A 144,179-nucleotide genomic window follows, 5' to 3' on the forward strand; every position below is an offset into this window, starting at 1 on the left:
AGAACTTACAATTGCTTATATATAAGCCCCCAGAAACCCAGTGGCCTCCAGAAGTATTGCCTCATCTTTGCCATCCGGCAGTTTATATGGGAGATTTTAATAGCCACCATACGATGTGGAAATATCACAGCAATGACCAGAACTGTTTCTCAGACCTCTGTTTCTCAACCCAAAACTCTCAAAATCAACCTGTCAATATAATAAGAAAAGTCATAAAGAATTTCTCATACAGCCAATATCGCCCAATAATATATGAAGTAGGTATCCAGGTCCCGATAGTCCGATCCACTCCCAGAACAAGATGGAACTTTCACAAGGCAGACTGGCAAAAAATCTCTATTGAACTTAAAAAAGTTATAAGATGGGTTCCAGCCACACCGAAAAGCTACGATAGATTTGTAGGTTTAGTGATATCAACTGCAAAAAAGTGTATACCAAGAGTTTACCGCAAAGAGTATATCCTAGGCTGGAATAATGAATGTGAAGAACTCTACAATGACTATATAGAGAATGGTGACCCAGATGTAGCTAATGACCTATTGCAAACATTAAATGAAGCCCGGAGAGATTAATGGATTAGAACAATGAAGAAAATGAACTATAAAAGATCGAGCAGACAATCTTGGAGCCAACTTAGGAAGCTAGGTGGAAGTGCCCCGCTCGTTAGAAAACCCCACTTTTTGTCCCACGACTAAATAGCTAGCAGAATAGTGACCCTATCTAGGGCTCCACGTGACTAAGAACATACAAAATATATAAAAAAGGAACTCAACAACTTACGTCAAACAGCTGGACATAACCCAAAGTTCTCCCACGAATTCACCAACGAAGAAATAACATCAGCCCTCCGAGATATGAAAACTGGCAAGGCGCTTGGTTGTGATGGGGTACATCCTGAGTTCCTACTACAATGCGGTCAAAAGACAAGAAAATTCGTTCGAAATTCGAAAAAACGTTCTATTTACTGATCCTTAGAACTGGAAACATACCAAAAGCTTTTAAAAAGAGCAAAACAATTGCTGTATTAAAACCCAATAAACCCCACGATAAAGTTAAAAGCCACCTTCCTGTAGCACTTCTCAGTTGCGGCTATCAACTGCTGCAACGACTTATCCTAAACCGAATAGGCCCATAAATTCTTGAAAATATCCCACTCGAACAAGCAGGTTTCATACCTAATCGAACCTGCGCAGATCAGGTCCTAAGTCTAACTACATATAGAAGCATATAGAAGCAGGCTTCCAAAAGCAATAAAAGACAACTGTAGTCTTTCTGGATGTGACAGCTGCCTACGGCACAGTATGGAAGGAGGGACTCTCCTTCCATACTGTGCATCAGAAAATATTGCAACTAATAAACAACATACTCTCTGATCGATATTTCCAGGTAATCCACAGTGTAACGACATAAGCAAACAGAGGAAATTAAATAATGGACTACCCCAAGGATTAGTCCTTGCTCCGATGCTTTTCAACTTATATATATATATATATATATATATATATATATATATATATATATATATATATATATATATATATATATCGGACCTACCAGTCACTGATGGAAGAAAATTTGGCTACGCTGACGACCTAGCAATAGCAGTACAATACAAACAGCTTAAAATTACTCAAAACGTGCTGACAAACGACCTCAACAAACTATATGAATATTTCATAAAAAATGGCGCCTGATACCCAACTTAAATAAAACTAAGGTAAGCTGTTTTCACCTTAGTAACAAACGGGCAAATCAAAAATTAGAGGTCAACATGAAAAATGTAGCATTACCCTACCAACCCTACTCAAAATATCTGGGGGTTACCTTGAACAGGACTCTCTCGTTTAAAAAATATCTACAAATAACTGCACAAAAAATAAGTAGTGGAAATAACCTTATCCAGAACCTTTGTGGTACCAACTTTGGCGCATCTGCGGACACACTACGAACATCTATGCTAAGTTTTGTTTATTCTATGGCAGAGTACTGTGCACCGGTCTGGCTAAATAGTCTTCATGTGCAAATAGTTGATACGTAGCTTAATATAGTAATGAGAATGGTTAGCGGCTGCATCAAGACTACTCCACTATATTGGCTTTCGATCCTTAGCCATATTCCTCCGCCTATTCTAGGAAGACAAAAGGCCTTGACAACAGAGTATTCGAAAGTAAATAGCAACTTGCAACTACCAATCCATGAAGACATCCCGAGTTTAGCAGCAAACCGACTCCCATCCAAAAAACCACCCATAAGAACAGCCCAACAGCTAACAGTAGATGATTTTAATGTTACCCCCAGATGGCGCACGCTGTGGACTGAGGAAGCACCACCTGAAGTATCCAACCTTATTGACCCAGTTCAAAAGCCTGATGGCTTCGACCAGCCACGAAACATATGGAAGAGCCTAAACCGAATTAGAACAGGACATGCAGTATGCGCACACAACCTACATAAATGGGGAAAACAGCCTACCTTCAGCTGCGACTGTGGAGCTCCAGATCAAACCATCCAACACATAGTGGAGACATGTAAATTGAGGAAATATCGAGGGGACCCAAAAGACTTTTTCAAAACTACGCCTGCAAGCCTTGAATGGATAGCTCAACTTGACTTAAAGATATAACCTTATCTGTTTGTATTATCTTGTATTTTATCTGTATTCTGTCTATGTTCGTTTTTATATAATCTTATGTTTGTATTTTTAAATTATGTACTTACGTTTTTTACAATTATTACTGTATTTACTCCATGTATTGAGCCATCATACGCTAAATAAATAAATAAATACGAATAAGTTTAAGCTGCTGCATGTGATACTCAAATTATCCAGAGCTGAAATTATTGACAGTTCTCCCAATAAAATATTGTGATAGTCCCGAAGTAATGTTTGTAAATGTCAAATCATGCTTTTGGTTTATAATTTGGCATTTAAATATTTATTACCTAGTTGTAAATAAGTATCTGTTAGTTGTACGTTTTAAAAATCAATTACTATTGATTAATTTTAATTTTGAAAATATATTTCTTTTGATAGTTTCATTGTACTTCATTGGTTTTTAATATAAAATGAGCCAAAAAGGGTGAAACAGACAGTATTCATATTTTCCCTTTGTGGAATATTATCAGGTTTAAAAAAAGTATTTTTGAATTTCTGATTACATACTAAAGGTCATAGAAGTTCTGTAAGAGATTCCTAATGGAAGGATAAAATAAAAGCCGAGCTAAATATTACTTATACATAGTGTGTTCTTTTTTAGTTGACAACATACGGAAAATAAAATTAGGGTACAAAAGAAAATTTTTATTCAATTTCATCTTTGCCTTTCCGCCATTTTAGGTGAGTGAAGAAGCTGCTCAAGGAAATCTGATTTGATTACCGCGTACCGTACTTCTTTCGCGGTATGCTTTTGGATCAGTTCCTGTTTCCGTAGAAATGTAATAATCCTACGTATACCTTACCTGTAAAAATGTCGATGCCAGGCTGAGAGTTGCCGCAGGGGAGAAATGTCTACTATTCGGATAATGAATGAACGGAATTTCGTTTTCAGTTTACATATCCCGATTCTTATATACTACCAGAGGTTGATATCTCCTTCTTGAATACGTGTTCCATGTACATTGTACAGTACGTTCCTTTTTATCACTGGCATATATGCAGTACATTACAATCCAAAATGTATTATCAAAATTTCGATTTTCAGTATAAACTGAAATTATTAAATAGTTGTCAGTAATCATTTGTAATTTAAAAAGGATTTTTTAAGAGTGAACTATAGGTAATTGGCTAAGCCAAATCTATTATATAATAAAAAAAGAGAGTGACCTTAGTATTTTGTCTTATCTCGACATAAACAATACAGTTTTTCTGCTTATAAGACAATAATGTAATATAAACAGAGGGTTGCTATACTTTATTTGTTTGCAACTGGCAGCTTATTACAAAAAATACAAATCTTTACTATACTGTAAACATCAAGTAAGGTGGTCAAACTGAAATCACTTAAAATAATATACTCTCCTGTAAAGTAACGATATGAACCCAATGATTACACGCCTAATAGATATAAAAAAAGATGGGTTAGTGTTAAAGAGTTAAAAAGGTACAGATATAACTAGTAACCATTGTAACTTTTAAGTTACATATTGAATAAGAGTCACAAAATACTTTCTAAACCTGATATTTCCGTAAACCTATGGTGTTTCTATAAGAATACAGACAGCTGTCTACCAAAGAACATTTCAATCATACACAAGGTCATATTTTATGCTTAGTGTTGCAGCGTGGTAATAGGTGACTTTGATCACAATTTCAGGTACTTAAAACTAAAACTAAGTACATTCTTACTCTTATTATAGCAAATAAGCTGATAATAAAATATTAGGTATTTTGTAAGTAAAAAATGTTTTGTAACTTTAAAGTTACAATAATCTATAATCTATTACATAATTTTTTTTTGCAGGTAGTAACAGAAATAGAATCTATTTGTGTAAAATTATTTTATGGAAAGAAATAATTAATTAGAGACATTTGTGGATATGACTCTGAAGATTCCATTCTAGAATTCAACAGAGACGATTATGCAGTGGTACCTACATATTTCAGAAAATGTTTGTTCGGAAGAAGTGAGCGTGGGAGATATGGAAGAAATAATGAAAAAAAAAAAAGGTTGACCACGAAAATGACGTGTCATCAGAATATCACGTGGAAACGACATAGTAGTCGTTCTGCACAGCCAATTCAACCTTGGAAAAGTAATTTACCACCAGGACCTGAAAACCCGTATACTCCAATTCAGTATTTTAGAACTCTGAGAGATGACAATATTTTGGATGTTTATCAAACAAATTTGTATTCTACCCAAAAGAATATCGAAAAATCTTTGAATGTAAAGAACGAAGTAGAACAATTTTTCGGTGCATGTTTGTTCATATGTGGTTTACCCTCAACTAGAATGTACTGATTTGAACAACATAAGATACGCTGATGATACTGACATTTTTGCATGCTTTTACAGTCTTGAAGGTCTGCAGACACTTGCCTCCAAGGTGGCAGAAGTAAGTAGCAGGTTTGGGCTTGATGTTAACGTCAAAAAAACCAAATACATGGTTATAAGCAAAAACAGGATACAACCTGGTCAATTACTAGTTAACCAACAACCTATAACACAAATCACCAACTTTTTGTTTATCTGGGTGGAAACTTAAATGAACAGTGCAACCAATCGAGGGAATTTAGATAAGGATCGAGAAGGCAAGATCAGCTTTTGTCAAAACGAAAAAAATCTTTAACAGCCACGATATAAAATTGGAAATAAAAGTTCGTTTACTAAAATGATACGTATTATTCGTTCTTTTATATGGCGTGGAGTCATGGACTTTAACTAAAGCATCACTGAAGAGAATAGAAGACCATATCCACTGCTGGAGCGGAGTTAATAAAGAATGTAGAGCAAAGGCAGGAGTGGGAATACTAATCAAAAATAAGTGGAAGAACAGGGTTAGAACATGGGAGCCAATCAACAAGAGAATAATTAAAATGCATATAGACATATACGGTAACAAAACAGTGATACTCGGAGTATATGCACCAACAGACGATTCTCCGAGAGTAGAAAAAGAACATTTCACGGAACAACTCCAAAATCAAATAGAGCTAATTAAAAAGAACGTGGAGATAATTATAGTAGGAGATCTTAACGGCAGAACCGGAAGGAAAGAAAACGATAAAGTAGTGGGGAGATTTGGAGAGGATGAACAAAACGATAACGGAGAACGTCTGATTGAACTATGCGAACTAAACAACCTAAAAATCACCAACGGATTCTTCAGACATAAAAATATTCATAAATATACATGGACGCAAGAAACACGAAAGCTGAAATCGATAATAGACTACATAATAATCAAACAAGATACCACAATAAAGATCAAAGATGTGCGAGTCAAAAGAGGAGCAGAATGTGGAACGGACCATAGACTACTGACAGCAAAAATGGGCATTAATTGGAAACATAACAAGACCCCCTCCACAGAAGAACCGTTGAACACTATAAGAGAAAAACAATACAATATAGAACTACTCCAAGAACAATCAATAAGAGAACTATACCAACAACGTCTAGACCAAAAATTAATAGAATTTAGATACGGCAACATCGAAGAAATATACGAGCATATAAAGGCGAGTATAAAGCAAGCAGCTTTCGAAGCCCTTGGGAAAAAAACATATAACAAATAAACAGCACTATTATGAAATAAATGAGCCAACAAAAAGAATAATTGAAGAAAAAAAGCAACTATACAGAAAATGGCTGACTACAAACAACGACGAAGTTTATAAAGAATATAGAGAAAAGATAGAGAAGTGAAAAAACAAATAACACAGCAAAAGAATGAAGAATGGGAAAGAATCTGCTTAAATATTGAAACATATATAGGAGGTACAAGAACTTCGGAGTCATGGAAAGTACTGAGAGAATTGAAACAAAACTCAAAAGAAAAAATTAAATTGGGAAATATACAGGACAAAGAATGGAAGGACTACTACAAAGAACTATTAACAGAACAAAGACCACAATTCATTGGAAAAGAAAACAGGCGAAAACGAAGCAGATTCCCACAACACGAAATAGAAATAACAGATAGGGAAATGAGAACGGCCATAAAAGCAATCAAAAATAAGAAAGCACCGGGACCTGGAGGCATCTCACCTGAGCTTATAAAATACGGATCAAAAAAATTACACCGGATGATACAATGGATATTTCAGAAAGCCATAAATGGAGACAGCTCCCAAAGGAATGGACGGAGGCATATATGACATCTATATTTAAGAAAGGAGATAGAAAACGATGCGAAAACAACAGAGGAATAAGCGTAATATCATGAATAGGAAGATTATATGGGAAGATACTGCGAGAAAAGATAGAGCAAGCGATAAAAGGCAAAATCGGGGAGGATCAGGCAGGCTTCACGGCAGGAAGATCATGCATAGACCACATATACACACTGGAACAACTGTTGGAAAAGAAAAAAGCAAAAAATAGAGATATACACTTGGCATTTGTGGACCTGAGAAAGGCGTATGACTCTGTACCAAGGTCAGAACTATGGGAGGAAATGTACAAATTAGAAATACAGACGGAGCTCATAGAAGCTACAAAAGCTCTGTATAAAGAAAATAAAGTGTCCATTAAAATGGGAACCAGAATCATAGGAGACTTCACCATAACAAAAGGGCTCCTGCAGGGTTGTTCCACAGCTCCAACCCTATTCAAAATAAACTTAGAAAAAGCCTTGACTACATGGAAAAGAAAATGCGAAGGCATGGGACTACCGGTACGGAACGAATACCTATATACGTTAAGCTTTGCAGATGATCAGGTAGTGATTGCACAAGACCAAGACGACCTCAGCTACATGATAAAGAAACTACAAGAAGAATATATCAAGGCTGGCCTAGATATTAACCCCGCGAAAACAGAGTACCTATCTACAAGTGAAGAAGACATAGAAGATCTACAGATTGATGACAACGTAGCAATCAAAGGAAAGGATAAATTCAAATACCTGGGGTTTATAATCACGAAAAAGGCAACAACAGAGGAAGAAATTACACAAAGATTAGAACAAACAAGAACAGCAATCCGACAACTTAACTCAGTATGGTGGGATAGACACCTAAATATGAAGACAAAAACGCAGATTTATAAAACATTAGTGCGAAGTATTATGACATATGGGGCTGAAAATTGGATCATAAACAAGAAAAACAGCAGTAAGATAGTAGCAACAGAGATGGAATGCCTGCGAAGATGCTGCAGAGTAACAAGAATGGATAGGAGAAGTAATGACGAAATAAAGCAAAGAGCATCAATAGAAACAGACATACTAACATATATAGAACAAAAAAGATTAAAGTGGTATGGACATGTAAGAAGAACTAGCGACAGCAGATGGATAAAGAGAATAACCGAATGGAGCCCCATAGGAAGGAGGAAAAGAGGACGACCCCGAAAATCCTGGAGGAACGAAGTAGACGACGCCATGAGTAAGAGAGGCCTAAACGATGGAGAATGGAACAACAGAGAGAGATGGAAACGGTTAAGCGAGGGAAGGCAGTGAATACTGTAGAATCCCTAATGTATATATCACTGAAGAGAGTCAAAGCATTTGACATTTCGAAAATTCGAAAATTCGAAAAGAGACCAATAAAACATTATACAACCTCTTTATATTTATTTAATAATATTTATAATTAATTAATTAAATATTTTATTTATTAATATTTAAAAATCGTTTAATATACAGGGTGTTATATTAAAAAAGCACTACTTAGTTTCATTCCGTTGTTACAACTGACCCTGTATAATCGAAATCAATTTTATACGATGATTTTACATTTTACATTTTATTTTACAAATAACAAGGTTTCAAAACTCTAATTATTGTTGATTTATCGTCATAACAATCAATAAATGTCAGATTTCCATGGATCTCCACACTTGGAGAAAATAGAGGTATATCTATTAGAACTTTATCATTACTACCAGCATCAATTATTACTTCATAATTTTCAAATCAAAATATTCCGAAAACGGTACACAATATGGAGTTTTACCAAAAGTACATTTTTCGTGTAAAATTGAATGATGTTTAAGTTTACTTGAAATTTTGATTAATAATTATACTCTTAAAAAGTTGTATTGACTAATACTTACTAAGATCCGTGTAACTAGCGCCCTCTATGAGAATCAGATATAAAAACAAATTCATGGGATGTATCAGCTTCCAAAACATATTCGTATAAAATTTCAATACAATCTTGCCAGTAGTTTCGGCAAAATCGTAAAAAATGCGTAATTTTTTTTTTCTTCAACGCCCTGTATCTTGAAAACGGATGGCGTTACAAAAAGTTTTTACTAAGCAAACCCCAATTATTGTTCAGTTTTTTACCTACCCTAGAGACGGGGTTACCTTTTTTTGAAACACCCCGTATAAAGAAAATTGAGCACCAAGCTATTAAATTGGCACTCTATGTACATATAAACGGATATTTAATATAGAATAAACAATAGCATGCAGCATTGACTATCGATATTCAAGATTAATTTACTATATATACAAGAACGTAACTATGTCGGTGAAACTACATAAAAATAGGGATCATATCCTAATCGGCGGATGTGTCCTACAGAGTGATGCCTTATCGCCCAAACTGTTTACCGCAGTACAAGAATATGCTTATAAAAAACCAGATAGCTGCAAATAGTTCAGTGTAAAATGGAAGGGCCATGCCAAAGTATATCGCTTCGTGACTGAGTTAGAAATCAGGACTTAATACGAAGAACAGGAGTTACCGATGTAATTTCCCGAATTGCCACACTAAAATGGAACTTGGCTGGACACGTCGCCCGAATCAGTGACGAAAAATGGACGAAGAGATTGCTTGAGTAGTGCGAGGTTGGACAAAAGAAGTAGAGGAAGACTCCCTAATTGTTGGACTGGCGATCTCAAGAAAATGTCAAAAAATTGGATGAAAAGTGCTCAGGATAGACCATAGTGGACAAGTATAAGGGAGGTCTATGTCCAGCAGCGGTCGCTGAGTGATGATGATGATAAAACAAAATCAACAATGGCATATACTGTGAAAAAAACAAAAATGCAAATAAAAAACTGAAGAAGGGTTATAATAATTTAAGCATTAAGTTAGTAAATATGAATTAATGACATTGTAACTAAAAAACTACAGAGTCATCTAACACAATATATAAAAAAGTCTAAGTTTGGCAATAATTGTAAGACACATTGATTATATGAAACCCATTTATCCTGCAGAATCGGCACAAAGAAAGAAAAAAATATGTAGAGATAATCGGAGTTACAGCAAACATATTAACTTGGATTTAAAAAAATACTGATACAACCCCAACGTTTATTTAATGCGTGAAAAGCTGCGTAAAATGCGGACTTACTTTCGCATAATCGTAATATTCGAGTCTGACATGAAAGAAAGATAGAAAACCTCTGGGGAAATGTTGCTGAAATGATTCCCGGTTCTTTCTCATTGTATATACATATCGGGAGCCCGATGGGATCATGTGCCATATCTGAATATCAATTTTTTGGGGAACATGTTTTTTTGCAGCGGTAAGTTTTTCGGTAGTAATTTTTTGCTAGAATTGGATATACTAACCCAAGAATTAATGTTGACATCTTGAATATATTTTGGGATCGGTAATCGAGTTTTATAAAAGTATTTTCGACAAAATATTTTTTTAAATTTATTTAGAACTAAATAAGAGTAATATTTATAAAGAATAAGCTTACCAGAAGTGACTACGTTTATCTCTTACCTAAAAAATAAAAATATTCTAATTAATTGGATATAAATTACACACTTTATGTAGATTTTCATAAAGATTGCATTAATATACGATGTTTGGGAAAGTATTTAGTATTTACTTATATATTTCACATTTAGTATTTTTCTATTGTATTTTAATATGATCTTGTTTAATGATATATTCTAATTACTTCTTTACTTTAAAAAATTACAGTAGATTATTTTTCTTCTATTCACTAAATTCTTATTGTAACTGGCTAACATAGGTAATCTGTTTTTAAATTCAAAGAAATTCACTTGTCCTTGTTAACTGCCTCGCAAGTATAAAAAACGCTACAAAATATTACATTTTTGTGAACCATTTTGTTAAATTACCGTCTTTCAAAAGCGCATTACAATAGCGCTGATTTATGGGGATGCACTTGCCGCACTAACCCAGGGACCACCTAAGAAGGTTGGTCAGAGAGTTTTTGACTATTTTATACCAAGAAAAGATACATTGAATCGAGACAGCGTACTGTAAACATCTCCACTTAACCAGTGACCTCATTAAGTTTTACACAAAACACACGATTTTGTAGAGCTTTATATTTATTAATATTACCTTATGTTAATTACTATTTAACTGGGAATAAGCCACAATTAAAGGTTAAAATACGTTTATTGACGTTTCAATTTCCACTTCGGAAATCGTTCTCAAAATACAAACATTAGTAAATTAAACAAATTTTGTTTTTGTTACTTAGTGAAAAATTCTTCTAATAATTTAATTTTATCTGACTCATCTATATTGACAATTCAGACATACAGTATACATTTTAAAGTAGACGACTTTAAAATGATATTGATATTGTGGCTTATTCCCAGTTAAATAGTAATTAATTTAAAATGCCACAAGAAAATAGCTTCAGAACAATATTACCTTATGCTTATGGGTCACAAGGACTTTTTCGGAAGTATCTATTTATCTTTATAGTGGTTGACCTAAAACACTTTATTCAAAAAAATTGCTTTAAAAATTTAAATAGACAAGTACACCTTAAGATTTCTTAATTGATATTTTTTATGTGTATGTATATATTCATTATTGCAACACAACAAACACATTGTCAAAATTCATAAATTGATAATATGAAAGACATTTAACAAAACATATTTAACCCAATACAATACATAAGAATGGTGACAGAACCCTTTGTGAAGATTACAGAGGGATAGCTCTACTGTATGTTGTGTACAAAATATTAGCAAAGATCATACACGATAGATTAAAAAAATACGAGAATGGCATAGTAGATAAATACCAAGGAGGGTTTAGAGCAGGAAGATCGACAGTGGATCAAATATTTACCTTAAAATTATTACAAAATGACATTTACGAACAAAACCTAAGACTACACATGCTCTTCATTGATTATAAATAGGCGTATCACTCTATCAATCGGTAAAAGTTGTATAAAATTTAGAAATATCAAAAAACTTGATAAAATGAATAAAAATGTCGTTAACAAGTACAAACAATAGAGTAGTCATAGAAGGAAGTATGTCTAATCTGTTTTCAGTTACAAGAGGATTAAGACAAAGGAATCCACTTTCTACTAATATTTTTAACTTTGTCTTGGATGCAATAATAAGAGAAAGTAAGATCCAAACTATAGGTACCATTTTCCACTATAAACAGCAATGTATAGCGTACGCAGACTATGTAGTCCTCTTAACAAGAACAAAAAAAAGAACTTAAACGCATGTTTAAGATATTCGTCCTACGTCAGGTGTTGGAAGAAAACTGGGAATTCAACTGCGATGTACACCAAATCTTTGTGGACTTTAAACAAACTTATGATTCTGTTAGCAGAGAAGCATTGTAGGAGACCATGGTAGAAATGGGAGTACCTGGAAAGCTGGTACGATTAGCACAGGTGAGCACAGAGAACGCTTCCGCGTCGGAGGAATTCCTCATTGACACCTCAGACAAGAAGATCCTCTCGCCCCCCTGCTATTTAATTTTGTACTGGAACATGCGGTAAGGAAATCTCAACCACAACTGACAAACGGATTTGCCGCCGAAGGATCAAAATACTATTGGCGTTTGCGGATGACGTGGACACAATTGTACAATCCAGCAGAGATGCAAAAGATGTTTTCACCCTATTCGAAAACTGAGCCAAGGAAGTTGGTCGGAAGGTCAACGAGGACAAGACCAAGTACATGGTGGTTACGAAGAACCCAAGACCAAGGGTTAGACAAAACGTAACAAAATCAATAAATACAACTTTGAAGTCGTCAAAGAATTCAAGTACCTGGGAGCGATCATAACATCTGAAAATAAATATGAAAAGGACGTGGCAGCCAGGATCAATGCAGGAAACAGGGCATATTACTCATTAAGTACTGCATTTAAATCAAAAATACTCTCAATACCAGCAAAAATATGAGTGTACAAGACAATAATTCGTCCCACAATAACGTATAGAAGCGAGCCATGGACTCTGAACCAGCGGGAAACGACACAATTACTGGTACTGGAAAGAAAGATACTGCGAACTATCTATGGGCCTTGCAGAGACAACAGGGGAATGGAATAGAAGACACAATGATGAACTCCAGACAGTATATAGAGATGAAAACATAGTAAGCTACATTAAAGCAAACCGAATAAGATGGGCGGGCCATGTACTAAGATCAAGCGACGAAAGACTCCAGAACGCCACATTCTGGGAAAAGCCCGATGGCATAAGGTAAGTTGGCCGCCCTAGAAAGAGATGAAAGGACGCAGTAGGCAGTGATCTACGCAAAATGGGAATACAGCAATGGGAAATAGCTGCTCAGGACCGACAACAAAGAAGGGAAATAGTAAACGCGGCCAAGACACACATAGGGTTATAGAGAAAAATGATTATGATGATGACATGTTTAAAGACATTAAAGATAAAATAAGAAACTTTGGGTTGTATATAAATCAAGGGAAAACAAAGTATATGGAAATGCGTGGTGAGATAATGGACCACAATAAAATGAAAAAGACAGTCAAGATTTGATTTCACGTACAAAGCGTCTATGTATCTGTTTATACGTATTTCGCCTTAATAAGGCTCATCAGAACAGGTATTCATAGGCGTTCTCAACGTGAAAAATAAATCTTTCCTGTCTTTAAGAAGCAACACTAAAATGGCTTCGAAACGGACGCAATAGCGACATCTGATAATAAATCCGTAAAATAGTTTCGAAACACAATTCAGATTTCTGCCTTAACCTGAGCCTTCTAAAAATTGCAAGGCAAAGCAGACGTTAATAAAGATGTTAATAGAGACATGAGGAATCTAAAATTTGCATTCCACGACATGTCTACTCAACTAAGCAGAAATCATTAGCGAATTGGTTTCTTGTACTCATGCAGAGTAGATCCGAATAAAATAAAAAAGACAGTCAAGATTTGATTTCACGTACAAAGCGTCTAAGTATCGGTTTATACGTATTTCGCCGTAATAAGGCTCATCAGAACAGATATTCATAGGCGTTCTAAACGTGAAAAATAAATCTTTCCTGTCTTTAAGAAGCAACACTAAAATGGCTTCGAAACGGACGCAATAGCGACATCTGATAAAAAATCCGTAAAGTAGTTTCGAAACACAATTCAGATTTCTGCCTTAATCTGAGCCTTCTAAAAATTGCAAGGCAAAGCAGACGTTGATAAAGATGTTAATATCTACTACTCTGTATGAGTACAAGAAACCAATTCGCTAATGATTTCTGCTTAGTTGAGGGGACATGTCGTGGAATGCAAATTTTAGTTTCCCCATGTCTCTATTAACATCTTTATCAACGTCTGCTTTGCCTTGCAATTTTTAGAAGGCTCAGATTATGGCAGAAATCTGAATTGTGTTTCGAAACTATTTTACGCAGCACAATAAATTTATGACATTTAAAACAAACGGAAAGGATTACAAAATTGAAAATGTTAGCCAGTTCGAGTATTTGGGTGTAACAATAACGAATGTAGGGAAAGAAGAAAAAGAAAAGAGACTATTAAAAGGAAGTAGAGCAATGGGCTCAATAAACAATATTCTAAAAGCAAAAACAGGATGGAGGGTAGCAAAATTGCGAATATGTAATTCGGCAAGTGGCAGTGTATGCCTGTGAGTCCGGACTATGAATAAGAAAGATAAAATAGAAATCGAAACCTGAGAAAGGAAGGAGTTGCGAATGATTTTTGGTGGTTTTAGGACGGAAGACGGAAACTGGCGAAAAAGAACAAATAAAGAGGAATGGATATGTATGGAAAATCCCTAAGTGTACAAAAAGTCAAAGCACAGAGCGTCAGATGGTTAGGTCACATCACTCGAATGCCAGAGAAACGTTGTGTAAAAAAGGTGCTTTGTGGAGAAGATAAGGGGTAAAATGAAGAGATGACGACCCGAAGAAAATAGAAGCCACTGGCTTCATGGCCCTATATATTTAACCCTTCATTAATCGGACAAAGTTCAGACCCTAGCGGTAGGCTAAAGCGGGCTCTAGGCAACATTGCTCTTCCGGGCCTATTTTTCAGTGAGGAGATGGCACATAGACATATATGTATGTATATACATATATATATATATATATATATATATATATATATATATATATATATATATATATATATTCTATTTAATTATCGGATCAAAAAAAAAAAGAAAAACAATAATATACATATACAAAAATTATAAAATACAAAAAAATTTATTTATACACACAATAATACCTAAACAAATATACTCTGATGTATTAGTTATATTGCCTTTTTCCCTCACTGTTAATACACTCTCAAATTCCTTAATCAGTTTGTCATCATTAGTGGTGTTATTTACTCTTTTTCTGTTAACTTAATGTGGATCCTAAAATTTTTTTTAATCTGATCGTGACTGAGAATGATCTTCCACCGCTTGCATTGCTTATTGGAATGTCGCAATATTATTGTTTTCCTGTATAAATGACCACATAGATTCAGGCGAAATAATATTTTGTTTACTAATAAAAGTCTTAAATTGCAATACTTCAGTTTTCGGTTCTGCATTGTTAAAATCTTGTTGATAACATTTTAATTCCTCTATTGAGAGTCACTAACATCACTATTATAAAAAATTGTTTTAAATTTATTTTTAATAGTTTCATATCCCTAATATCTTTTTTAATGTTGCTAATTAAAGATTCGCATACTTATAACAAAAAAATATTATCGTTGTTAAAATGTGTTGACACTAAATTTTTGGTACTGAATTTTGTTTCATATTTTGAAATTTCATTATGAAATAGTACGCGTATGTTCTGCTATTTTTATCATTCGTATCTGTAAAATCTTTTATTTTTTTCTGCTTCTTTTTCTAAAGTTTTAAAATCATTATCATCAGTTTGTATAAAATCTATCATTTATCAATCATAATTAAAACTGCTGTATTAAGTATTCAAGAAAAATTAACAGTATTACTTTTGTTTAAATTTTTATTTTATAGTTTAAAACATAAAATCCACTCTCAATTTGTCGACTAAAGACTAATTAAATAGTGATAATATTTTATGTTACACAAAATTACGTGCGTATTAGTATCAAAGGTTAGCTAATAAATGAGGTTTTATTATTATTAAGTTATTTTTAAACTATTAGCTACTAATTTCTCGATATACATGTTTACATTAAGCGTTATTATATGCTAAGGGTCAACAATTATATGAGTGTCAAAGGATAATTTGCTATTTTTTTATTCTAGGAATAGCGTTAAAAATATGTTTAACCCTTTTACTTCATTTATTTATTCAAGAATTTTATTTGTTTTTCTTTGGTTTTATCTTCTAGATCGTGTTATACAGAATGAAGCTAAAAAAATATTTTTTTTTTGTCAAAAACACGTAGGAGTATATTTATTTATATTCCAACAGTATTCTGTTATGGGATATATAATATAAACAGTACACAAAAATTATACATTTTTATACAAGATATAGAGCAAAACAGTGACTGTTTTGCATGTACAGTTTTGTGAATCTCACACACCTCAACCGACTGAGTTTTCCTAATGTCGGTAAATGGTTGACTTTCGTATTCTTCTTTGAGTGTCTCTCCTATCGGAGGTTGGATATCATTAGGGCGATTCTAATTTTATTTACTGCTTTTTGAATAATTCGTTAGTGGTACAGCCAAACCACTCTCTTAAATTTCTCATCCAGGACATCTTGGATTTTTCCTTGCATTATATTTTGTAGGAATGTGTACTTTTGTCCTCTCATCAGGTGGCCTAAGTATTCAAGTTTTCTCTTTTTATTTCAATAACTTACTGTTGAAGGTTCTAAACAGTAATTAGATGTTCCCTATGGCGTTTAAACCCTAGTCACTTTTCTTTAAATTATGTAGACCCCATTTGGCTTCTCCTTTGCTTAACATTTATGATGGCAGTATATATATATATATATATATATATATATATATATATATATATATATATATATATATATATATTTGTTATTAATTTACAATAAGGTTGCATTAAATAGATGTAAATTTGAGAAAACACGAAGTAAGAATAATAATGAGAAATAATAAGTCGGTACCTATTATTTAAAAAACAATAATTGAAATATTTTTTATTTATACCTTTGAGTGTTGTAATTTTTATCTATCTATTTTGTAACGATTTTCGAATTTTTTTATTTTGTGTATTAAAAAAAAATAATAAAATTTGGAGAGACAAAGAGCTTTGTAAGATTGTTCTCAATCCAGTATGAATTTTGCAAGAGTGAGAGTACGGTAGATGCGGTGATAGGGGTGTTCCAGGCAGTGGAGTTTAGAAGATGGTGATGGGTGAGCGCTGGTGGAATAAAATCCACAACTATGTGAGAAAGGCGCTGTGGATAAAAGAGAAGGAAAAGCAGAAGATAAATGCGGTTTTAGATAGATGCGGTGATAGGGGTGTTCCAGGCAGTGAATTGGAGGGAAAACCGCAACAAGTAGGCAGTTCTCTTCTTCCTTGATCTCCAAAAAGCTTTTAATACGTTGCAGTAGTCCTCTGTTCTGGGTTCTCTGGCGACAATATTGTCCTCTGTCCGACCTATTTGATAAATATCGTCTCGGCTTATCTGTCTGAGAGAAAAATCATGGTTGAGAGGGTCTTTGTTATAGCCGTTATGGCTGGAGTCCCCCAGATGCTCGTCCATCGCCCGGTAGTGTGGAACGCATTTAGGGATAATCTCGCGATGCTGGTAGCAGCGTGGGAAAGGGAGGAACTCTTGTTCTGAATTTGTAAACAAATGTCCTGATTTAGGACTGGATGAATGACCAGGGTTTGAGTCTCGCGGCAGAGAAAGCTAAGGCGGTTGTACTTAAAAGCACTAGAAAAAGAGATAGAATTGTGTTTGATTTTGCGGTTACGCAGATCACTGAGCACGTGACCAACGAAGAGGTACTACGTCGGATAGGTAAAGAGAGGGAGGTAGGAATAAGTATAAAGAAAAGAAAGTTGGAATACTTGGGTCACGTTATAAGACATAATAAATATAGAGTACTACAGCTGATCGTTCAAGGGAAAATAGACAGCAGAAGGGGTCCAGGGAGGAGAAGACACTCGTGGCTCCAAAACTTGCGGGAATGGTTTGGATTGTCATCTGCAGAACTATTCAGTACTGCCGTAAACAAAGTCAGAATAGCCATGTTCATTGCCAACGTTCGGAACGGACAAGGCACATAAAGAAGAAGAAGCACAACACTCTTAAGTATTTTTAAGTACTTGTTGATAGTCTTACATATGATTGGGTGTTAGGGGGAGTACGTCCGGGAGGTGACCCGTAAGGACGTGAAAGGAGGGTTGCAACAGAACTAGTTTGCTGCGGGTAGCAATTGCTTACAAAACTGTGTCTGCTGCTGCCCTGTGGATGATCACCGGCTGTGTCCCCTTACATGTGTTAGTGAGAGAAAAAGAAATTATATTTCAAAGAAGAACAGGGAGATATAAGGAGAGGACGATATAAGCGAGGAGAAAGACACATCCATTGGGATCTGGCAGGATGCGTAGAATGCAACAATGGATGTAGCACCGTAAACGAAGTCACTGATACCGAATCTGCGGAGCTGGCTGGACTTCGGACACAGGCGCTTAGACTACTATGTGACGCAAGTTCTCACATGACACGGCAGCTTCCGTAGCTACCTGCACAGGTTCAGAAAGGCCGAATCGGCCAATTGTCTATATTGTGGGGCTTCGGTCACTGTGTGCCATACCCTTTTAGAGTGTGTCAGATGAGTAAGAGAAATGATGAGCTAGAGAAACTGTTTGAGTCGGTGAGATAGCTGAGAGAAGATGATCATGGATGAGCGCTGGTAAAACAAAATCAATAATTATGTGAGAATGGTACTGCTGAGGCAACACTGGGCCTGCAAAGGTAGTAAGAAGAAGAGGTTGGTAACATAGGGGTAAAGACAAATATAAATAAGAGAGTGAGACAGAGGTAAATCGCGCCAGGCATGAGAGAGCTAGAGTGCAAATGGAATGAGGTGAGTGTGGACTGAGGTGCAGACTGACGACTACAAATAGCACACAGGACAGCTTATAGCGGCTCTGCGTTCTACATGGAGGCGGGGCCACAATGAGGCTGAAATAACGACGATCGGAAGGTGTGTATGTAAGAGTAGGAAGGAAAGTAAAGGGGAATATCTGGTTAGGTAGACGCGGACGTGATGGTCGTATGAGTGCGAGAGACAAAATCCGATGTGTGATGACAAGAACTGAGAATCGGGCAAAAGAAGGACATTGAAGAGAAGTTATATTCTAACAAACAATCCCGATGCTTTAGTATAAGAGGGGTGGAGTTTAGCTCATCCCGACAACAGCGGAGTTACAAATGGTAGGGACGTCTGACTCGGGGCCAAGCTGGTAGACGTGATTCTGAAGGGGTTTTTAGCTTTATCGACCCAGCGCTGTCAAAAATGTTTACCTCTGGTGTCTGTTTGCATATTCCTCACATAGTGATAAAAAAATTATTATACATATGTCCATGGTTAAATTAGATGAAAGTGGAAAAATGGATTTAACCTACTCTATTCATTTTTTGTCAAGATTGTTCCCAAAGTATCCGGACTGGAGCCTGAGGATAATAAATTGTCTTTGAAAGCTTATTATCTTTATCTTAGTACCTGAAAACAGGACCTCAAACTTCATGCAGATTTCGCAGCAACCTCATGAAATCGAACAGAAAATGCAAATTTTTAATAAAAATTAATTTTAGTAGCCGTTATATTTATGAGAAAAGTTTTAAGAAATAAAATTATATCCTAAACTCTAGTTCTTCCGTAAAACGTTAATAAGATGACCAATAATTATTAAAACTATTTAAATATTTTTTATAATAGTATCAAACAAATTGAAAATTTATTCAGATGAAAATAAAGCACGAAAATACATATATGTACACGAGTTTGCAGAAGAGCATATAAAAAAATAAATGCCTCTATACAAAACAGTGGTTTGTAAAAACTATTTTAGAGTCGCTGTAATTTGCAGCAGCAATGTAAAGTGGATTTTATAGCAACCCTATGAATGTTCTCATTTAAAAGCGATCACTGAACATTTTAGAAATTTTTTTGAAAAAGCCAATCAGTGGAAATTTTAGGATATTCCGATTTATACATTACGGACTTTATGTTCTGATATAACGTATACAAGAATTGGCACATAGTAAATATTAATATATTAATCGCTAAAATCTTTACTTTATTTCGTCTGTGTAGGCTACGATCTCTAATAACGTTTTATTAGTTCGGAATCGTATATTTCGAGTACTTTGTTTTTTATTCCAGAATTGCTTTTTCCATCTCAATGACCTTAATCAAAATGAGTTTGAGTTTTTTACATTAAAAGAGTAGGCAATATCTTGTCGTTTGTTTACTTAAAGTCAAGAAAGTAGGTGGAATTCTAATTTAGCTTTTAAATTAAGTTTTCCGGTTGTTCTTTAAAAGAAAAGAGCGAACCGTTGGTTCTTATATGTCAAAAGTCATTAGAAACCCTTCTCGGAATATACTAAAAATTTTCTCGGGTTTAATTACAAACGACAAATATTACATTTCTTAGTTAATATGTCTTAAGATTAATGTTTTTCATTAATAAAATAGATTTTTTGTGCCTTGATAGGTATGCAGTAAACTTGCAGCTGTAGTTTATACTTCTTTAACCCCCAAATGCTCAAGGGTGGGTAAAAAATGTCCACCTAATGCGTATTCCCTTGTAACATATTTAGTACGTGTTATAAAATTTTTCAAAAATTATTTAATGTTAGAAAACGGCCCTTTATCAAATGTACACAGCAGAAATCAAAGTCAGAATCGAAAGAGCACGTTCTAATTTTATGAAAATAAAAAAGGTCCTATGTGGCAAAGACTTAACATTAGCTCTTAAAGTACGCCTAACAAAATGTTACGTACATAGTGTACTATACTATGGAGTGGAATAATGGACGTTAAATCTAGACACAATGAGACGACTTAACGCCTTTGAAATGTGGACCTACAGAAGAATTATGAGGGTTTCCTGGGTAGATAGAGTTACGTAAAGAGAAGGAAGTTGAACTTACAATTAAAGAAAGAAAGCTACAGTATCTCGGACATGTGATGCGAGGCGAGAAGTATGGCATCCTGCGACTCATAATGCAATGAAACATAGATGGCAGAATAAGCATCGGAAAAAGACGAAATTCATGGCTTAAGAACCTGAGAGAATGGTTTGGATGCAGCTCAAAACAACTATTTAGAGCTACTGCCTCAAAAATTAAAATAGCTATGATGATTGCCAACCTCTGTAGCGGAGATGGCACCTGAAGAAGAAGACGATCAAATGGTAATTTGGATCTATCGATATTTTTAAAAATAAAATTGATACCTTGAGTTAAATATGGGTGGGCACAAAATCTCCACCCTTGGTAAATTTGTTACTAAAGTTCTATATAATTTCTTCTTTTTCTTCGTCTCATTGCACCTTCGAAGGTTGGCGATCCAAATGGCAATTGTAGTTTTGGAAACTGCTGCGCGAAAGATCTCTGCGGATGAGCGGTCGAACCATCTCCTCAGGTCTTTCAGCCACGAGTTCTGGCGTCTTCCTACTGATCTTTTGCCCTGTACTTTTCCTTCCAGTATAAGTTAAAGTAATTCATATCTTTCGCCTCTCAACACATGACCCAAGTATTGCATTTTCCTTTCTTTGATTATTCTTAGTAATTCTTTTTGTTTACACATGCGACGAAGTACCTCAACATTAGTAACTCTTCGTACCCATGGAATCCTCAACATTCGTCTGTATATATACATCTCAAAGGCATCTATTCTTTTTTCTATTTCAGAGTCCATTGTCCAACTTTCACAGCCATACAGTAGGACAGAAAAAACGTAACATCTGATCATTCGGATTCTAAGCTGTAGACTAAGGTCTGATCTTGTAAAAAATGTTTTCATGCTCATGCATCTTTTCCTTGCTTGTTCGATTCTTGATAGGATTTCTTTTTTTGGATTACACTGACTATTGACATTTGTTATTTGATATAATTGATATAATTTCTAGTAGGCAGAAATTTGTTTAGAGTTGCCTGGATGTTAAAGAAATTGGACTCTATGTTAGAATTGCAGTTGTCTCGTGCATTTTAGGCTTCGCTTCTTTGTTATGTACGAAATAGTGAAATAGTAGGAGCAGTTACTGCTTGTTTATATGTTGTGCTATAATATATATATATATATATATATATATATATATATATATATATATATATATATATATATATATATAAATATATAACTGTTTTGGATGGGTTGGAGTCAATAATAGGGCTATTGGTTAACTATTTTTTTATTCTCGAGCTTTCAATTGTGTTTACAATTATTATCAAGAGCTAAAAAAGACAAAATACTTACAAGGTTGAACTAAAAAGAAAAAACAATTTTTGTTAACTTACCAAATAAAAATTAGTTTGGTAAGTAAAAATCACTGCTTACATGTTCAAAATATTTAATATAAAAATGTTTTGATCTAACAAATGTTTCTCCGAAAATTTCTATAATTTTGAAAACATTTTTTTTTAATATAAAAATAATTGAATTTATAAATAAGTTCAAATAGCAACCAATTACAAATAGCCTCAATGTCATAAATGCCAACATAAAATTTTTATTTTTGACAATTATATTGCCAAAAGTAAAACTTCGTTTAAACATTCTTTTTTGTTTAGTAACAAAAAGAAGAAGATTTATTCACCCTTGACAGATGTCTGAAAGAATGTGATAGATATATGGAGAATTAAATATGACATTTTACAAGTTTTATATATAAATCATAAAGAAAGAATATAATTATAAATTTTACTTAAATTTTGAATTTCAGATCTTTTGTTTAAACTCTTATCATTTTTGCTAATACAAACCATTTCCAAAAAAGTCCTTTTAAATTTATTACTTTCACTACATAAAATTTTAATGTTATCAAAATCCATAATATGGTCTTTATCGATTACATGTTCTGCCAAAGCACAAGATGGTTTTTTAATTCTGCAATCACTTTTGTGAGAAATAATGCGATTTGAAAGATTTCTTCCGGTCTCACCAACATATTCAGCCTCACACTGAGTACAACTTGTAAACAAATTTGAAAAAACGAATTTAGTATACAGCATTAGTTGTACTCAGTGTGAGGCTGAATATGTTGGTGAGACCGGAAGAAATCTTTCAAATCGCATTATTTCTCACAAAAGTGATTGCAGAATTAAAAAACCATCTTGTGCTTTGGCAGAACATGTAATCGATAAAGACCATATTATGGATTTTGATAACATTACAATTTTATGTAGTGAAAGTAATAAATTTAAAAGGACTTTTTTGGAAATGGTTTGTATTAGCAAAAATGATAAGAGTTTAAACAAAAGATCTGAAATTCAAAATTTAAGTAAAATTTATAATTATATTCTTTCTTTATGATTTATATATAAAACTTGTAAAATGTCATATTTAATTCTCCATATATCTATCACATTCTTTCAGACATCTGTCAAGGGTGAATAAATCTTCTTCTTTTTGTTACTAAACAAAAAAGAATGTTTAAACGAAGTTTTACTTTTGGCAATATAATTGTCAAAAATAAAAATTTTATGTTGGCATTTATGACATTGAGGCTATTTGTAATTGGTTGCTATTTGAACTTATTTATAAATTCAATTATTTTTATATTAAAAAAAAATGTTTTCAAAATTATAGAAATTTTCGGAGAAACATTTGTTAGATCAAAACATTTTTATATTAAATATTTTGAACATGTAAGCAGTGATTTTTACTTACCAAACTAATTTTTATTTGGTAAGTTAACAAAAATTGTTTTTTCTTTTTAGTTCAACCTTGTAAGTATTTTGTCTTTTTTAGCTCTTGATAATAATTGTAAACACAATTGAAAGCTCGAGAATAAAAAAATAGTTAACCAATAGCCCTATTATTGACTCCAACCCATCCAAAACAGTTATATATTTGTTCCAAACGAGTCACAAGTACTTCTTTTTTCTTATATATATATATATATATATATATATATATAAATATATATATATAGATATATATATATGTATATATATATATACATATATATATTATATATATATATATATATATATATATATATATATATATATATATATATATATATATATATATATATATAACGTAAATGTAACATTTCTATTTCTTTTCCTATGTATTAAAACACCGAAAAATGTTTTCTAAGATTGATAATTGAAACATTTTTAGTTTTGTTTTGTATGAAAACATTTTTAATTCCCTTGCCGAGTAATTCATTAAGCTGTTTGCTTTGCAAGTTGTAGAAGTCACAATGGTAAACATTTTAATTCAGTTTCGCCGAGTAGGAAATCGTATGATTTCTCTTGTTGTTATTAGATGGCGTTGTTACGTCTGTAAATAGTTATTTAGATAATTATTGGCCTACGACGGCATAGATTTTGTTTCGATTCAGAGCAGTGGCATATACCGCTCTGATGAGACCTAAAGAGGTCGAAATACGTATAAGCGGCTGGCCGCTGCCCTGTATCGAAACAAAATCTAACACCATCATTATGTTATATTTCTACTTTTGTTTATATTAACATAAATTGCATTCCTTTGATCGTAATACCGCCTAATATTGGGCGTCAAATAAATATGCACTTAGATTGGTGAAAAAATTATGCGGGAGGCGAACGATTTTTAAGAATGATGTCACTCTGCTATAGACCACGATATGAGTCGGTTTCACTGTTTAGTCCGGATTTTCTTCAAATTCGTTATTGTATGTTCGTTATTCGTTTTTGTCATGAAAATATAGTCTAAAGTGATTTACTCAACGATGAAACCCTAAAGCGTTTGGTTTTATTGTTTGAGTCCAGATTAAAAAAAAAAACAATTCGTTATTGTTTTTCGTGTTTCGTTTTCGCTATCGGAAATAGTGAAGTTTAGTAGCATGTAGCAGTTAAAGTTAGGATTTGAAGGAGATAGCTTTCGGGTGTAGTCTTCAAAGCCGGCAAATCTTTTCAATTTGAAAGGTGAATTTGTACTCAAAATGCGATATGGCAGTTTTTGTTGAGTTAATCACTGATTGTTTGGTGCTGTGCCTTATCTGAGAGATTTGTAAGGCCGCGTTTTCATTCATTTGAGAGATCTATATGGTTTAAAGAAGAAATTGAGTGGCAGAGTTATGAAAATTGCAGTTTGTTGTCATCCAGAAAAATCTGAAGTCCGAATCAGTTCCAACTTTTGCAGAATTGGCCATTTTCACGGACCAATTGTCCATTTTTATGTTCCATGATTTGTGAGGGACACAGTTGTGTTTGTTTTCAGTATTTTGGTTCAATTCCAATCCCAAAACTTTCTCAAAGGAAATACATCAGCCAGAGTGATATAAGGTACTTTTTCTTAAAATTTTTATTAAGTAAAAATAGACATTTTTCATTATAAAAAATTTGCTTTCATGAAAACTAAAAAAATTGTTAATAAATGAAATTATAAGTTTTATGGATTAACTAATTGTCATATTAGTCTTCTTTTAAATAAAGTTAACAATAATTTAAATTAATATTTCAAAAAGGTTTGATATTTCATTTTGACATATGACATATAACCATAAATTTGAATTGTTTTGTTTTTAGGTTAACCTCAATGTAAACTCCGTTGAAAAACCTAGATATTTTCATTTCTAATAATAATAATTTTAATTCCTACAAGTATCGCCCAACGCCTGGAGCTTGTTGTAAATCGTTACAAATAGCGGCATTGTAAGTTTTGTTGATCAACTTTGTTAATATTATTTATAATAACTGTTGATGCGAAGTAATAATAAATATGTAATTTTCTCTCTAAACCAGGAGTTGTAGAATTATTTCCTTTTGGATAAGAAAAGCCTTTCTTTCTATCCAGCACAGGAATTTTTTTAAACGGCGTCCAAATTCAGATAGTTTAAGAACCTTCTTGTGTGTGTGTTGCCCAGGAAATCTCTGTAAGTATTTTTTTGATTTCTTTGTAGTTACCCCATTTAGTCCCTCTCTTATTCACTTACTTACGACCCAGCTCTCCAACCAGATCAAGAGTGACCGTTCGCAATCGTTTCGGTTTGTTTGCTTACCCTATCTCCAGCCCAGTAATTGCTGTCCCCCTTTCAACCCCCTATAAGTGATACCTAATATGGAAGCCAATTTTATATGCTACAATATTTAGTAGTTGTGGGTTGTAGTGAACACAATTGATTTAAAATGAGCAAGTGTTTGTTAGAACGCGAGTTGGAATTAGAAATAGAGAAGATACAGAATATTGAAAGTGATTCAGACATTGAGTATGACGATTATGATTCCGATGTAAGCGAAACAAAAGATTGTATTTCACCACATCTTCATAACGAAGAGTTTGAGATTGATGATTTTTAGAATAACAACGGATGTAATTTTTGTTCATCAATATATAAGTAAAACAGGTAGGGTATACTCGGCTCACCCTGCAAGAATTAGTAGACAATCGAAATAAAACATCTTCCGAGAACGAGAAGCTCTTCATAACGAAGGTATCGTTACGTCTATTACAGAGCCACTTTTAAAATTTCAACTCATTCAAGTCTGGTATCCTACAATTTTTGTCTCGACATCGTAATAAATCTCTTTTCACTGCCACCGCACACCTCCCACTGTCTCCATCCTCTAAATATCACGTTTTTCTCTCCATTCAAGACAGCTTACTACCAAGAACGTGACAAGTATATAAAACAGAAAAAAAAATGGGAAAATCAATACAACAGACGTTGCGGAACTTGTTAAAAATGCCTTTATTAGGACTGCGCCTGTTAAGAAGGCTATAAAGGGTTTTCGAATCATAGGATCTGTCCCTTCAATCCCGATGTTTTGTGTGAAGAAGAATTAATATCCATACCAGTAGTTGAACAATATCCAAATAATGCGTCTTCTCTGTCCGATACACATCAAACTCCATTGCCAACACCAGTTCCTCTAGATGAACTATCAGGGCCCAGTGGAGTCCAAAATAAAAGGATAAATCTGTGCAGCTAAAAAATGAAAGCTTATCCCGTATATCTTTCAGTGAACTATGCCCTTTACCGGCACTACCGGTCAGCAGTTATACAAAAACTAGAAGCAGGCAAACTCAACACTCGACCATTTTAACATCAACACCGTTAAAAGAACAATTAGAAAATAAGGAACAAAAAAAGCAAAAGAAGAATGAGGTTAAGTTAAACGAACGATTGGAGCTACTAAGATAAAAACTGAAAAATTAGTCAAGAAGAGGCCTTATGGCGCAAAAGCACACGAAACACGAGAAAGCAAACTATATGCAGTATGTTCGGAGTTTGGATCAAATGAATTACGGTGGAGATGTCGTCTCTATGGTCTCTGATCTCATGAAGACTGCACGAAAGCGGATACTGCGACTCTGTATATTTGCTCAAACTGTAAATGTAACTAAATAAATATGCATTAAATACTTAAACATAAGTAAACTTAACCATTAAACTTGTTCATCTGTGATCGATATTTCCCAACCTTGATCAATATTACCCATCTCCATTGTCGATATTACACGATTGATCGGTATTACCCGAATTTTTTGAGTTTCAAAAATATGTATTTTTAAAATATTTGTAATTATTTTATAATCCACAAGGAATCTACTTTCCTGTATTTGGCTGTATACCATATATTAAAAAAATTTATTAAAAATCCTTTGTAAAAGGTATATATTTTTAAAAACCCAAACGGGCTGTTATAGACAAAACGTTTTCGGAATCCATTATTCCATCATCAGTGTCCTATAAAATATATAATCACTTAATTAAAGAGAACGTGAAGTTAAAATTTGACTAAGGTTAATGTAAAGTGTGGTTAATACTTACTAGGTGTACATGAATGTAGCCACTAAATACATGGGTAAAAACCCGTTAACAAAAATTTAGTTACATTTGTTTTACATTATATTATATAAATTGCTAGGATGCTAAAGTTACCGTTGGATTAGGTAACATGGCGACATATGACTCCACGTTGAAGTTGCAAGTCCTGAGACGGTGTGTCTACGAGGACTTAATGGAAGCAACTGATTGAAATGACAATGTTGACAAGTTAGGACGGAACAAGTAACAGAGTAGTCAATATAACTGTATGTGTCTACTTAAGACAAAAGCCAACGTTAATTAAATTGTTGAAGTAATAGATTTTTTGATATTAAATAATATAACAGTATCAACCATCAATGTTGTTGTTTTTTAAAAATTGATTTTTATGTGTATGAGATGAAATGTGGAGAGTAGATAATGTGGTTATAGTTAGGCAACCAACTATGCATGTGTGTGGTAGTGTAATGAAAAAGAGATTTTTATATTTAGGCCCTTTATGTTTATTCAACATTTGGTACTTGGAAAATAGAAAATAGACACATGTAGAAGGTTGAGTTATAGAAATTTTGTTTGATATTGGTGGAAAATGAATGAATATATTTAAAATATGAAAGTGTTCTTACATGAATGAGATAAAACTTTTGTAGTATAATGGTCATGTTAAAGTTAAAGTTAAGTTATTAAGTTAAAGTTAAATTTCACATGACCATTATACTACAAAAGTTTTATCTCATTCATGTAAGAACACTTTCATATTTTAAATATATTCATTCATTTTCCACCAATATCAAACAAAATTTCTATAACTCAACCTTCTACATGTGTCTATTTTCTATTTTCCAAGTACCAAATGTTGAATAAACATAAAGGGCCTAAATATAAAAATCTCTTTTTCATTACACTACCACACACATGCATAGTTGGTTGCCTAACTATAACCACATTATCTACTCTCCACATTTCATCTCATACACATAAAAATCAATTTTTAAAAAACAACAACATTGATGGTTGATACTGTTATATTATTTAATATCAAAAAATCTATTACTTTAACAATTTAATTAACGTTGGCTTTTGTCTTAAGTAGACACATACAGTTATATTGACTACTCTGTTACTTGTTCCGTCCTAACTTGTCAACATTGTCATTTCAATCAGTTGCTTCCATTAAGTCCTCGTAGACACACCGTCTCAGGACTTGCAACTTCAACGTGGAGTCATATGTCGCCATGTTACCTAATCCAACGGTAACTTTAGCATCCTAGCAATTTATATAATATAATGTAAAACAAATGTAACTAAATTTTTGTTAACGGGTTTTTACCCATGTATTTAGTGGCTACATTCATGTACACCTAGTAAGTATTAACCACACTTTACATTAACCTTAGTCAAATTTTAACTTCACGTTCTCTTTAATTAAGTGGTTATATATTTTATAGGACACTGATGATGGAATAATGGATTCCGAAAACGTTTTGTCTATAACAGCCCGTTTGGGTTTTTAAAAATATATACCTTTTACAAAGGATTTTTAATAAATTTTTTTATTTTATAATATTTTTGAAACAGTAATTGGTTAACTGAATGAAATAAATATCCATATTATAAGTTATCTTAAGTAGTCGATATTCCCCCACCTTTTCTTATCTTTAGTGAGGACCTTCAAAATCTGATAAATTAAATAAACCAGATTTGTGATCAATACGGATTAAATACAGTGAATAGGGAAAATTTCTACTCTAATAGTTTACATGAAATTGAAAAATTCTTTTAAGGATTTCATCGTCCGAATGACCAAATTACAGGACCGCCACCATTGTGTACTTATATATTTAATCTAAACCTTTCAACCCCTCAAGTTTGAAAAACTTACTATATTGTTTATACATCGTCTGCATAAACATAATGCACAGAGCATGTAATTCAAATAATGTAAATGCCAAATCACCAATTTATACTTTGATGATAGTTGTCTAACTATCTTATCTAACTACAAATATATACGTATATATTTATCTTCCCAAACTAATATTAACCCTGTGAGTATCCCGCTTAGGATTCAATCAATTATGTGGATTAAGTTTAGTGTTTCACATCAATAGGTTCCGCTTATTTCTACTGACGATATAGAGTTAGAATATTATGCCTGTTTACATAGTTATAACTAAAGTCAGTCAAACCGCAAACGTTAAGGCAGTAATAGACTCGGTACATGATAAAGGGTTTATATTAAATGAATTCTATTTATATCTTCAACAGTATTAAACCTAATTTCTGTTATTATATCAACCATAAATGTATTAATAGTATGAATTGTGTTGTAAAAAAAAATAAAATATATTGAAAGCCGCACAATTATAGTGAAACATCGAGTGCTATTGGCAGTGAACGCAGTAATCTTCATTTTATGTTTTGCTAAGTATTTAAATTTTGCTAACTATTTTTGTTTGAAATAAACCACAATTTTGCTTTATGTTTATACTCTAAAAAATATTACTAAATTAAACTTTTTTGTTTTTGATCCTTCTTCTACTTGAAATTTTTACTATACTTTAAATGTATCTGGCCCATTTATATTGACAGTTCCAGTAAGAGCCCAATAAGGTATCCATTGAATTCTCACAGGCAACGGTGGGGGAAATCTTTTTTGCACATCTACGTCACGGAACAAGACATCCTGGCTACTTTCGGTCGAATAGGATACTAGGCCAGAAGATCAAGAGAGGTGGTCTTGCCACTCAATGAACAACTTAAATAAAAAACTATAAATTTATACACAACCATACCTATTATCGTCAATCAAAAAATGTTTCAGACGTTAGGCGATAAACTAATAAATAATATTAACCATAAATTTCAGATACTTGGCTCAATTTCCTCCTCTGTCCCCTAGCTTCTTTTTTTTTTCATCATCCGTAAATCTGAAAGAGTACTTCTCTCCATTCTTTCTCTCCTCTCAACATTATGTTTCCAATGTTTCTTTCATCTAGCCCGAAACCCATTTGCCTCTCGAAATCTCCCCTCTCATTTACCCTTCTCTGGCAGTTAAAAATGTGGGCAGGGGCGTCCGGTACCCCACAAACAGTACAGTCTGCCGAGGCAGATTTGCCTATTCTATTTGTGAAGGTGCCAAAACTATCATGTTCGGTCAGAAACTGCATCAGGAAGTAGTCTAGTTTCCTGAACTTACATTCCCACCACGGCCTCAGATCGGGAATAAACTCCTTTGTCCACCTTGCCTTTCCGCCATCATTCGCCTATTCTCTCTGCCACTCTACTATCATTTTTTCTCTCATTTTCATCTATATTTACAACCATGCTTCTCGCATACACCCTCGATTGCTCTTTGCACAACAAAACGATCGGTATCACCGCTCCAATGAAATGTAGAGCCTCATTTGAAACTGTCCTATATCTAGATACCCTGAGGAGCATTCGCCTTTGTGAAGTCTCCATTAACTTAGCGTATTTCGCAGTGTTTAGTACGCTACGCCACACGGGGGCAGCGTAGGTTAGCACCGACTGGAAAACTCCATTTAACACCTTTCTTTTGGTGCTACCTGGGCCTCCAATGTTTGGCATCAGCCGTATCAACGCCTCCAGATTTCGATTTGGCTTCTCTAACGTCTTTTGGATGTGTACTCTGAACCTTAGTTCTTCCGGTAACCAGACTCCCAGATATTTAATCAATTTAACCGGTGCAACCTCCACACCATCCACTATAAAGCGAAGAGAGAATTTTTCCCGGCTCCCTTTGAAAACTAACACCTCAGTTTTCTGAGGCGCTAGCTGTAAATCGTTCTCTCTGATCTACCTACTAATGTCACGCAGGGTTGTGTCAGCCGCATTAGCCATCTTCGTTTTCTAACTCGCCTTCGCAACCAGTGCGACATCATCGGCATAAGCTACAAAAGTGCATCCCCTTAGCATCTGTAGCCTCAACACCCCGTCGTACAGGACATTCCAGAGGATGGGACCTAGTACTGAACCCTGCGGAACACCCTGCGACAAATTGATGCTGGTATCTTTTTCCCTTATGGACCTGCCAGTAAAGTATCTGTCAATTACATTGACCAGGTACTCACTAATGCCCAATTCTCTCAGCCTGAACATGATTGTTTCCCATGGTGCCGTATTAACCTTCCAGCGGTCGCGGCCTTTGTACGCAACCAAGAATGGTCGCGCGTATTTCCTAGATACGCTAAACGCTAATTAGTTATTTTAATATGTAGGTAATGAAATATTGTAATATTAATACAAAATATATTCGGTAGAAGATTGATACACTGTATTTCTTAAAATTGTTTGAATTTAAATTAATTGAATTTCAATAAAAACAACAACGGTGTCATAAATCCCAGATGTCTCCTAGATATTGCACATTACACATATTATTGTATTGCAGTTTTGCAGTCTTGACAAATATACTTTGAATGTTCCATACAGATGAATTTCTGATAAATTTCACAGCTGAAGCGCGTGACCCTTGAACGTTTATCATTTTGACAAGGCTTACATCTTCTTTTACTTGCTGTGGCCTCCTCTACTATCTCGATACCTAATTCTACTTTTCTTTTTGAAATTTTCTATTTGAGCTCATTTTGAAGGGAGTATTGTGTTCTTCGTTCGACGTGTCCTTTCACAAGAGCATTTGAAAGTAGCCGAAGGTATTTTCTTCTAAGTATTTTTTCGTTTTTACTGGTGGAATAGATTATATAACTATTGATCGCGGCTACATTTAACATGAAAAAAAATTATACCATCGGCCATCTTCTAGTGTTCCTGGTAACATTTTAAGAAGCACAAAGTTTGTCTACTATATCTACACCTCCCTTTGCCTTGTTATAGAATGTTATAATCTCGGGTTTCTTTTGGTCACCTGTTTCTGCGTCGATTGCTGCGTCATCATGCAGGCTTGAAACTAATATTACGTTTTTATAGCGCTTAGGCACGTAGGAAACAAAAGTCATGTCCTTCCGAAACCCAAAAATACTGGTATTGGTCTCACGCTTTTTTGTCCCTACAAAAGAAATTTTTTTCTCATCAAGATCTTTTATCAAATCAAAACCAGAAAACCAGTTGTCAGTGGTCAGTGTTCTCCCCGTATTAAATATAGGTGTCACCAACCTTTTTACCACGTCTCATGATTTGTTACTTATGGAGAATGGGTCACCTGGTTGAGTCCCTGCATAAATTTCCATGTTATAAGTGTAAAAGATGCGAGCGTCAACCATGGCATAAATTTTAATCCCATATTTATTGGGTTTTTTTGGAGATGTATTGAATAAAGGAGCATCTTCCACGAAATGCCTCTAGTTTCTCGTCAATTGTAACATTTTTCCCAAGCGAGTATAATTTTTGGCAATTAGACACACACTCCTCGAAAATATTCCTTATTGGGGCCAGGCGATCCATTCTTGTACGTTCTACTCTCGTAGCTATGTCATCAAAACGTAATGCTCTCATTGAAAATAGAAATCTTCTCCAACTCATCACTGTTTTGAAATCATCCATTCTTCATAGTTCTTTAAGGTTAACTTGATTACCATGGTAAATGCCCGCCAAATAAAGCAAGCCCAAAAGGGCTGTTATTTCTAGTTTGTCTATATCCTTGGCATCTCTTGGAGGACAATAATTAGATCTTACAGAACTAATGTACTTATTTGTGAAGTTCGCGATGCTCTCAATCATAGGAACAGTTATGAGGCACTTCCAAATATCAACGATGTCTGTGAGATTCTTAGCTGGTCCAATGACCCCAGGGAGACGGAGTAATATATTTTTTGTTTGTATTTTTTTGCCAAATCCATGAGTCGAAAACTTTTCCATTTGTTTTTAGATGAGCTATATAAACCTCGTTGGAACTAGCAGCTTCAGTCTTCAGTCAATTCGGACTCAGAATCGTCACCACGTTCCGAAATATGTTCCTCTTCGTCTGTATCGCTATCGTCCATACGTATATCGTCATCCGACTCAGCAAACATCAAATTTGTAACAACTTCTATATCAGTGGGATCATTGGAATTTTAAATCTTCTTCTTATCCGTCATTACTAAAATAAAATAAACAAAATGAAACTAATTGCCACAAATGGTCGCGTGTATATGCAGATACAGACCTCTTATATCAACGTAGAAAGTTTTCAACGTAATATGTTATCAATATTACAATAAGAATAATGTACACTATAAGAAAAAAAACTTACCTAAAAAGTCGCGCCTATATCTGAAATACAAATGCAAAATTCTCAGCAACGTACAGGTTTAGTTGACAGGTTATTTGTGCACTGGAAGGTTGCTTTAGTAATGGAGTAGGAATAGCGAAAAACACCCGATCGCAGCGCAGCGTAGGTAATAGATATTATACTAAATCTGTTACCCGTGTATCTACCACATACGCGCGACCGCTGGAAGGTTAAATGCATTCTTGACGTCAAGCAGGATAAGAGCCAACCGTCTCTTTGTATCCTGCGTAACTAAAGAGGTTACTTCTGTGACCGCATCTATGGTAGACCTTTTGGCCCTAAAACCATGTTTGCGGTCGCTCAGCGCATGCTTTTCTTCTAGTTCTTGCTCAAGGCGGCCTTTTACAAGCTGTTCGTACAATTTTGCTATCGAACTAAAAAGGCAAATTGGTCGAAATCGTACCTCTTCCTCTTCACCTCTACCTTTCGGGATAAGGACAACCTTAGCTTCTTTCAACATTGTTGGAAACTGCTGTTATTCAAGGAAAACCTGCGGGTATCTTACAGTCTTCGGCATGACTCCATCTATGCCAGCTGCCTTTTGGATCTTCATCCGTCCAACAGCCTCGTCGAGTTCCAACTCAGTAAAAGCTTCTGCATCTACGAAACCAATAACCCTTTCACGCCTATCCTCCACATGAGGAAAGAGTTCCCGTATTAAACGGAGTTTCTCATCCTCAGGCAGGGGGTAGGGTGTCTTTTTCCCCTTCAATTCCGTACACACAATCTTGAAACCTTGCCTTCAGATATCCCTTTACAGATCCTGAAGCAGGTTACTAAAACTTTCTCGCTTATGTCTTCTTATCTCATTCTTGTATTCATACTGCATTCGCTTTAATTCATTTATTCTCTCTTCCAAATATCCTGTTTGTACTCTAGATGACTTTAAAATTATATAGAGACTAAGTGAAATGTGATTTTGATCTCTGCCTATTAAGTGGAAATATAATTTCAGTATTTCTGTTAGTATTTCTTGCTAGTTTTGTATTACTAACTATTTTTCCCTAGCTGTATGTGCATTTGGTGTGACTTTTCGATCTTGTTGTCATTTCGTCATTTCGTCTCTATCTGTTTTAATATTGTCTGTTTAGTTAATTTATTATTTTTTGATAGTTAATAAATCAACTATCGTATAATTTTACCTGAGACACCCATTACAAATGTTAAAAGATAGGCTATTATCATACTTAATTCCTTGTTACATAGAAAAAGACTTAAATTAAATGAGGATGTTATTGCAAAAGCAATAAGTAGACACGTTAATCAATAAACGTATTTATTTATAAAACATTAAAATAATGAAATCCTTTATTTGCACCTTTAATATTTTCACCTTAAAGCCCTTCGCCAATTATTTCAAGAGTAGCAATATATCAACCTTTGTCGTCAAATGCGAAACTCCGAATTCAAAGTAATATTACTGCAACTACTAAAGCTTAATTGTAACCAAAAGCATTCTCTTTGTTCATTCTCTTCTATTGACACATATTGACCTCCAGCCAACAATGCCGCCAATTATACATCGACGCAGCGCTAAAAAATGAACCAACAAAAGGACCGAGTTAACACAATTAAAAGAAGGGCTAATTTTCAATTATAATTACAGGGTTCGTTTTTGGTTGTTAGTGCTAGACGGGATATAATTAAAAATGTCTCTGATGAACCGTAATCGATTGACAAGATTTTAATTAACAGGAATTTTGTGTTATATGGCTAAGGAGATATGAGTTTTATTGATTGGACGAATATAGTGTTGTATACATACAGTACAAATGCTGGAGAAAAAAAGGTTTTTGAGACATTTCTTTTTAATGAAGATAAATTCTTAATTTAATTCATACAAAATCAACGGATACCAAAGTATTACAAACATATGTAAAGTAAAACAAACAGAATTAAATAAAATTTTAAATTAACCAATTTACTAACTAAAGGTGTATTCTTTGCTTCAAGTGTCATATCTTCTCTGAAGGCCACTTTCTCCTTATCTCAATGGTGATTTGATACAATTACATATCATTTACATATATTCTTTATCCAAAATGTTTTTATTGTACATTGATAATGTTTGCATTCAATTTTCTTCTTATGATGTTTGATACCAAATTGACCCATTTCATGGGACCCTAATCACAGCAGCTCGAAATAGATCAGTTGAAGTTAGACCAGTCCATTTTCTAAGATTGACCAGGCAGGATATACGTCTACGTCCACGGCCTCCCTTGCCCTCAATCTCGCCTTGTAGGATCAACTGCAGAAATCGGAATTCATTATGACGCATAATGTGGCAAAAGTAAACAAATTTTTTGTTCTTTACGGTGTTAATATTTCTTTGTCGTTTCCTAGCCTCTGTAGAATAGTTATGTTAGTTGTGTGGTGTATATATGAGACCCTTAACATACGTCGATAGAATCACATTTCAAATGACTAACCGTTTATGACATCTTCTGGAAAACTCCAGCTTTCTAATCGTAGAGTAGGAAACTAAAGACGTAGCATCTAAGAATTCTTATGCATATATGGATACTTAAAAATATTTTGCAGGTAATCTTTCTTAGGCCTTTAAGAGAGTTTCTGATTTTTCAATTCGATTTTTAGCTCCTGTGTACTATCTGCCCTAATCTATATTATCTATTTATAATACGGTATCTAAATTTAATATCATATCTAATATTGTTTATAAGTTGGCCATTTACTGTAATACCATCTTCTGATTCTTTGTAACTACTGTTGCTTTTTTTGAGATACAAGTTTGAAATAAGCCTTAAATCGTTATCATTAAGTCCTGATATTTTAAGTTTTTAGTGATAGTTTTCCATGTGGACTTTGTCAAATGCCTTCTTAAAATCATTAAAACAATTATACACATCGCAGTTGACATCCTTGGCCCTCTGCATTAGAACTTGCAAACTGAAAAGTGCTTCTCCTGTTCCCAGTCCTGCTGTGAATCCAAATTAAACTCCACTTAGGCGTCCCTTTAATTTTGTGTATATGCGCGGGTGAGCGTCAGGCCATGGAGTTTGGGGTGTGTACATTGTAAAATGACGTGCACCCCATCCATCCATACTATGGCATGCTGGACGAGCCATACAGTCCGTAGTCAGCACCCCGAAGTATGAGCGGAAACCCAAAATGTATCTATACTCATACTCTTATGAAACGCACCTGGCGGATCATAAGAGCCATCACATTTTATTCTTCTTCAACTTGTCTTGAGTGAAATGTCTTTAATCTGTTCTATTAACCTCTCTTGGCTAACTCTTGTTTTCTTCCGACCCCGAATAGCGATTAGGTTTCCGAAGGCAGACGGGTCACTATATTTCTTTCTAATATATTCTTCCCATCCACACCTTCTTTCCTCCCCATCCTACAAAACAAAAATATGTAGAAAACCAGATGCAAAAAATCCGTAAGTTAAGGTGGAAGCTATCGTGCTAAAACTGAATGGTTGCGCGTCACGCGGCCGCTAACGATGCTCTTGGGACACCGGGCGAAATCCCATTGAATACTAGCCTTGTTCCTGTACGCGGGGCTCTACAGGAATCGACCAACGTTCCCCAGCTACTCGTGGGAATAAATATGAATACTCACCAACATGCTAGGTAAACACGGTGTTTAAATGACAAAAACCCGACCACTGTAAACCAACCCTATTCAATGTGCGTCAAAAAGATAAACCTCAACATCGCCACATACAATGCTTGGTCACTCTCTACCGAAGAAAGATTCGAAGAAATGGAGGAAGGACTCTCAAAAGTGAACTGGAATATTGTAGGTATCAGCGAAGTTAGAAAAAAGGGAGAGAGTCTTACCTCACTCCAATCAGGCCATTTATTTTATTACGAAGGAGAAGAGGAATCGACAGTCGGAGGCGTCTGCTTCTTTATTCACAAAAGAATTGCTAACAGAATTCTGTCAATAAACCAAATCTCAACAAGAGTGGTCTACTTAAACATCAAAATAAACGCCAGATATATCCTAAAGTTCATTCAAGTGTACGCCCCTACTACAGGACATCCAGACGAAGAAGTCCAAATATTCTACGACCAAATATCCTGTGCAATCAAGAAAAATCCTGGCCACTTCTTAATAATGGGTGGTGATTTCAACGCCAAAGTAGGCACTAGGGAAGACCCCTCCGAAATAATATTGGGAAATTTTGGAAGCGAAGGCAGAAATGATAGAGGCAAACAACTACTGACTTTCTTTTGGAAAACAATCTCTATCAAATGAACAGCTTCTTTAAAAATAAAAAACAGAAGATGGACATGGGAAAGTCCTGATGGAAAAACAAGGAACGAAATCGACTATTTCTTAATAAACAAAAAAGAATTATTTAAAGAAGTAAATGTGCTAAACCAGTTCAGTACAAGCAGTGATCATAGGTTAGTAAGAGCTAAAATAACGATATCAACCGAAAAAGAAAGACTCAAAATGATAAATAAGAAACAACCAAAGAAATGGACAAAACCAACTAACATTCAGGAGTTCGAAAAATATATTGGTAATTCATTGAAAGATACAACAACAGCAGACATCAATATATTGAACAAACAAATAGTCAACACAATGCAACAGGCTCAAACTAAATATTGTCCGACAAGCAAAAAAGATGAAAAACTGAGTCAACCCACGAAAACCCTTATAGAACTAAGGCGACAAATGAAAGGAGATAACACTACAAGCAAAGAAGCGATAAATCAAATAAATAAGACGATTACAAATGCAATAAGAAAAGACATAAGAAACTACAATATAGAAAAAACAAAACAGGCAATAGAGCAAAATAAGAACATGAAAGTTTTGAAGAGGAGCGTACAAAAGGGGAAAATAGAAATTAACAAACTGAGAAACAGAACTGGAGAAGAAACAACGAACAGAGATGAAATATTAAGAATAGTTAATAGTTCTACACAGAGTTATATAGATCAAGAAAAAAAGATAACAATACGGAACATCCAATTACACTAAAAACTGGGGTATTAAACCAAGGATTAGATTTAATGCCCGATATAACAAAATCAGAAATCAAAGAAACTCTGAAGAAAATGAAAAATAATCGAACCCCGGGTGAAGATGGAATAGTATCAGAAGCACTAAAAATAGGAGGGGATGTATTACTTGAAAAAATTAAACAACTTTTCAATATCTGCCTTCACAGCGCCAATATTCCAACAGACTGGAACAACGCTACTATGATTCTATTACACAAAGCAGGAGACAAAGCAAATTTAGAGAATTACAGACCGATTAGCCTCCTCAGCCATATATATAAGTTGTTTACGCGAATACTAGTTAAGAGAATGGAAAGAAAATTAGAGACTTATCAACCAAGGGAACAGGCAGGATTCCGAAAAAGTTACGGAACAAATGACCATCTACAAAGTATAAAAACCCTAATAGAGAAAGCAGTGGAATACAATAAACCTCTAGTTCTAATATTTATCGATTTTCACAAAACCTTTGACACAGTTGAGCTAAGCAAAATATTACAGGCGCTTAAAGAATGCAGGCTAGATTATAGATATACTAAATTTATTATACAAAATATACCTGCAGGCAACAACCACTGTCAGATTACATACTAACACCTAATATGTCACTTAATATGACATGATAACAATGTCACCTAAACTTTTTAATACGATGCTAGAACATGCTTTTAAGAATTTGGATTGGATGACAAAGGGAATAAAAATAGATGGAGAATATCTAAACAACTTACGTTTCGCCAATGATATACTTATAATAGCTGAAGATCTAGGTATGGCAAGAGAGATGGTACAGGAACTCATTGTGGCTACAGAAAATGTAGGTTTAAATATAAATATCTCGAAAACAAAAATCATGAAGAATTTGGTACCCAACCAGAACATCAGTATTGGTGGGAAAGAAATAGAACTCGTAGATAGATATAAATACCTGGGACATGAAATTATAATTTGCAGGGATAACCAGACTCATGAACTGAAGAGAAGAATCGGCCTTGGGTGGGCAGCATTTGGAAAACTGAGAGAAACTTTTAAAAGTGAGCTACCCACATGCCTAAAGAGAAAGGTATTTGACCAGTGCGTCCTCCCAGTCTTGACGTACGGAGCAGAAACACTTACCTTAACAAAAGCAGCAGCTACCAAACTAAGAGTCACGCAGAGAAGAATGGAGCGGTCCATGTTAGGATTAACTCTGCGAGACAGAATAACCAACGAAGACATCAGGAGAAGAACCGGAGTGACTGACATCATCGAGAAGATAGCCAGACTAAAATGGAGATGGGCAGGACACATAGCCAGAATGACAGATGGGCGATGGACAAAGAGGTTATTGGAATGGAGGCCAAGGGAAGACAAGAGAAGCGTCGGTCGACCACCTACAAGATGGACTGACGATTTAAGAAGACTCAATAAAAACTGGATAAGAGCGGCGCAAGATAGACGGGGTTGGAAACATGAGGAAGAGGCTTATGTTCAGCAGTGGACTCTTGAGGCTGGATGATGATGATATGCGCGGGTGAATAACAGAAAGGTGTACTTTAAGTACATGGCTCATCAAACTAATTAATCATATTCTTTACATTTCCTATCATTGGATTTTTTTGGGAATGAATCTGGAATAAAGAATGCAATGTAGCCTACGACTTTGTGAATATAAAAGAAATGTTCAAAGAAATAATGGATTGGGACCACTGGAGAGAAATTCTTAAGGAGGCTTAGGACTAATAATAGCCAGTCTTTTGGTAAATAACCAGTCTCCTAAACTTAAAATGATATGCCTGAAAGTCTAATCTTTTATTAGTTTTGCCAATATTTTATTAATATAAAATAGTTTAGAATGCGCGTTTGGATTTCTAAGTCACTTAGTATATTTACGTAGATACCAAATTTTAATACAAACTTAAAATTAGTTACTTAAATGCGTAAAAGACTCTACCTTAAAAAATATAAATATAAACACTCAACCAAAAGGGTTGTGTGAATTATTTTTCAATTCATTGCTCTAAGCATAGCGCTGGATTTACACAGGGATGAACAGTTCTGTATATCTGCTTTTGACTTTCCAAAAGTAAAATACGAAATATCGATTGATTTGTGCTTCCCCCTATAACTCACACTCTGTCTTCATTCAACTGATATCCGGCTTAATTATCTGCCAGTCTTAACCTTTTAATGAGAGCGGTCTAAGCTGTTTTATTTTGTTTTTCATCAGTTTCTTGCGGACTCTAATTGAATTGGAACTTCAGGACTCCCTTTTAAAAGATTTTTTTTAAACAAACAAAAAAGTTACTGGAGAAATGTTTTAAATTCAACTGCAAATATAAAGAAAAACAGTTTCTGAAAAATTATAAAGTCACCAGAAAGTTATCATTAACCAATTTACAATTCCATTCCATTTCAACTGATAAAAAAAATAAAATACTAGAAATCGACATTAAAATTGATATCATTAAATGTGATAATAGTTTTAGCACAATCTACGATATTAATTAAAGGAGTATTACACAGACACTCGATAAATATGTTTCTATTTTTTTTTTATTATTAATCCAGTAAAATAAGGCAATAAAGGGGGCAAACCTCGAAATGAAAGATAATAAGCTGAAAATTTGCATACGTCTTTATTTTGATGGTATAAAAATTACCTCAAAAGTCTTATATAATCACGTGTCCGCGACTTAAGATATTAAAGGTCAAAGGTCACGAAAATGAGTTTTCTGCAAATATCTCGTTTCCCCTACACTTTATGACATTTAAGGTGGTAAGAAAATATGTAGAATGGAAAATTCTCTTCAATTTGTGTCAGAAGTACTTTTATGTACCTTCAACCCTTCTTAAGATAGAGCGCAAAGAGTGGGGGACCGCTTACCTGTGTATACGGTAACGCGAAATCAGCCAGTAGGATTTAATAAATAATAAGTTATATAGTTAATTATTCACTTAAAATACTACTATTATCATTAAATTTTTAGTATTTATTATTTAATAAACTATGTTTATAGATATTAATTATAAAATATATATTTTTTATATAATATTTATTTTATTTTTAACAAACATACAATATTAAATAAAATACTTTTCGTCCATATTACTACGAATATTATATCTCGAAATACAAATCTCTTGTACGGCGGTTGCTGTTTCTGCGAAGCTGTAGCAGATGCTCCTTTGTTATATATGACCTAACCGGTTTTTTTTTAATATGACTTTCTACACACCGTGGCGAATGAGTTTGGGACTTCTATGTATATACGCACAATAGCGGTGGAGGGATATTTCACTTGATGATGGGAATGGTAGGGTAGAGCTATTTATCTGCGTTAGAATTTCTTTACCGAAAAAAATTTATTTTATCGTTCAGTTGAAAACGACATCTTATCATCGACAGACGTATAAATTTGAGTGAATATTTTTAATTGCAATGGCTGATTTGTGTTTTATTTGTAACAAGTTAATATCAGAAGGTGTCTCTGTGAGTGTTGTGCGTGGCTTACAAACATTAAAAACTGCAAGTATTGAAAGAAATGACGGTCATATAAATTATTACTTCATTATATAGTCAAAGTATTATATTAATACTTTGACTTATGTAATAGTGCATATTGAGTGTCGAAAAGTGTATATAAGTAAACATTCAATTGCTGCAATACCGCCAGCACCAGAAGAACTGCTGAATACAATATTTTGCAATTGCAAGAAAGGTTGTGGTTCTAATTGCGGATGCAGGAAATCAGGATTGCAATGTACTTTAATTTGTGGGCAGTGTAATGGACAATCATGTCTATACGCTTCATCAACTTCAGATGATTTTAATGAAGAAAGTGAATATGCACCTGATATTCTTGAATATTTTTATTCTGATACTTTAATAAACGAGAATGATGATGATGAATCCGATATTGAGCAGTCAGAGGAAGAAGTAGAAGAAGAAAAAGACGATGAAGAAGAAAATTAATACAAAAATATTAACCATACATAATAAAAGAATATATATTATATTTGTAACTTTAATAAATCGATTATTGGATTAATAAATAAATATATAATTTAAAAAAATAATAAATATGATTTTTTCAGTATTTAATTAAATATAAAAATGATTATTTTTGAATTCTGCACTTGATCTTAATTTATCGTATATACAGCTGTTAAAAATATCATTAAAATTCATTTGAAATATTTCATTTAATATTGTATGTTTGTTAAAAATAAATATTATATAAAAAATATGTATTTTATAATTAATATCCATAAATATAGTTTATTAAATAATAAATAATAAAAATTTAATGATAATAATAGTATTTTAAGTGAATAATTAACTATATAACTTATTATTTATTGAATCCTACTGGCTGACTTCGCGTTACCGTATACACAGGTAAGCGGTCCCCCACTCTTTGCGCTCTATCTTAAGAAGGGTTGAAGGTACATAAAAGTACTTGAAACAAAAATTGAAGAGAATTTTCCATTCTACAATTTTTTTTACCACCTTAAATGTCATAAAGTGTAAGGGAAACGAGATATTTGCAGAAAACTCATTTTCGTGACCTTTGACCTTTAATATCTTAAGTCGCGGACACGTGATTATATAAGACTTTTGAGGTAATTTTTATACCATCAAAATAAAGACGTATGCAAATTTTCAGCTTATTATCTTTCATTCCGAGGTTGCATCCTTATTTTACCGGACTATATCTTTAATTGAGAAAATTATGTTCTCTCAAAGGAACAGATGTTGTCAGTAGTAATCACAATATGAAATTCTTTGTGTTATTATTCGCATGATCAAATTATGACTATACTTTCTAATTATTGATCTAGGTAAAATCGGTAAGTTAAAAAACATATTGTGACGAGATTTATGTACTAAAGTGTAGCAAGTTTCGAAACAAAAGAATAATGTTAATGGGCATGGTTTGTAAAATTAAAAAAACTCAATGTTTACGTAGCTACCATATTACTCATTTGCCCTATTTTCAATAAACCAAAAAATGAATTTTGATTTATGTTTATGTAAAACTTATTGAGGTCGCTGGTTTAATATTTAATTGAAAATAACGAAAAATGCAATAGGTGATTGTGAACAAAATTAGCAACCAATTGAAAATAATAAGGAAAAAAAAATTAGCATAAGTCATAAATAATATCATCTTTTTCTTCTTCTTCTGCTTCTTCTTCCTCTTAATAAGCAATTGTACTTATTTATTTGCGGATTAATACCTCTATAGAAAGTTGTCACTCAATCTATTGCGCGGACGTCCGATACATTTTTTGCCATTCTGCTTATGTGGTTATTCCATTCTTTTTTTTATTTCGTGTCCATTTATTTATACATTGTATAATTTTACTGTATAATATTTTCTTCCAATGTCTTCACTTCTCTTTCTATGTCTCAGCGTATTTCCTGTGATTCTTCTCAGTCGTTTCTCGTCTCTTTCGTTTCCAGTATCCTTTGCGTTGTGGCTGGGCAGGGTCTTGTTTCTGAGCCATATATCATTATTGGTCTTCTTCTTCTTCTTCTTCCTAACATGCCATACACCAAAGTGCGTAGGCGGCTATCTCATTACTAGAATTCTGTTCTTGTGACACAGCTCGCCTGTATTGTGTATTCCTGTCCATTCTTTAATATTCCTTAACCAGGATAATTGTTTGCGGCCGGCTCCTCTCCTACCTTCGATCTTCCCTTGTAGGATTAACTGTGGTATTTCATATTTTGCTCCTCTCAATATGTGCCCAAGGTAACCAATCTTGGGTTTTTTTTATTAATTTAAAGAGTTCTCTTTCCACGCCGGCTCTCTTAAGGACGTCATCGTTTCGGACGTCCATTATTGCTCTTAAACTGGCTTAATAAATTCTTGACTTCATCTCAGTATTAATGTGTTTGTTTTGCCGTATAGTGTTATTAAGGCATCCTGCCAGTCTATCTGCTTTTTGTACTTGATTTCTTACTGCTTTGTTCAGGTCTCCATAACTGGACAGTGTAATTCCCAGGTATTTTATTTTCAATACTTGTTTAATACTGATGCCATCAATTTCTATTTTAAATCTGGTTGATTCTTTGCTGACTCCAATTGTTTTAGTTTTCTGAGATAAGATTGTATAATATTTAATTATGTGGCTCTAATGTGAAATCTGTGGACCGGTCTTTGCAGACTATCTTTATATTGGGCTATCAGTATTGCGTCGTCTGCGTAACAGAGTATTTTTATTTTTTTATTTCCCAGTATGTATCCTCTTTCTTTCTTAACACTTTTGGTGATTTCATCCATGATTAAATTGAAGAGCATGGGGCTGAACAAATTCCCTTCGTTGGCTCAGTGAAGATGTTCGTTCAGTTGTAATGGAAACACCAAATAATAGTAGCAGAGTTTATTGTTGAGACGTACACTATGGGTGTTGACCCGGGATTACTTTGAGTAGAGACTGATGAAGTTGATCGTTGAAGACTATCAAGTTCGTTGAGTGAATATTGATTGAATGCTCTTTTAGGCAAGAGATATTAGTTTTATATAAACTTTAATTGGGTCAATATTTTCGCGGACCTCGCGTGACATGTGTATTTAATTTATGTAAATAAATTTATGTAAATGTATCACTTTTGACTGATGTCCAAATTATATTATTGATAATTGACCAAATGTGTATGTAACCTAATTAACTACGTGTGTGTATTTAATAACAAATAGATTCATTCGGTCTACTGGGTGATAAAATTATACTGTCCAATTTCGGATATGAATTCTAAAGATTTGATATTGGACATACTGCGGAATCGGGCAATCTGGCCCAAGTGTCAATACTCAAAGTTTACATATAAGTATTACATAACATAGTAAAATTCAAACATGATAAATTATAAATAGTTTAAGAATAATCAATAATCTTCCAACCGTACCCTAGCTATCAATGTCCGACTCTATCTCAAGATTAAAATTAGGGCAATTGGATGAAAATGTGGAAAGTGGGATGTCAACTTGGTAAGTCGACGGTACATTGTTGTGCCGATTACTAACTAATACAGGCACTTCCTGTTCGTTAGTCTGAGTTTGTGGATTCCCTGAACGACATAGTCGTGCAACAGGACGGTACTTCCATAACGTGAGTATCCCAATTATTACCATTATAGTAATGATCCCGGTGGCCACAAAATAATGCCAATTAGATTCGTGAATCGATCGCCACTGCGTATGCGTCATTTCTTGTTCCAGACTCTCCTCCTCAAGTAACACATGACGTAGCTCTTCTCCTGGTATGTCAAGGTAGGTGTTTAGAGGCGTGTTAAACTTGCGGGGTGTCCTCGCCACCAGTTGGGCCACGGGAGTGATTGGCGACTTCAGGTAACTCGTCACTGCTCTGTCCACCCCACTGCTAGTGGGGAGTAATGTAATATTTTTCGTTTGGGCGATACATTTGGGTGAAAGCTTCAGGAATGTGACTCGTTCCAGTACTCTTTCGCTCCGATTTCCATCGCAAATAATGGATATGTGTATCGTGACTGGCGTGATAACTAGCCAGAGGTTGGGAGTACCCATCTTACTCCATTGAGCTGTCTGTATTGTCCTGGCTACCACTGGACATGTGCTATTCTTAGATCGCTCATAAATTTCTTCAAGTATGCAGTTTGGTTGGGTATCCATGTTTCTTATAGCCGTTGGTGAGCACGCTATCTGCGCCTTTGTCAACAGTAAGCACCTTTCTCTATCTTCCGCGGTCAATTCGAAGTAGTGCAGTGTGTTATAATCTACGACCAGTAGATTCCTTGGGGCGACAAATGTGCGCAACACCGACCCCTCAACGTTAAGTGGTATGGCCGTGACTTTGAGCATGCTGTACTTATTTTTCCCTGTCACTATGAAGTAGCCGATGACTGTTATATATCTGTCGTCATGACTGACTTCTGTTTCTATAATGGGTTGTCGTCGTATTTCGACCCCTTGAGGCAGTATCTGCCCTGCTTTCCCTATTAATTTGGTTATTTCACCCGGTTTCACTATATCAATGAAGTGTCCGTGGTTATAGTGAAGGTTTAATATTTCCTCGTAAAATTGAGTATATTTGTTTATGAAGTCCATAACTTGTAATGCTATCGTTTGTATTCGTAACGTGCTATATTCGGTTTCTAGTTTTTGTAATTTGTCTTCTACTTCGTTAAGTCCTTTAGATATTTCTTGTAGACCTATGATTAGTGCTTTGTTAAACTTGTTCATTTGCTCGTTTATCCTGTTCTCTGTGTGATTGATTGATGTTATTGTTTCTAACATTATCTTCGCCTGGTGCTGCGATCCCTTTATTAGCTCCTTTTGGTTATTATCTAATGCTTCAATGTTACTGTAGGCTTCGTCATTGACTCCAAATACTGAGGTTAATATTGTTCCTAATATTCCTCTTCTTTCCCTTCCTTTTATTTCTACTGTCAGCCCCTCGCTTACTGACTCCGCCTTTCTTTGTCCTTCCTCTAACTTCTCTATTATATCCTTACAATTCACGATTTTTATCTCATGACACAGTTCTCGTACGCCTTGTATCATATTTCCTATTAGTTGGTGCTCTGTTCGAATTCTTCCTTTTTTGAGTAACACCTTTATTCGAAATGTTCCCCGGTCTATGACGACCTCTCCAAGGTCTTCTGTGAAAAATCCTGGTACCGGATTATATATTTTATACGGTTCTGCCTTTATGGGTTTTAACATCGTTAAAAACATTATAGCTACTAGTATTTTCTTCCATCTTAGTGCTGCTGCCTTTTTCGGCTTTTCCTGTTTCTCTTCTTCCAGTCGTATTAGCTTTATCTATGGGTCTTTTAGTCAGTTTCCCGTTTGCCTTTCTCACTGTTACTACTCTGGTTAACCCCTCCGCTCCAGGGTGTGTTTCTGTTACCCTCGCTAATGGCCATCTGCCTGGAGGTGTATCCTCTTCTTTAATTATAACTATTTCTTCTTCTTTTATGTTAGGGTGCGCCTTATGCCATCTATTTCTCTGTTGTAATTGGTGCAGGTATTCCTGTTTCCAAATTTTCCAGACGTCTCTTTTTATTTTCTCCAATAATCTCCACCTCGTCGGCATCTTCAAATAAGTCGTAAGCTCTTCTTCCCGATTTGGTGATATAATTTCTCTCCCTATAAGGAAGTGAGCTGGTGTCAGGGCTATTTTCCCTTCAGGGTCTTCTGATGACCCACATAATGGTCTCGAGTTCATACATGCTTCTATTTGTGCCAGCACCGTACTCAATTCTTCGTATGTTACAACTGTTTCCCCGATGATTCTTTTCAAGTGATATTTCATTATTCGCACTGCGCTCTCCCATAATCCTCCGAAATGTGGTGCATATGCAGGTATGATATGCCACTGGGTACCTAGTGCCAGTAATCCTTGTTTTATCTCGTCATCTATTTTTTGATTTTCTTTTTTCAACAAATTTGCTGTTCCTACGAATGTGGTTCCGTTATCGCTGTATACGTTGTTGCACTGTCCTCTGCGTGCCGTACATCTCTTGAACGCTGCGATGAATGCATCGGTAGACATATCGCTTACTACCTCAAGGTGTACTGCCTTCGTTGACAGACACACAAATACTGAGATGTAGCCCTTATAGCTCCTCTGTCCTCTGCCTCTCGTGGTACTTATTTTATTGTGTAATCTATTGTATATAATATGTGTAATTTATTGTGGATATGTAATCCGCTATGTAGATTTCTTGCGTGACTATCTGTTATAAGTAACTTTGTTAATGCACTATCCTTTGGTAAAATTATCGGATGTTTTTCTCCGTACTTTAGATTCGTGTGTCTCAGTCTTCCGGTGACTCTTAGAATTCCTTGTCTATCCAGGAATGGTACCAATGACGCTAATTTATTTTTCTTGTCTAATTGCTGTTTCTTCTCTAGCTTATTTATTTCTTGTTTGAAGTAGGCGTGCTGTGTGTGCTTTATCACCTTTAATAGCGTTTCCTCTAATTCTTGGACTGTAAGCTGACTTTGTCCATTGTCCTTCTTTTTTCTGCATTTGTCTGCAAATCTCCTACAATATGAAAGTACTCTTCTCATTCTTTCTAAATTTGAGAATCTCTCGCATATGTCCTCCTTTATCGTTGTCGTGTGCACCGTTATTTTCGTTTTGACTTCCTCCTCATTTGTCTCTGGTATTTCTTCTGATTCCTGCGTTAAAGTTTTGTTACTAGTCAGCCAAGTTGGTCCCTTCCACCATAGCTCTGCTTCTAATAATTCTGATGCGGTACTTCCACGTGAGAGGATGTCCGCTGGATTTTCCTTTGTATCTACCTTATGCCAATTTTTCGGTCCTATAACGCGTCTTATTTCCTCTACTCTGTTGGCGACGAACATTTTCCACCTTTTTGATGATCCCCTTATCCAAGCCAGGGTTATCGTTGAGTCCGACCATGCATATACCTCAATGTTTTCCCTGTTCAATGATTGTAGGGTTTTCTTCATTAAATTTGCTAGTAGTACCGCGGCACACAGCTCGAGCCTCGGTAACGTCGTTTTTCCTTTCAATGGTGCGACTTTCGATTTTGCTATCATTAGATTCGTTTTAATTTCTGGGCCTAATACCCTTGAGTAGATTACCGCTCCATATCCTTTCATAGACGCATCTGCAAATCCATGTAGTTCTACTCTGTTTATCTTGCTTAAGTTGTTCCACCTGGGCAATGTTATTTTCTCCAGATTTACTAATTGCGCCTGGTATGTATTCCACCTGCTTTGTTGGTTGCTAGTTAATTCTTTATCCCAACTGGTCTTTTGCTCCCATAATTCCTGTATGAACATTTTCGCCTGAATTACTACAGGTGCTATCCATCCCAGTGGGTCGTATAGTTTTGCTACTTCTGACAGTACGTGTCTTTTCGTTATTTTCTTTGACGTCGTTATCCTTATTTTGAATGTGATTATATCCTCTTTAGGTGACCAGTGTATTCTTAACGTGTTCCGTACTTCTTTTTGTTTGAATGCCTTGGAGTCTACGTTCCTCATATCCTCCGGTACGTTCTCCATTATTTTTTCTTCGTTGCTCAACCATTTTCTAAGAATGAAACCTCCTTTTCTGAACAGTTGTATTAATTCCTTTTGGGCTGTTTCTGCTTCCTGCACTGTCTCAGCTCCTCCTAGTATATCGTCTACATACATGTTTTCTTTTACAATTTTCGATGCCAACGGGAACCTCGCTCCTTCGTCTTCTTGTAATTGTTGTATTGTTCTTAACGCTAAAAAGGGTGCTGCGGCCGTGCCGTATGTCACCGTCGTTAAGTTATACTCTTGTATGTGGTCCTTTGTGTCCTTTCTCCACAAAATTTTTTGATATTTTTGGTCTTCTTCTGCCATTCTGATTTGTCTAAACATTTTTTCCAGATCCGCTGAGTATGCTACCTTATTGGATCTCCATCGTAATAGTATATTTGTCAAATCTTGTTGTAATTTCGGCCCTGTATGCATAATATCATTCAGGCTTACTGCCGATGAGCTTTTGCTTGATGCATCAAACACGGCTCTTATTTTCGTTGTAGTACTGTCCTCTTTTCTCACTGGATGATGAGGTAAGTAGTACCCATCTCCCTGGTTTTCTGCTATTACCATATGACCTTGGTTTTCATAATCTTCCATGAATTGTCTATAATTCGCTTCTAACTGTTTGTCTTTTGCAAACTTCCTTTTTAGTTGCATCAATCTGGCGAATGCTTGCTGTTTAGATTCTCCTAACTTTGCGACGTCTTGCCTAAACGGAATTTTTACTTCGTATCTCCCTTCTTCATTCCTTTTTACAGTCTGTCGATACAGTTCTTCACATTCTTGTTCTTCCACTGGAAACTTGTATCCTGATTTACTTCTTCTAATTTCCAGAAGTTCTTTATTTGTACGTCCATTTCTTGTCTTGATATCATACAGCATACTTCTGCTTTTATATTCTCCCTTTCTCGTGCTATTCCCGAAACTATCCATCCTAGTTTGGTGTTTTGATACATGAGTCCATTACTTATTCTGTGCATCCCTTCTGTCAATATGTAACTGTATTCTTTTACTCCTAGTAGTAAGTCTATCTTCCCTACCTTGTAATATCTTGGATCTGCCAGTATTGCATTTTTCTCGTTATAGTCCGGTAGAATTATATCCTGTTCTGGTAAATTCCTTGTTATCTTCGGTAGTACTAGTGCTTCTATTTCCATCTCGAAGTCACTTTCGTAATGAGTTTCGATTATAAGTTTCATACTCCAGTTGGCTGTTTTTTCTCCTGACGAGCCTATCCCGGATATGGTCGCCTGTATGGGCTTCCTTGTTGTTCCTAGCGTCGTCGCAGCTTGTTCCGTTATAAATGCGCATTGTGACCCTTGGTCGATTAGTGCTCTCATTATGTGTGAATCTCCTTTCGCATCTCTTATGCGTACCACAGCTGTCGCTAGTAATGCTTCACCTTCCTTATGGCTTGCACAGTTTACTGAATTCTGCCCTCTTTGTTGGTCGTTGCTATTCCTAGGCCCATTGGTATCTTGTGTATTTTCTCGCCTTCCGTTATTTTGTTCTCTGGCGTTGTATGGATTATTATTTCCTCCTCTGTACCTATCAGCTTGGTACCCGTTTCTTCTATTGTCTTTCTTCTTCGTCGTTTGTCGTTTCTTCTATTCAATGAGTTCCATTGTCTGTTCTTATTTCAATAGGTTCTGTAAGATGTCCATTTATTCTGACTTCCATTTTATTATTTTGGTAGATTTTTTCGATAGTTTTTCGATATTTAGAAGAACTTTTCTATTATGTAGAACTTTTATTCCATCTTTGAGTCTTACTCTGTCAAACGCTTTCTTTAGACCAATCAGAGATAGAAATGCTGGTTATATTATAGTTTAGTGAGTATAATAGATATAAATGTTATCTTGTATAAAGAAAAGAGGTTCTATTCGTCAAAAGGTGAATTAATTGTGCTAGGGTAGAAAAGTAGCCTCTGAGCCCCTCGGTGAGTAGAGAATTGGCATCAGCGCGCCCAGCGACGCTAAGGATGGTCGGCGTTCACGTTAAAACTTGAGATATGCACGCTTCGATGTGTTTTCAACCTTTGTCTCTGGTATTCGGATTGGGGACGCGACCCCGTTATAACGAAAGGGCCACTTACCGATAATACGTCTAAAGCAAACGTAACCTAATAAATTAGGTTTTAAAAACTTTTACCTTCTGCCGCTGTGATAACAAATTGTGTATATAATTTCCGCAGAAATTTGATATTTTAAGAGTTCTGTGCCTAAAAAGCGGCTTCCCACGGTCGGCGATATTACGGACGTAAGCGGACCAGCCCGCACCACGCACCGTGGGACTCGTCCGTGGTAGCACAGACACGTCCGTGCTGGTGCGTCCTATCCATCTAGAGTCGGTAACATCACAGGTGCGGTACATGCTCGTGCGACGCGATCCTAGCGCGTCTGTGTTTTAACACACGGCAAGTGCAAGTCAGAAGTTTTTCATTCGCTGTCACGAGTAGTTGTCTTGTCTGTAGTGTTGTCAAAGTTGTTTTGCAGTTTTTACTTAAACTTTACTTCTATTTCACTTGGCATTTTGAAATAACGTTAAATATAACACTACTGTCACGGACCTACACAGACTATCACGGACCGTAGGATGAGCTCTGTCTGCGGTGCGTTACCGTCCGTGCTGATCGGCTGTCCGCGATGATCTGTACAATCGCAGATCGTGGGAAGCCACTATAACAGTTAATTAAAGATAAGTGTATTTCCTTAAACTTGAAAACATATGATAACGCCAATTTACAGAAAGAATTTAAAAATATGAAGGTATAATTTAAATAGTTAAACCATATAATTAAATCAGATCATATTATGTTAAAAATGAGAGACCTGCACAGAAGAAGACCTATTCTTAGCGAATGATAGGGCCATCTTGTGGCCAACCATTGGAAACACAAAATTTAAAGCTGTTGGTGTTCCGGACACAGAAAGTAAGTAAAGTATGTTAAAAATTCATATTAAATTTATAATATTAAATAAGAAAAAGAATATTAAAAAAAATATTTGAGTAAATACTAAATACTTCCTAAAAATTTTTCCTCCCCCGAAAAAAACAGTTTTTAAGAACCACTTAAAGTGTCAGTGTAAAGTATGGACATGAAAAGATGATATAAAAATAAAGAACGAAATAATAATAAAACTATTGATTGACAAATAAGCCGTCGGCATATTTTGAGCACCAGACATTGTTGGATGCCATCTGAAACTCTGCTCAGATTAACAACGCGTTCAAAGCCGACCTACTCAACTAGGAAGACTGTGTCAAGTAGAATGCCGTTGGCACCTTGTCCTATAAGAATTCCGTGGTGTATGACAGACAATAAGAAGAATAGCGTCAGAAGAAAAAAACAGCTAGGGAGTAATATTTCGACGAGCTCCACGGTAGGAAAATGGTAGCAGTTTAGTAAAAATTGGACCAACTGTGCCAGTATTAAAATACGACTAGCACAATCGAAGGGGTTTTGACTAAAAGGCACATATTGCCAATAAGAAGGTGGGTATCAGTTCTTTTATGTGTATAATACGATTGGCAATTTATAAGTAGAAAAATTAGCTCGAGTGAGCACAATTGCCGAATCTGACTAAACATGAAGATTCGACAAGAGTCTTTGACAAAAGTTATTGGTCCAGTCAACAATACGGCTGCCAAGGGCTCCAATCTTGTCAAATCAGGCCAAGCATGAAGATTGGTCGAGACTCTTTGACAAAAGTGACTTGATCAGTCAGCAGTGCGGCTGCCGAGAGCTCAGATCTTGCGATAGATGGCATTGCGTTAAAATGACACTCTAAACTTAACATATACAAGTACATTTGTCTGTTGTATCTGTTTAGATGTTTCAGTCCAAGATACATTGGAGTACCACAACTATTGTAGCAGACGTTTGTCTAGCAAGAAGACATGTAAAAATAAAACCAAGTTGATATGGGTTGTAAAAAATGTTTGGAAAACGGACTAGAAGAATAAGAAAATACGTAATTAGTCGTAATTATTGTGTACCGACCCATCTTCACTGCATAATGAAGTTCTTAATTAGATTAATCAAATAATCTGACACATGTGCTTTTTTCAGTGCTGTGATGATGTGACCCCAGTTAGCTGAGTTATGCGTTTTTCAGATTAAACATCACGAGCGTGGCCTATTTCTTCCTCCTTGTCCTTTATAAAGTGTAAATTATTTCTTTTGCCGCATCGACAGAATATCTAAATTCCCTGAATCCCTTCTATTTGTCAGATATACTTCTGTTTATCTGTAATTCGTCTTCTAGGCGATTTTTAATTAGATGTTCATAAAATGTTCCAAGACTTTCCAAATAGCACATCAGGTTGATGTAAGGTGAGATATAGCAGGCAATGATAGCCACGCTTCCTATTTTAACAACGTGCCCCTCTTTCTTGACAATCTTATTTATGAACACTTTCTTATTCATTATGTATATACCAACATCTTTGTTAGTATCGGCTATCCACCCTTTATTTTTAGTAATGTTTTTGTTTGACTAGAGAACAATAAGTATAAGTGTAAAGTACAATCCTGAATTTAACCCTTTAAACGCCGAATCATTAAAAACTGTAAACAAATTTCAACTATCCATAAAAAAGATGTTATTGGGATATCTTTTATAATTTTGTTTTGTGAAAAAAAAAATAAAATGCTGTTTTTGAAAAAAAAAACCATGTTGCCAAAATGGGAACGTTGGCATCTATAAGTCACAACATATAACAAAGTAATATCATTGCAGTAAACACATATTTTATTCCATATATTATAACAAAACTAACAAAATTTAAAATAAAACTATAAATCTAATGTTACAAATAATATGTTAGCAAGGTGAGTGATATTTATCAAAACAAAAATTTTTATGTAGACGCTTTTCACATTTAGTACACTCTAAGCGTGTGTTTCTTTGGCATACAGTACATCTACCTTGTGATGTACTTTTAGAAATATGATTTATTCCATCAAATCGTATATCTCTAAGAACTGGACAAGTTGGACCACCTTTTCTTTTTCTTGAGCTTGCTCCAACTTTGATTAGCGCCATAGCAACATTTCTTCGAAAATCCAAATGAGTTATAGTACTTTCAGGATTTACGTGTTGGTAGAAACGGAATGCTGCTACCACCGCTAAATTTAAGGAGTGAGAAAATAAATTCCACCACCATTTTTTTGATCTTAATCTTGGACGATAACTAGCACACATTCTATCGCAAAGGTCGACACCACCCATTCCAAAATTGTACTTCTTGATCAAATTTGGTTGTGGAACTTCTTTTCTATTTTCAGATTTTACTCTTCTTGTCGCATTTTGGAGCGGACTGATGGAGAAATGATTGCTTGCTATTGTAACTGCAGCGTTGTCATTCCACTTGACGCAAATAACTGTACCATCGGATTTGTAATCAAATGTTCCCCGATCTTGCTTCTTTATTGTTTTTGATGATACCAATGGACATTTATTTATTCTGTTCTCACGCACAGTTCCACATGCCCGAATACCTCTATCACACAAGCTTGACAATAGTGAATAACTGGTGAAGAAATTGTCAAAAAATACATTATGGTTGTTGGGGTTCTCAATTACTTCTAACATTTTATTTACAACGTGGGAACCTAAAGGCATCTTTCTATCTATTGTTTTACCGCAGTATATCTCTAAATTATAGGAGAATCCATCTTGTCCGCATAACATCCATATGTTGAAACCGAATCGTATTGGTTTATTTTTTATGAACATCTTAGCCGAGTGATGCCCATGATACGGAATCATCGATTCATCTATGCTGAGATTTTCATGGAAAACTCCAAATTTTTTGAAGTTTTGTTTCAGCATATCATATAATTCTGCAACTTTTGCAACTTTATTACCAACTGGAAGGTTGGCATTATCACAAATATGAAGATAACGTTTTATAAGTCGGAACCTTTGCCGACTCATTATTTTCGAAAAAATTGGAGCCTGCATGTCATCTGCAGTAGACCAGTAATCATCCTCAGAAGGAACATGGTGATATCCGCTTATCAAAAGTAACCCCAAAAACTGACGAAGTTCTTCCTCAGAAACAGTAAAGTTGTGAATATTTTTGTCTCTATGAGCGTAGAGTTCGGTATTATGACGAATAAATTGAACTATTTCAGATGTAAAAAATAATGAAAAAATTTCGAACTCAGATTTGCCCAAGTGTTCATCGCCTACTCTTGGTGGTGTGGAAGCTTGAGCTTGAATTCCAACCTTCTCACTCTTTTTCCATTTACGTTGAACCGATACATTTTCTTCCTTATCTTCGTCGGAAGATTCATAAGCGTGAATTTCTACTTCACCGGGTACTTCGTCTGGTATATCAGGAATATCTAACACCTGATCGTCAATAGTATCCTCGTCGCTTTCAGTACCTTGATCAGCTGAATCAGGTAGAAGAATAACAATATCCACTGGTTCTGCGGACGTTGAAGCTTCCACATCGTCGAGTGCATGTATTAGAAATCTATGCCTTCGTATAGATGATCTAAGTGTATAAAAATATATCTAAGTATTATGCTTTTTTTTGTTGCCACCAACTTACCCATAAAAACTTTTTGGATCCAAAGATATATCCATTTTTTCACTGAAATAAAACTAAAACTCAAAATTATTATAAACACCACGTGTTTTCTTCGTCGTAACGTCGTGACGACTAATCCAAGCCGTTACAATTACGCGCGGTCATTCTCTAGGGAACCTTGAATAACAGTGTTTCGCTGTTGCCAACGTTCCCATTTTGGGAACAATGAATGCTGAACGTGATATCTTTAGAAATAAGTTACGTAAATGTGTTTTTTGTAAATATTTCCTTTATATAATTCATTTACTGTATTTCTATTCAAAAATAAATCACAGTTTGGTACATATCGACTCCCAGTAACAACTTTAGCACAAAAAAGCAAGTGATATGAATTTGGACGTCATTTTGCGCGGTTTCTAGATGAATCCCGTAAGTAAAAAAAAACATTTCAGCTAACAGAAAGTAAGAATGGGACATACAGAAAGCATATTTGTTACAATATTTGAAAATATTTCAATATTTTCTGAATCCAACTTATTTTTTACTGTGTTCCCAAAATGGGAACGTTGGCGTTTAAAAGGTTAAGGCAGTTCGTGGTGCCACCTCTATGAGGTGTATCACAAAGGACGTACCTAGCCATTGACTTAGGCCACAATTTAGATTCGTGTCCCACTCCACCGCAGTTGAAACATGAGCAGTTCTTGTCCGGCCCCTTACAGTTATCCTGAGTGTGATCTAAAGACCAACACCTGGGACATTTAAGCACGCTCAACCGTTTTTATAATTTGCAGCTTAACATGCCTACGCGCAGGTACTCGCTCTGTAGAAGAATAACCGTGGTTATCTCAGAAAGGATTTCTAAGCCGCTTATGTATCGCTTCTGAAAGGTCTCATTTTTAGGACCTTCCAGGATTTATCTCACGAACCAAATTACGTCGTAATAGCCTCTCTTAACTGGTCTTTTGTCGTGTCTAGCTTCATTCATTTGACATGGATCTGCAGCCTCCCTACACCTAACTGTAGGGTGGTAATACCGTTATTTTTGTCCCTTGAAGCAGCCTTAATTTGCTTCAGAGCATCCTGGTTCTTATCCATAGTGAGGAGCAGTGTTTCATTCTTTGTACTTTCATTCTTTGAGCAGATCTTTATATCCTGTGACCATTCTGGACACAATCATGCCGACTAATAGATGTAGCAGTGCTGTACACTAGTGTGTTTGTATGTTGGAAAATGCACTCACACATCTTTCTAAGTCCTTAGATCGAAAGGACGCTAACATGATGGAGTGCAACTTTGCTAAAATTACCTATCTTATCCTTAATTTGGATCACCCTGTCCCATAGTGCCTTATTTACCTTCTTGACCAAATCCACTGAGAACTTAGACCGAAAAAATTCCTTCTTTCGAGGGCGTTAAAATCCTCTTCCAGTTGCTCTAATTCTGAGTACCGATCTTTATATAACCATTGAACACTCCTCTCCACCTTTGGATCGGACGGCTCAACCAGGACCAGCTTAGTAAGGGTATCTGGGGCATTGACAGGGTTACTGCCTATGGTTGTGAATCTCTTGAAATAGCGGGTCATTCCCAATCCTTATATATGTTCCATGTTTCGGGAGAGTCTATGTGATCTATTAATGTCAACACAGACATAATACCCTGTTCATATCAAGGATCAGTCTACGTCTAAATGTCAGCTTTGAGGGGTTTACTTGTAGTAATCCCCCAGGCAGGCTTGGATTTGCCTGTATTATTTTGTTAGCCAATTGACACGTTGTGTCAACTGCGCATGACCTTCATTATGCTCGTCTACATCATAAAACATTTTTTGGCGCTTCGAATGTGTAATTTTTCAACCACTTTCTAATGAACTCCCTTTTAAAGATTGCTGCATTTCTCTTTAGTCTTTGGTCAACATCTTTTAGTTTATTGAGAGTATTAGGTACCTCAACAATTAATTTAAAGAGGTCCTTGATCAATTTCTCCTGCACCTCTGTGCTTACGATTAGGGATAGATATTCAAAACTCTCCTTTTTATATATAATTTGGAGTCTAAGTTCGGCTAGTTATGTAAGTTTTAGCCCCTGAAGTCTTAGAAGCATCGAGGCTGTCAGGACGAGAGTTTCTGCAGCCTCTTTCCCTATTGAATCTTCTTGTTATACTTTACGGCTTGCCACCGGTTTTTTGGAATAATTTTTTTTTTTTCATACTATTCCCACGAGTAGCTAGGAAAGGCACCTGCCCGCAGTCGCAGAGCCCCGCTGGTTTTCTCCATCGATATTGTACTTTAGTACCTACAAAATCTATAAATTCTTTTATCTATTTTATTTTTAGTTGAATTCAACCATTTGGTGAAATAAATTGTTTGTATTTTAAACTAATTTATTTATTTTTTCTACTAACAAGAAGTCCCCTGATTGAGTATTAAATTTAAAAACAATTTGATAGTTCTATTACAAAGAGAAAGAAAGGTCAGACTATATAAGCGACAAGTAAGTGTGTGGACCATTTCCACTGAACATATTTAAGAATGTGTTGGCAAAATTTAAGCAACATTAATATATTTTACACTTTTGGTTTTCAGAACGAAGTTAGTTGTTAAAGATCTAAGGTTCCTTAACTTTCTCCCTTTATTTAAAGAAAGTTAATTGGCGCACTTTTTCTATCTTTTTCTCCTTATCTGTGGTAATTTGTTGTGTTGAACCAGATACCAAAAGTTAATTGTGTTCAAAAGTTAGTTTCGAACCCACAACTCGCTCTCCACCACCCATGTAGCTCCAGTTCGCATTATATCAATTGGTGACCTTTCTAACTACATCAAAATATTAAAGGTTATACATTGCTATATAGTTCAATACTGTCATAATACATTACGTTTCTTCGATGAGATATCACCTTTATTCTTGAAAGCAATAATTAAAAATAATAATTAGTACTTTAGCATAAACATTTTCCATTGCTTATGTATAGACTTCGGCAAATATGCATATTGCATATTTTGCATATTGTGCATATTTTATGCAAATATTTCATATTTTGGCATATTTGTATAAAAGTTTGCATAAAGTGCATAAAAGTTCAGATTTTTATACTGTATTTGAAAATTTTTAAACATTTTATTTATTTCAATTCTTGTATAAAATTTTGTAGTCAAGAAATGATCTAAGTACGTAATCTCTACAGGTACAAAACATTTACAATTTCAAAGAAGATCAATTTAAGTAGCCCTCAACATTCTTAGAAAGTCTCGGTCACTGAGGCATTCAGTTATTGGATAATCGCTAAGGGTTCGCTCATTTGCATTTTATGATCTAATCCCCAAATCTATCTACAATTTATTGTATCTTAACAGCAGGTAAACGGCTAATAGTTTTGTTCCTAATTTAGGGATTTTCCAAAATCTCCCAGTTTATTGAATTAGGTACCTAAACATTTCTAATTTGATGATCAGATTTGTAAATCATTTTTGTTTTGATATTCAAAGCGTAAACACTCGTTGTGCGTAACAAAAAGGAAGATTGTGATTTTATAATGCCTAAAACAACCAGTGCTTCAACTTGGATTAAACCTTATAAAGAGCTGTCTATGGATATGGGAAAAATCTACTGTTCAGTCTGTGGCAAAATTGTAAGTATCTAATATTTTCTATTAAATATCTAATATTTCATACATACAGGGTGTTTTCAAATGACACTTACAACGTTTGACTGCAGATACTTCTCGAAAAATTGAACAAAACGATATAGTTAATGAGGGGTCAAACTTATTTACTTTTCGAGATACAGGGTGTTAAAATTAAAAAAAATTAAATTCTTTTAGTTAATAACAACAATAACTTTAAAACCAATAAACGTATTCACTTGAAATTTAGTACTCGTAGGTTGTTTTTAAATGAAAAATAGCTTCCTTTAGTGAGAAAAAATTGTCCATGGTACAATACAATGGTGTGTATTTAGAAAAATTTTTTACCTTTACTTTTTTTTATGAAGTCAGCCATTCTAAAACACAATTATTTTTATTGTAATTGAATTAACAAAAAAAAAACTTTTGTTGAATTTTAAAATAAGTTATATGATGTACTAATGGTTAGTAACAAAAACTAATTTGTGGATTAATACTGCATTTAAAACACTTAGCGAGTGTTTTTTTTTCCAAACCAGTTATTTCATTAACCAAAAACACCTTGTATATTTTTATATTTTAAAGGTTGGGTTAAAATAAAGGTTTTTATTTTTATTTATAGATAGCTTGTGAGAAGAAATTTCAGATAGACCAACATGTGAGAACTACTTCACACATTGCAAAAAAAGGAAAAATAGGAGGAAAACATCAAACTTCAATGGCTAAATGTTTCCAATCTACTTCAAAAAAATTAGATGAGCAAGAAACTAAAAATTAGCAAATGTAAATTTTAGTTCGTTTCTAAAAAAATATTGCAAACTTAATGTTCCAAGTGATCGGTCTCTAAGAAGAAATAATGTGAACGGGCTATACTCGTCGGTGTTAATTAATATTAAGGAAGAAATTGCAGATAATTATTTTTACATATCTGTAGACGAAACCACTGATTCCTCAGGAAAGTATATTGCTCATTTATTGATTGGTGTTCTTAAAGAAGATACCTTACCAAAATCTCATCTTATTTCATGCCAGCAACTTGAGAAAACAAATGCTTTAACAATTTCGCGTTTTATACAAGAAACATTAGCAACTTTTTTTCTTCCGACAACTATTCCTTCTAATAAATTACTGCTTATTTTATCGGATGCTGCTCCTTATATGGTGAAAGCAGGACAAAATTTAAAAATATTTTTCCCAGATTTAATACATGTTACTTGTGTAGCGCATGGATTAAACAGAGTTGCAGAGGAAATACGAAAAAAGTTTCCTCTTGTAAATACCATGATATCCAGTGTCAAAAAAGTATTTCTTAAATCTCCTATAAGAATTCAACTTTATAAAGAAATGCTACCTAACATTCCTCTTCCACCACAACCTATTTTAACGCGATGGGGAACATGGTTAGAAGCAGCTAATTTTTATGCAGATCATTTTGTTAAAATAAAGAACATAATTGATACGATAACAGATGAAAGTTCCCAATCTCTTTTGGATTCTAAACAAACTTTTCAGAGTAACTTGCTTCAACAAGAACTTTCATTTATAAAATCAAATTTTAGTTTTGTTCAAAAAACAATTACTCAGTTAGAATCACCAAAACTGTCATTGTTCGAAAGTACAGCATTAATAAAAGAATTTGCGTCATGTTGTCGGAACGTTAGAGGTAATATTGGAAAAGATATTTTAAAAAAATTTGAAGCTACTATGGAAAAAAATAAAGGTTACCATATTCTTTCTGAAGTAGTCAGTGTTCTAGCTGGAAATATTTCGGAAACAATTAATTTAGTACCAAATGTTTTGGTTAGTTTGAAAAATGCTCCCGTTACATCAGTTGATGTTGAACGAAGTTTTTCCATATATAAATATATGTACTCAGACAGAAGCCACAAGTTTTTGTTAGAAAATTTTGAACACCACTTGGTCATTTATTGTTACCATAATTCTAAATAAGTTTATTCATACTTAAAAATGATGTAGTTACTTAAAATAAATGTAAATCTTAATGAATAGTAGGAAATATTTAGTTATGTACACTTTTTTTTTAAATAAAATTGTTACTATTTTACGATTTTTTTATTTATTTGTATGCATATTTTGTAAAATATTTGCATATTTTCGGGTAAACACGTGCATATTTATGCGCATATTTTCTACATTTTTATTTGCATATTTGCCGAAGTCTACTTATGTACATCTTCATCAGGTCTATCAAATATTTGTTTCCATAATGTTTCTCCAAGCAGAGACCCAAAGTGGAGTGATAGTAAAATAAATAATTGATACTTTTCTTTCATTTCTCTGAGATCTACAGAAAAACGCAGCAGCGTAAGATCTTCTGAATGAAAACGTTTTTAAAACTATAACTATGAGAGTATATTTATATTTATTTGGAAAACGTCAAAACAAGATTTAAAAGTTAGATTCTAGTTAAAGATGCACCTGCATCTTAAGATAGATTATCATATCAATTCTGAAAGATTAATTTCCTTTTAAATATTTATTTAGTTTCATTCAAAAAGATTAAATTTAATAATGTTACAATTTTGTATAAATTTTCATAATATCTTTTATCTTATCTTTCAAACTATATTGTCAAGCAAAAGTATAGCACTATCTACATAAATATAACCTGTCACCTTAAATAAAAAGACCCTGAACTGCGGCCGTTCACATTTATTTTTACGTTCACATTTAAGTTTCGTAATCTGCGTTATATCATTATAATAAATTATAAAATAAGTCTACCAATTTGCCGACATATTTTGGGATTGCGAATCTCACAGAGTGAAGGTCGTTTGTCGTTTATTGTATAGTTGTGTTGCGTGTTTACGACTGATAGGTACAGTTTATTTAAACAATGAGCAACCTCCCGGAAGATATTAGTGATTTAATTCAAAAGTCCCTAGGAGAAAAAATAGATAATTTTGAAGTTACAGTGCATGGTACCAATGATAATGGTGAGGGATTTGTTGGAGAAATACTTTTCGTGTCTCTAAAACACAAAATATCTGGTAAAGAAGATCACTTGGTTGTTAAAATAGTATTGGCAAGTGAAGTCGAAACCACTATAGACTTTTTGTCGTCTTCATATATGAACGAAATTTATTTTTACACAGAATTATGGCCAGCGCTGAGGGCATTTCAAGAAAAGTTTACCAAAGTGTTACCTTTGAATATATTAGCTTATTGTTATGGAGAATATAGGGAAAAAGGTAAAGAGAAAATTATTTTAGAAAATTTAAAATACAAGAACTATGCAGTACATCAAAAAAAATTGCCTGTTTCAAAAGAATTATACTCAAAAATGTTTGCGTTATATGGTCGATACCATGCCCTTTCTTTCGCATTTAAATATTACGAAAAGGAAAAATTTCAAACATTAGTAAAACCTTTGTCCAAAAACTGGGAAGGATTTTTAGGTCTAGAAATAATTAAAACAGAAATTGTAGACGATTTTACTATGATAGTGGAAATTTTACGGCGGAATAATGAAAATGATATTATTAGTAAAATTCAACCCTATGTTAAAAATGGTGTTGAAATTTTCCGACGTAGTCTACATTATAAAGGACCAAATTCCGTTGTCGTGCATGGAGACTGCTGGAGCAACAACATGATGTTAAAATATAATGTAAGTTAAAACCATATTTACTTATTTCCCTGCTTTTTTCCTTAACTAAGTCAAGTAATTTAACATTTTTGATATAATCTAATCTAATCATCGATGTTATATTAACTTTAGAAGCGGCTTTCTAAAGCTATTATTTAAGTTTCAGCTATAAAGATGTGAATGAAAAATTTGATCAATTGAATCGATATTTCCTTTGTATGTGTACCTATTTGTTGCCCACCTATCTAACCGTAGTTTATGTCTTGTGTGTTATAATGAAGTCGCTCTGATGAACCCTGAGCGTAAAAAGTCTCCTCTCTGTACAATCCTGAATGAATGAATACTAATAAAAAAAGTTGCAACTACACCTTAGTTTCCGTACCTAATATATTGGATTAAATATATTCCGTATATTGGATTAAATATATTTAAATATATTCGTTCTGCCCAATATTTTAACTTAGAGTATAAGCCGCAAGATGCGATATTTTTTCACCCATTATATATCCAATACATATATATATATATATATATATATATATATATATATATATATATATATATATATATATATATATATGTAAATATATATGTACATATATATATATATATATATATATATATATATATATATATGTATATTTATATATATATATATATATATATATATATATATATATATATATATATATATATATATATATATATATATATATTATACAATAAAGATATCGGCATAGCTCGCAACAAAGAAAAAAAAATATAACAAAATATATGTCGATATCTTTTACCTTTATTTTACTATTAACTCACATTAACCTTTTTCTTATTATATATAAATATATATATATATATATATATATATATATATATATATATATATATATATATATATATATATATATATATATATATATATATATATATATATATATATATAATATATAGGCAGTATATATATATATACTGCCAAATGGAATAAATTAGCTAATAAATAAATGAGGGAATATTAAAAAAAACGGTCAAACACTAGTTGCGCATTTTTTTCCCTAAAAACTTTTTATACGGGGCGTATCAGATAACGGTGGCCAATACCAACTTGCTTATTTTAAATAGAATACCCTGTATATTAATTAATTTTTAGATTCCTCAGATCATTTTAGAAATTTTTTGAATACAATGTCCTATACATATCTTTGACTGTTTCGGAAATATTAAAAATGGTAAAATGCAAAAATTCACATTTAGAAAAGAAAATTATTTATTTGTCTTAATACTTCTTATCTTGACCATTTAGGTCTTGATAATGATAAAGTAAGCAAAAACTAATTAAGCATTCCTTTTTATTGATATGTTAAAAAAAACAAAAATTGTTTGTTTTGGTTTAAAACGCCAATGTTTTATTGTTCCATGACAGAAATAGTTGTCAATGCTATAGTCGTTTGATTTTCATTTACCGCAAGCCAGAAAAATGGATCATTTAACAGAAATGCACAAAATTACAATTATACAGATAACGCTATGCAGATAAAACATGGACGCAAATGGAAGTAACTCGTTTATTTTACGAAGCATTTCTTGTTTTTCCGCACATATCTCAAGGGATATTTAGTTAAATAGAAAAGCAATTCCATGAGCTGGGCCATATTAGGAAGGTAAAAAAAGAAGCTGCCAATGCAATTAAGTCAGGATACCAAATTGGCTGGTATGCTTGAGTTTGAGGAACACCCACAATATCTGTTCGAAAAGCAGCCCCAGTACTCGATATTAGCTATGCATCGGTTATTCGAATATTACAAGAAAACAAAATGCATCCCTATAAAATTATACAAACTCAGGAGCTCACACAAGATGATTTTGACACGAGAACGTATTTTTGTGAACAAATGATGGCAATGTTAGACAGCAATGTGTTCCAAGTAGAACATGTTTTGTTTTCTGATGATTGCACCTTTATTCTTCACGGTCATGTTAATCGGCAACATTGCCGCTAATGGTTTATGGAAAACCCTGGAAAATGGCAATACTCAATACCTTGAGAAGGTTAACGTATGGGCAGGAATTATTAAAGATCAGATCATAGGTCTCTTTTTCATTGATGACAATTTGAATGGCGACAATTATTTAGCATTGCTCCAAAATAATGTAGTGCCAAGGTTGGCCAACTTGTATCCTGATCCAGGAAATCCACAAACTCCAGCGAATATAATATGATTTCAAGAAGATGGAGTATCACTCCACTATCAAATCCATGTCCGGCAGTACCTCAACCAAATATTTCCAAATCGGTGGATAGGAAGGCAAGGATTGAAGGAATGGCCACCACGATCCCCCGATTTGACACAGTTAGACTTTTTCTAATGGGGATATGTGAAAAGTATTGCATACAAAACTAAACCCACTGACTTAGCTGACTTACGAAGACGAATAACGCTTGCGAGTAGATCGATCACATCTGAGATGTTGAGTAACGTTAGAAGAAATTTCTATTCACGGTTAGGGGGTTGCTAAGACGTTCGTGGGGAGCATTTTAAACATCTTCTACATTGACGTTATTGTTTAGATTTGTATTTTTTAATAGTTTTTGAATATGTTGTAGCGACTTTCGGCAAATAGATAATTTTCTTTTCTAAATGTGAATTTTTGCATTTTACTTAATATTTCCAAAACCATCAAAGACAGGTATAGGACATTCTATTCAAAAAATATCTAAAATTATCAGAGAAATTTAAAAATTAATTAATATACAGGGTGTTCTATTTAAAATAAGCAAGTTGGTATTGGCCACTATTATCTGATACACTCCGTATAAAAAGTTTTTATGGAAAAGAATGCGCAACTATAAATACTAATTGACGTGTTCAACAGTTTTTTTGTAATACTCCCTTATTTATTTATTAGATAATTTATTCTATTTGGCTGACACACAGTATATATATATATTTTCTTTCTACGTTTTTTCCTTCTTCACGGTGGTCATGGTTAAAACTCCAATGGCTAAAACTTGAAAACTTAATTCACCCATGAGATGTTTAGAATTCAGAATCTCTATATACTTCCTCGTCTTCACAATTCATTAGCATAATACAGTGAAATCATAGTGTATCATTTACGCATGTAACATTTAAGAGGTCTATTGTGGCTCATCCCTAGGTTAAAATTGTCCTTTCAGTCCAGCCTTTTTATCTAGTCTGTTATGGCCTTTATATATTATGGTGATTCTTCCATGAAGTCGTAGGTCTCGAGTTGAAAATGTTTTAGTGTATTGAGCCTTATCCTATGCAACCCTGGATTTATATCTAGTAGATATGAATGTTCGATATCGTTATTTTGGCTGTGGTAATGAAAGGTTGTAAAACTATAAATGTTTCATTCTCTTTAATACAAGTATATCTAGACACAAGCACCTAAAGTAAACTTACTTTTTTCGTTTTGTATCAGATTCTGAAAACAGTTTCAATCAAATTTGGAGTCAATTTGATTTATTTTTATAAGTTCTTGCAGACATATCACTTAAGACTAAATTTTGAAGCTGCTCGGAAGAGCTTAGTCTTGGTTTTCCTTCATATACATTCAATTCAACTACAATTTCTTCATTGGTTGAAGAGCTGTATGTATACTGGTATTGATCTGACGATAATAAGTGATATGAAAAAAAGAGTTTCTCTCTCATTAATTACTTCATGAAAACATTTCCTAATAATGGAGATACTGAAGAGCACATGGCTAATCCAAGATCTTCTTTATAGTAATCATATTTAGTTTTAAATATATTTTTAAACATGCTCATTGTTTAGTTCCAATTAAGAAACGAATAGTAAATAGATGAATTTCAATTTTAGTAAAGATTAATCGAAAAAAATAGTAATTAAAAACACTTAACACTTTCGCTGCCAAACTTTATTACCGAACGTTCTCCTGTGGTCCTAGGGCTAAGTTTAAGCAGAATACGGTTCTACAAAGTTTTCTACCATTAACGATTTTTCCTTTTTACGGCAAAATGTAAAAAATTTGTACGAAAGCTGCACTCTTGATCTTTACAACTCATTTTTATTTTTGTCAATCTCTGATCAAAAGCTATCGAACTTTTACTGTCCCATATGGACAGTATGTGCTGTATGGACCCCATATTATTATATGAAAGAATAAAATACTTTTAACGTTGTAGTTCCCTTTAGACCTATTTTTTTAACAAAATAATCAATAGCCTAATATAAAAACTGTGTATAAGCAGATTTTATTCAAATTTTTATAAAAAAAAATGGTAAACAATAAGTTAGTCTAAGTAAATATTAGTCTGTGAAGGTGGCTAAAGGTGGCAGACTATTTTGATTAGGTCTTTTTTCGAAAGCTCTATATTTTACGATAATAAACCAAAAACAGGTTGATACAGAAACACTGGATTATAGTACAAACATTTTATTATTACGAAGAAAATCTTACATACTAAAATGCTAAGCCCTTTTCTTGTCCACCACTTTACTCAAAAACCATATTAGATAATTAAAATATTTTTTCGGAATATTATTAGTATTACGTATGAGATTGTCAAGATATACTTTTGGTACAAAAATTCACTTCCGGTTTTGAGATGACCGGAAGTTAAAATTTACTTTAAGTTTTAGACCCCACAATGTATATATGAATCGAAAGGTCTCGTCACAGACAACGTCTCGTCGAGACAAATCTAAATATGTACTTCCGGTTGCAATCCGACACCGGAAGTGACCCAAAACGCGCATAAAACGTCAAGATAGAGCAAATCTGACACCGGATTCGTGATCAGCATGCAAAATTAACTGCTAAATGATATCCATGTCGACATTTGATGAACTAAAAATTACATTCCGGTTTTGAGGTCGACTTCCGGTTTCGTTTTTATTAGTCAAATCAATAGAGAATTCAACGTAGAGTTCAAAAATGTAAGTTCACGAAATTATCATTTATAGTTTTTGAGTTATTGATAAAAATATTTTTACTTCCGGTCATTGTATATATTGTATATTTTTCTCGCAAAATAAAAATTTCATTTAAAAAACTCGATGTCGAGTTTGTCCGCTAGTTTAATTCCTAACTTAGTAACACAGCTAACATTGATCTTAAAATTTACTTGTAGTAAATGCGAGATGTACTAGAAAATAATTAAAAGAGATCGACAATTAAAGTACTTAGCCGAAGGACGCTTAGTAATAAAAAATACTCTGTTTCTCAGAATTTTAAATAAAATTGTCTTTCTAATAGGTATAATAAAAAATACTCCATTTATAAGAATATTGAATATTTCTAAGAATATTGAATAAAATTGAATATTAGAATTGTCAACAATTTTGTAACATTTGAGTACATTTAAGATTTCATTATTAATGTTGTTTTCTTCGTTATTTTTAGGAATTAAAAGAAGTGGACGATATTAAGTTAATTGACTTTCAAATGGCTGCATTAGGAACTCCAGTATACGACCTGACATACGCATTTTATTCTGGAGCAGACAAGGAGACCTTAAATAATTGGGAGCATTTTTTAAAAATATATTATAATAGTCTATCAAAATCCCTAAGAGATTATGATCTTGAAGTAGAGAACATTTATCCTTATGAGACACTCAAAAAGGAATGGAAGGACAATATCCAGTTTGGTTTTATCATGAGTATTATAATTTGGGGTAGTAAATATCTTGATCTAGGTGATGTGGCAAACTTGGCAGTTACAGGTGTAGATGCATATATGGATCTGGAAACGTGTTACTCAAATCAAAATTATGTTCAAGCTATTTTAAACCTCGTGAGACATTTCAATGAAAATGATTTCTTTATTTCATCTTAATTCTGTGTAGAATACATAATTAACATACAGCATTAGTCAATACAAACAGCATCAAATATATAAGTTGTGTACATTTTTGTAAATTTCACAGGTCCTTACAATTTCATCACAAGGACGTAAAAATAAGTAGGCAAATTTAGGCAATAGTTGGAGATTAAATGACGAGATTTTAATCTGTTATTTATTTTTATCAATAATTGAAGCAATTTTGTAGAATATTAGACTGTGATTTGTCGCTCCACAAATTTATTTACTACAAAATTGCTAATTTCGCGAAAGGAAAAATGTAACAAGTTTTACAAGAAAAGTTAAACAATATCACGTCTTATCAAGGAGTCGTTTCATGGCCGATATTTTGTAATACATGGTTTTACGGGCTTGCTAGTCTAAAAATATTTTATTTCTTACTGACCTTTTCTTACATGCTGCTGCAGTGACCAGAAATATGATGTTGCAATGGGCGGGATTGTCTCCCTAAATAAGTTTAATAGATGACTTATGACTAATCGCTAACTCAATGACAAATTCTAATCAGTAAGATACCATTGTATTTCATTATCGCAACAGACATTTCGTCACCTCTGTCATAATTTTAGCTAAAAAATCAAGGAGAAATAATCCCAGAATAAGTCCAAAAAACAATATATTATTGCAAGTTTATGTAAGTATAGACCTTGAACGTCTTTCCACATCAGACTTCTTTTAAGTTTTAGACTTCTAAGAAAGCATATGTTTCGTTACCTGATTAGGCTTTAAACATATTGAGGGAAAAAATAAAACTTAAAAGACAAAAGAAATGAATAAGCGGAATAATAATGAGAAGGAAGAGAAACCACCAACGATTCTTGAAGTTAAAGATGCATTTAGAAAATATCACTACCGCAGCTCATAAAAGAAACATGGATACAGAAATCCCTCCCCAGTAATTGGAATATTGCAATACTTTGCGCCATACACAAGAAAGCGGATATCTTTGAATGCTCTTACCACAGTATCACTTATAATATATTTTGCATAGCAATATGCCATTATATGAACCAATATACAAAGTGAATAGTAGAACAATTCCAGTTTGGTTTCAGAGGTAGTAAATCGGCAATTCATCAGATTACAACCTAGAGAAAAATTTTAGAAAAAAAACACTAAAATAAAATCTACTACAAAGCAGCCTACGACTCTAAATAGAAAAGAAATGTTTAAAGCAATGAAAGACTAGAAGTACCACATCAGTTGGTAAATTGAACAAAATTAACTTCTGAAAATGGTAAATGCAGAGTACGAATCCATGGGGAACTGTCTGAACCTTTTAAAATAAGTATCAAAGTACATAAAACAAAACACAGTTCATGAAAATAAGCACGCAACTAAAAATCCTACGGCAAATTATCATAGAAATCAACGATTAACCGTCGTTTAGGGACCTAGACGTTAACAAAAAGTAACGAAAACATATTAGGATGTAAACAAAAAGAGAAATCAAACGATTTCTACCTGGCGAAACCGAATTTAAATTTTTACCACTGTGTCTTCTAAAACTTGCAAAGCAAACAGCTTGATAAATTACTGGGCCAGGGAATCTAAAATTGCATTCCACATGCCGTTAATCATGGTCAAAATTCGTAGTGAATTCAGTTTCTGGTACTCCAAACGGAGTAAAGTAATAAAACATAATGATGGTAATACATTTTTGTTTCAATACAGGGCAGCAACAAACCGCTTATACGTATTTCGACCTCTTTAGGTCTCCTCAGAGCAGTATAGCCACTGCTCTGAACCAAAACAAAAATCTTTTTCGTCCGAGACAATAGTTATCAAAATAACTATATACGGACGTAACTACGCCATCTAAAAACAAAAAGAGAAATCAAACGATTTCTACCTGGCGAAACCGAATTTAAATTTTTACCACTGTGCCTTTTAAAACTTGCTATGTTATATTAGGATGATATGATATATTAGGATGTCTTCAAGGAAAAGTACTAACGCGAATCTATGGAGTGTTGACTGACAATGAAGTGTGGAGAAGACGACATAACTTCGAACTTTATAGAATATACCAGAAACCATAATAACATATATTAAAATAGGAAATCTGAGGTGGATAGGGCATGTATTACTGATACAACAAATTCCTTGATAGAACCAATGTTCAGAGAAGAAGAGGAAAACAGAGACCAAGCTACCTTGTTAACATCGATGAAGACATGAGAAATATCGAAACACGTGCTTGGCCGAGGACCCGATGAATAGGGACAACTGGAGAGAAATTCTTGAGGAAACTAGGACCCACGCAGAGTTATAAAGCCAGAATCATGATGGGGATAGACCTTGAAGGTCTTTCCATCTTAAACTTCTTTCAAGGTTTAGACTTATAAAAAGGCATATGATTCGTTTCAAAGTTACTTTTGTTACCTGATTATGTTTAAAAAAGACTTTTTAAATATATGTCCTTAGTAGAATCTGCATGTTGCTCTGTTCACTGTTTCTATTTTACAAAGACGATATCTTTTTTTTTCTTATATTAAACACCTACGGTGTTTATACCATTGGAATCTGGTCAACGCTGACCAATTATCAATTTTTATCTGTCTTAATTTACTAAAGGATGCATTATAAGAGCTTACCCTATAGCGTCCTCTTATTTTATCTAACAGCTATGCACTAATACCTAACATGCAAATTCCCAACACAGCACTATGCTCTGCTTTTACACTAATTACACTAACTCAAATGGTTTTGTATGTTTGAGTCTTCTTTCTAACCCAGTATTATCGAGGAGCAGGATGGCCTTGATGTTTACGTGTTTATAGAGCCGTTGTTCGTGACTACCTGCCATCTTCTTGATAATTTTATTTACATATTCCATCTCAAGGTCCTTGTGGAGGTCGACGTTTCTGATGTACCAAGGAGCATCAACGATGTTCCTTAGTAATTTATTCTGGAATCTTTGGATAATCTGGATATTACTTTTATTAGCACAGCCCCAGAGTTGGCAACCATACATCCATACTGGTCTCAGTATTTGCTTGTATATCAGTTGTTTATTATGTGTGGACAAAACTGAATTTCTTCCCATCAGCCAATACATTTTCTTGTAACGGATGCCTAGTTCCTCCCTTTTCTTTTTAATATGGGCTTTCCAGCGAAGCTTTGCATGAAGTGTGATACCCAAGTATTTTGCAGTAGATGCGCGCGGTATTTGGGCATCATTTATTCTAATTGGAATGTTTTGGATTTTTTTGTTTGTAAACTTAACATGAATTGATTTAGAGTCGTTTAGTTTGATTTTCCATTTTTTTTTGTTCACTTGTGGATTTTATCTATTAATAACTGTAACTTTTCTGCTGCTTCTTCACTGGTATCACCTACTGCTAGAATAGAATTATCAGCTGCAAAGGTGGCTATAGCATCATTTTCTAGTTCAGATATGTCGCATGTGTATAACAGGTAGATGGCCGGACCTAATACACTTCCTTGAGGGACTCCTGCTTTAATTTCTTTTAAATCTGTTTAAACGTCTTCTTGTTTGATTCTGAAGTATCTATCAGATATGTATGACTGTGGAATTTCTCAATATTGTCTAGGCATAAAGGATTTCAGTTTATACAGTAAACCTTCATGCCAAGCTTTATCGAATGCCTTAGCTACGTCTAAAAATATTGTACAGCAGACTTTCTTTTCCTCTAACGATTTCTGAATTATCTTAGTAATTCTATGTACTTGATTAATAGTAGATTGTTTATTTCTGAAGCCAAATTGGTGGTTTGAAATCAGTTTTTTCTCTTCTGGAGAGAAAGACGATATCTGAATGGGCATTATTGAGTGATTGTAATTACGTTTCATATTTTTGCAGTTCTAATTTCTGCTTTGCTCTGCTAAGTTCTGCTTTGTGATTCTCGAATAAAACTCGAAATTCGACTACGTTTATCAAAATGCTACGTCTGGTCGACTCTTCTATATGCAGTTGAAACGTGGACCCTAAAAACATCAACTGTAAATAAATTGGAGGCCTTTGAAATGTGGATCTACCGGAGAATGCTCAAAATTTCATGGACATCGCATACCTCAAACGAAGAAGTGCTGCATAGAATAGGCAAGGAAAGAGAACTTTTTAACACAGTAAAAGTTAGAAAAACATCATACCTAGGCCACATACTGAGAAATAATAAGTACCAATATGCCCAACTTATAGTGAAAGGAAAAATCGAGGGAAAGAGAGGCCTAGGAAGGAAAAGACTATCGTGGCTCAGAAACATCCGACAATGGACAGGGCTAAATTTCGAACAGCTAATAAGAACAGCTGAAGATAGAGAAGATTTTAAAATTGTAGTAGCCAACCTCCATTGAGGAGAGGGCACTTTAAGAAGAAGAAATTGAAAAGCAGAATGTACAAAGTTTCTTATCCCATTTTCAGATATTTTTCACGATATACCTTTTTAAGGTACTGCAGAATTGTTCCGGTCTGGTTTGCATCGATATTTGTTCAAATATGATTTGTGTTATTGTGTTTGTATTATTTTTAGATTTAAGCAGTTTCACAGTATAACCTATAAAACAATAGTGTAATTCGTAAGGACACGTTTTATGATTTGAGCCAATCTGTTTTGTGTTAACTTATACTGAAATCTTGTTTTACAGGTATATTATCTGTAGATTTATTCAATGATCCTGTTGTTTTAATCCTTAAAATATCCGGATGTGTTTACGTCTTATTTGCGTGTCTTGCATACTGAGTTGTATTAATCTTAAGTTATTTTCTAGAGCAATACTCTTAACATATACAGGGTGGTCCTTAAGTAATTGTACAAAAAGAAACAGTAGATTCTACACTTTAAAATATTACGATTTAAGCTAAATTGCTTTAATAAAATGTTGATATTAAGAAAGATACAGGGTGTTAAAGTGCAAATTAAAAATTTTATTATTGGCTATAACTTTCATGTTTGTAAACATTTATGCATAAAAATTTACAACTGGGTACTTTTAAATATGAGAAATTATAATTTAATGCACACTTTGATGTAGCGGATAGAGGGCGCCACATATGCCACATATGTGGCATACATTTGCACTTAACTTTTTTGCTCTTTGAGTTACCTGTATTTGTGATACAAAATATTAAAGATACATTATTTCTACAAAAAAAAGGTATACCTGTTAATAACTTTTAAACTCAATAGTTTTCGAGATAATCGCATTTTACAAATCAGTTGCATATTTCTGATTTAAGGCAATTACCCCAGGCAACGAAGGAAAAATAGACAAAAACATTAATAAATCTAAATTTTGGTATAAAATACCATTAACTAAAGTTAATAGTTAACGAAATATTAAATAAAATAAATATAACAGCAGGATAATTAATAATAGGATTTGACAAAAAACAGAATAATAGGATTTTACATCAAACATTTTATATTTTATGTTAAATTAAAGTCATAATCAAAACATTTTGTTTACAAACCAAATTAAGAAATAGTTAAACTAAATTACTAAACTTTTTGTTAAAGTAAGTGTTCGATATGTCTACCATTTTCATTAATTCATTTGTCAATATATTCCATAAAAATCATCTCATATTAAATAGCATCATTGGTTATAAAAAAACTGTTTCAGTATTTATTTCTTCCCATATTTGGTTGCGAATGTTTATGGGATTCTTATAGACACGTTGTTTTAATACGCCCCATACACCAAAATCAAGCGGATTAAATTCTGGGCTACGTGGTGGCAATAATGTATAATGGACGAATCTATATCCAAATCTTATAGTATATTATGTCGCAAAGGTTAAATAATGTATTAAACTGTGATGTATCTCATTCATTGGTTACTTATATACACGCATATAAGCTTACGAGTAACTATAATTACATATCGAACAAATGGAATATTATGATAATGATGATAATATTATGAACTAACGAACTAATATTATGCTGAACTAAATTGCCTGTGTGTTTACTATAGTTATAACAATATCGGTTATTAGGCCAACGATGATGTTTTTGTAAAAATGCTGAGTCTTTAAGGTTAGATTTGTAGCAAAAGTATTATGAAACAAGACACGTGTGTTATTTCATACCTGTGCTTTAGTTTCCATTTGTCCTAATAAAAATGGGTAAACAACAATTTACGTAATGAATAATAAGTATTATTTTGGGTTTTTTTATAAATTAAATAATTATATCAATATCTCACCACATTGCCAAGGAATATGACTGCCACGTCCAATCCAACGTTCAGAAAGGGTATATTTAACTATGTTCTCAACGCCTTCTCTCTAGAATGTGGTGGTGTACCATCTTACATAAACCATATATTTTGGTTTTTCAGCATTTTACAATAGGGAAAAAGTAATACAACGCCAGTAGGTATAGAAATTGAAGAAGCGATAGAAAAGGGAAATTGTATACATAATGACGGCCAACGTCTGAATACGGACACGGCACCTAAAGAAGAAGATGAAGAATATTTTCTCCAATAAGACATTTAGCAGCCATAACAAAAATTTTGTAATGTTACGTTATCATCTTTGAGTTGTTTTAATAAGAATAAACTATGAATTATTTTTATCTACAGGTATTGAGTGCTTTACCGCACAAATATCACAACTAAGAATTATGAGGCAGCTGACTTATAAAATGCGATTATCTCGAAAACGGTTAAATTTTGAGGTTACTAACAAGTATACCTTTTCTTCGTAAAAATAATGTATGTTTAATATTTTTTAACACAAATAGAGGTAACTTTAAGAGCAAAAAAGTTAGGCGCAAATCTATGCCACACCTGTGGCATATGTGGCGCCATCTATCAGTTACATTAATTTATGTATAAAATTATAATTTATCCTACTTAAGAGCGTCCAATTATAAATTTTTGTCCAAAAATATTTACAAACGTAAAAGTTATAGCGAAAAATAGAATTTTAAATTTCCACTTTAACACCCTGTATCATTCTTAATATCAACATTTTATTAAAGCAAGTTGGCTTAAATCGTAATATTTTAAAGTGCAGAATCTATGGTTTCTGTTTGTACAATTACTTTAGGACCACCCTGTATATGCAGTGATGGCAGTCATATTTATGATTCCTACGTAAGCAAATCATTGCATTTTTTGTAACTATATTATTGTATTTTGTCTTTTTTTTTGAGCTTTCGCTAAGGTATAACTGATATTTTTTTCTACTACTTTTAATTTTTTTCCGTTAATTCATTAAAATCCATGTGACTGTAAATAATACTCCATTGCAAAAACTATAGCCTGCAAAAACAATGTTTTTGCTCTAAAAATTTTAAATTGTTATACTGTTTGTTTTGGCTGATATCGTATAAAAGAGATACAAATGATTAATTTGTTACATTAATAATTATTGAACAATTGGTAATTTCATCATAAAAAATAGATATAAAAAATTATAATTATTTAACTGACATTAAATAAAAATTTATATCTAATCGGAACATGCGTTGCTTGTCTTCTAATTATTTTTATTAAAATTAATTTACTAAGTAAGCGCTGATGGTTTGGATGAGAAACTCGATAATATAAGTGGAGCACGAAAAGAAAAACTTACCCACTAATAAAATTACGAATACATCTAAGAATTTCGTTCCTAATACTTTTCTAAAAATCGGCACCAGTTTTATTTGACAAAAAAACATTGTTCTTTTCAATCTGTTTTATCGACGAAATTGACAGTTCATTTTGAGTGTGAGTCTTCTGAACATTTTTTCCTGTTACGAGATCAAATAATTGCCTCAGTTTAAACCAAGGTAAGGTGAATTTTCTTTTTCAATCATATTTAAGTGTACTTACTAATTATTTTGTCAGATAAAATTAATATTGAAAGTAATATTTAAACATATAATTATATGCTGTTAACGCTCAATGATGAACCACAACACATCTTTCAAGATATTAATGGCTAGAATGACGATGATTTAAATTTGAGAAAACATATATATTATTGAACAAATTTGATGTTTTTTATATTCTGGTGACATTTTTTTTTTATTTTTAGATGTCATTTACAGATAAAAAAAGGATCAGAATACGTGGATTTAGAGGCCATCATATTTTATGAGAGTGAAAATGAACATGAAATTAATGAAGATGTGCTAGATAATAGTGACGATGAAGTGGTTTCTTCTGTCGCACAAAACAATATACATATCATGTCTGATGAAAATGAATTATTTGATTATATTGAAAACATATCACATTTTATGAGAGTAAAGATGAACATAAAATTGATGAAGATGTGCCAGATAATAGTAACGATGACGTCATTTCTTCTGTCGTAGAAAACAATATACATATAATGTCTCATAAAGATGAATTATTTGATTACATTGAAAACATAGTACATTTTATGAGAGTGAAAATAACCATGAAATTAGTAAAGATGTGCTAGATAATAGTGACGATGAAGTGATGTCTTCTGTCGCAGAAAATAATACACATAAAGTTTTAGAGACAGTAGAAGCTAATGTTGTTAGACTGGAGCAAGGATCAATTTCAGAGGAAATATCTAATAAACCATCAACATCATCGTCTACATTTAACACAACAAAACTAAGAAACTTCGGCCATCTCAAGGCCATCAACTATGGCACTCATTACATCTAAAAGTGTATGTGTTGTGGAACGATCCTTTCTAAACCCATATTGTGAACTAGTAAGTTATTTGTTTCGAAGTAAGATATAAGACACTCTTTCAAAAATTTTTCGATCATTTTACTGAATGTCGAAACGATGGAAATTGGTCTATAATTGTCTACAAGGTCATGATCGCCCTTTTTAAAAATAGGAACAATCTTGAAGTTTTTAAATGAAGTTGGGAATATTCCGATTGAAAAAATACTATTAATGAGATGTGTTAAAGGTTTAGTAATTATTTCACTGGTGCTTTTGATAAAAAATACGTTTAGTTCATTTGTATCCAAACAATTTGAATTTTTTAATGTTTTTATAACTGTGGATACTTCTTGTTGATTGGTTGGAGATAGAAAAAATGAATTCAATGGAGCTGGAAATTTTTGATAGTTCAAAATTATGTCGTCTGGTGTATTTGGAAGGGATTTTATAATATTCTCGGCAATTTCAACAAAAAAGTTATTGAAAGAGTCACAAGATATGTTGGTTGTTGACTTATGTAAACCATTTGTTTTATTTCGCTCATAGTCAATTACCTTTCAACACGTCTTGGATCTACTCTTTGAAGTTAATATCAATTGATCATATGTCAGCTTTTTCGTTCTTTTCAACTCAGCATTGTAATGACTTTTATATCTTTTATGTTCGCTGTAATGTTATGGGTTTTTAGTAGAATCAGCACGTATTTTATATGTTTGCAAATGATTTCTCATATCTTTTATGACCAGTCCAGTTTACCGGTCATCTTTTGTCTTTGATAACCAGTTTTTTAGTGGAAAATATTGCGATACTGCAAGATTATAATTATCTATTAGAAATTTTGCTAGGTAATTTACATCAAGATTATAGTTAAAAATGTTCCAGTCTAACACGGATAAAAAGTTCCGCATTTTTAAGATACCCTTCTGCGTAAAGGCTTTAGTACAAACACTTGACTTTTTCTGAACTGATGTTAAGCTTATACTGATATACTGGCCACGATAATCAGAGAAACGAGGTTCAAGAACATTTGCTCAAAACTGATCTTCTTCAACATTTGTCATAATATTGTCTATACAAGTGGCAGTGTATCAGTAATTCTAGTATAGTCATGAATTGTTTGTTTTATTCCAAATGATGATATTATAGAAGTCAGCTCACTAGTATTTGCCGTTTTTGCAATAAAATTAATATTAAAATCTCCCAAAACTATTACTTTTAAATTTGGCCTTATAATGGAACCTAATAAATTTTCGAAATTTGTAAAAAAAAAAGATTTAAAATCGTTACATTTACTCAATCTATACACTAGAAAGACTAATTGTGTGCGGAAACGTAGAAGGACGAAGAGGCAGAGGACGCTCACCTATCCGATGGTCAGATCAAGTACAGAAAGCCACTGGAGAGACGTTTTCCGAGTCCATGAGAGCAGCCCAAAATCGCAAGAGATGGAGAGAATTGACAGGAAATCATTGTAGGAAATCACGATCCTCAGCAATGAGGAAACGACAAGAGAGAGAGATACACTGCCAATACAACCGTGTTAATATCTTGTAGAACAATTCCACAAAATTCAGTTGTTTGTTCTTTATTAAATTTATCACAGTTAACAAGGTAAAAGAAATAATAAATTAGACTTACTGACAATCAATTTAATTTAACTAATCAGACGACCGGTTTCGCTTTCTACAATATGCAAAGCATCTTCAGGTCACGATACAAAGCTAAATAAATGCTGAAAATAATAAACCCATATTAGGGTGTTGTCTAATAAAGATAAAATAAAGATAGATGATATAAATTATATAAATTACAGTAATTATGCCAATATTACATGTCTTTGGTTTTTCAAAATGAATAAGATGTTTAAGCAGACAAGGTAAGACCCACAAATTGGTAAAATAGTCTATTAAACTGTAATGAATTAATAAATAAACAAATAAATAAAACATTACTTATATTCCGGTACTCTATTAATTGATGGTTGAAAGAACATGGTTCAAACTATCTTGTATTGTTGATTGGAGAACTCAAGTCAACTATTGTAATTGTTTAACAGTAAACAGGAAAGTTCTTGAGAAGACAGATTTTATCCAATGAAGTAGAGATAGGTCAAATGTAATTGTTGCTTTGATGAAAGTAATGTTCTATACCATTAAGTTCTTTAAAATTTATTTATATTTATTTTGGAGATATATTTATGAAATGTGTGTTATTTATTGAGATTTTTATTTTTGTTTTGGAAGGTGACAGTTGTAAGACAATGAATAAGAATAGATGTACAAATTGTGTGGGTGTGCAATTAGATTAGCTTGTAATTATCAAATTTCTTTGATAGAGTTATCTTGTAATATGTGGCAAATGGATGTAAAGTTCACTATATAAAGTTAAAAATTAAAATTGAGACACTTTAAGACACACAGAAAACACTTAAAAACACTTAAAAAACGGGGGGACGAAACAGACATTAAATTTAAAAAGGGGGAGGATTTGGAAGAACTACATTGTCTTCATTGTCTCCAAGTAAGAGATGTCTTAAAGTGTCTCAATTTTAATTTTTAACTTTATATAGTGAACTTTACATCCATTTGCCACATATTACAAGATAACTCTATCAAAGAAATTTGATAATTACAAGCTAATCTAATTGCACACCCACACAATTTGTACATCTATTCTTATTCATTGTCTTACAACTGTCACCTTCCAAAACAAAAATAAAAATCTCAATAAATAACACACATTTCATAAATATATCTCCAAAATAAATATAAATAACTTTTAAAGAACTTAATGGTATAGAACATTACTTTCATCAAACAAACAATTACATTTCACCTATCTCTACTTCATTGGATAAAATCTGTCTCCTCAAGAACTTCCCTGTTTACTGTTAAACAATTACAATAGTTGACTTGAGTTCTCCAATCAACAATACAAGATAGTTTGAACCATGTTCTTTCAACCATCAATTAATAGAGTACCGGCATGTAAGTAATGTTTTATTTATTTGTTTATTTATTAATTCATTACAGTTTAATAGACTATTTTACCAATTTGTGGGTCTTACCTTGTCTGCTTAAACATCTTATTCATTTTGAAAAAATAAAGACATGTAATATTGGCATAATTACTGTAATTTATATCATCTATCTTTATTTTATCTTTATTAGACAACACCCTAATATTGGTTTATTATTTTCAGCATTTATTTAGCTTTGTATCGTGACCTGAAGATGCTTTGCATATTGTAGAAAGCGAAACCGGTCGTCTGATTAGTTAAATTAAATTGATTGTAAGTCTAATTTATTATTTCTTTTACCTTTTGAAATGGACTCACACAAGCAACACATTTATGATTATCACAGTTAATAGCTTCGAATTTTAAAGTATTTTTAACATATATTACAGTACCACCGTTCTTTTTATTTTTCCTACAGAAACTACTAGCAAGTAAATACCCATCGATGTTTATGTATCGGAGATTTGCTTCACTCTACCAGTGCTCTGAGAAACAAACAACATCGAAGGTAAATTCCAACAAAAATAACTCTATCATTTGTACTTTATTTGCTAAACATTGAACATTAACGTGGAACATACTCACCAGGCTTTCGCTATTCAAAATATGAATTAGTTTTTCAGCAATTTCTAAAATTCCTACGTCTCGATCTAGATTGTTTCCATTTGTGCGGACTGCTACATTTTTACTACGGTTTTGTAAAGTCCCGATATGTTTGATTACAAAGGAGTTTTCTTCCCGTGTCTCTGCTGTAGGCACATCTGTAGCTGTAGTCAAAGTTATGAATTGTCTGCTGACTGCGTTCTTTCCCGAAAATTTTTAATGAATTTGAATCTTCTTACAACGGATCCACTGGGCCATATAGATGTGTTGTATACATTGTCTAGACTTTCTAAAGGAAAGGACACTTTATAAGATGCTTGCTTATCAGTTCTATTCCATTCCTCACAATCAAAACATATTTCAGGCGCAGTTTCTTTTAACAAATTCTTCAAATCATTTGAACTCATATCGCAACCGACGCGACACGTGAAACGTGCAGATCCCCCGCCAAGGGAGTGTATTAAAATTAGAAGAAATTTTGCTACCGAAAATCGGTTTGTTGTATTTATTTATTTTATTTTGTGTTGGGGAATTCCTTTCGGAACTCCTATCGGTTTTGTATTTGAACCAATATTTTGTTCAGGTTTTTTTTTCAGGTTCGTTAGCCAAGACAATTTTCTGCTCGTTTATTTTATATTCACTTTTTCTAGAATTTGTATTTTTTGTTGATGTTTTAATATAATTTAATATTTTAGTGATAGATGGCGGTACATGTTGCAAAATTGAATTACCTAGTATTTTTTAGTTTTAACAATAATACTAAATCTTCTTGTTCTTGAGTTCTTTTTTCAAGTTGATAAGATCTATATTTGTAAATCCTAATATTTGTAAATCCTTACTAATTTCGGCAATACAGAGGATTTTGTAAGTACAATTATGAGCATTTACCAATATATAGAAAATGCAGTTTTGATTCCTCTAATACAATAAAGTCATTTTTCAAAATATTACAGTTGTGTCAATATACTTCCGGAACAGCGAAAGGATATACAGAAAGTAATTAAAATTAATAAAATAAAGCCTAACACCTCATCTCCGTCTTCATTGGATATTAGTGTGGACAAATAAAACCATTTTCCCAAATGGAATAACACAACAATTAACTTGGTTGCCCCACCGCCATGCCTACATTTACGCTGTGTGTAAAAAGTGCTAGACAGCATTATATTTTAACAAGGACAACTGCTTTTCAGAATTCCACAATAATTAATTTTTCGTAGTATGTATTGCAATTGCGAAGTGATTTAAATATGAATCAACCAATTTTTTTTTAAATAAACAATAAAAAAATTTATATTTTTTTTACAATATTTCACCTGTTTTATAACCTCGTATTCCCCATTAACATCGTATTTAATTGCAAAAAATATCGTAGATTGCCGGTTATTATTAGAAAAAAAAAACAATATTCTTCCATATTTTTTAATTATATACAATTTTACATTTAGTTTAAAAATATCACATAGGATTATGGTATACAATTATTTTTATATAAAAACTGTTAAAAAAAAGCTACTAAGAAGAAACCAAAAATCCGTTTTTATCAAAATGTTTAACTAAATTAAATACAGCCTGTTGATAGCCTTCTGCTTCACTAAGATGTCGTAAATCTACATCACCTTCGGTTACATCCAAATCGCGGATATCATCCTCTTGAACGAACTTAGCACCCCATATCATTAGACTCATAATAAATCCAAATTGTACATTGTTTTTCCACTCCTTTACTAACTCTGTGTATGGAAATATATCATCAACTTTCAGGTTATACTCCTTTAAGGATTTCTCCAATGAGTTATGGTATATTTTTAAATACTTTTCCCAGTTGTTTAATGATTCTTTGCTTGCTCCGGAATAAAAACTGTAGGATAGATCATACACTGGACAGGCTGACATACACATTTGGTAATCTATAAACTTTATATCTTCTATTTTCTTTAAGCTCTAAAAAAGGCAAGGATAAACAGTAAGATTGCAAAAAACAAGTAATAATTTAATTTGTATAGTTAATAATTATCTGGTTATTTATTTACATAATTAACCATTATTATAAACAAAAACTATTATTATATTTTATAAACAAAATAAAATTAAAGCAAGAATTGGAATAAGTCTTCCTCCTTTCGTTAGTTAGTCACTCCCATACAAGTAATTTAAAATAAATATAACTAAGTACTACATAACCTGATAATTGATGTGAACCTGCTTATCTAATTTCTTGAAACAGCAATTAAAAAAAAAATAAAATAGCTTAGGACACATCTAAACTCTTTTAAATATTTTTGAAATTCATAATTTTTGACAAACCGCATGTACCGTTCGCGTCATAAAAAACTGGTACAACTCTTATAACCGAAAATCGTGTTTTTCAAGTTGTGTAAGTTGAGCTGTTCACATGTGTCATTCTAATTTCTAAGGCAACGTTGCCAGTTCAACGAAAATATTATATCAAACCAGCTAAAAGCAGTGCTGTGCGACAGGTCGCAAGTTTTTAGTATATTAAAAACTACAACAATATCGAGCATTCTCGATCAGTCAGTCACATTTATATTTAAACATTTATTTAAACATACTGGATGGGTCGGAGTCAATAAAAGGGGCTATTGGTTAACTATTTATTATCTCAAGCTTTCAATTGTGTTTACAATTATTATCAAGAGCTGCTAAAAAAGACAAAATATCTTACAGAGTTGAACTACATTACACACTGCTGAACACTATTTTCTTAAAACAAAAACAATCGAATTTATAAATAATGTCATAAATGCCAACTTAAAAATTTTTATTTTTGACAATTATATTGCCAAAAATAAAATTGTGCTTAAAAATTCTTTTTTGTTTAGTAACAAAAAAGAAGAAGATTTATTCACCATTGATAGATGTCTGAAAAAATGTAACAGATATATGGAAAATTAAATCAAAATGTGATATTTCACAAGTTTCATATATAAATTATAAAGAAATAATATAATTATAAATTTTGCATAAATTTTGAATTTCTGATCTTTTGTTTAAATTATTATCTCACAAAAGTGATTGCAGAATTAAAAAACCATCTTGTGCTTTGGCAGAGCATGTAATCAGTAAAGACCATATTACGGATTTTGATAACATTAAAATTTTATGTAGTGAAAGTAATAAATTCAAAAGGACTTTTGTGGAAATGGTTTGTATTAGCAAAAGTGATAATTATTGAAAGCTTGAGATAATAAATAGTTAACCAATAGCCCCTTTTATTGACTCCAACCCATCCAAAACATATATATATATACATATACATATATATAATGTATATATAAGTGGGAAAAAAATCAATTCGTCCCCAAGTTACATAAATTTGATGATATTCAAAGCGGAGTACAGGATATGATAAACTTAACGGAAGAACCAAAGACAATAGATTATTTTTTGTAAATTTTTAACGAAGATACAGCCACATATATAATTTATCAAACTCACAGGTACGCTATGCAAAAAAATGATAAAAATAAAAAAATCTTTATTTAAATAAGTTTTTAGCAAAAAAAGTCAAGAAACAGATATTTACAAATTATAAAATATTTGCATTTCTCTAACAATGAACATGCAGAAGCTGGAGATTGCTTGTATAAAATAAAGGAGGTTTTGACACAAATAAAAGAAAGATTTAAGTCACAATTCTATCCCTCTGGAAACCTCATTATTGATAAGAGTATGATATTGTTTAAGGAAAAAAACCTTTTTAAACAGTACATAAAAACCAAACGCCACGATTTTGGTATAAAACTTTATATTATATGTGACTGCGAGACTGATTTTGTTCTGGATTTTATTGTTTATATTGGGAAGAATACGTATTCTACCAAATAATCTATCAAAGGTTTGCGTGCCACTGGAAATATTGTGGCCCTGCTTATGAAACGATATCTAAACCAAGGCCACTCACTATTTATTGACAATTTTTATAGCGGTCTATTCTTGTCATGTTATTTGTATGAACATAAAACAAATTCGTGTAAGACTGTTAGATCTAAAAGACTTCATAATAATATGCCTTCTTTGCAAAAAAAATTGAAAAATGTATATTGGAGAAATTCTGACATTTGCTTGGTGTTTAAATTAAAAGGTAGAAGAGATGTTATGATGATAACAACAATGCATGAAAATAAAATGGTTCTTCTTGACAAGATTGATCCTGCTACTTAAGAATCAGCAAGGAAACTATATTGTGTTATTGAGTACAATAAACAAATGTGGTCAATCGACCGCTCGGATATGATGATAGGTAGCATTGATTGCATGAAGAAGATCACAAAATGGTATAAAAAAATATTTTTTTACACAGTAGATATCTGTGTACTAAATGCCCATGCTGTTTTTGACCAACCAGACTATGCCAATGCCGCTTGCCAAGTTTCAACTGAGTCTTATACATTAGATTTTTAAAAGGTAAGTTTTGGTTTTTCAATCGTTATTTACATTCAATATAGTTTTTTTAATTTCAGATATGAATAACAAGTGAAAAAAACCAACATCCATGTCAGCGGTGACATCTAGATTAAAGGAAAAGCAGTTTTCTTCATTTGTTTCAGTCACCGAAAGGACAAAAACTGCCTCCAGAAGATATGTTGTGAGTTCGCATACAAAAGAAACGGACAAAGGTATCGAGATACATGTGTAAAGAATGTGATGTAGGTTTGTGTGTGGTTTCATGCTTCGAGATATACCATACTAAAGAAAATTTAAAACAAATGCACTTTTCTACCAAAAAATTTAAAAAAATGGAGTCGCTCGACACTGTGGAGTAGGCAGATTGAGACCTCAGTGCCGTTTGACAATTCTTTTATTTATACAGAACACGATACCACGAAACCGTATCCATCTTGAAAATGGCTCCAAAATGGGTGCCGAAACGTCGAGTATTAAATTCTTAACGCGGTTCTTCCCGAGAACTGAGTAATTTTTATTTATCTGACCGCGGAAATGTATCCGAACATTTTGTTTTTGGATGATATATGTGCCATCCGTCCATAAGACACGCTAAAAACCGCCGCCTGCATGGCATTGCAAGGGCAAACAGTTGCAGTCCTGAGAGGGTTAATAATTTCTTTGAAAAATGAAAATATCTCAAAAAATAATAACTTTAGATATAGGGAACATTAAAATAAAAATTAAAGTATGTTAACGGAACTTTTAACGGATAAAAGAATGTACTCGCCTTTGGACATTCTGTATTCGATATAAAAAAAAATTAGAAATATCAATTATTTTTAAAAATTTTGACGATCAATAACAAAATATGGCAGCAATGGATCATTGTTATTGAACTTCTTACCATTTTCATAGAAAATTGGTTACAACTTTATAAATGCCCTATATCACATAACAAAACTTTATATTGTTGTGATAGGAAGTAAAGAATATTTTAAATATGGAATAAAATATAGAGTGTTCCATTTAAAGAAAGTTTGTTCTGCCACTATTTTATCAAACACCCTGTGAAACCCTAATCAATTTTGTAATGTAAACCCCACAGTTGGCTACAGTTTTTGGTCATTACCTTTTATTGCTATCTATTATTATAGTGGACCTACCGAGTTATATCACAGTAATCAATCACCCTGTATATCCGTATATTTGTTTGTCAAGATAAATTAATAAATATATTTATAAATAAGTATTTTTAATATTGGAATCGATTAAACTCGAATTTATTATTTACTTTTAGCCAGTACAACAACAAAATTGTCAAAAAATTTCGAATACTTTATCAAACATTTCCGACAAAATAGATCAACTGTAGACAATATTATAGACCTAGAAAGCAGTGTACATGAAGCCTTCTCTCTTAATCAAAAATGTATTGGAATATTCTTCGACATTGAAAGAGCCTTTGATACAGCTTGGCGCCACCGTATCATCAGATTACTGTACGATTTAGAAATTAAAAGACACTGCCTTTCACTTATAAAAAAATCTTATATAAAAGGTATATGCAAGTTAGAGTAAATGGTAACTTGTCTTCAAAAGTGGAATTAGAAAATTGAATTCCTCAGGGATCTGTTATAAGTCCTGCGCTATTTATAATTTTCATAAATAATGTTCTACAAAATTTAAACCTTCCACTTAAAGGCCACTTATATGCTAACGATCTCGTAAAATTTGGTCAAAGCAAAAACTTAAAGAACCTCTCACAACTTGCACAGAGTTTCTTGTTAGATATTTAAAAAATGTAACAGGAAACTGGATTTATCTATTTAATAACTAAAACTAAATATATGGTATTTTCTAAAAACAAAGTCAGTACACCAATCCCATTATATCTATACAACCAATCACTACAACAAAAAGATTCGCTAAAATTGCTCGGAGTTACTTTTGACAGAAATTGAATTGGAAAGAACATATCAATAATCTAACATGTAAATGTTACAGAAGATTAATATTACTAAAAATTCTAGCACACAAGAATTGGGTGTACAATTGGGTATATTGTTAATTATATACAGAACTATTATACGATCGCAACTAGACTACGCGGCTATAGCTTTCGACTCAGCATCGAAATCAGTACTTAAAAAGCTCGACACTATTCACAACACAGCACTCAGAATATGTCTGGGAGCCTTTTGTACAACACCGATTGAAAGTTTACTTTGCCAAGCAAATGAATTGTCGTTAAATAATAAAAGAGCTTACCTTAGTCTAACGTATGCAACAAAAATTAAGGATAATGCAAAAAATCCTGTCTATAGAAATACTTTTACTGATAATTTCCCAAATCTCAATGCAAATCACCGTTCTGTTAAACCTTTTTATAAAAGAATAAAAGACCATTTGCAACTGTTTGATATTGTCATACCTGAATGTCTTCCATACACATATGACCATAATCCACCTTGGATTCAAAAAATACCATCATATAACTTTGAACTTACGTCATTTGACAAAAATTTCACTAATCATGATTTAATTATTTCCCATTTTAGAAAAATCCTTAGTCGTTATAAAAATCATACCCAGATATACACTGATGGTTCAAAATCATCCGAAGGTGAGGGAGCGTCTGTAGTAACTCCAGAGAAGGTCCTTAAATTCAAACTATCTAATATTAGTACTATTATATACAGCTGAACTGTATGCTCTCTATCGCGCCATAGAACTAATCAATCTGACAACAAACTGCAAATATATTATCTGAACAGATTCACTTAGTGCCATACAAAGCATCGGACAACTGTATCAAAAAAACCCGCTTTTAATAAAAATAAAAACGGTCCTTCTTCAGGCTTATATCAATCATAATGAGATAAATTTTATCTGGATCCCATCCCATATAGGAATAAAAGGCAACGAAACTGCTGACCATAGTGCGAAAGACGCGATAGTGAGTGACGTTTCCGAAATCGTAAACACATCGGTATCAACGGATATAAAAGCTTACATAAAAAAAATCAAACTTAAGTGCGTGGAAAAATAAATGGAATGTGTCGAATTCAAAATTAAAACAAGTGAAACCCAGCACAGAGACATGGAATGTGTTACCTACGTCAAGAAGCCAAGAAATAATAGTAACGGCCTCAGACTTGGACATAATAGGTTAACGCATGATTATTTAATTAAAAAGTGCGAACCGCCGCGATGTGAAACGTGTAATACGACACTAACGATAATGCACATACTATGTGAATGTCCCCTCTACAATCAACAGCGAAATAACAACAAGATACCAGGAACACTTCTAGAAGATCTAGGTGCAGACTGTAACTTTAACAATACTCTGAATTTCTTGAAAGACATTAATAAGGACCACAATATTTAATAAACCAAATTGTAATGCAGTAATTGTACCTAATGTAATCCATTAATTTTTCGCTAATGGGCATTTGGTCGATGCGATTTTCTAATTAAATAAAAAAAAACAACATTTCAACGTTATACAGTAATAATTTTATTCAAGAATTATTTATTTATAGTTTATTTAAATTCAAAATTACTAAAAATGGAGCTGTATAAGATCTCACCTTACGAATATGGATGAACGAAAAGATGTCCGACGAATAAGACAATGTTGCCAGTAACTAGCAAGAGGATCTTTTTAAGTGAAAAAACCACCGAGCCATCATATTATTGAAAATCACCTATAAAATATTATCTACAATTCTAAAAAACAGGCTGGTAGGATATCAGATAGGATACGAAAGAGCAAAATCTACGACTGACGCTATCCACATGTAACAAATAAATGAAAAATGGTACGACTATGGGGTAGAGACACATATAACATTTATTTATATATTACAAACAGGCTTTAGATAGACTGAAAAGGTCAACAATTACGAACTTCTTACACCAAAAGGGAACAGCAACAAAAATAGCATAATAGTCATTGTAACAGGAAGAACAAACTCAAAAAATTTCCATAAGAATTACCTTAAAGAAGTAAAAGCACTTAAATACCTTGGAATAGTACTACACATAATGGAAGAACATAAATACGACAGAGAATAATATAATCGTAAACAGCGTTCTATGGAAATGAAAATATATTAAAAGATAAAAAATTAAATGAAAACATTAAACTGAGAAGATATACAATAATATTAAGATGAACATCAACATACGCACCAAAAACTATCAGTCTTACTGGTAAATAAGAAGAAATTTTAAATATCTACAAAAGAAAAATTATTAGAATATTTAGAAAAAGAAAAACAACCAAATTAAAAAAATTATTAATGAATTCTGAAAAACATTAAATACTGAACAGGGAAAACATTGTGAGAATAATAAAAGTACAGAGGATTATGTGGTATGGATATATTCTCAGGAAATTAAAAAACCGCAGCACAAAGAAGGTTAACCGAGTGGACACCAGAAGGGGAAAACCAAAAGGAAGACAGACAGACAAGAAATTTAAGAACACTAGAAATAATGAACTGGGTACAAAAACTACTGGATAGAGCAGCTTGGAGACAAATGTTCAGAAGTTGTCAAGACCTGTAAGCAGATGTATTGAATGGAACAACCAGTGGACTGATCTACCACGGCAAACAGATCTGAAAAATTTGTCAGAACAGCTACAATTTCCTTAAAAATCTATACCTGCTAAATAAATATAATATAACCTCTATGCAAAAAGATGTACTAATTTCAAAAATTATCAAAAAGTATATACAACTCCTCAAATACCATTAATTAAAGTGTTCGAAGTAAAACGTTCATACTTTAAACCTAAATTTTTGCAAATTTTTAACCAAATACTTTAAGATTGTAATTAAAACAAGGAGAAAAAGGACTAATCCAGCTCAGAGTGTGGTAAGACGAGAAAACACAATTCGAAAGGATAATGTGTTTGAAAATTCTAAAATCTAAAATACTTACTGGTTGTAAAAACTGTTAACTTACATTATACTTTATCATCAGATTATTACTCCAACAATCTCCATGAATAATAACCGAATAAGCGCCCTTGTATTTTACACCTTCTTCATATATTTTGACACCATTTTTGACATATGGCTGAATTTTACTCAACAAATCGTCTTCGTTTCTTAATTCTAGAATTTTTTCCAGGGCCTTAAATGTATCAATGATGCCCCTCGTACAAAGGTCCGTGTTCAAGAATCCCAGCCAGTTATTGTGCAAAGGCTCTGTCAGTTTTTCATACTCCTTTGGCTGATAATGTTTCATTGCAAAAGATATTGCGTGGAATTGGCCATACAATTTAAAAATTTCTTCGTACAATGCATCACTAACTACAACTTTTTTCGGATGTACATCGTAATTGCTAAACTTTAAGTTTTCTAAAATAACTTTTTCACTACCACTCAAAGATGACGTTCCATAACATTTAGGTACTACGTCTAAAAGCTTTGTCGAAATAAACGATTTTTGAAATATTTTGAAAGCTGGCCAGATGTTTATATAAAAGTTAATTTCATTGAGATACGAACGCGATAAAAAAGCTCTTGTTTCTTCTTTATCACTCGAAAACACCTTTTTAATGACAAGATGATCCTCTTTCAATGTTTTTTTATTTTTGAAAGACGCAAATATTATTTCTCCAATATATCCTTCACCTTTTTTATTTCCTACATGTATAGTTACATCTAAATTGTCCAACGATTGGTTTAATGACTTTTCGACCAATTGACACACATCTTGTGGTAAGTTTGTCATTTTTATAAAAAAAATTTTATACAGTTAATCAAGCACACACAACTGCCGCTTCTATTAACTAAATCTGTACTGAATTCATTTCCAATCATTTAAGCTGAATCCACTTATATATAATAATAAGTCATTATGTAATACAGTCGATTACATTCGTCTTCTTGCCCTAGGTTCGGCGTACAAGGTTAACAACATACCTAAACTTTTATTGACATAAATTAAAAAAATATATGTTGCGTTTTTACATAAATGTTTGTTATTAGGATACAATGTATTTCAATGAGAAATACTTATTTTTTTATTTGTACAAAAAATTCGCACTCACTGCCCATACTTATAGACTAAAAACCTATGAGAAAATTTTAGTGGATCATTTGTCCCAGAATGAATCACATATAAACCAATACTTACACAATGTATTTAAAAAATTATACCGTCAATCCTTATCGGTACAGGTAAGATAAACTCACCACTCAAGGGGGTGGGGAGACGTTTTGGTCAAACATATTTGTACGGATTTATAACTTTTAGGTAAGTCTACAAAACAATCTTTGGTTAGGTTGATAGCTAGATACTTTTATTATAGATTACAGAAAACTCAAAATCTAAGGAATACAGAACGATTGGTTTAACACTATCACTGCGCATAACGCGGTCCCACCTTTTACCGATCCATCGCTGAGTGCTCACGACGCTGATCCGCGTTTTTGTCATAATTAACACTTCTGCATGATACTGTTTGTTATAGTATCATGACACTTCAGTATACGGTGAGCCAGTGGCGGTCGGTCAGGGTCGGCTGTGCCTACCCATACATTTGGAGATATTAGAGATTTTTTTAATATTTAATTTAATCAGTATTTCAATAATTAATTATCGCGGGTAGTAAGTTGATGTCATTTGTTTCTTTGGGAATATTAGTCGATAGGCAACCAAATATGCATTTCTCTCCGTACGCACTTAAATGGTAGGACTTTCCTGAGACCGTATCGATCGATTCATTTTGTATTAATTTGTTTTAATTTTTTACTAGTTTACTACTTTAATTTTATAAGTAAAACTGTGATAAGTTATCGTTGCCATAAATAGTTAAAGGGTTTTTTGATATATTTAAAGTTTTTTTTTAATGAAACTGTAAACAAATTCAGGTAAATTAACCTAAAAAAATGCAAGATATGTTAGAAACTGTAGGCACTGATAAATCTGATATTGTAAATTTTGCAAAATGGAATTTCATCTATTCAAAAAAAAATAAAAAGAACAAATTGATATTAAAAATAAGGGACATCCTTTGTCTAAAATGTCCCGACTTATAAATATTAGTGCGGAGTAAGGAAAATAATAGATTATATGGCTTACCGGGAGTGAAATAAAAAACAAACTTTTCTGTTGGCCTTGCATTTTATTTTTGACAAATAGGGCAAACATCAAAATTGGTGGTGTGAATCTGGTTACGATAATTTAAAAGAATTATTTAGGGCTTTACAGAAACATAATATTTCGAAAAATCATACATATAGCTAGATTTATTTGGAAAACAAAATATCTATGTTTTATTAGATAATGTCCAACGTGAAAATGCTATTAAACATAACGAAATTGTAAAAAATAATTACGCAGATTCACGTAGTTTAACCCGGCAACTGTGTTGTGGGGTGAAAATCACCCACGTCGTTCATTAGCGCTTGTTAAAATAGTGGCAACATCGCCAGATTCATCTGGCGCCACGAGTACCTTCCCATAATATAACAGATCTTGTATTGCATCATAAATTTCAGTATATAAATAAGATTTGAACAAGTGGTGTCGCGTTCTTTGGACTTTTGGGTGATTTTAACCCCACCACACAGTTGAAGTGCAGTAATATTTAGTTTTTGGGTAATTTTAACCCCACAACACCGGTTAATTATTAACAGGTAAGTTCTTATACTAGCACAATTTATCTTTATTTTTTTTTAACAGAAACATAATGTAATTGGTAGGAATATTGAAAATTGATTAGATATTTTTAATTTCAGACATATAAAAATATGTGTAGTTGGGAGAAAGAACAAGAAGCTCTCTTGAAGCGTTGGCAGGATGAATTAACTGGATCAGAGTTAGGATCAGAAAGCGAATCTGAAAATGAAAGTCAGCAGGTTAGCCTTCGTCCCAGTGAGGATGTTTTAGAAAACCAATTTCAATCAGTGGAAAATTGTCAGCCTGGAAGTTCTAATCAGAAAAATCAATCATCATCGGAAGATTCCTCTCAAGACAACAATAAGTTTGAGGATAATAAAGTAAGGCAATCTAAGTTTTTTATCGGACGGGATGGGAAAACAAAATGAGCAAAGAACTGTCCTAATACATCGGTTAGAACACGACAAGAAAATTTAATAACTTTACTTCCCGGTGTCCGAAATAATGCAAAATATTGCAAGTCGCCCATTTCTTGCTGGGAATTATTCATGGATAATATTATTGTGGAAGATATTGTCCACTGCACTAATAAAAAAATCAGTTTAGTCGCTCAGAAATATAATGACCAACATAAATATATCACCAAGTCTACGGATGCAGAAGAAATTCGTACAGTTTTCGGATTATTATATCTATCAGGCGTTTATAAAGCCAACAGGTTAAATCTGGAGGATCCGTGGGCTACAGATGGAACAGGGATTGACATTTTCAGGCTAACAATGTCCCTGCAAAGATTTATATTACTTTTAAAATGCCTACGATTCGATAATATCGAGAATAGAGAAGAACGAAAAAGAGTAGATAAACTGGTAGCTATACGAGCTGTTTTTGATCCATTTGTATCCAATTGTCAATAATATTTTATTCCTAGTCAATACTTGACGATCGATGAAAAATTAGAATCTTTTCGAGGACGTTGTTCTTTTCGGCAATATATCCCCAATAAGCCGTCCAAATATGGAGTTAAAATATTTGCCTTAGTGGATGCCAAAACATTCTACATTTTAAATTTAGAGGTATATGTTGGCTCACAGCCTAAATGACCTTTTCAATTTAGTAATAGACCGTTTGATGTAATAAACAGGCTTGTAAATCCAATCCGTGGTACTAACCGCAACATTACATTCGACAACTGGTTTACCAGCATACCGCTAATAAAACATTTGCTTAATGAACATCGGTTAACATCTGTTGGAACTATTCGAAAAACAAGAGGGAAATACCGACAATCTTTTTGAATTCCAAAAACAGAGCTGAAAACCACGCAATTTTCGGATTTAAAAAAGACATTTCTTTGGTGTCCTTTGTCCCGAAAAAAAAAATAAAATAGTGTTAGTAGCTTCTTCACTTCATCATGATACAGAATTTGACCACAAATCAAATAAACCTGAGATTATAGACTTTTATAATCACACAAAAGGTGGCGTAGATATGGTTGACAAAATGTCTGCGTTATATAATGTGTCTCGTAATAGCAAGCGATGGCCTCTAACAATTTTTTTTTCACTGCTTAATAATGCAGGAATAAATAGTTATGTTATTTATCAAAATAACAAGCCAACTGAAAAACTAAAACGCAGATTTTTTTTAAAAGAACTTGGTTTGGCACTAATTAAACCATATATTGAAAAAAAAGGTAACAATCAAAGAATACCATCAGACATAAGAGCCAAACTAAAAAGAAATGATGGCGAAGAGGACTCTCAAGGACCTCCAAACAAGAAGCAACGAATAACATTCAGATGTGGTGTGTGTCCCCGTGGAAAGGACAGAAAGTGCCAAAAAAATGTGTGAAATGTGACATTTTTCTTTGTCTTGAACATTGTGTATATTTTTGTTCTAAATGTGCACATAATTGTTAATTGTGCTATTTAAGCAAAAGTTCCTAATTACTTTTTATAAAATTTGTATTTTTTTTTATTCTATATCTCTAATAAAAATTTTGGTAACAAAAATTGTAGTAGTGGTTTAAATATAAACTAAATTTTAGTATATTTTTAAATCGTTGAATTTTTAACGGAAATTTTTTAAATGATTTATCTTTAAAAAATATTATATAACAATATAACCATGATTTAAAATCTTAAGGTTGCATGTAAAAATAAAATATTTCCTCAATTTTATAAATAAAAAAAAATGGGGTGATAATTACCCCAACACACAGCTCCTGTCAGAAAATTTCACCACACAGTCGCCGGGTTAATTGATATAAATTAATTAATAGAATCATTTAGTTATATTTTGACTAACGTTGAATATGAGATTCAGGAAACCATTTACTTTTCGCTAGAAGTAGATGAAACTTAACTTATCTTAAATTCAAAAAAAACAAGAAAATTAGAATATCTCGGACATATTACACGTGGAGAGAAATACATCTTGCTCCAACTGATCATACAGGGAAAGATCCAAGGAAAGAGAATCATAGGGAGGCGTAGAATGTCATGGCTGCGCAACCTGAGAGAGTGGTACGGATGTACATCAAATGAACTTTTCAGAGCAGCCGTCTCAAAAGTCCGAATAGCTATGATGATTGCCGACCTCCGCCTCGGAGATGGCACTTGAAGAAGAAGAAGATGAAACTACTGATATATCAGGTCATTCACAATTAGTATCAATTGTTGTTCTATACGCGTTACTTGGTAATATTTATGAGAGATTTTTAGGTTTTACAAACGTGAGTAACAGCCATTAGGCAGAATATATTTTTGATATCAAAAATAAATTGGCAGGGCAAACTTATGACGGCGCTACCGTATGGTCCGGTAAATTGAATGGTCTTCAGGCAAAAGTTAAAACTATTGCACCGCAAGCTTTATTTACTCATTGTCATTGGCATATAATAATTTAGTTTTGCAGGATACGTGTAAAACCATTAATTTTCGTAGGGATAGTAATCTCGAAAAACGAATACATTTTGAAATTTTGGATACTATTATTATGCAAATAGATTCTCGTTCTTCGAATTTTGAAGATTTGCAAATTTTTGACCTTTTTAACGATTCAAAATTTTAAAGTTACGCTAAAGAATATTCAAGATATCTATTAGGAAAGTTAATTAAAAATTATCCATCATTTTTTATTAAATAAAATTAGAAAATGAGTTAAAAGTTTTATATTTATGCTGATCCAAATATTTTCCGAAAGTGGGATAAGTTACAAAATATGTATAATTTTCTATATTGCAATTCATCATAACAAACTGTTATCGAAATCAATAAATTATTGTCATTAATTCTCTCATTACCATCAACTTCTGCCTCAAATGAAGGGGATTTCTCTTGCCTCAATAGAATCAAAACGTATTGTCCAAACACCATGAAACAAGAGAGAATGTCAAGCTTGTCTCAAATATCAATAGAAAAAAAAACTTTAAAATCTCTCAAAAACTCTAATAATTTTTACGATTACGTTATAATCCATTTCGCTACTTCCAAACAACGTAGACTAGAGTTAATTTATAAACATGTTTAGGTTTAAAATTTATAAGAAAAAAACAAAAAACAAAAAAAAACAAAAAGTCTCCTTTGATGATTGCATACCTATTTGAAGAGACAAAAAAACCCTGCCGACTCTGTTTCTAAAGCCACGAGCCGCCACTGCGGTGAGCACTTAAGTGGTCTATTTCATATTTCGGGAGCATATAGCTAAACCATTTTACGTTACTAAAATGAGCATAATGTTGGGGAGAGTATTCCTGTTAGTTCAAAATGGCCGATGACGATCAGTCGGGAAGTTCACGTGCTAAATAACCAAAATTTCTTACTGGAAATACGCTCACGAAATATGAAAATGTCTCACAAACGAAGAACTTGAATATTTACTTACACACTAAGATAGTGAGGAAAAACTTGTAGAGGCCCAAGAAGACGACCAGAGCGACGAGTTATCTTATAATTTGTGATTGTTTTTCTAGCTGACAACGATTATGACGGAAAAAATATTGATTAACATCAATCTAATAATGAAGAAGTTGGTATAGGCAAAAACGTAAATTTAAGTGGACAATGATGAACCTAACCTGAAAATTTTTAATTTTTTCAGGGCTAGAAAACTGAAAGGTCAGAAAAAAATACTTCAATTGATTATTTTTTTCTCATTTCAGATGAGAGTTTTTAACTTGATTGTGAATGAAACAAATAAACATGCCAAACAAATATTTTTGACTCCACGTGATGAACAATCTCAAATAACAAGATGGAAACCAATGGCAGTTTCTGCACTGAAAGTATTTCTAGGGTTACTGCTCCACTTGGGAACATGGAAACCTTCTTCTTCTTGCAGTACCGTCTCCTATCGGAGGTTGGCTACCATCACAGCAATCTTTACTTTGTTGGCTGCAGCTCTCAACAACTGTATTGAACTGCACCCATACCACTCCCTTAAATTTCGCAACCAGGAAATCCTCCTACGTCCCACATTTCTCTTTCCCGAGATTTTTCCTTGGATTATGAGTCTAAGTAGAGAGTACTTTTCTCCTCTCATTATGTGGCCCAGATATTCCAGTTTTTTCGTTTGTATGGTTTTTATGACTTCGCATTCCTTCCCCATCTTCAGCAGAACATCTTGATTTGTTACTCTTAAAACTGTAAATAAAATAAAAAACTGTAAATTTGCTAGGTTATCTGTTAATATTAGCGTGTCATCAGCGTATCGTATATTGTTAATTAACTCTCCGTTAATGTTCATACCAATGTTTTGCTCTAGGAGCGCTTCACATATTTGATAGACATATTCCATAGAAGGATATTTTAGTTGGAAAATGGAGAGATAAGAGTCCAATAAGAGTCCACAGAATTCAAAAACAAAATGAACGTATTCGAAAACATAAGGGGTAAAAATTTAGCAAAACCTTTACCAATTTTAGAATATAATAAGTATATGGGCGGCGTTGATCGTAAAGATCAGATGCTTGGTTATTCTTCGTGTAAAAGGAAAAATGTGAAATGGTCCAAAAGGCTATTCATACATATATGTCAAGTAATGGTTTTTAACGGATATTGTTTATTTGTTAAATTCTTGGGAAAGACAATGCCACTTTACGACTTTCGTTTAAAAATAATTTCACAACTAATCAACAAAACAGCTGTAACATCCAAAACAGAAGATAGTCGCCAACATATTCCAACTCAAATACCATTAAAATATGCAAAAGGTAAAACTAAAAGAAAAATATTTCCTAGTTTTTGTGCAACAAAAAATGTTAGACGAGATACTGTGTACGAGGGTGTACGAGTGTACCAAATGTTAAGATAGGCCTGGGCTTTGCATTGGAGAGTGCTTTGCTTTATATCACTAAATTTTATAATAATTCGCAATAATTTGTTAGTTTGTAATAATAATTTGGATTTTCTGAAAATGCAGTAAATTTTTTTCTACACAATTAAAAACGCGGAACCGCGTCTTTGAGCATGTTTAGAAACCAGTACTACCTCAGTGTTCACGACGCGGATCCGAGTTTTTTTTTACATTCGCACTTACAGTCGGTTAGATATATCTAAAATAATAGTGATTATTATTATTTTTATGCTATACTAGTAAAAATAACTAATTGCTTAAAAAATGTTTACCACTTGACTGATCCAAGTTTATTCCAGTTCCCAGTGAAAGAGTTAATAAACCACAATTGAAGTTTTCTACTAATTACTATATAGCTTCTGCATATGTCTCTCTGAGGAGATCTAAGAAGGTCGAAATACGTATAAGCGGATGGCAGAGGCCCTGAATTAAAACTAAATCTCAACCTTCTTTCTGCTTTGTTTATTTACTCATGTTTAGAGTAGTATAAACTAATTTGCGAAGGATATTTGCCATGGTGGGTGACAGGTCGTAGAATGCAAATTGTAGATTCCCCTTGTCGATAAATTTATTAATATGTCTGCTTTATATTTTGCAAACAGCGCAGTAGACAAGTATTTGTATTCTATTTTCACCAAGTAAAAAATCTTCGGATTTCTACTAATTTTGTTATTAGGTGGCGTTGTAACGTAATATATAATTATTATTATAGTTATACTTTTGTGACGGAAAAGATTTTTTTTGAATTCAGAGCTTTTGCACTTGGCGCTCTGAGGAGACCAAAGAAGGTCGAAATAAGCGGATGGCAGAGAACCTTCATTACAATTAAATCTCAACCTTTCTGCTTTGTAAAGTTGATTTCTACGCATCTATAGTAAATTAAATAAACGCAAGTAACATCAAGAAGTTTCACAAGACTAGGAAGATAGAAAAGTATAGTAGACCAGAGCGGTTCTTTTTTGTGAGGAGGACATGTGAGGTGGAATTCTGATTTTTGCAGGACCCTCTCAAATCTCTCAGGAGTGTTAATAAAATTTTTTTAAAAATTACTACAAACATTATTTTTTCTACTTTCCTTGCTTATCTTATAACTTTACAACGATTCATTTTGGAATAAAGTCCTAATAAAATAAAATAGCGATAATTGAATTTTCTGTAAGATACGACTGGCTAAAAATGTTGTTAGCAAATATCAAACACTATTTATATTCACAAGGAAAATAAAATTCCTGTAGTTGGCTGTATATCATGAATCACAAAAGTTTTATTTAAAATCCTTTATAAAAGGTATATAATTTAGAAGACCCTTTCGGATTACATCACAGAAGCTTTTCGGACTAAAAAGTCCATCGTCAGTGTATTACCAGGTGTACAAGACTTAAAGTACATTGACGTGTACATTAGTTGCTTTACTCATGTACACCTGGTAATACACTGATGATGGACTTTTGTGATGTAGTTCAAAAAGGTTTTTTTTAGTTATATACCTTTTTTAAAGGATTTTTAAATAAAACTTTTACAATTTTTCCCAAACAATTAAATTTTGTTAGGAATCTTAAGGGTGAAAAGAGAGTCTAGGCAGTCAACTTAGCAAAAACCAAATATATGGTAATCGGCAGACAATTCTATATGAAAAATAGAAGTAATACAGCTGTTGAACGGATAGAAAGATATAAATACAGAGGAGCTACATAAAACAGCAAGTGGGACTGTAACCGGAAAGTGAAGATAGGAGTAGCAATGGCTAGAAATGCCTTGGTAAAATGTGATTATTACCTCCTACGCCATAAAGTTCTTTGTAAATACAAACTTTGTAGAATGTAAGCACGCGGACCATTTAAGTTTCCCTTAATTTAAAAGTCGCTTATTTCGTCGCCTACTAATCCAGCTTATACATTAGGTTTTCTGGATACTGCGTGTGGTATCCACGCATCCAAAGGGGATTGCTAAGTAACCAGTATCGACATTAATTAAAAAGTAGTCTCATTGCGAAAAATAACATTACTTAAAAAGTTGGATTGTTTTGATTGTAACATTTTTCCATCATTATGTATGCAAACTCTTCATGTCTATCGAAATCATCATCTGACAACTCTTGAACTAACCGTATTTTGTATGAATGGTATAAATTTTCAAGTAAAATTTTTATTACGGATGTTTGAGAAATTTCAAGTTTCCTGGATGTTTGTCTAGTAGTCAAGTGTGGATCGGCTTCTAACAGGACCAAACATTTAAAGAGTTGTTTTCAGATGATGCAGTCCTACTGCGCTCTGATTTAAATAAATCTTTTACTGAATCAGTTTCATTAAACTTTTTTAGCAATTTTCTGACAGTAGATATTGTTATGGGATTTCGGAAAGGGTATATAATATTAAAGATATTACATATCTCTTGTTGACCTCTACGCATATCACCATATCCTGATTATCATTAAAATCTTAATTCTTTTTTTAATGTATAAGATCCATTGTGACTTTTATTAAAAAAAACACCAACAATACTAATGTATTGAAATGTCTAAGTTGTTACTGTAACAATGAAAGCTGTAAATGAATTATTTTAAATTCGGCAAAGATTATGCAATGTAGCAATAATTTCGAAATTATGGCATCTAGGGTATAGGGAACATGACATGAATAACAATCAGTATTTCTTAAGGACTACAAAAAGCCAAAAAATACGAGTATACCTTCTGAAATACTTTTGAAATACAACAAGTGCATTATATTTCCAGAAAAACGTACATTCTGACAACAGTGTAAATATCGTAATAATATCGTCCGCATTTCAATTTCATCAGACTCTTAGTAGACTGTAAATAATTGAGGCGTTCCATACTTGAAACTCACTCTGCATATTCTATTTATAGTTATTATCAAATCTTTTAATTTGCTGCTTCTTATTTGCTATTATTTGCTATTTATTAAAGATATAAAGATAACAGACCCAGTTAAACATTATAATATTTGAGGAATACTATTTTAAATTTCAAAATAAAATGTTGGTCTTAGCTTTTTAGCTTCTAATTATTTTAATTTTCTGTTCTTGAATTTTTTTATTGTAAGTAATGTATATAACTCAGTTGAAACCTTTTAACAAATCAGTATAAACAAAAGTTGTTTTATAGCAGAAAACAAGATCCAAAGGAATAGTATTTCAAGTACCTACGGTATTCCTAATTTATAAAGAGATATTTAATCCAAAAAAGCATATGAAAAATATAGATCTGTAGATGGTATATAAATATTTTTTCAAATTTAAATGCACGGTGTAAATTTATTTATAAAAAATATTCTGAGAGGTATGTATTTGTTTTGGGTTAATGAGTGTGTTCAATTAGATCTTAAATACTTTTGTACTACTACTACTAAGGATTTCCACAGTTTTCACTGTCTTCCTTCACTCAACCGTTTTCTCCAATTTTCCCTGTCATTCCAGTCTCCATCTCGCAGGGTTCTTTTCTCCATAGCCTCGTCGATTTCATCTCTGAATGACCTTCGGGGTCTTCCTCTCTTTCTTCTTCCAATCGGGCTCCATTCTGTGATTTTGTTTATCCAGCGTCCTCTGTCCGCTCTTCTGACGTGGCCGTACCAGGATAGTCTCTTCTCCTCTATATAGTCGATTATGTCTGATTGCACTCCCATTCTCCGCTTAATCTCTGCGTTTTCAATTCTGTCTCTTTTGTAAGTCTACAGCTTCTTCTCAGGAACTCCATTTCTACTGCTCTTATTCTACCTCTATTTCTCTTGTTTATTGTCCAGTTTTCGGACCCATAAGTCAGGATACTTCTTGTCAGGGTGTTATATATTCTCTTTTTTGTCTTTATCGTAATGTTCTTATCCCACAACACTGAGTTTAGTTGTCTTATACAGTTTCTTGTTTGTCTCAGTCTGTTGTTTATATCTTCTTCTGTTGTTCCCTGGTTCGATATTATGGTTCCTAAATACTTGAATTTATCTGTTCCATTTATTTGTCTTCCCTCGTCTATCTCTAGGTTTCTCATATCCTTGTTTTCTGTTGTTAGGTATTCGGTTTTCTCTAAGTTTATTTGCATTCCGTTGTTTTTATATTCTTCTTCTAGTTTTCTGAGCATAAAGCTGAGATCTTCTTCATCTTGTGCGATGACTACTTGATCGTCGGCAAAACTTAAGGTGTATAGGTATTCGTCTCTTACTGGTATGCCCATTCCTTCGCACTTTCTCCTCCATGGTTTGAGTGTCTTTTCCAAGAATATTTTAAACAGAGTAGGGGACGTAGCACAGCCTTGTAGAAGTCCTTTTGTCGTCTTAAATGGATTGTGGGCTTTATTTCCACATTTAATAGCTACTTTGTTTTCTTTGTATAGTGCTTTAACTGCTTTTATTAGTGTTTGTAGGATTCCGAGATCATTCATTGCTTCCCATAATTTGACTCTAGGTATTGAGTCATATGCTTTCTTTAGATCAACAAAGGCCAGATGGACCGGTCTACCTTTTGCCATTTTCTTCTCTATCAGTTGTTCTAATGTGTACGTATGATCTAGGCATGATTTTCCTACTGTGAACCCTGCTTGGTCTTCTCCAATTTTTCCTATTATTTCAGTTTCTAGTTTTTCTTTAATAATTTTCCCGTAAAGTCTACCTACCGACGATATTATACTAATTCCTCTATAGTTTTCACATTTTTTCCTGTTTCCTTTCTTATGTATGGATGTGATGTATGCTTGTGTCCATTCCGCAGGTATTTCTTCTCCATTTAGTCCTCTTTCGAACATTCTATGTAGCATGCGAAATAACTTTTCCGTTCCGTTTTTAATTAGTTCGTTTGGTATTCCTCCGGATCCTTTGGCTTTTTTGTTCTTCAATGTCTTGATTGCTCTCTTAACTTCTGCCAGGCTTATTTCTATCTGGTCGTATGCCCCATTTCCTGCATGTTCTATATTCTCTTCCTGAAATTGGGGACGGTTTTCTGTAAGTAGTTCTACGTAGTATTCTTGCCACTCGTTTTCACTAATTTTGCCGATCTGGGTTTTCTCTGTCTTATTTCGTTGAAGTGATTTTAATATTCGCCATGATTCTGAATTTCTCGTTCCTCCGATATGTCGTTCTATCTCTGTGCATGCTTGTTCCCATCGTTCGTTCTTTTCATTTGTTACTCTTTTCTTTACCTCTCTGTTTTTCGCTCTATATAGGTCTAAGTCTTCCTGTTTTTTGGTGTTTAGGTATTTTATGTGTAGTTTTTTCTTTTCTTTTATACATTTCAATGTGTCTTCCCTTAATTTGATATTCTGATGGGTGTTCCTTTGGTCGTCTTCTCCAAGAGCTTCTAAGGCCGCTGAAATCAGGCAGGTTTTTATGTGATCATGCATTTCATCTAACGTGTCATATCTGAATTCTTTTAGTTTTTGGTCTAGTCTTCTTTTGTATAAATCTTTTATTGATTCTTCCTGCAATAGATGTAATTTTAGCCCCTTTTCGTTTATCGTCGTTCCCGTTGTAACAATCGATGTATGTTTTTGTTTTGTCCAGATATAGGGGAATTCCATCCATGCCACCACAAGTTTGTGATCTGTTCCACACTCTGCCCCTCTTTTCACTCTGATGTCTTTCACTTTGATGGAGCTTTTGTGGTTCATGATAATGTAGTCAATGTACTTTTGTAATTAAATGTGTAATGTACTTTTGTAATTAAAAAAAAACAATTTTGGGCTTTTTAATGTGGTGGCTTTTAAGAATATGTTAGGTTACTAACTATAGCATTGCCAAACTATTAACTGAATACTTTTTGTCTTCATGAAGTAATCACGTAAATGATCCATTGAAATTTGTAAGTAATATGAGATAGCCTGTTGATATTCCGTTCACAAATTTTACATTACAGGAAATTTTAGATGGTGTTTCTCATTAAAATAATACATTGAGTTGTGGTCCTAATGGTACTCCCCTATACTTTTATAAAAATATGTATTCGTTACAACAGCTCTTGCGAAGAAAAAGGAATATGGAGTAGTTAATACAAATCAAAGGGGTAAACGTGAGCCTGTCAATAAAATTCTCGAATTCATCAAACAAGGCATTAGGGATCATATTAGCAAGTTCCCAACTATATAATCGCATTATTCTAGAAAGCGTTCTCAGAAAAAATATCTTGGTTGTGAACTAAATATTAAAAAAATGTATGAGATATACAGATCTGAGTTAATGGAAAGCAATACATCCGAAGAAAACATTGCTAAACTTTAGCTGTATTCCGAAATATTTAACACAGAATTTAATCTTTCATTTAAACTTCCATGCAGATTAAATTTGGCCAAAATTCAGACGGTAGAAGAAAAAGAATATATTGAATAAGCTTATCAACAACATCTTTTGGAGGCTAGTAACAGTTATGAATTAAAAAGACTTGATAAGGAAAGAGCAGCAACAAGTGGTGGAACAATAAAATTATTGACACAGGATTTACAGAAATGTCTGCCAACGCCTGTTCTAAGTAACCAGCAGAGTTTTTATAAGCTCAAGTTATGAACACAATTATACGATTTCAGACACTTCAGGTAATGTTACGTCTTGCATGATGTGAGAGGAATCAAAGTCTAAACGTAGAGCAAACGAAATGGCTTCGGGCTTTTTGAGGTGGACTAAAGCTATAAATGAAAATGTAAGAGAGATTACTGCACCTTTTATTATTTAAGGAAAAAAACTCAGCAAAATACAGACTTTCGCGTGTCAGATGTGGTCCAATTGCAAATACGCAACGATAATTTAGGATTAGTTTTATTCAAAACTAATTTTAATTCGAAAACATTCCAATCTGTTAATCTTAACAGAAATACTAGGCATGTTGTGTTTCCTGTGGTCCTGCCTGTGATTCGTGATAACCCAAGGAAATATCTACAAAAAAATACACACATCTGCAAAGTTTGATCACCTGGATGCCAAGTGAATTTCATAATTTTTATAAATATTTATCACACTTAAAGTAGACGAAGATTTAAAAAATTTTTCCAAAACAATTTTAAGTGCACAACACTCATGATACTTTGAGTTTCGTTTTTGTTAATTTTGTTTACCCATTTTGTTTTATAGATATGACTTGTTTATTTCATTTAATTAAATAAAAAAAGTGTTCTTGCTTGTAAGTTGTAATTTTGTAATTGTTTTCATGCTAAACAGTATTAACTCCATGTTTTTTCAAAAAATTAGAGACCTATAAAAATAACAAATACAGTAATATATAATAGTAATACAGTTTAGCTCTGAGGTACAGAAAAGTAAAAGTAGAAGAAGAGCTAACTGATCCTATTGAACTTGGTAATGGAATCAGACAGGCAGATTCGTTTAGTCCTCAACTATTTAACCTGATTATGGATGAAATAATAAAAAAAGTAAGAACTAAAAGGAATACCAAATAGGAGAAAAACAACTTAAAATAATCTGCTATGTAGACCACGTAATACTACTTTCTAAAAGTAAAAATTATTTACAACGATTGGTGCACCAATCTAATATAATCGCCAGAAAATTTAATGTTAATTTCCCCAAAGAGGACAAAATGTATGATTATACTAGCAAATTTACCAAGATGTAAATTCTTCTCATCACAATATCTGGCTACGAAAAGCTCGAAACAAAAGTGAAAGATAAAGTGAATAGAGCAAACAGAGCTGCAGGTTGTCTGAATGAAGCAATATGGAGAAATACAAATATCGGGAAAGAAATGAAAGAGCGAACACTTTCTGGAGGAACGTCGAAAAACAGACAGTATTGATATTAAAATGGTCGGGTGATAGAACGCACCGCTTTCTAACTATTCTTTCTGTTTTAAAATTGCATAAATATCTCATTCACGTATTCGTATACTGTAACTAGGTGTAAAGGTGCTCCCATAATTATTATTTATTAAGGATATATACTTGTACATACTTTTTTATAGTCTACGAAACATAGTAGAATAAAAAAGCGTAAATAAAACCAAAATTGGCTACAAAATGGTAAACTGAGATTTATGTATCCTCTGCTGTACCGATGATGTATTTATCACGGCAGACAATAAAGATGACTTCCAGCGCCTGCTTTACAGATTCAACAAAACAGCACATAAGTTAAACAACATTTTAATACACATTGTTGAGAGCTACTCAGTGGTTATAGCTAATAGCCCCATTAGAAGTAAAATAATGAATAATGAACACATAATAAAACAATTCATAAATTTCAACTACTACGAATCAATGTAGCGTGTCATAGATATGCTGCAAGGAAGTGAAAAAACAAGTCAAAAAGCCGCAAGAATATTAGAGTACTTGAGAAATACCATATGGAAGAACAAATATATACGCATAGACAGCAAAATTTGGTCACATAAAGCATGTGCTAGATCAGTACTAACATCTGAAGTGGAAACAAGAGCTGAAACATCTCTTACAAAATATTAATGAGAACTACGGAAATGACAGTATTAACAACCATAGGGAAAATTTTTTTAAGATTTAATACGGAATGAGGATACATTAAGTGAAACTGAACTTAAGGATATTTAAGATAATGTCGACTAAATGGACGCAGAAAGTTACCGCGAAATAAGCAAAAAACATAAATCCATATACAAAAAGACCTCTAGGAACACCCCCGAAAAGGTAGTACAGCAGTTGGACATTAACATTACAAGTTCTGGGATGATAGAATAAACAGAACCATGTCCTACAATAACAAGAAGAAGAAGAATACAAAACATGCTGTCAATGGTATTTGAAATTCTCTAAAGTTTTCGATAATTTGTCCAGTTTTTGAATTTGTGTATGTCATAGCCTTTATAATATCTAGTAAAACTTATTAAAATTATCTTCTCCTTCTAAATTATATTAAGAGCTTAATTAAGTTAATTAAGAGTTAAGTTCTTGGCATTAAATGGAATATTTTAAATTTTGCTTGTTTTTTTTTAAATTTTGCTATTTTTTGGTTCGTTTAACTATTTACAGTACACTTATATGTATTTTATGTTGGTTAATATTTAATAAGCATTATCCGATCGCAAAAGAAAAAGAAAAAACGCTCACTGTAGAAGAATAATCTTTGTCTTTATTTTCTGAATATAAAAATATATAACATATTAAAAAATCTCAACTTTCAATGAAAAAGTTATTTAAATAAAAATGTTCAATTAAAGCTAAGACATGAAAAGCATATTGTTCTTTTGCTTTCAAGCTTGTTCGTTCCTCCTTATTTTCCGTAACATCCAAGTCAATTATTTCGTCCTCCTCAACAAACTTTGCACCCCAAATCAAAATGCCCATAATAAAACTAAACTGAATATACTCTTTCCATTCTGCTTTAAGGGTTTCATATGGATAAATTTTATCAACATCGAGGTTATACTGCTGTAGCGATAATTTGAGGCTGTTGTGATAAACTTTTAAAAAATGTTCCCAATTTTTAAGTTCCTCCGGACCCGCCCCGGAGTAAAATGTATATGTAAGATCAAATACAGGAGTCGATGCGCTTGACATTTGGAAATCTATTAGTTTTATATCTTCGAGTTGTTTTTTATCCTGAAATGGAAAAAATGGTAATTAAATAAATAAAATAAAAAAAGAGAAATAAAATAATCATAAGATATATTTTGATTAATATAGTTTCTTAGCATTATTAAACAATAGCCTTCAGTAAGAAGCTTTGAATTTGGGGTTCACCTAACTCGCTATCGAAGAAAGGTCTTCCGAAATCATTAGTTCGTTCAGAATACTATTGATAAGCAGGGCTACTTTTAACGTATAATTTATTTTATTGGTACTACTGCTTGCACTTTCTACTGTTTCACTGTGTACTTCTTTTCTTATAAAGACAGTAAGATAGTCATTTGTGACGAGATTTACTTTTTAGGTTCGTAGAAGCCTCTGTTCAGTTTTGTTCTATTGGTTTTGCGAATTAGACTTAAGCACTACTAATTTTATCAGCTATAAATTTTTTATTTGTTCTCAGGTTTTGTCTATAACTAAACAATTTAAATTTATGTATGAAAGACCATTTGACTATCCACGTAATGAATTTTCGCATTGTAATGAATTATCAATTGCTGTATGATTATAACTATTTTTCTTTAATTATGTGCCAAAAATATTTTTGTAGGTTATGATTCTTTGCCGTGGTGGTTTCAGTTTGTATATTGAAGAAGCTCTGAGTAGAGTGAAGACTGGTTAAAACTACAAACAAGATTACAGACCATTTGAAGAAACCATCAATCGGGCATAGTGCGTAATAATGGATGATACACAGAATCTGATTTATTTAAAGAATGGATGGAAACACCTGATGGTCAACTAAAGACATCATTTAACGTCTATGCCATTATTGAATCATAACTATTTCAGAATATTCTTCTAAAGATTTTATTCAGATATTGATTTAAATAGACTATAGATCCTTGACTATAGATTAAATTTTCTTTTTAAAGTTAAAGTTTATGCTCCTATGCCCACTGTGCACAAAAAGGTAATGACAATATCTTTAACATAGTAGAGTCGACTTAAAACAAAACTGCTGGTTAGGTAAGGTTTAATATGAGTCGGCATTTAATCATTCTTCCACTCAACCTAAGATGCCTGTTGTGGTTCATCTCTAGCTTGAATTTGTCTTTTCAGCCCAACCTTTTTAACAAATTCTATTATGACTTTAGATGACACTTCTACGAAGTAGTCGTGCTCGAGCTGATATTGCTTAAATGTATTGAGCCTTATCCTATTTAACCCTAGGCAGTTACACAGAACGTGTTTCGCCTTCTTGACATCAACCTGAAAGAATCTGCAATTGGAACTTTCTGTAAGTAAGAATTTATTTGTGGGTCTGTTGGGGCGACATTGTCCTGTAAGGAGATTTTTGATAATTCGTAGATCTCTTTTCCAAAAGTTCATGTATAAAAGCCTTTGACTGTTTGAGACCTGTCTGTTCGTACTGGTGGTTACAATTCATCTGTTTCAGCCAGTCCGATATTGTCTTCTTGGCTGTGCTTGCTGCTATTCCAACAAAAGGTTCTGGGCCTATGAATGTTAAAGACAGTTTTAAATTAATTTAGTGTTAATCCCATTTAATTCCGGTACTTTTAATGTCGCCTTGCAATCCGATATAATTTTTATCGATCTGTCCCTGCTGTTCCTCGTTATTAGTTTCTACAGGTACATCTCCTTATTAGATTCATATTCAGATTCATCTCCATATTAAACATTACCTTAGCTTTGACTTAATATTGATTGACATTATGAGATTCATTTTATTCGACTTTCATTAGTCCGTTCCTGGAAATGGCATACAGATTTAAGGTCAAATATAACATCTATGGAGGTTCTTGGGCCGGGGTAATCGACATTGCCCCTGTCATGATTAAGCATGCTTGTCGTGTAAGTTTATTCAACTTCTCTTTAGTGCCCTTTTTTTGGCATTCAGATCACCATACTAGTGCACTATACGTCTATATAATTATAGGTCTGATTACAATTATATATGTAGCCAGTATATCTGTTTTGGTTTCATACCCCATGCTTTTCCTCATATTCATGGACATATCCAAAGGGAAAGCCTTGCTTTGTTGGTTACTGCTAATTGCAAAAATCAGTTACGGAGAGTTCAGCTAAATTTGTAATTGTTTAGAAAATTGTGTATATAAGTATGCTCCGTTATTCGCTGCAGGTGGGAATAAAATATAAGCTTTCTATGGCACTTATGTCATATTAGGAGATGATTATTGTAAATGTGGGTCAACCAAGGAAGAAATATAGAGTAATACATAAATTAGTAGCATTTTGAAATAGAACTTATCTATAACATAAAGAAAATAATAATTGTTACACATAAAGAAATTAAAATATCCAAAAAATCAGTTTGGATCAAAGCAACGCACATAAACAACAGTTGCAATTTTTAATAAAGTAAGAGAACTGATTAAATACAATAGATGAAATGGAGGAGGCAGACCAATGAACACTAAGGAAGATGCTAAGGTAGGATATTTCTGTGACAAGAATTGATAATGGTATTAGTCAAGATAGAGATTGCACAAATAATAAAATTGATTTTATATTGATTCAAATGCGATGGCGTACATTAAACTTGACGTTTGAAAATAATCTCGAATAGGACAGTTTATTAATATTTGCAAACATCAACACCTTGACAACACAAAGATATTGTTATAATTTGAATTAAAAACAAAAAATTCCCTTATAAAAGTGGTTAAACAAGGCAAACAACACCAATGACAAACCAACGGACTTTTGAGAATTATAGTTTAATAACTTTCGTACCACATCCTGATGAAGTGTATATTATGTATCTTAGAACATTAGAGCAAATTATAGAATAATTATATACGAGAGAAAATGACTATTAGTGGGATGAGTGCTGGCAGCGAAGTGCAAGGGGGTGTAATTGCACCCTCTGTCCGGAAAAAAGTACATAACTGTACACTATATTTTGTATTGGTTAATAGTATGTAGTATATACAGTGTGTCCGTAAAGTATGGAATAAATTCGATATTTCCTAAACGAAAAGTCTTTTTAAGAAAATCTAAAACACGTCGATTTTTAATATTAATGTTCTACATTTTACAATAAAATTTCATTATACAAGGTGATACACATTACAGTGATGACGTCATCAGTTCTTTTTTTTAAATGTAACACCCTGTATTTTAGGACATTTTTAGATCGATAAAAATGAGCTGATTCCAAAGAAGTATAATACTGGGGGTCTAACGGATGTAATTTGAAAGTTATGCGCTTAAAAATTTAATTTTTATTGATTTATAATATTAATAAATTATAAATAAATTATAATAAATAACTTGAAAGTAATCCAGTAATTAATACATGACTTAATCTTAAATGTTCGAACTGTAGCCCTTGTTGTATCTGACAGTAACCCAAACGTTGTACAAATTCTTGTAAAACCTTGTTTACGCTTTCTTGAGAAATATTGTTTATTTCTTTACGAATTCTTGTTTTTAGGTCTCCAATATTTGCAGGTTTCGTTTTATAAACAATATTCTTTAAATGACCACACATAAAATAATCCAAAGGATTGAGGTCTGGCGACATCGCTGGCCATTTAATATGTCCACGTCTTCCAATCCACCTGTTCGGAAAAATGTCGTTAAGTACCCTCGAACATCTAAAGCATAATGCGGAGGCGCACCATCCTGTTGAAACCATAAACTTTTATCAAAACCTTTAAGATTAATTGTACGGGGGAATAAATTAACTAAAGTAGGTACGAGATACCCACTTAACAACTAAAGGTATGCTGGCCCGTTTAAATTACCTTCGAAATAGTAGGGTCCAATGATTTTATTTCTTACAATGCCAGCCCATACGTTTACCTTTTGCGAGTCTTGTGTATGATGTTCCCGCATCCAGTTGGAGATTTCTTTTGCCCAGTATCTACAATTCTGACGGTTGACCTCGTCATTTAATTTGAAAGTAGCCTCATCAGAAAAAATAATATTTTGAACCAAGAGAGGGTTTCGGTGGCTGTTATCCATCATTATTTCCCAAAATTGTATTCTTTTATCTGGAACATCCTCGTTTAATTCCTGTACAACTGTGAATTTTACTTACTGTACTTACTTTTACGTACTTTGTGTACCGTTGTTTTGCAAACATCGAGATTACTACTAACCTTACGAACAGAAGTGTGCGCATCTTCTTTAAAAGCAAGTAGAATATCTAATGTTGTAACATAATTTACAGAGGGACGACCTGATTTGCGTACATTTTCAACCGTACAAGTTTCTCGAAATTTCTTTTCAATCTTACTTACTGTTGACTGCGTGATGGGTTTTTCTGAATATTTATCATTAAATAAATTACACACTTTCATCTGAGTTCGCGATTTGTCTCTATACCCAATCATCATGAGCATTTCAATTATTTGTTTACACTCAAATTCATTTCTACTTAAAATTAATGCTAAGCAATATTACAGATAATTCACGAATTAATACAATTATTGTACTACTTAATTGTTATTGAACGTTACTAAAAATAATACAGTTTACCAAAAACTAGAAGTAGGCTACTTTTTTACAATTGATAATAAATAATTTATTTTCTAAGCGCATATCTTTCAAATTATATCCATTAGACCCAAGTATTACACTTTATTGAAATCAGCTCATTTTTATCGATCTAAAAATGTCCTAAAATACAGGGTGTTACATTTAAAAAAAGAGCCGATGACGTCATCACTGTAATGTATATGGTATAATAAAATTTTATTGTAAAATGTAGAACATTAAATTTAAAAATCGACGTGTTTTAGAGTTTTTTAAAAAGGCTTTTCATTTAGGAAATTTATTCCATACTTTACGGACACACTGTATAGATATAGATGCTCTTCCCTGAAAATAATCCTGACGCCGCCCATGATTAGAGGAGTTTTCATTCATAATGAAGTATTAGGTAAGGTTGATATGTATCTAAAAATAGACTTTAGGACTTTTGTTTGGTCTAGAACTCGAAGCGTCAAAAAATAAATTATTTTAGATTTTCGGTTTGTTACAAAAAATATGTTTGAAAACAAAAAACGATATGCCACTAAGAAACAATATTAAACAGAGCAAATGTATTCAATTTGAAGAAAGAAAAATTAACGTTATAATCTAAAACAATCGGTATTCTGCAACTAAAAATATTTATTCATTAGGTATATAATACTTACATTGTACTTAAACATCATATTATTGCTCCAGCAATCACCATGTATTATAACTGAATTTGGACCTTCATAATTAAGACTGTCAGAATAAATCTTTCTACCATTTTCAATATAAGGTGCCATTTTTCTTAAAATATCTTCTTCTTTAGTAAACTCCAGAATCATTTTGACACCCCCAAAACTGTGTTTAATAGCTGTAATGCAGAGTTCGGTTTCTTGAAAACCACACCAATTATTTTTTAAATTCGATGCCAATTCATGAAATTCTTCTGGATGATAATGTTTGAATGCAAAAGACGTTGCGTGGTATTTTCCATATAAAGCAAATATATCTTCAAATAATTCCTTGCTTAACGGCGTCCGTTTAGGGTGTATTTCATAACCTTTGAACTTTAAATTTTCCAAAATCACTTTTTCGCTTCCCCTCACACTAGACGTTCCGTAACATTTTGCTGCGACATCCACAGGTGTAACTTCCGGAAACGTATTCTGGAATTTCTTTAATTTAGGCCACAAATCATTGTAAAAGAATATTTCGTTTAAATATGACGATGACAAAAACTCACGCGTCTTTTCTATTTCACTATTAAATACTTTTTTTATAACCAAATGTTCTTCTTTGCCGTTTAGTTTATTTTCCAGAGAAGCAAAAATAATTTCTCCAATATACCCCTCACCTTTTTTGTTTCCTTCGTTTAATTTAATATTAAAATTTTCGATTTTTTCTTTAAAACATTGTTGAATTAATTCACAAATATCCTCCGAAAGCAGAGTCATCGTAGTACACAATAAAAACAGACGTGTATAACTAAACTGTGTTTGAATTAAACGCAATTATATAATCGAACTGAGAGCGTCTAGCTCAAGGCTGAAATGAAGTTTGATTATTTATTTTTATCAACACAGTTCGGCCTGTCACCTGATTTAATTCGCTGTTTCTTTGTGTATTTTACTGTATGGCGTAATCTTCACTAATTATAAGTAAATAGTATTTTAATAACTGCTCACTGCTTTAATAATACTGATAAACTTATAGACAAAAATACCGTATTATACTCAGGCAAGTAGTGGGATATTTTTATGTTGATATGATATGAATAATTATTATCTATTATCATATTGTATTTTACTCCGTGAAACTGATAAGATGGTACAAGTAGGTACTTAAATGTAGTAGATATTCAGATGAGATTAATTGTCTTATACAGAGTGGACCAAAAGTCTGGAAACGCGTAATTATCTCTTAAATGGATATTCCGAATTGTACACAAATCAGGATACGCCTAACCTGCAATATTGAGATTACAAATTTGATACTTACAATGTTGTTATATTTACCATTTTTCTAAATTCATTAGTTGCTTTGGTTTTTTTTTAAATACAGTACTTTGTATATTATATTATTATTGTAATCTTTACTTCAATACGAGTTCTTACGAACAAAGGAAGGAAACTTACTTACCAACAAAGAGGATATCCTTTTACGATGGGTAGAGCACTTTCGAGAGTTGCTGGAAGGGGAACCTACTAACAATATAGAGCTGGAATATCGAAATGAGGAACTCGTGGAACCCCCCTCGGTAGATGAAGTGAAAATATCTATAGAACATCTAAGGAACCATAGGTCCCCAGGTAGCGATGGCATCCCAGCAGAGTTATTTAAGCACGGTGGAGAGCAGCTCACCAAGGTGATGCGAGAAATTGTTTGTAGAATTTGGTCTGAGGAGCAAATGCCTGAAGAATGGAGCTTAGGCTTAATTTGCCCGTTACACAAAAAGGGAAACCAACTGGAATGCAATAATTACCGCGGAATTACTCTCCTAAATACAGCATACAAGATATTGTCAAATATTTTGCACGAGAGATTAAAGCCTTATACTGAAATGTTTCTAGGAGATTATCAGGCGGGATTCAGGGTGGACGTTTAACCATTAACCAGATCTTTACACTACGACAGATCCTCGAAAAAGCGCAAGAGTTTAACATAGATATGTATCATATTTTTGTCGATTTTAAAGCGGCATATGACAGTGTCTTAAGACCAAGTCTTTACAACGCTATGAATGAGTTGGGAATTCCAAAAAAAACTCATATGTTTGATAAAAGTGACAATGGCGAAGATGCTATCAGCAGTTTAAATTCAAAACGACTCGTCAACCCCATTTCAAATACATAGGGGGTTAAGGCAGGGAGATGCGCTGGCGTGTCAGCTTTTTAATGACGCCTTAGAAAAAGTTGTACGAGGCGCTAATTTAGATAGCAGGGGAACAATATTTAATAGATCAGTTAAGATTTTAGCATATGCAGACGACGTGGACATTATAACAAGAACTAGGGCGAGAACTGCGGAAATCCTAACCGAGCTAGTAGCAGCAGCAGAACGAATGGGGTTACAGATAAATCAAAATAAAACCAAATTCATGGCGACTAACACAAACACAAGAGCTGGAAATGTTGACACAAATTTAATCATCAATGACCAAAACTTCGAAGCAGTCAAAGAGTTCATATATCTAGGGACATCGGTTAACCCCAATAATAACACATCTGAGGAAATAAAAAGGCGAATAATAATTGCAAACAGGTGTTATCATGGTCTATCAAAGTACTTAGCTAACAAACGTCTGTCTCAAAAAACTCGTATAAGGCTGTATAGAACACTGATAGTCCCCGTTCTCACATATGGATCAGAGGCATGGACGCTAACGAAAACAGATGAATCCGCTCTATCCATTTTTGAAAGAAAGGTACTACGCAAGATATTCGGAGCGGTCTGTGAGAACGGAGTATGGAGGCGTAGATATAACTTTGAACTGCAGAATATCTACAAGCCTACGTTTGGTGGTAAAGATATTACCACTATAATTAAGCGAAACCGCCTGCAGTGGGCAGGACATGTAGCCCGGGCCCCTGAGTCAAACATGATAAAAAAGATTCTAACAGCGCAACCCGTAGGAATGAGAAGACGGGGTAGACCAAAGCTAAGGTGGATGGACGGGGTAACACAAGATGCCGAGAAGATCGGAAAACTGGAAAATGCAAGCGAGGGACAGAATAGAATGGCGTAGAAAGCTTGAGAAGGTCGAGACCCTCTAAGGGCTGTAGCACCAAGATGATGATGATGATGAATTCAATACGAGTTCAACCATATATAACATTTGTTATTTTATCTAGTAACGAAGGTATTAAGTAAATAAAATTTCTCAGTACCAAATAGTTTTGAAGTTATTCAGTAAATATGAAATGCTGTGATTATGTTATTAATTCATAAAACTGTTGATTGAATAACCCAAATTTGGGTTATTCAATCAACGATAAAACTAACAATAGCTTGACGCTTATTAAAAAGTTTTGTAAAATAAATTGTACTGACTACTAAAGCTGGCAGTTGTTTTATGTGTTTTTAAAAGCTCTACAAATAGTAAGGTAGTTTTTAATGAAAAAGAGCGAATTACTGTTTTAATGATGAGGGGCTATCCGATAGAAAAAGATCTTATAGTTAAGTAGCCAACTTGTTCAACAATACTTTTCCAAATCATTCTTATACACATAATGCATTGGTACAAAAAATGTATGTAAGGCGCGTTGGGAAAATGGACGAGTAAAGATGGAAATTCGAACAGGTAAGTAGACCAAAAACTGTTATAAATTACAATTAATCTTTAGATTTAATTTTCACTTGTTAATCCGATGATGTGGTTGGTCTGTCTTTGTTACTGGTATCTTGATATTCTACAAGGACATGTTTATACTGAGTGGAACATTACAATTGTCACATAAGGTAGGATTAGTGTGGCCGATTATATGCCCATGTGTAAGTCGGGTATGTTCTAGTCGAGGTCGAGTAATAACGACCTAATGAGCTCTGTTGAAAATTTGATCTTTCCACGGTTTTACGTATGTTTTCACTTTGCGAAGTTTTGAAGTTGAACTGTCACACTGGTTTTGCCACAAAATTTCAACCTTTACTTAAAAAAAATATTTTAAGTCATTTAGCACTTCGCGGTTCACTGTTTCTTGCAATGCGGACTGCTTCTTTATTCCCTTGGATTGAAATGTGTGCAGGAACCCATATAAATTGTACAGTTTGTTTGCTGTTTTGTATTGTAGCTAGTTTTTATTTTAATTAGCAGAGCAATTGGATGTGTTGTATAAAGCTGGTTAATGGTATCGATGGAACTGAGAGAATGGGTAATTATAAGATCTTTGTATATATTACCTGAGTTAATATGAGTAAGAGCTTGGTAGATGGCATGTAGCTCGCCGGTATGTATGCAGCTTAAAGATGATAGTTTATACTCAAGTGTCACATTGGAAGTAACGACAGCTGCCCCAAGTCCAGTCGATGTTTTAGCGGCATCTGTGTATACGTGATAGAAGTTAGAAAATTTTGTAAGTTCTTTTATGGAGGTATTTTTATTAAGGAGTAGGAAGTATCGTTCTTTCTAAAGATATTTAAGGATGCGTCGTATTGAAGAATGCTTATTATCTTAGGAAGAATTCTTATGCAGTTGGAATAGTACTTTGTATCGGAATTTGTAAAGCCATGAGAGTTTGGGTAACTCTTTCGTAAAATGGTGGTTTTAGATTCCTATTTTCAGTATATAAGTTTTTAAAAGGATCGGTAAATATGTTGTATTGCTTTTAATTAAATGGTGAGCTCCCGGGATAACCTACTCGACCTATCCGTGTCGAATTCTTTATCCTCGTATTTGATTTTTCTGAGTTGTTTCGTCAGTTTCTATTTTAACTTTGTACATTTCAATTTTAGTGGACGCTCGGATGTACATGAACGGATTTTGTATAGGAGTTATATACATGCTTGAGTTTCTGAAGTATATTTATTTGTAACACTGATAACATCTTTAGCTCCTTGAATGTTTTCAAATAAATCAACTGTTTCTTTAAAGGTTAATATTTGTTTTTCGGAATCGAATAATTAGTTGCATTAGGATTTCTAAAGACACTGTCAATGTTTTTGTTTTTAAGTTTTTTTGTTTCTGGGTTGGCTTTGAAAATATATTGTCACTAGCTGCTGTCTCAATGGGGGCTGATATTGCTTCAGATATAGTTCGTTTGGAGAATGATTTTGATGTATTTTCCTCGTTGGATATGCTTAATTCTTGTGGTTCCGGACAGTCCTTATTTTCATAAAGAGAGCTAGAATTATTGTGTAGACTGGAAGATGAAGACTGTTTAGTAATGCTTGTGTGTGGGATGATATGGTTCGTAAATTAGATATATTTGATTTAAATAGTATTGATATTGCATTAACTGTAGTCGATGTATCGTGCGTTATTAGGTGAGTTGTAGATAATGTTTTTGAAGATGACGTTGAGATATTTGATATATGTGTAGAGGTACTCGTTGTTGAAGATATCATAGCAGTCTTTGCTGCTGAAGATACTGTTGCAGATCTATTTCTGTTTGAAAATGTGGTAGTTGGGGTGGCTGTATCTAAGGTATTTACAGTTACTGAGCAGCTACTGGCAATATGGCCATGTTGTCTGCAATGGAAAGATACATTGTCTAGCGTTCAAAAAATTTGATTTTTAATGTCATCATACGTTATAACAATGGAATCGGGAATTGGAATATTAGGTGGGGATATGTAAATATGTCAACGTAAACTAAATACATGTTTGTATTCCAGATTGGTGGTTCCTATTTGCAAAAATGACATTGATGAAGTTAGTTTTAGCCCTAAAGATAAAAGTTCTTTCTCTATTATCTTATGCGGAATAGTGGGAGATACATTGGATATTAAGACTCTTTTTCTTGAAGTAATTAGTCTGTGGACTTGAATTTGTATATTGCTTACAATGATGAAACCTCCCTCCATTGTTTGAAAAAAAATTATCTTTGAAATGTTTGCTTGACAAATAAATACAGATACGCTTGTTGGTGATTCTTGACAATAATTGAAAACATTTGCTTGTAGTTTGGATGGATAGATTGGTTCTTGTTGTTTATTGGTTGCAGCTGAGTAAGGGAAAGGTAGCTGTGAAGTAGATTTAGATAATTCATTGTTATTTTCAGTAACATCAAATTTCATTTTTAATAACCATTTTTGTTTATCCTAAATACGGACCTGTTCCGCTTCATATTTTGGTAATTGCCTTTGATGATAAACACTGGTATAATATATATACATATATTATAATTATGTACTATATATTATGTATATGTATATGTATATGTATAATTTATGCACTATGTTTTTAAGATACTGTGATCTCGGATTACTTTGTTGATAATAAAATATGTACTCACAGATCTTATTTCTTCGATTCACAATGAACTTATAACACTATCACTGTATGGCGGTGCAGTGTAAGAATTTTACGATTGTTATTACTATGTAAATTTAACCTGCATGAATACATGGTAGGTCATTCTTCACTGTTGCGTGTTTATATAAGAATTCGTTTTAACCCTACTAAATCCAATCGTTGCAAGAATTACTTGAATATGACTACGACCATAGATTACAGTTTAGGGAGATAATGATGAATAAGATTGTAATTGACGAGAACTTTGTTAACGACACATATGTTGTAAATCGCCAAAAATTTATGTTATTGGAGTAATGTAATCCACATATCCACACTGGAGGTTACTTTGCGCATGTTGGTGGTACTTTGCCTGTTACAAAAAAAAGTTTATTTTAATTACCTACTAGGAATGTGCGAATAATAAACAATGCAACTACGAGTGATGTGTCATTTTAAGTCGAAAAATTTGGTGTTTAATGAAAATTTCGTTTTGTATCTTACAATTAAGTATTGCTAAGTTTTAGGAGACCTTCGTTGGATTTTCCGAGTATGAATTTGTACCAGCCCAAGTACGAGGATAGATTGGTTTTTAGATTACACTAGCCTTTAATAGATGGCGCTACTTGATACCGAATTGGTTTCAGTTTTGACATTTGCCATTCACGACATGACGTCTGTCAAAATTTTAAGTTTTAAAAACAATTAGTTTGGTTTTTACAGCCGTCAAAAGCAAGCAAATTTTGTGTTTTCGGAGAAATGGAAAAAGTCGAGTATCGTTCGGTGATTAAGTTCCTCCACAAAAAGGGTAAAACGAATGTGCAAATCAAAGCCGACCTGGACGAAGTTTATGGTGAGGTTGCACCTTCGTTAGCAACAGTAAAATTTTGGAAAGCTGAATTTGTTCGTGGTCGTACGAGTGTTTTTGATGATAAGCGTCCCGGGAGGACAAATGAAGTCACCACGCCAGAAATGATCAACAAAGTCCATGACATGATTATGGCAGATCGTCGAATTAACCTACGCAAGTTGATGGAGGTCCTAAACATTTCCTACGAACGCGTACACAACATCATTCACCATCATTTGGACATGCAAAAGCTATCCGCGCGATGGGTGCCGCGTTTGCTGACAATCGATCAAATGCAAAGAGAAGGATAAATGAGGATTCTGCAAGGGCTAGAATTTCAAACATCAACAAGGAAACATGTCCTACACATAAACGATGCAATGTAGACGGACCCAAATATACGAACAAAAATAGAGAATATAATTAAAACACACATATTAAACTAGAAATAGACTACATGAAAACATAATTGAGGACTAAATAGTGTGCAGAAACGTCAGAAAAAATAGCTAAAAAAGTATTAGGGACAAAAGGTAAACAAAAATGAAAAAGAACCATTGACTGGTTTGACGAAAGATGTCAAATTATCACAGAAAGAAAAACATGGCATATTTACTGATGCAACAGATCCCGATCAGCAGAACAGAAATATAAAGTACTTACTACGTAAAATAAGAAATAAAATCTGTCGAAGAAATAATAGGGAAATATATAAACAAAGTACTTCAAGAACTACAAGAACTAAGTAAGCCAACAGAGACAAGACAGTTTTATTTCACTGAATTGCTCTCTACGTGGACGGGCAAAATTTCAAAAGTCATTCCTGGACTCGTCGAATTGTAGCCATTTACTTACTAGTCTGTACAAGAAGCAGCCGCATATAGAGCTGATAAGCAAGCAATTGATAATAAAATTATTCTGTGTAAAACTAGAAACCAAAAGAAAGTAATTTTGACGCTGACAGTCATGACGGCTGAGTTTAACATAGTTATTCGGGATATCACCTTAGTCCAGTCGGGATAGCATTTGACCTTGCATGGCGAGCAGCCCCAAATTTTATTGTTCTAACCTTTAGGTGAGGTTATTATTAGTGTAAATTTAAAATTACGACTAAATTCCATCGTTGCGTCCATTTCTTCGCTTAAATCAATATTTAAGATCATAGATTCGATCCGTTTATGGCTTGCTGGTGGTGACGTTCAAGACTAGGATTCGTTAATTGCTTGTGTCCCGTTAGGCTTGTTACTCGCAACTTTTAGAATAATACCATTTGGGGAAGCTCGCTATGCAAGGTTAGGTCTTTTTTCGTATAATCCGAGAGGACTATATGGAAATGTCTAGAACGATTCGAAGTATCGATGAAAATTATAACTGTTATCCAAAGTCTGCACAAAATTTTGACAAGGATCATCCAGTCTAAAGTGGATCATGAGATCAATTCAGTATGGAATGGATACATGAGTTAAATACAGAGATAGGTTGAGCCCACTACTTTTTACTATTTGAGTGGACATGACAATTAGAAACTCCAGGAAAAGAACAAGCCAAGAACAAATAGATAAGAGTAGAATATCAGATATTTCAACACCGTTTAAAATAGAGAACCTTTTGTATGAGGATGAATGTAATTAACAAATTAAAAACAAATATGAACTAATTGACTACTTCTAGTTACATGTTTTTTATTTATTACGTTGTATATAAAGTTCAAAGTAATTTTATAAGGAGAATAAAAAAAATTATACTACATAATATCTAATTATTCTTAGTCCAAAATATTTGACAATAAGAAATGATAAGCTAATGGGTACTAATTCCGAAGACTTTTAAAATTAAATATTGATTCTAATATAAAGTCCATAATTTTGTTTATCTAAAAATACTAATAACATTATTATTACATTCCAACCGATGACTATGACATTCGCATAATTATCATACCGAGCATTTGACCTTTGAATTAAAGTAGTATAAAATCGGTTTTTCTACAATAATGAATAGTTGAATTACTTGAGAAAAAAATTAAAATTACTAATACTTAGAAACGAATACAAAGTACACATGTGAAAAAAATGTAAAATAATTGTTTTGTTTTGTAGGTGATCAGATTTTTATTTTTATAATATTAATTATTATCTTCATCAATCTCACAGGCCATGAAGCTATTTTGAGTAGCATGTTTATGTTAAGTAAATACCATGTTATTTATTAATTGAATACGGTTTTAGTAGTTAAAATAAGATACTTGCTATATTTGAATGTCTGTGACTGCTTGGAGGTTTGGCCAAATTCGAACCCAAATCACTCAGCTGAGCACCGACCAAATTGATATATGTGCTATATTAGAAACCAGACAGAAGAGAAAAGAAACCACAAAGAAAATATTTATTAATATACAGGATATATCCTCTAAATTAACCCAAAACTAAAATATTTTTATAGTTTTTACAAATTCACAAGAAAAGCAAGTTGTCTTTGAGATTTTACTTAAATCACTTTTTGACAACTAGAAGAGGTTTAACAGCTCTTTTCGTGTATTCGCTTACTATTACGTTCATTGTAGTTTTAAAACATAATTCTAAAATATCGTGAGTTTACAGTTCATAGTGAAAGCCTTTTCTATTCACACCTAATGAATACGTGATACGTAAGTGATTATATTATTTTTCTAAAAGGCCACAAATTCAATTAGTGATATAAATTTATTTATGTATGTAATTATACAACTAGGAAAGAAAATAAACGACATTAACGAGAATACGTTGGACATAATAGAGAGATGGGATAAATCGAGGGAAGCAATCCAAACAACATGCGCGACTCTATTAAAGCGTGACAGAGGGAAGAAGAAAGAATGGATGTCTGATGAGATAATGGATATAATGGATGAAAGACGTAAATTCAAGAATAAAAATGAAGAAAAATACCAGCAGATCCACAAAATCATAAGAACGAAAATTCGAGAAGCCAAAGAAAAATGGTTTTCCAACGAATGCAGGGAAATAGAACAATACGAACGAAAATACGACAGTTACAATATGCACAAAAAAATAAAATCAATGACAAACAAGAGGAAATTCAATAAGTCACCCACAGCATAAAAGATGGCGATGGAAATCTTATCTCGGAGCCATCAACGATCTTAGAAACATGGAAATCATACATAGAAAAATTATTTGCATCTGACAGGACTGATGATCACCTATATGGAGAAGGAGAAACAGGACCTTCAATCCTTAAATCGGAGATAGAAGATGCCATTGCAGCACTAAAAAAGTCAGCAAGTCCGGACAATGTACCCTGCGAAATATTAAAGATCCTATGTAAATCAGACAAACAGTTCCTTGATAATCTAGTTGAACTTTTTAACAACATATATAATAGCGGTAAAATCCCGGAGAACTGGCTGCAGTCAACATTTATTACAATCCCGAAGAAACCAAATGCCCAGATCTGTGATGACTACCGGCTTATAAGCTTGATTAATCATGTCACTAAAGCGTTCACTAAGATCATTCATAGAAGAATATATGATAAATGTGAGTCAAATATTGATAGATCGCAGTTTGGCTTTCAGAAAGCACTTGGAACTAGAGAAGCAATTTTCGCTCTCCAGGAGCTTAGACAGCGGTGTAGAGACGTTGATAAGGACGTGTATTTGTGCTTTGTGGATTTTAGAAAAGCATTTGACAATGTCAATCATGAACAATTGATAGATATTCTGAGAAAGACAGGTATTGACGACAAGGACATTCGAATTGTGGCAAACCTATACTGGGGTCAAACAGCAAGAGCAAAAATTGGCAACGAACTCACTAAAAGTGTGCAGATCAAAAGAGGTGTCCGTCAGGGTTGTATATTATCCCCACTCCTATTCAATATTTATTCCGAAGAAATATTTAATAAATGTATGGAAAATGCAAATGAGGGCATAAAAATAAACGGCGAGTTAACGAACAATATAAGATATGCCGACGACACGGTGATCCTTGCCAGTACCATAGACGAATTACAGCAGGTAATGGAAAGAGTTTATTCAGTAAGTGAGGAACACGGCCTGAGCCTCAACTTCAAGAAGACAAAGTGGATGCTGATAAACAGGAAGCAAGAGCCTGCTCGACAGTTACGGATAAGTAACATACTAATTGTCCATGTAGAATTAGTGTTGCCCAAAATCGGTCTTGGTCTTGCAGTCTTAGTCTTGTTCTTGCGTTTTTGCAAGACCAAGACCAAGACCAAGACCGCTTAATTTTAGCAAGACCAAGACCAAGACTGACCGTGCAAGACTTAAGCAAGAACAAGACTAAGCCTGCGAGACTCTTGCGTCTTGCAGTTAGTACTGAGTGTGGTTTTAGCGAGTATAGTAGTTCGGGTATATGCTTAAAGACTCTATGAGACGCAAAAAAATATGTAATAAAAATTTGAAAAACTGGACTTATGCGCTTACAAACAATACCATAAACATACATACCTACCGAATCAAAATATTCGTTAAAAAAACACATTTGACACGTGCTCAGAGATCATAATTACAATGTAAAAATAAAATATTTTGTACATTCTTCTCCAACAGACGACTTCTTCGCTCTGAAATTAATTGTCCATATTTTGAGAATAGCCGCCCTCTAATCATAAAAATAATCTTGCATTGCGCCGCCGACAGTAATATCGTATCGATAATAATTCAATTTTTTTCTCATTATAATTTAGTCTGGAGGAATCTAAATAAACAAATCTTATCGGCCTAGGACTATAAATTGTGTCTGCTGAGTGTGCGATGAGATCATTGGGTTAAACAAAATTTGCTGAAAGAACGCGGCTACGGCTATATTTAAAAGCAACGAGACAAATTAATAGCAGATAACGCTAACGATAACGCTTAACGATAACGATAATGTAACGACGGGGAAAATATTGCTGGCAAACTAAAAAAGAAAGGACTCATTGTTTTATTGTGCGGAGTGACCTGAACATCCAGGATTGTTTAGACTATTGTTTTAGACGTTTTCATGAATAAATTGAAAATTAGGTAATTAGTTTGTTTTCTTGATGTTGTTGCTATTTAATAATTACTTATGTTAGTTATCTAGGTTCATAATTATATTTTTTCTCAATCAGATTATTATTTTTTTTAAATTTAACCAAGACATTTTCTGCCCTTGTGACCAAATTAATTTTTTTTTTGTACCCATATTTATTATAAATGACTTTTTAAAGGGTACTTTAAAATAATTAGTTTACATGAATACATCTTAGTGGCCCACTGTTTTCTCTTCAAAAAAGCGACGGAGCTGAACGTGTTGAGTAGGATCTCCTTAATTTAAAATAATTTCTTTTGATTACCACTGTTTTTTTACTATTCTTAATTTTTTCAAGTTAGTTTTTTATATAAAAGTAGAGATAAGATTGGTAAAAACATTTATTTTGCTTTAATAAGTGGATTATAGTTTGTTATCTTATCACCTAAAAAATCTGTGCCCTTAATACATGTATGTGGATTTTTTGCCCATCATGTCCATCAATCCCTTTCTAGGCAGATAATGTTCTTTAAAATACAGGCATGTTTATGTCATTTATTTACTTTATTTGTATTTCAACCATGTTTTAGCACATGTAATCTTAGTAAATGCAAACATTTATTAAGAAACAGATTGACTTCTGTGGGGCCTGGTAGATAGCTGAGTTAGTTAGAACATAGGCACGGATAGCTTAGATCGTGCCTTCAAACCCCACCAGGTATCAGTTGTTTAAGACATTTATGAATTTGGTTAGTCTTTATTATGGCCATGTTAATTCAAGCTTAAAATGTACTTACTCTGTTACGTTGTTCTAAGATCTAAAGTAACGTTTAATAAATAGCAATAGGCAATAGGGTAACTGCAAGACTTGCAAGACTCTTGCTGCAAGACCAAGACCAAGACCAAGACCGGGAGTGCAATACCAAGACCAAGACCAAGACCAGGTGTATTGGCGCAAGACCAAGACCAAGACTGTCTAAGTCTCGTCTTGTTCTTGCATTTGGGCAACACTATGTAGAATCTTATGTGTACCTTGGCACCAACGTAAATGCAAAATGGGAACAGGCCACAGAAATTAAGGCGAGAATAGAACGAGCTAGAGCAGCATTTAGCAATATGAAAAAGCTCCTCATAAGCAGGGATTTGTCTCTTCCCCTAAAACTACGTCTACTTAAATGCTACATTTTTCCGATCTTACTGTATGGTGTGGAGGCCTGGACGCTGACGGAGACGCTCACGAGAAAACTAGAAGCATTCGAAATGTGGGTGTACCGACGCATTCTTCGTATATCCTGGACCGAACATGTCACCAACACAGAGGTAATCCAAAGAATCGGAAAGGAGAAAGAAATCGTGAATACAATTAAACAAAGAAAGCTTGAATATCTAGGCCACATATTGAGACGCGATAAGTACCGTCTACTGCAACTGATTGTCCAGGGAAAAATAGACAGTAAGCGAGGGCCAGGCAGGAGAAGACACTCGTGGCTCCAAAATCTGAGGAAGTGGTTCGGGCTCACATCGGTCGAACTATTCAGAAGCGCCGCAAATAAGATCAGAATTGCCATTTTAATATCCAACGTTCGCAACGGACAGGGCACTTGAAGAAGAAGAATTATAAAAACTTTTTTACAATTGTTCTATTTTCAATAAATTGGACTTAATAATCATAAAAATAAAGCGAGCATTTCGTTTTGATGATGGGAGGGACATAGAGCTGTTACAGCAAATGGCTGAAGCTAGCGATGCAGAAGGAGACGCGGACTATATTTTTTCTGACTCAGATGATGATGATAAATTGTAAGACCCTGCACATTCAGTCCCGAGCACTATTAGAGAAGGGTTGATTGAAGAGCTACATCGATGTAGAAGGGCTACAGTTACTAGCTCAGAACATGAATCATCTGAAGATGAGCAAGAGTTGATTCCCCCTATCACGCAAAATTATACATGGACTGAGACTGGAAATGAAAGGGAAAGGTTCCTATTTAATGAAAATATGGGGGTACACCACGATCTTATGTTAGCCACAGCACCCTTAGAATTTTATGAGTATTTTATTGATGACGAATTTGAAGAAATTATTGTAACAGAAACTAATAAGTATGCACAAAATAAAATTCGGGGAAAAACTGACCAAGAACAAATGAAAAGAAGGGCTAGAGACAGAGACTGGGTTCCTACTAACGCCTCTGAAATAAAATTGTTGCTAGGAATTTTATTTCTGTAGTCCATTATTCAAAAGCCCAAAAGCAGTATGTTTTATCAAGAAAGAAACTTATAGAAACACCCATATTTTATCAAATGATGACAGAAAAATGATTTTTTTTTTGTTACTTAAATTCCTCCATTTTAGCGACAATAAAGCATTTGATCCTACAATAAATATTCACCCCAGATTATATAAAATAAAACCAGTAATGGATTATTTGATCAACAAATTTTCAACAGCTTGTGATCTTGAAGAGGATGTCTCTGTAAATGAAAGTCTTATTATTTGGAAGGGTCAATTGAGTTGGAAAATATATATCCCCAGGAAAAGCTTGGTTTGGTATGGAGGCATACAGGCTTTGCGAGGCAAGTTCGAGGATTGTTTATAAAATACTTATGTATACCAGAAATGATACTGACCTGCTTTGAGAAATTCACGGACGTGATATATTACATTTGACGAAACCCACAAAAATTATGTTGTCTTTGTCCAATGATTTACTAGGAAAAGGCACAGGATCGTTACTGACAATTATTATTCGTCACCAGAGTTACTTGATATTTTGTGTGATTTAGATGCATAAATACAAAAAATCTTCCAGTACAAGTGACAAAAAAGAAGTTGAACAAAGCAGAAACTGTTGCTGCATATATAAAAAAAACTTCTGTGTCTTAAATGGAGCGATAAGAAAGACATAACCATGCTAAGTACAACCCATGACGCTAATATGATACAAGTACCAAATAAAAGAGGTCAATTATTGCAAAAACCAGAGGTCATAGTAGACTACAATAAAGGAATGGGGGGAGTCGATCTATCAGATCAATATTTAATCACATATAGCATAAAAACAAAAACACACAGTAATACACAAAAAACGAGGTGGGCAGTTATCACATTTGAATTTTAGACTCGATGTTATAAATAGAGTTTTCGAGAAATACGGTTCATCGACAGCAATTTCCACCAGCATAAGGTTATATCCTGAGACTCCCGCCCGACTTAGTGGACGACGTTTTCCAGAATTCACTCCTCTTAGTGGAACAAGTCAACAGGGTTCTAGAAGATGTGTAGTGTTAACTCTCACAAAATTAGAAAGGAAACAAATGTGATGTATCGTTCTTGTGAAGCTCCACTTTGTGCTGTTCCGTGCTTTGGTAAGTACCATACATTATTAAATTATTAAACATTAAATTTATAAACTATGTACATTTCGCAAGTGTTTCAGTTTAAAAACATTTTAAATTTCCATGTCTATTAGGTTTCGTCTACATTTATTGTAATTTATATTTAAGGTGAGTCTTTTCAACGTTTATTCAATGTACAAATTAATTAGCGGTTTTAAATTCTGTTCGAAACGCCACTGGTTCCAATATTTTTTACTATTAAATTGGTAATTCCTTTGTCACATTTTAACAAATGTAACAATTATATTAAGAATTATTTTTTATTATTTTATTCTTTTTATTACCCTATACGAAAACATATTACCCGCCTATGAACAATGAAAATTTATATAGCTAAATATTGAAAAAACTTTCATTATGTTGTCGTATGTATAGTTTATTTTACGAAAAATGGTTGAGTGCTTAATGATTGCAATAAAACCCGGCCGCAAGTACCCCAGCTTAGTCAACATTAGTTGAGCAGGTAAGTATTCAGGTAAAATTGAAGCTACTGTGGAGTGTCGTTATCTTGTTTGTATAATAAATTCCTGGTAATATAAAAACGATTAAAAAATTATAAAAACGATTAGAATACATTTTATTTCATAAAGTTGTAAACATTTTACCAGTGAGTTTGACTATCAATGGTTGATCTTTTAATGACCACAATAAATTTGTTGATCGTTAAGTATTTTCTGGAATAATTATACAGGTTCCCCCTATTCTGTATAATTTGTAAAAGTATATAAAACCGATGAGAAATTTTTAAATATACATTTTGTTTCATTTAGTTGAAAGTGTTAAAAGTGTTACCAGTGTTATACCTATTTATACCTATAAAACAGCATTATGTGGCGTCCGTGGAAAAACATTGATGGTGCTTCTTCCTGTGTTCCAGCAAAGAAAAAGCATTTATCTGCTGACGCTAGAGAAATCGTAAAATTAATATATAGTTCTTTACTTACAAGAAGACTTACTGCTAATACTGCTGCCAGTGAAATATCTGATTTAACGAAAATACCTCTAACCACAGTGAAAAGAATTACATCAAATCCCATTAATTCAAGAAGGAAGCGTAAGGATGCCGGTTCTACCAAATGTATTGACGAAAGTGATAAGGACTTAATAAGACGAAAAATTTACACAATGTACGAAGAGCAACGAATACCTACATTAGATGTTTTAAAACAACGGCTTACTAATGATGATACACAAATAAACTGTAGCCGCATTAGTCTTTGGAGAATTTTGTCTAAAATGGGTTTCAGATATCGTACAATTGACAAAAGGCAAGTTCTTATGGAGTCCCATCGTTTACAAAAGTGGCGTACTCAATATATAACTTCCATAAGAAAGTACCGTACAGAAGATCGACCAATAATTTATCTGGACGAGACATGGTTTGACACTCATGAAACACCATCCAAAGGATGGTCCGATTCTTCCATCAGGTGTCAAACAAAAGCTCCATCAAACAAAGGGAAAAGAATAACAATTTTACATGCAGGATCAGAAAATGGTTGGGTCCCAAATGCCTTGTGGCTTTCTGCAAAGAACATTAAAGACTCCTGCGTGGACTACCATGAGGATACAACGGCAGAGCTTTTTGAGCAATGGTTTAAGAATTGTCTTATACCTAACCTCCCTCAAAATAGTGTAATAGTAATGGACAATGCAAGTTACCACAGTCGTCAATTACATAAGTCTCCAAGTGCAAATAACACGAAAATTGAAATTCAAAACTACCTGTTAGAAAACGATATATATTTTGAAGAAAGTTATTTAAAAAATGAACTGTTAGAAGTGTTAAAATCATTTTCTATTAAAAAAGTATATGTTTCTGACGCATTGGCCGAGGACATGGGACATACAGTGTTACGGCTTCCGCCCTACTATTGTTTATTTAATCCCATACAGCATATGTGGCACCAACTAAAGTCAAATGTTAGGTCACAAAATGTTTCTCCAACTTTAAGTGGTAGTGTAGTCGAATTAATAAGGAAATGTGTTGATGATATCTCCCCAGAAAGTTGGAAAAATTCAGTACGCCATGTAATGAACCTAGAAAATTCATATGTTACTTTGAATCACATAATTAAACCAATTGTTATTAATCTTGAAGAGGATAGCGACAGCGAAACAGAATTAGGTATTTAGGAATTTATAAATATATTTTGGTTATTTTGGATATTTTTTTTGTAAATATTAACTTCTATATATATTTCTATATTTTTTTCAATTTAGCTATTTTTTATTAGCTGTGTACTTTGGTAGTATATTGAGAGACTCTTGTATACACAATAGTATCAACTCAACAAGGTAACTATTAAGCACTCAACTATTTTTCGTGAAACAAACTATACCTTTTCCAATGATCAGTTACAAGAATTTAACATATCTGTAAATATTTCTGCTCACTTAATAGGTTAATTTTGATCTCGAGCTAGGTTATACTCGTAGAATGTTGCTGTAGATTATTTTTTAACATATTCAACCTTATACCCACTTCCGCTGGATGAAATAGTACCTAAACCTTCTCTTCTATACATAAAAAAATATGTTGCATATCTGGTTCTAATATGAAATTCATTATAGAAATTGGATTGTTTAGTGGACTTCTTAAAAATGGCTTTACTTTAATTAGAATCTCCTTGCAAGAGCCCATTTCTATTATCTCCATTGAAACTTCTTATCAAGAATACAGAATCATTTATTTCTACCTGGTAGGTACCTAGAAAAACATATTCAAGAAGTAATACGAAATTGTCAGAATTTAAAATTAATATTCTATATAGGTATATTATATAGCAGATTTATTGAAAGTTTTGAAAATTTCCTACTACACTCTGGATATTTTGTATACTTACTCAGAGTCTTTTTTTATGTATATTGAATGAATTTTATAATTATCAAAAGAATCTGACAACCTAGGTACTATGTGCATATTTTTCATTTTGGAATCCGATACTACTATTATTGAATCAATAGCACCAATATCTCTTAAAAAGGTTAATTAATCTATTTTTTAAATTATCAAGATTATGAAAATATTGAGTCCCTAAACTAAGTAAATGAAAATATGTATACACCGACTTTTATTAACAACTATTTACAACATATTCTCAGAACACAGTTCACTGTTTTAACCTTTTAAAAAAGTCTTTATCATTACAAAAATTAAAATGTTCAATTCTTCATCAAATATTGTATTCTCGCCCTAAGTTTATAAACATTAAACATCTTACTGATCATACTCTCCGATTTCATTAAACCTATTAACCGTATCTCTAACCTACACTAAACAATAATATTTAGGTTATATTTTTTATGTGGCGATAACCCACAACATAATAATGAATTACAATAAACACAATTTATTTTTCAGATAACTTTTTATTCAGTAATTTATTTGGCAAATAAATATTTTATAAAACATAATGACGGTATTAGATTTAGATGAGTTTCGCCAGGTAGGAAATCGTATTATTTCTCTTGTTGTTTAAATATTTTATATTTTATATGTCAGATAATTTTAATTTTAATTTATTTTATCCGTCAGTTTATTTGTTCAGATTTTTTTCCTAGGTGACGTTAGAATTTTAAATCTAAACTAACATAAAACTTTAAATTATTTTGTATTACATTGTGTGTAAAAATATTAATAATATTATTTATTAATTATATTAATATGTAGGTAATATTTTTTGTATTATTAATTAAACGTATCGTTTCAAAAACAAAATATGATTGAAATGTCAAACGGTAATAGTTCAGATTTCTTTCCTAGATAGCGTCATTATAGCCTTTTATAGATTTAATATTGTAACATTAAAAGACCGCAGAATGAAATCTAATATGTTGTTCTTGTAAAAAATAATTAGTAGTTTTACTAATTGCCCATCATTACCTATTATTGGATAATAATAACTTACACTCGGCATACTATACTCTTTTCTGTTTCCTGTCATCGAACTAAATATGAACGTCACTGTCCTTTAACAAGGATGCATCTGCTCTGGCATAATTATTTTCAGAAGGTAAATCTATGATGTTTTACGTGAGCTAGTGTTATATTTTAGTGTCTAATGAATTATTAAGACTGATAAAATATACTATTCATAAAAAATTAATATTCAAGGAACTCATTGTATTCAACATTACATGATCAACAAGGCCGTCGTGTAAACCGTCCAAACAAAGTATATTTATTAAACAAAATGTGAGGGGCATATTGCTTAGATACCAGTTGTAGAATTATATTACCTGATGGCTAGAAGCAGTAAACAATATTATAAAGAATTATTTACTTTTCTCAGAAGAACATTTTACAACTTAACACGTTCAGCTCCGTCTCTTCTTTTACGAGGAAACAGTGGGCCACTGAGATATATTTGTGTAAACTAATTAATTTTTAAGGTACACTTTAAAAAGTCATTTATAATAAATATGGGTACAAAAAAAATTAATTTGGTCACAAAAAAAAACTCACCGCGTGAGTCGCGTTGGTGGCCACAGGACAGAAAATGTGTCGGTTGAACTTAAACAAAAATAATAATCTGATTGAGAAAAGATATAATTATGAACCTAGATAACTAACATAAGTAATTATTAAATGGCAACAACATCAAGAAAAAAAACTAATTATCTAATTTTCAATTTCTTCATGAAAACGTCTAAAACAATTTTCTAAGCACAATCCCGGATGTTCAGGACACTCCGCACAATGAAACAATGAGTCCTTTTTTTCTTTTTTAGTTTGCCAGCAATATTTACACCGTCGTCGTTTTGTAATACCATTAGCTGATTTAGGGCAATGGGATGGCAAATGAAACGTCAAGTTTTTCTTGACTTGAGGGATTTTTGGGTTTGATCCCAAAAGACTATCAATCACCGACAATCGAAAGTCATACAATGACATTTTTGTATTGGAATTATTATAGAAATAGTATGCGTTGATTAGCATAATTTGAAAAATATGTATGCCTATTTTTTTGTAACACCTCATAGTTTTGTGTTCGCAACTATAATAATTTAACATCTGGTCGCCTAAGTCAATACCACCTTTATTTTTGTTATATTCAGCGACTAAACGGGGCTTTTCTTTATCAATTCCTTTCCTAGATATTGTTGGAACCATTTCATGACCAAATTCGGAAGAGATTATTAAAAATATCTCGCTGATCTTTCCATTTACACACACATATCCCTTTATTATTGTAAGCACTCACCAGTTCATTTTGTTTTAATTTTTGAGAAACAACTTCGTGTGGATTTTCCGCTCTTCCTGTTCTCAATGTTCCTGTAAGATAACTTTTAACCGAAAGTAGTTTTTTACACAATGGAACACTATTATAAAAATTATCCATATATAAGGAGTGACCAACATTTAGTTTCGAATCCATCAAATTTAGCACTACTTTTTCCGTATGATTACGTCCTCCAACTAAAGGGTCACTAGCTCCACTATAACCTAATATACGTTGAATCATCCCGGTACATTCTGCCAAAGTATACAGTTTGACACCCTATTTGTGTCGTTTGCCCTTGAGAAATTGACGAAAACTAAGTCTTCCTCTCCATAAAATCATAGATTCATCCAGGGCTAATTTTCTTTCTGGATAATAAAGATTCTCCATTTTATTATTAAAAAAATCTAATAATGGAGATATCTTGGCAAGTCTGGGCTGGTTATTGTCACTATTATTTTTAAAATGTATTTTTAAAATCCAACCACTGGAATACTAAATAAATGATTTTTCTTCCAATAATCATTCATACGATTAATTTTTATGGTTCCCATGTGAAACAACAAACCTTGAAAAATTTTAAATTCTTCTACAGTTATATCCTTCCAAGCTGCAATTCTACTTTTCTCAGATTTACTTAGAGAAAGAATATCAACGGCATATAAATTGCTATTTTGAATAATCTGGTCATAGAATAATTCACATGCCAATAAATTGAAGTAATCAATAGGATTGCTGCCACCCACATTAATTTTCAATCCTGGTATTGCTGTAAATGGTAGCACTGTAGGATGTTGAACCTCTGAAGACCATTCAATAATATTTTGAGACTCATCATCACCATCATCATCTTCAGATTCTTCTTGTAAATTAGGATCGTCTGTCCGATCGTCTTGATCACAATATAAATCTTCATCACTTGCGTCACTAGCGTCATGTGAATCTTCTAATATGTGTAATAATTCATCATCTGAGATTGGCTGAGAAGTTTCCCACCTATCTCGTTTAGAAGTCGAAGGTTGGCAATATTCATCACTCATTTTAAAAATAATTTAAAATTGAAGTATTTAGCAAAACACGTACAATGACTAACAGTAAAACCAAAAAACATCTAACACCGAAGGCGTAGAAAATATTACTGAATGCATAGCAAAATAAACCGACGGGATTAGATTATGATAATACAACAAATTATTGCAAATGCAATATAATGTAAATACATCTGGTGATTCTTTCAAAGCTTACCGATGCTTTTAATTTTATTACTTTACAACCTTTTATTACAGCTAATTTTGTCGTTTTCTAGCACGTCTAGCTTGAATATTTAAAAAGTAGGCAATGAAATTGAGGGTTTCATATTTTATCATCCAATTTATCAATGGGACAGAAGATATTTGTTATAATTTTTGAAAAATCCGCCTAGATAACATTCATACATTGTTATATACTCAGAATAAAGTTTAACATCAGAATTCAAAAACCAAACACAAACTCCAGTATATGCCAGTGTTTCGAAGCGGCCAGCAGATATTTGTTGTAATTCGTGAAAAATCCGTTGAGATAACGTTCATATATTGTCATATAGTCAAAGACCGCGCGATTCGCGTTGGTGGCCTCTGAGGCTATATTCACTGAACGCGACAGTCGCGTTGTCGGAACGGATTGTACGTAAGAAAACACTTAATTTTCAAACTAAAAACTGGATAAACGTTCCGATTAAATGGATAGTGAACTAAGATCTCAATACAGTGATGATATGCATATTACACAAAAATTCCATCTGGTATTCCAAATATATGCCACTTTTTATGAAAATATCTCTTCCCACTGACAAATTAAGCCCAAAATTTGAAGCTAGTGACTTTTTAAACTAAACATTCGTCTTTTATGTTTTTTTTAAAGGAAAGTAACAAAACACTTGAAAGTATATTTCTATAAATTATTTTCGTCTAAGTAAGTCCCCAAATTCGCTCCTTTCCAACTTATATACTTCATTATAATCAATCACAAAATGTCATTTTATACCTTCCTTATTTAGTGCACATCTATCTTCTAATATAAATTCATTTTATTACTGTAAATTGGAAGATATAAAATTAAGAAATTCCACAATTTACATAACTTTTACTAAATCCCTAGGAGCTTTGCTGATAGATGGCATAGTTGTATAAACTAAGCGCTGAAATAATAATGTTGTTTCGTTTTCGTCCGGCCATCCTGTATATTAAAATCTCCTTTAAATTTGAAGATATACGTAGAATATCATCTAAAATGTAAAATCACCCATAAGGAAACATATTTACAGAACAAAACCGTATTAATTACAAGAAATGTTTAAATATTTATAAAATGTAAGTATAAGATGGTGTAAAGAAATAATTAAAGTTACATTAAAAATCTCCGAATGAAATCGTATTTTGTAAATTCAAAAAATATTTTGTACTGTTAAAATCTTATTTTGCAATTTATAATAAAAAATGGAAATAAAACTATTTAAAAATATTTAAAGAAAAAACCAAGAAGTGGTTGATTGTCAACTAAACTTATTGCAAAAATATTAATTTATTATGATCATGGATAAGACGACGGCCCCTTTATCTCACCACAAAGACGTTTCTCATTGATAAGCTCCCGCGACGTCAGTATTGAGTTTTCTTTTAATTTGAAATATTAGGCGTATCAATTGAGGCTGAAAATTTAATGGAATCTTTGACTTCACCTGTTGAAATAAAAGCTTTTTTGTGTTGCAAAAAGTTTTAATGATTTATTTGTCCTGAAAATTTTCCTTTTCGGTCTGCTTCGGTTTGTTCTTTGGGGTTTATTTCAAACCAATTTGAGGTCTTTTATAACTTTGACTTTATTAAAAATATGCTGAATGGCAATCAGATTATTCGAAAAAGCATTACTACAATTAAATTAGATTATAGTTTTTAGTGTTTAGGTTTTAAAATTTAGAAATATTTTTACACAGATAAACTTTAAAGTTCATCTTTAAAGATCAAGAATTGTAATGTTAATATTCTATTCACTGTTAAAAAATTTCACAATGACATGTGAAAAAGAAAAGAAAAGAAAGTTGCAGGTGCAGGGAACTTATTATAACCAGCGACCTTCTGAGTTCGCTGGTTAAATGATATGGGAATAATAACGGAGAAAAAATGCAATATTTTGACTGTAAATATATTAGCGAAAAGTAGCAACTATCGATTGTAAATAAATTACGAGAATTAACTAGCTTTACTCATTACTTTTATCTGTATAAAGAATCGACGTACCTTTGGAATATTAATGTATTCGTAGTTAATGGATTAGCGTTGGTACGACGTCACGACGTTAAGGGACGCCCGGTGCCGAGGCTCAAAAGAGAACTTAACAGATAAACTTAATGTTTTCAGTGCGCTGTCTCGTTTTGAAGTGTCTTTTTGAGATGGTCAGAAAGAACCCTAGACCGCTAGGTGGTTCATGGAACAAGTGCATCCCATAAATCAACGCTTTTGTAATGCGCTTTTAAATGGCGACATAATTTACAAATAACATAAGAAAGTCAAATTCTTTGAACTAACTAAATGTGTTTAAGTCAGTTTAACAATAAGATTTTATTGAATAACAGAAAACAATATATTTTGAAGCAAAGTCGTTAGAATATTCCATTAAATTAGATCATATTATAGTACAGTAAAACAAAGTAAAATAAATGTAAAAATATGAAAAGATGGATATACTAATAAAGAACTAGGTAAGAATAAAATATGAATTGACAAATAAGCGGCGGTCATATTTTGACCACAGGACATTGTTGGATGCCATCTGAAGCTATGCTTAGACTAACAACACGTACAATGTCATCAATTGGAAATAAATAGCGTCGAATCAGTAGAATTCTCCGACCTACTAAACTAGAAAGACTGTGTCAAACACGATACCGTTGGCCTTTTTCCTATAAGAATTCTGTGGGGTGCTAAAAAACAAGAAGAAGAACAGTCGTTCGAACAGTCGAACAGTCGAAATCTCGGCGTGGTGTCGCATTTTAGAAGAAAGTCTTTAATAACAGCCGGGAAGTAATTATATTTCGACGAGCTCCACGGTAGGAAAATGCCAGTTTGGTGGTTCTTGTATGTGTTTAATATGAATGACAATTTATGGGGAAAAACATTAGCTCAAGGGAGAGCAATCGTGAGTCAGATCAAATATCGGAAGATCAAAAAGAGAACCCTTTGACAGAGGTGACTAGATCAGCCAGCAATATATAGCCAATAGCTCCAATCTTGTCGAGTCAGATCAAGAATGAAAATTGGACGAGACTCATTGACAAAAGTGACTAGATCAGTCAGCAGTATAGCTACCAAGTGCTCCGATCTTGCGATAGATGTTCTTGTATATAAATAACACCAGAAATGTAACACATACAAGGACAGAGGTCAGAAGTTGTAGAAGACATTTGACTAGCAAAAGACATGGAAAAAGAATAAAAACAAGACGATAAAAACAAAACTACGACTGATTTACGAATGAATAGCCCACTTTGTACAAGGTTTGTCAAAGGGACGAGAAGAATAAGAAAAGAAGTCAGTCGTAGGATTTCATTTTAGGCCCCGTACCGTAAAAATGCAAGGTTCCTCTTTGTCAGCGAACAACATGTCAAAATGTCTAAGCCAAAGCGTTGAGAACAAACGAAGATGGTTTCACATTCACTGCAGAAGGTGAATGGATAAAGAAGAATCACTTGTAGCGTGATTTTGAAGGAAGGCCGTCGAGATGGTTGCTAGCCCATTGCCTAGCGAAAAACCATCAAGCTTTAAAAACTAAGCGAGTGCTCACTATAGAAGGCGAGTAAATAAAAGAGTTACTCTTGTAGAGTTTTTAAGCGAAATAAAACTTTGTCGGTCTCTTTGAGATTTGGTATTTAACTGAAGCGATTCTCTAGTCTACAAAACAAAGACATGCATAATAATAACGAATAAGTAGCGAAGATAAACGAGAGAAAAAGATAAATAAAAACGATTGGGTTGTAAAAACGGTAGAATAACAGAAAATTGGCTTGTTAACTTTCGGGAAATCAACAACTTAGAAATATCTTTCACGGGCTTGGTCGTGTTATGACAAAACTAACAGGTGCCTACTGTTTTCGACTTCCCAAAACCTTTGTAGCTATGTATGTAGCTGGATTTATGTTTTTATACATAAAAGTAACGAAAAATGTGAAATAAAATATAGAATAAGTCGTAGAGACTCGCCGTTATAGAACATAATTGAAGATGATTTCTAAGGCCACAGGGTGATTTGGCTAGCCAAGAATTTTGACCAGAATTTACGAACATAATTGAAGATGATTTCTAAGGCCACAGGGTGATTTGGCTCGCCAAGAATTTTGACCAGAATTTACGAAACGAAAAACCAATTTAACACCTATGAGTATATCTATAAGATCTGATTACTAAAATGCGTGATTTGACAGATCACTGAAATACAATAATTGGCTGTGGAGCCTGTATCTAGCAGGATACGAATTATATAAAAGTTTGGAAAACATATTTGATAAGTACCAACCATGTGGAAAGAAATTATATATATATATATATATATATATATATATATATATATATATATATATATATATATATATATGGATGAGAATTGCAAAAGATAGGGAAGCGTGGAAACAATTGGAGGAGGCCTATGTCCAACAATGGATGAATGAAGGCTGAAGAAGAAGATATAAATATATAGACGTTTCGGCAAGGTCTCACTTGCCATTCTCAAGCCTGGTGGATCTACTTCTCGTCGTTACTCGATTAGTACAGTACTTTCTGTAAAAAAGTTCACGTTCTACCTAGCAATGAAGCTTTCAAAGTTTCTAATATAATAATATTCTTTAAAGTGCCCAGTGAAAATGTTTATTTTTTTAAAATAAAATGTAACCATATTAATATGTTGCATAATATTTACACATACGTATATTTAAGATAATGTAGGACCACATGAAACATTGTAAAGTATGTTCAATTATGTTGTTTTCTTGCGTGTAGAAACGAATTTGATTGCTAAGTATCCCATTTGGTCAGTTCAAACCCATCTGTCACAGTATAATGAATTTTTAATTCGGATGCTGTTTATGAACTCATAAAAACTATATAAATGATATTTTATCAATGTCAGCGAACGGACAAAGGCCGAAAAAAAACTGGGAGAAATATATGACGTTCAGAAATATCTGGTCGACCATCTTTTTTGATGAATAGAGCGTTTTGTGTAGTGTGGAGAACAAAAGCACTGGCTTTGCCCATCATAAAATAAATTATAAATGATTTTTCGACGAAAACAACTAGATTTTTAGGTCATATAGACAATTTAATATTTTGTAGATAAAATGTGCTTAAATATAAATTAGAGCAGTGACGACAGATTATATTGTACAAGAAAATATAAAATAAATTACTAAAAATTATTACTAATAATTACGAGAAAACAAAAAAAAATACGATTTTTAGTTTTATCTTATTTGCCTTAAGATCTAATGACCTACTTAACTTTGTATACTTAGTCTACTCACGTTACTGCATTACGCATCAATTTTTTTTTACTTTTAAGTTTTCAACTTGTTTTACAAGTTTAAAATCTTGGGTATTATTATTATTAATATATAATTAATTTATAATATTAATATTAATATTATAAATTAATATTATAAAAATAATATAATATTATAAAAACTTTAAAAATAAAACCACAGAAATTTACTAACTCTCCTATCACTCGTCACTCTTCAATACATAAATCATCTCATAGTGATAAATAAAACTTGTTTTATGACGAAAGGTCGAAGGTCATATATTGTAGTTTTTTACTATATCGGTATCTAATTTTGTCGAAGGCAATTATGTACCTTAGAAATCTGTACTTGTAACTCACGAATTTGAAGAAAACACCAGTATGAACATACAAAAATTTAAAATTGATATACATATCAAAATAATTATGGAGATGAAGCTGAAGATACAATTTTCAAAGGTATATATAGGTATAATATATTTGTTACAGACAAACTCTCAAATGTAGTTCTAGCATTATCGCCTTACACGACACTGCCATGTACCTATCATAACTTAAATTTAGTTATGCACGATGTTTTTGGAAGCTATAATACAGTTGAAGAATCACCAGTTGAAGTAAATGAATCAAAACAACTCTCGACTTACTACAGTACTCTGTGATAAGCAGAAAACTGTCAGTATCATTAAAATAGTATGTATCTACAAGGTGGAATACAATATATACAATGTGAATTAGTATTCAAGGTGTGTATGCAAAATTTTAAAATATACTAATTGAAAGAAAAATCAGCAGACCAAGAGTTTTAAACCTTTCATTCATCATATTCATTTTACCAGAAGACAAAACATGCAATCTCCAATAATTTCTGAGAATGGAAATTTTCTCTAACTAGTATATGAAATAAAGCTTCTCGGCAATATTTTTGATTAAAAACTTTCCTAGAAACCACACACTCGAAAACTTAAGGTCACTGGCTTCAAAAAATGAATCTCCTTAAATCACTAGCTCATATTTGAGGAGCCGAAGAGGAAACACAACTAAAAATATACCGAGCTCTGATCCGCTCCAAACTTTACTATGGTAATGTTCTCTACATATCTTCAAGTAAATGACTACTACGTTCACTAAAAATATAGTCCAAAATACTTCTCCTCAACTCTGTCTAGGAGCATTCAGATTCAGTCCGGTCGAAAGCATTCACAAAGAATGTTTTGAACTTCATCTAAGACGACAAAAACTTTTACTGCTGTTTTTTGATAAAGTTTTAGCAAATCTCACAAACACCACAAGGAATCTCATATATAATAGACAATTAAAAATTACCAATAATTCTGAAATGGTACCGTTCACTATACAAATGTCAATGTCTTATTTAAATAATATCATTATATTGTCCGCCATCCCTTTTAGGGTCGAATCTTAATATCGAATTATCCAAATATAATATGAATAAAATAACACCTTCCATAATCAAACAAAGTTTCCATGAAGTACTACATCAATGCAACTTCGATAAGATCTTTTACTCAGACGCATCTAAAAGTAAAGAAGGTGTGGCTGTGTTGTTACAACAACTACAACTAATGTCAACTGATTTAGACGACTCTCTAGCAATTGCAGTATTTATACTGCTGAACTATATGGAATACTACAAGCTTTGAAAAATCTACTCAACGACAATAAAACAATAGTAATCTGTACTGACTCTCTATCATCGATGCACTCCACAAGAAACTTACATTTTATCCACACAGTAGTTCAAGAAATTCCAAGTATATGTAATCGTTTTCAAACTATTGGAATTAAAATAACAATTTTGTAGGTTCCATCACACATATTGGCATTAGAGGTAATGAAAAAGTCGATTTAGCAGCAAAACAATCCTGTTCTCTAAACTTAAGAACAAAAATTCAAACATCATCAGATCTAAAACAAAATACTCCAACGTCCAGAAGTAAATACAATCTTGGTAACAACCTAAAAGACATTCTTATTTCGAACAGCAGCAACTCCAAAAATGTATTAAACTGTTTAAGAAACACAAAGCTATACAATTTAATTAAAAAAAAAAATGTATTCCAAAAAGTGTACTGTAGCTAATATTATCCGCAATGTAAAAAATGTAAATATAAAGGAAACTGAACCTGTGTCAATAACTACTAGCAGTCGAGACAAATATTTCGAAATAAAAAAAAACCTTGTTACACTGAAACCTTAAACTGATTTTTTCGACCTGTTTAGAGATTTTTCTTAAAATTTAAGTTTAGATTTACATCTCACCTTAAATTGATACTCTTTAAAAACAAGCATTGCCAAACGAAACCTAAAAATTTAAAGTATGTAGGTTAAGGAATTAATTAATGATATATTTGGTAGGAAATTAAAAATACAAAGAAGAGATCCTGTCGACAAAAATCAAAATGCGTTTTAAAAGTAAAGAGTGCAGTTTTTGTACGCAATTTCTGTTTTTTGCCGGTTAGTTTTTATAAAGACGTTAAAAAAATAAATTTTTCGCGATTGTTGCAATTTTTTGCGATTTTCATAAGATCAATAAAATTTATTACTTGATAAATCGATTTTCCCCCCGGCGAGGGGGTTTTAAGGGGAAGCCGTGGTAGGAGTACGAACCTTTTTTGCATATTCTTTGGGATACCAAAATTGATACTCTAAGCAAAATTGAGCATGTTCGTATGATTTTTAAAAGTCAAATCTCTGACGACTATACTATTTAGGGTGTTTTCATTGTTGGCTAAAGTAGAAAAAAATAAATAAAAATTAAATGAAATATATAAAGAAAAAATTGTAACGTTGTCTGTCGTTTGTGCCTCGAGTATATTGTATAAACAGTCCTAATTAACATTGAGAATT

At 33.0% G+C, this 144,179-nt stretch overlaps 3 protein-coding genes across 3 annotated transcripts; 1 reads left to right on the forward strand and 2 right to left on the reverse strand.

Moving 5' to 3' along the window:
- Positions 1-62,855: 62,855 nt before the first annotated feature.
- On the forward strand, positions 62,856-69,809 carry LOC140431164 (uncharacterized). Its single transcript, XM_072519076.1, has 2 exons — positions 62,856-63,834; positions 69,202-69,809. The coding sequence occupies exons 1-2, from the start codon at positions 63,061-63,063 to the stop codon at positions 69,634-69,636; spliced, it is 1,209 nt and encodes a 402-aa protein (XP_072375177.1). The 5' UTR covers positions 62,856-63,060; the 3' UTR covers positions 69,637-69,809.
- Positions 69,810-83,344: 13,535 nt separating this feature from the next.
- On the reverse strand, positions 83,345-92,128 carry LOC140431162 (uncharacterized). Its single transcript, XM_072519074.1, has 2 exons — positions 91,289-92,128; positions 83,345-83,845 (listed from the first exon to the last, which is right to left on the reverse strand). The coding sequence occupies exons 1-2, from the start codon at positions 92,060-92,062 to the stop codon at positions 83,417-83,419; spliced, it is 1,203 nt and encodes a 400-aa protein (XP_072375175.1). The 5' UTR covers positions 92,063-92,128; the 3' UTR covers positions 83,345-83,416.
- Positions 92,129-108,347: 16,219 nt separating this feature from the next.
- On the reverse strand, positions 108,348-115,028 carry LOC140431163 (uncharacterized). The gene is made up of 2 exons (XM_072519075.1): positions 113,999-115,028; positions 108,348-108,839 (listed from the first exon to the last, which is right to left on the reverse strand). The coding sequence occupies exons 1-2, from the start codon at positions 114,770-114,772 to the stop codon at positions 108,411-108,413; spliced, it is 1,203 nt and encodes a 400-aa protein (XP_072375176.1). The 5' UTR covers positions 114,773-115,028; the 3' UTR covers positions 108,348-108,410.
- Between the last annotated feature and the right edge of the window lie 29,151 nt (positions 115,029-144,179).

Source organism: Diabrotica undecimpunctata, unplaced genomic scaffold, assembly GCF_040954645.1.
Source record: "Diabrotica undecimpunctata isolate CICGRU unplaced genomic scaffold, icDiaUnde3 ctg00000310.1, whole genome shotgun sequence".
Lineage (NCBI taxonomy): Eukaryota > Metazoa > Arthropoda > Insecta > Coleoptera > Chrysomelidae > Diabrotica > Diabrotica undecimpunctata.

What these genes read in the sequence shown, in the direction of transcription:
- LOC140431164 (XM_072519076.1), top strand. Translation starts at nt 63,061, where the DNA reads ATGAGCAACCTCCCGGAAGATATTAGTGATTTAATTCAAAAGTCCCTA. An exon ending in ACATGATGTTAAAATATAAT is followed by an intron (nt 63,835 to 69,201) that starts GTAAGTTAAAAC and finishes CGTTATTTTTAG; the next exon opens with GAATTAAAAGAAGTGGACGA.
- LOC140431163 (XM_072519075.1), bottom strand. Translation starts at nt 114,772, where the DNA reads ATGACTCTGCTTTCGGAGGATATTTGTGAATTAATTCAACAATGTTTT. An exon ending in ATATGATGTTTAAGTACAAT is followed by an intron (nt 108,840 to 113,998) that starts GTAAGTATTATA and finishes TTTCCATTTCAG; the next exon opens with GATAAAAAACAACTCGAAGA.
- LOC140431162 (XM_072519074.1), bottom strand. Translation starts at nt 92,062, where the DNA reads ATGACAAACTTACCACAAGATGTGTGTCAATTGGTCGAAAAGTCATTA. An exon ending in ATCTGATGATAAAGTATAAT is followed by an intron (nt 83,846 to 91,288) that starts GTAAGTTAACAG and finishes TGCCTTTTTTAG; the next exon opens with AGCTTAAAGAAAATAGAAGA.